The sequence below is a fragment of the Uloborus diversus genome, chromosome 10 (assembly GCF_026930045.1).
Source record: "Uloborus diversus isolate 005 chromosome 10, Udiv.v.3.1, whole genome shotgun sequence".
Classification (NCBI taxonomy): domain Eukaryota; kingdom Metazoa; phylum Arthropoda; class Arachnida; order Araneae; family Uloboridae; genus Uloborus; species Uloborus diversus.
In genome coordinates, this window is record NC_072740.1 from 47,186,483 (window position 1) to 47,330,661 (window position 144,179).

Below are 144,179 nucleotides of genomic sequence, written 5' to 3' on the forward strand. Positions count from 1 at the left end.
TAAAAAATGTGTTTGATAAACAAAAATGATTGCTATTTCATATTCATCCAGTTTTTATTTGGAGTTTAGGGTCAGAGTATTTTTTTATACTTGTTGATTGTTTGTTTATAGAGCTTATGTTTAAGATCGTAAAAACAGTATTTGCTGTTGAAAATAAGATTTGAAAAGTAAATTTATTAATTATCATATAACACTTTTAGAAGCTTTATTTCGTATTAATAATAATGGAATTTTAAAGCTAAGGTTGTAAGGAAGCTTCTGCTGTAATCATAGCTAGAAAATACTGTAATTTAAGATAAATACTATATCCATATTTTTAAATTACTCTATGTTCTACAAATGAAATGGTTATTGTTACAGCCTTACGCGATTCAAAATTCGTTTGTTGCTACTATTATGATCAGTACAAGTATGAGAACAACAAGTACTGTTCTACATAGACCGAGTAGTTTTAACCGATAGTATATGGTATTTTCCTACTCGAAAAAAAAAGTTGAATTTATCTAATGTTTTGAAATATGAAATAAAATTAGTGAGTAACAATTTCAATTTCAAAAACGTAACTTTATTATATTCAGTTTACAGGATAACAAAGATATATAAAAGACAAGAAATGAATTTCTTTGTAATTAAATCATATTTGATTCATAAGGATATTATACATTTTGTGAACTCTTGAATATCATAAGCATAGATATAGCTTAGAAGTGCAGCACAGCAATTCATAATAGTATGCATGACAAATGTAAGAAAGGGAACAACGCAGAAAATAAACATTTTTAATAGAGTAAAGAAGTTACTATGCTTCAATTTTCGAATGAAATCTTTATAAAAACTGAAAAACATTTAACTTTAATATTCTGATAAAGATAAAATCTCAATATAACTTTAATTTTTGGTCAGTGAAGAGTGAACGTGCCTTCATAAGCATAAATGTAGATCAATCGTACTTATATTCTTCAAAAAAAAAAAAGGTTTTAAATAAGACATGCTTAGTATCCAAACGTAGGGTAATCACAAAAAAATGTAGTATCCATTTTATTAAAATCTGTTTGCGTCAGTCTGTCCGTCTGAAGATTGAACTTCTAGAGAATCGCTGCAAGTCGAGAGTCAAAGCAGGTACGAATCGATTCGAAATTTTCCAGAGAAAACAATAAGACCAACTTTGTAATTGTACAACTTAACTAGCGTAGGTATTAATTAAAACGTTTATAACGATGCGGTACTCAGGAATTTTTATTTCAAATAAAAACATTAAACAGTTATGCCATTTTGCATAACAGTTTAAAAATAAATTTCTAATTATTGTTTTAAATTTAATGTTTTTTTATTGTTTTTTCTAATTATTGTTTGGTAGATTTTTGACTGCTATCCAAACCTTAAAACAGCTTTATCGCATTAGATTTTTATTTTAAATTAGCTTCATTTCTCTTTTATTCTGATAAATAAATCCTAAAACTTCTTTTTTAAGCATTTTTTTTCTTTTAGAATTTTATTGTTAATTAGCTTCGTTTCTTTTATTCTAAGCAATGATTTTTATCTTTATGTTGCCATTTTATATATGTGTTAATAAAGAACATTTAAAGAATTGTTTCAGTAGAACCAAAACAACCAATCGAGTTAACCAGTTGCTCTATTCGAACATAACTCTTATTTTGATCGTCTACCTATTTTATTTTTTATGCCAACGTTTTTAACTCCTTTCAGCATATAAAAGTTATTTCTTTAGTTACATATGTTGATTTTAGTGAAAGGTTACCCTTAAAAGCTTAATATTTTGGTAAATTTAGGATGGCGAGTAATTATGTTTATTTTGTTGGACATTTTTCCTTTACATTTTGCATTTCTCCAGTCTTTGGACTATAATAACTTTTTTTTCTCTTTCATTTTTTTAAAAACTTTTGAAATGCATTTTGTCTTGTTAAAATAACACGCTAAACTAAGATTGTTTTGATTTATTTAAATAAAACAGAAATTCTAGAACTAAGATGGCTTGTTTTGAATGATTTTAACCAAATCTTAATTGAAACTTGATAACTTGGTATTAAAAACCGGAATTATAAGTATTTAATAAGTGTTGATGTTTTAACTTCAAGTAATCAACCAAGCAATACTATATCGTTTTAGACAAAAAGCTTATTGGTATTGTACAGAAACATTTTGGATATAATCTATCAAATGTAATTCAGTTTAACGTACACACAGATTATAGTTGATGATGCGAATATTTTCATCTTTTGTGCTAATTAAAAATACTCATTTGTATCAACAACTATTACTACCATTAATGAGACGTTTGCAAGGAATATGTTTACTAGTGTTTTGCAAACCCTGCGTTAAACTTATTTATTTAATCCTTAACGTGTTAGAAACTGATGTCAGAATATTACATGAACATCAACTTGACATCTCTTTCATTTTCGAGGTAGCCCGTGCAACGCCGGGCACGCAGCTAGTATAGTCAATATAAATTTTGAAGAAAATAAAAACAGCTGTGGGATAAAATATGTGAATTTTGTGATGTATAAGAAGAAGTGATGGGTCGTTCAATAACATTCAGCAGTCACATTTTAGTGATCTTCGGGGTTTTCATTAAATATAAAATATATTAATTTTTCGTCAGATGTTTTCAAACACATTTTTTTAATTCTTAGTAATGTTGCTTGAAATAATATTTGAGTGCAAAAAGTGTAATATCGCAATATGTTCTTCCGAACTTGAGTTCGAAGTATTTTCTTCACGTACTGACATATATACATGTTTGAATAATTTAATCTGTTACGTCGAATATGAATATATTTTATGCAGAGAAACATTAAAATATTTTATACTGATTTCTTTAACAGTATTTAATGTTTTAAAATTTTGAATTTATGCCATTATGCTATGCCATTTGTAACCATACATAACCATACACTGTTCATCCTGACTATGAAGTCACATTAAATTCCATAAAGGTTGTTGGTACTGAAACATATTAAAGTAATATAATCACAAACCTATTTTGAAAATATAAAAGTAATTAAAAACAAAATTCCATGTAATATGTGCTAAATATATTATTTATTTAACAGTCAGTGCATATAAATAATTTTTCCTACGGGAAATAAAAATATGTTTAGTAGATGATTAAGGGCGTAGATTGTTGATATCACTAGTCAACACTCAAAATGCATCCGGCTCAAAAGAAAATAGCTATTTTCGAAGCAATTTGCCTTGCTGAACACGAAAATCACCATAAAAAGTAGAGATTAGCTCTAGTTTTCAAGATAAAGGGCCTACTAGGGTAGTGAATTCTTACCAATGCTCTTTTTTCCTGGCAGATAAAAACACTCTTCATAGGACTGACTGTCCTCTAAGCTTCGATCCTAGGTTGGGATAGAAAATATCACTAAATGAAAACCGAAATGGACTACAAGAAAATTAAATTCTGGGAAGAGAAATGCCTAAAATCAGCCAAAATTTGGAGTTTTAGAAAGATCCACTCATTTTTACTTCCACCCATGCTCATTCTGCTGGGAATAATGAAGAACTTCGTAAAAGCTGTAAACAAGGACAATTTTCCAGTACCTTAGAGGGAAATTTCCAAGATATATTGAAGCTAAGATACAGGAAAGAAATTTTGACGGTCCTTTAATTACTCGCAATTATAAAAATCAGTGTTTAAAAAAAAATGTGAGGGGAGAAAAAACACACAGGAAGCCTTTAAGGCTTTATTACAAATATTTCTAAGCAGCAGAGAAGACGAGAACTAAAAACAGTTGGTCAACCAATCCCAGCGGAAGTTCTGTGACCACTCATGAATGATGTGTCTCTGAAACTCTATTTTGTTCACTCTTTCAGGATATTTTTAAAAGAAAAACTAAAGCTATGAGCAGTAGGGTGTCCCGAAAAAAAAATTTCCGTTTTTCTTAATGCAAGACCTCTCAAAATTTGCGAAATCGATCGTAAACTACAAAAATAATTTAAAAAATAGAATAAAACTATATCTTCAGGGCTCTACCGATCGTCAAAGTTTTGAAAAATTGTCATTTTTATGGCAACTGAAAAAGAAATACTATGAATAAAGTTATAAATTTACTGTGAAATAAAAGCTCGACAGCTGAAATAAAAAGATCGTGATTCGTAATATCAACACGAACAGAAAAAAAAAAAAAAAAACATATTGCGATTACTACTGTAAATGCCTATATGGGAATAACCCCCATTTCCGCAGTAGAATCGTCCACGAAGCTTGGCGCCACGTCTCGATTTGCATGCAACAATATGTTACTGACGACTTCGACTTTGTTTGGTTTCAACTTGCTAATTCCTTTTACTTGTTTCGAGGGCTTTCTTGGCTTGACTCACGGGTGTTTTCTTCGTAGCCAAAGTAATTTTAATGCTATAAAAGTACAGTTGCAATTGTTAGTGTTATATGCCGATTCTGTTAGTTTTAAGTAATGAGTTCGAGACGTAGTGAGACTACTTGTGCTATACTGGGACCCTACAAGGAACTTGATGATCGGCAGCTACCTACTGTAAAAGACGTCATAAAATTTATTTCATTTGTCAGGAGCGAACAGAAATGTATGCATAATGGAAAGGGCCCTTCCAGTTCAGATATATATAAAATTGTTTCTGAAAAAATCAACAGTATTTGGACAAAAGCTTCAATTCCAATTGTAACTAAGGAACGAGTAATTCAATTATTAAAATTCTATTTCGAAAAGTACGTCAATTTGAAACGATACCCCAGAAGCAAACGAAGTGATAGTTTTGAAAATAAACTGAAGTGCTTTTTAGAGTCATCTAAGAAGCTCTTCGACGTTGCGGCTTGTAAGTGCCCTGTATTTGAGTCTTGTTCGTGTTTAAAACCTAAAAAAGTTCCCATCAATGAGAGAAGTTTCTTGTTGGATCAAAGAAATGACAGGAAAACGGTGATAAGTGGTGTCGATAAGACAGAAACAGCTAGATTAATGAAACAACAGCAGAGAAAACTTGAAAGGGCAGCAAAAAAGTCTTCTACTGAAAATAACGATTCTGTCTCAGCAAATTTTGATGACGATTCGAAGCGTGAATTTTCTCCAGAAACGTATCCCATAACAGAGACGAATACGGCCTCTACAGGGACACCATCAACTTCAACGACAAATAGGAAGACACTGATCTTGCCAACAGTTGCTAAGGTCTGTGATAGATACGGTTTGTCGACGCGATCTGCTGCTACTGTTGCTTCTGCGGTTTTAGCTGATGTCGGCTTGGTTTCAAAAGAAGATTTAACTCTAGTTGTTGATAAAAACAAAATCCACAGAGCTGTAGCTAAAACTCGGAAAGAAGCTTCCAAAGATATTGGAAGTATTGTTATAAAAAGCATTTACTTTGATGGACGTAAAGACAAGACTCTGATAAATGAGAAAATAGGAGCTCGTTACCATCGCAAAGAAATTTTAGAAGAGCACATCTCAATTTTAGCAGAACCCGGATCAATTTATTTGGGACACACAACGCCAAGTCGTGGCACTGCAAAGGCAATTCTAACTTCGATTACAGCTCTATTAGAAGGTCAATGCTTGAATTTAGAAGACGTGATTTGCGTTGGATGTGACGGAACTGCAATAAACACCGGTTGGAAGGGTGGCGTGATTCAATATTTAGAGGAGTATTTGGAAAGACCATTGCAATGATGTGTGTGTATGCTTCATGCCAACGAATTACCCCTTCGTCATTTATTCTTGACCTTAGATGGTTGCACTTTGGGTCCTAAAGAATATTCCGGACCTATTGGAAAACAGTTAGCTGGTTGTGAAAATAAAATGCCATTGTCTTTTTGCGCGGTGGATGGTAATTTGCCTAATTTGCCGAAAAATGTGGTTGATGAACTAAGCACGGATCAAAAATATCTTTATAAGATTTGTCAAGCTGTATCAACTGGTTTCTGTAGTCCTGAGCTGGCAAATCGCCAACCTGGAAAAATGGCGCACTCGAGATGGCTTACTTCTGCTAATCGTATACTCAGACTTTATGTAAGTACTCTTAATCCAATAGAAAATTTGCGATTACTTGTTAACTACGAGGTTAAAGTGTACGCTCCAGTTTGGTTCTTAATCAAGCAAAAGTCATCTTTTAAGGAAGCAGCCAAACATCTTTTTCAAATGATTGTGTACTCTCGATTTTTACCCGAAAACTTGAAATCTGTTGTGTATTCTGTTATCGAAAGAAATGCTTTTTTTGCGCACCCAGAAAACCTGCTGGTCAGTATGTTGTTTGACGATAGGGAGCACATTCGGGAGTTAGCATTACGAAGAATAAAAAAAGCTAGAGAGGCTGAAAGTAGCACTAAACGCAGAATATTTAAAACACCAAGAATTAACTTCTCTGCTAAAGATTATACGGAAATAATTGTCTGGCAAGAGTGTCAGGTTACAGCACCACCGGTTCTTCGACATATTTCTAACGAGAACCTTCAAATTATGGCAAAAGATAATAGCTTGGAAATCGTTGACTTTCCTTGCCACTCACAATCTGTGGAAAGATGTGTTAAACTAATAACACAGGCTTCACAAAGTGTTACTAACGCTACTTCTAGAGATGGCTTCGTTAGAACCAGGTTGCAATCTCGGGCAGAAATGCCAAATTTTAGACACAAAAATAAGTTTAAATTCTAAACTTTTGTCATTATTTATACACTGTAGTTTGTTTACTTTGTTTTCTTGTGCTTTGTTTCATAAGTTTCTTAAATAAAATGATTTCTAAACTTTATTTTTGTATTTTTTAAATCATATCGTTTAGGTCTGTCAAAAATGTAAAATATGCAAAACTTCAAAGAGCGGTAGAGTCCTCAAGATGACACGCAATTCCATTTTTTTACCTTTTTCGTGATCTGTGAAAAATTTCGCAAATTTTGACACCTCTTGTGATAGTGTAGCTCAAAAAAATTTTTTTCTCATATATGGACGGGACACCCTAATGAGCAGTGAGCATGGGGAAAGATTTTACCAAGATATCTTTACAATGGAACACAGATATCAGGTTTATTGGGCTCAGTTAATGCTCACCAAATGCTGCTGAACTATTATAAGAGATGGTTTTTCTTTGACGGACAAAAAGCAATCGAAAATGAAGTCTTTACAGCAATAAGCCAAAAACAACCTCTGTTTTCCAAAAAATAAGCATTGTTTAACAAAACAGGAACCATTAATTTCATACATTGCACAGGATATTTTCCCCCTTTTTAGCAATACCTTTAAATCAACGTGTGGTTGCTGTGCATCTTTCTCCAGTGGGTTTTTATGCATCTTAAAAATAAGAGCTAATAAAAAAAATCCACTACCATATTCGTTTTTCTCGACCCACAATTAGTAGGAATTGACTATTTAAAACCAAGATACAAACAAAAAGTTCTTTCTTGTTCACTAGTGTATTTTGTAAAGGATATTGTATTGTAAAGTATCTACTTTGCATTAAAAATGAAATATTTTGTTATGATTTTTCAACAATTTGAAAATTGAAACGTTTGTTTTACTAAACTCGTAACAAAATTCAAAATCCTAGTAAAATTTAAGTATTTATGCATTATCAATCAATATTTTTATTTTATTAATCTTTCCCACTTTTATTTTGTCGTGTTAAACAAGAACTGTGTCAGCTTATCCAGTATGTTAAAAAATAAAATTTATAAATATTTACTTCTTGAGTGCTTAAAAGCAAAAGTAATTTTCATGACAAATATTTTTAAAAAAAAATTCTTAAGTAAAGGGAAGGAAAAGATTAAGAACAATAAGAAGAAAGTAATGAATGCTTCAACAAATCAAATCATCTTGCTAAAACTGTTTCGCCATTAATATTATTGATTATGAGGAGTAGAAAGAATAGTTGCCAATTTAAAACAGATGTTTCAACAAAGATAATTAACAGTCAATGGCCGAGCATGAGCTTGACTTTGTTAGTAAATAAGTTTTTTCAATGACACTTTCTTGAAAGTTTAGTCTTGTGTGCAGAAATGAATTAATATCCTTATTCCGTTTATTAATAAATCTTTCAAAAATGAAACAATTTTGAAACAATTAAACATTTTTGAAAAAAATAAACATTTGATCTGAGTTCATTTTAGAAATTAAAAGAAGCAAATCATATATGAGCTATAAGTAGGGGAGAGTGTTGTACCTTGGGACCCTGCGAATTTCTAAGAATCTATTTTTAGCAGCCATGATTTTGTTATCTCTTATAGTAACCTTCACCACTAAATGGTGCTATAGCAAAAATCAGCATCAAATGAGTAAAATTGACGATTTTGTGAGAAAAAAAATGATATTAATGCTTTGCATGCGAAGTAATGTAAGTAGATAAACCGGCTTGCTGCAATTCATTTGAAGAAATCAAATAATACATGCCGTTATATCGCTCTTGTTACTAATATTTAAGAAGACATGCTTCACTAACCTCTTTTAAAAATAAAATTTAGATAAATATCTTTAGTTATGAATGCTCAAACTATATAATACTAAAGGCACAGTTAATGTGTATTGTAATAAATTGTATAATTAACAGAAAACATATTTTTTCTTTAAATAAAAATATTATTTAAACTCAACAGAAAACATGAGCGTCTTCAAAAATAAATTTAGCAAAAAACAGCTGTCGTAAATTTGTGGTTATCTTCTTCGCTTTATGTAATATGTTGGAAAATAGGTTGGTCCTCATGCAATTGTCGCAACGTATAGATTCCTAAACTTATTTTTTTTTTACAGATAAGTTACACACACTCAAAAAGAGTATAAATTATGCTTTACACTATCACAAATTCATCATGTTTAGAGATGTAAGATGTAAGCCAAAAATTAAGATCATATTTTGGTATTTTTTACAAAAACTCATTAAAGAGTCAATTGATAGTACAATAAGGTTTTAGGATAAAATTGCATGCACGCACACACACTCAAGCACAGATATACATATTTATAAACAGCAAAACATCCTTCATGCGATGAATGAAATAAAAATGACAGATTTGACTTTAGTAACATTGACCACACGTGCATGAGAATGTTATGGTGTTCACAAAAATTATGATTATGTTTTGAATTAAATATAAAAATTTTTGAATGTCACTTTTGAAATAAAACCATTTAACTGTTAGTTTAAAAAGTGCAACATTATAGTGAATAAGTTAATAAACATGATTTATCAGAGTAAGCAATTTAAATTTCATCAAAGGAAATATGTAAAACCGCTCAAAAATCTTTACTTTCAATAAAAAATGTAGATGGACTTAACAGGCTGAATCTGCCGTAGTTTTGTCAAGTGTTTCTAGAAAGAGAGAGAATAGATATATTTAAACATAATAAGTTGTAAATATAAAACATATTATCATTTACACAATCGTTTGGATAAAATACGTTTAATAACGGAATTAAAAACAAAAAATGCTATTATGGTATTCATTTTTCTTTGTGATCAAAAATCAACTCGGACACTCACACTGTATAGTCAAACACTAAATTAATAAAGCCTAACATTATTAAACAATTTATGATATATTTTCCTAGTCATAGCTCTTAAAACAAACAAATTTTAAAAGCTGCTTGAAAAAAAAAGGAAAAATTCAGGCGTAGGTTTTTTTGTAACAGGATGCGTTTGAAAAGAGAATGGTGCATACTTTTACTTTAATATCTTGTCGCATAACTTTTAGATTTGATTATAACGTTTAGCCTGCGAGGCACATATTACACCCACTGGATTAGTTTCAGCGCAGAAAACAAAGCGAATAATACATGTTTTCACTTCAGTATACTGTCGCAAATTTTAGACTTGATTATAACGTTTTGTTTCTGAGGCAGATATACCACTGACGGATCGAGCTTTAGCACATAAAGTTTTCTATACAATTCACACGTGTTGAAAACGATTTACAATATTGAACATTTTTTACAGTTGCATTATCGTTTCTCTTAATACTTATATTACTCAGTTAGATTACGGTTGTGGTTTTCCAATACACCTAAATACTGTGTGTGATCCATGATATCACTTATTTTCACCAAGGACCATTACCAAAACGCTTGCACCATCATGCTTAATTATCGATATCTCGAAGCCACACACATTTTTTTGTGGTATCGTTTTAAAAGAAAAGCTAGAGGTTCATCAAAAAGTACTTTTGACTTTTAACCACTTGTTGGATGTCCAAAAACGATTTCTTGATCAAATGAAACACATAAATATCGGTTATTTTGAGCAACAAAAATAAAACTTCAATAGTCACACATGGCAAATGATGCAGCATCACGAAGACGTTTTTTCAAATGTTGAATCAATCATTCATGATGAGTTCGTATTTTATGATTTGCGTGTACTGCAGTCTTAATAAGATCTTTTACAAAGCCTTACGATTATTTTATTCTTTTATTATCAATTTCTGGGGTGGACCAGGTCTCTGAATTTTGTTCAAACAACAATGAGATTGAAAACGCCATCATTATTGCTTTTGATGATAAATTTCTCTACTAACAAGGAAATTTGAAGCTACCTCGTCATGTTATATGATAACAAATAATAAAAACAGAACAAAAATAAATCAGAACACAAATATATGAAAGTGAATACAAATTTTTCTATTCGAAGACCGTTTGAATAATTTATTACGACAGTTTCAGGTAAAATGTCGCAAAATTCAAATAACTCTTGAAGCTAGAAACTATATATTCATGCTGAAGTTGAGAAATTACGTCATGTAATTTAATTAGTACTTTAACAGTTTTTTTTAATTAAATTATTATTACGTTCGTCATGTATTATCTGCGACATTTATGCATCTCATTTACCGTATAATTGTTATCCTCCATTTATTCTCTTTGCATAGTATTGCAGATATATTGATCTATAAAGTTCATTAAAAATTTAGCTTTTTTCTTATTCTCCTGAGGACCATTACAGATACACTAATCAATGAAATTGTAAACAATCTTTCGCAATAAGAACAAGCAGCTAAGTTCTAATAAGCTGAGTACAGCAAGTAGAACAATTCTATTAATGAGACGGAGTTTATATGAGGCAGTTAGACGCAAAAGGATGTAAGTGGACATTTTTCAAGTTTTGAGTAAAACACGTTTAAAGTTGTTGTTCTAGGTAGACTTTCATTGTTTTTTTTCTTCTAAATCAACTGGAGCTACTAGTACTATTTTCCTACCCAAAACCAGAAGAGAGGTACCCCTTCCATTTTTACTTGTTACTTCCAATTTTTTAATTTTGGCACTTAAAAATTATTTTAGGGTTTGCGTTATGAACGTTATTTTTTTCTTGTAAAATATTGAACAGAAAAAAAATGAAGAGAAAAAACACTGAATTGTTAAAACGTTATTCTATGCTAGATTTTTTTTTTTTATTTTCTTCTAATATAAATAAAATTTTTCGAAATAAAATAGGGGAAAAAAGTTTTGATTCTATTTTTTTTCGTTAACACATTTCCGGGTTTCTTCCCCGGAGCAAACCATTCCCATCCAAGGGCGCCCATATGCACAATTTCAAGGGGGGGGGGGGCTCAATTATTTCCCCCTGATTTAGCTGGTTATTTTCCCCAAAAAACCGATTTCAGTACAGATCAGAGTTATTAAAATATGACATTTTTAATAACTCATTCATTAATTGTTGGCGAAGAAATGTTTTGAGTTTTGCAAAGAAAAAAGTATTAAAAGCAAGAAAGTTCTAATATCAAAGGGGCGGAGGGGCTTGAGTCCCCACTTACCCCCCTATATCGGCGCCCTTGTTCCCATCTCTAGTTACAACACTTTTAACTCACTGTTACACGATGGAACTTACTTCCAAGATGGTTATCAAGAAAACACAGCACTGCTTTCAGCTTGTATTGCAGGTGAACGAGCAAAGGATAAAGGCCTTTTATTAAAAAACACTATCATTTGGAACAAATTAAACAAATGTGACTATTTTTTACAAATTTTGGTTACCCATACTAATAGTATTTATTCTAAAACTTTCATGCAAAATAAAATGTAAGTGGTAAATATTAGTCACATTATTTACCATACTATAAAATAATATTCATAATATAATTGTCATAGTATACACCCAAACCTGTTTTTATGCGGTGGATAGGGACTGCATAAAAAATAAACTGTTCGAAACTTTACGAGTAGCTTTAAAAAGTTGTTTTCACAACATAGTTTAAAAAATTTTTAAAGGGGTGGATAGGAACCGCATACAAAAAGTCTCACGTGGAAAATAAACCAAAAACTTACAAAATTGTAATATTTAAAGAAATCAAAATGAACCAAGTGATGATAATTTTTGCCGAGTAGTTGGATGAAATTTCCCGAATAAGGAAATTTTTGGGTGGTCACAGTGACTTCCCATCGGGGTGATCTTCAAGTGACGATATCGTCACTTGAAGATACTACCTCGCGCTCATTTTGAAAATAATTTCGTGAATTAAATCCCAGTCTTTTTGATTGAAATTTTAATATACCGCACAAACAATATTCGCACAAAAAAGTCGCACAAAAAAAAAAAAAAAAAAAAAAAAACGCATAAAAAAAGGATCGCATAAAAACTGGTTTGGGTGTATTAGCGGTTTAAAAAAATAAATAAATAAGCGGTATATTAAACTATTAAAACTTGTGCACATCTGTCTATGTGTATCTGTAACCCCATTTCCTCTTGACTATCAAATGTCTATCAGATCAACACTGGTACCGTTGGATAGAGTGCATCCGGAGGGAAGCTATCCGTCCTATCTTATCCTTTCCTAAATTCCGCCTAGTCTCAACCTTAAGAGGCGGAAATATAAATGTTAAAAACAGTATACAGGACATCCAGTAGAAAAATGATTGAAATCATTAATTGCTAATCACCACAGGCGGCATTGAGCCACCGCATTCGGCGATCGCAGGTAGACGAGCGAAGCGAGCAGGTGGCACAGCTCGCTAGTGATATATTAATAAGTAAAACATTATTTTTAAGGTTATAATTTTTAATGCTACCTAAAATTTTTTAGGCAAAGTACTTATGTATTTTATGTTAGTTCTCTGTCAGCATCGACTCCCGCGGCATAACTTTTTCTGAATTTTACTGCAATTGAATCTGCTACTGATACTGCTAAAAAGTTCTGAACGGAATCATAGTTTTTTTTTTCGCAATTGTTCTTTGTGCAGTGAATTAAAATGAATAATTACGATTACTAGTAGTAAAAATAATTATAATCTTCGTTGTCTTCCTTTCTTTTTTTTTTCAATGTCCATTACGCAGAAAACGTTGCAGATCCTCAAATTCAGATTTATCAATAAATTCAGCTTTATAATTATTTTTATCATTATAATCAATATAATATAGTTTACAATTTTATTTTCCTATCAGCATAATAACTTTATAAAGGTAAAACCAATTTTAAACTCTATGCAGCTAAATAATTTATATCCATTTTGCTGTTTTAAGTGTCCTCAAATCACAAATTTGAAGTTTCCTGTTCGCATTATTAAACTTCTCAGCTTTTATATTTGTTTTTAACTGCGGTGGATAAAATGTTTGAATGCAGAAGTACGTAATTACATGAAAAAAATACAAGTATTCAAATACCGCTAAAAGAAATGCTTTATATGTTTTCTTAAGTTTGCTATCATTATCATCATCACTATTTATCGTACAGAAATAGGGTGAATTGCCGTCCCCCAGAAATGGCCCCCAATGCAGGGTCCCGACTTGCCCCTCCTAGGTCCAGCAATCAGCACTGCATTATTAACTATTATTATTGTTTTCTATTAATTAAATTTACAACTGACAAAGTATTTTACATTGCTTTCTTCCACTCATAAAAGTTCAGAAATAACTATCCAAATAAATTTTTTAATAAATTTTAGACAAGACTCCCTCAGTTTCCTGAAAGCATGGTAGCAATAATGACTTGTGCTGCCATCTATTGAAGAAAGTTGTAAGCTATATCCAAATATATTTCTAAAACGTTCCATTTCTTAAAAAAATCTCAAAGTAAGTAGTAGAAAAGTAGGAAAGCATAGATCAAATACGTTCGTTTAGGATAAACTTGAATGCTTTTTAAATTGTCTCAGTAAAAAGAGAGAGAGATAGAGAAAAATTTATGTACGATGGTTGAAAAGGAAAACTAACATTCCGCTCTTACAAAAGTTTCTTTTCACTTTTATCATTTCTAGAAATTCTCCTGATATTTTGAGTATTATCTATGTGCAACGCCTATTCAAATAAAGTAGAAAATAAGTACCGACACGGCGATACCCGTGATAATAATTCAAAAGCATTATCTTGAAAATAAATGATACTCTTTCATTTATATTCAAGAAATGATTCAAAGTGCAGATATAAGACTTTAAAAATTTAAAGCAAAAGAGAAAATTAGCGAAAATTTTCAGAAATCTATCTTTTTGACTTGCAAACGAAGAAGCTACGACTACCTTTCGACAAAATTTAATTAGCGGACTCTAGGTCCGCCACTGATATTTAGGGAAATAATCTCTATTGAAATATAACTTCAACATAAAATTTTTAAAAGACAAGCGACAAAAACTCAAGGAGATGCTGGAGTTCAAAATTTCAAGTTGCCAAGCAAAAATTGGGTTTGGAACTCATTGCCCTTTTAGAAGAATGACAAATTGTCGAAGAAAAAAAGAGTACGTACATTTTTCATCGCTATTGAAAAATAAATGCAAATGGTATACGATGAGTTGTAAAAAGCTACAACCAGATTTTGACAAAATTGAAGTAGCGGACTTTAGGTCCGCTACTCAAAGTTTTAGGCATACGTCACACGTCAGTTCCTTTCTCCCTCAAGGAACGGTGTTAACAATTTTGGGGTAGTGCGGATCACATTTTGATTGGTATTGGGTTTTCTGAGAGCAGCGCTGACTTTATTTCAGAACTGTTGTCTTTACTTTTACAGGGACCTATGCTCTTATCCGACGGGTAATTTTTAGAGACTAATGTTATCACTGCAACTAGATTGTAAAGGAATTGTTGTCATTCTTGTAAAGTGAAATTTTTACCCTAAATTTATTTTCATTTTTTCACACGTTACTGAAAACATGTGTCACTTGGCATCGCTTTAACTTTTTGGGCACACCGAGCAGCGCCGGGTGACGCAAAAAGCAACATAATAAACCGTTGTATGCCTCTTACAAATGAAATAAAAGCTAAAAAATGAACTTTACATTTCAATAAACATTAACTGATTTTTTTAAAGTTTTCAACTTACCAGATCGCACTGATCCTGCACGTGTGCTGAATACGCTTACCATTGTACCAGATCGCTCACTGTTTTGTCCTCCAAAATGCCATCTTTTATTTTTCTTGCAGCCTATCACAGCTAAAAATCCTTGTCTGTACTTTTTGTGCATGAAACAATACGTCAGAGGATTGCAACACGAAGATACATATGCCAGAAGATGTATCACTGATATGCCAACGTATCCTAAAGAGGAATATATTGTTTTTGCATCGAAAAGAGCCCAAGTGTTCACCACGTAAAGTGGTGTCCAACATAAGAAGAATTCTACAACCACGACAAACAGCATACGGACAACTCTTGTTTTTGCAGCTTGGTTTTTTTCGTAGCTACCCCGCAGTGGCGTGCCTTTAGTTGTCTTATTTCTTCCACCAATTTTTAGAGCTATCTCTTTCCGCAAGCTCAAACCATTGCTTGGGGATGGTCTTAAAGGGTTCAAGTATTGTCTTTCGGGATTGCTGGACCCATTTTGATCTGTAAATATGCACAAAAATACTTAATGTAAGATGTTTCATATAATAAACAAAAATTAAGTTACAAACTTTAATTGAAATTCAGAAAACAAAGGGTTGAAGAGTGAAATAAAATATAGTAACGTTAAATCACGCAATTTTTTGAAAACTGCAGACACATGCTTCGAGGTTTCAAAGTTTCCTTTTTCAATGCAAAAAAATGAGTTTTCGGATGTAAAATCATCTGATAATTGGATGGATTAGCGGCAAAATCCAGATCCGATCTTTACCTGATGACATAACATTCAAAAGCAGTATTTGATCATTTCTTATTTTATTTATCAGTGATTGAAAACGTCGATAAGTGTAAAATTAGATTAATTTATATTGTAAGACAACTGGTTCTCCAATACAGACAGCTCTTTCTCTAATGCGAGAACAAACAGACATGAGTTACATGAAATTCTGAGTAGCAATCAACTTCGGATTTTCCAGTGGTTGAAATTGGGGCGCTACAAGTAGCGACGCTACTGTATTAGCTACATTTTTTAGTAGTTTGTAGTGTAGCGCACTACTTTAAAAAAATGTAGAGTAGCGAGTAGTTCGATAGAACAAAAATAGAAGTTTGAAGCGATTTCTGTAAATTACTTTTTAATAAAGTTTCAAAAAGAAAAGAAACGAGGTTTCAAATGAATCTGACTGGTGCAAGTCTTACGCGAGTAAAACGTGCACCAATAAGATTCGCCAGAGTCTGAAAAATGCAAGCTGATCTCAGACACATTACTTTGACGCCATACGTTCGTTCTATCTGACTCCATTAGTTTAGTTGGCGTCGAAATTTTCAGATTTCCCCAATATTCGCCTTGACTAGAGCATGGCTTAGAAAGAAAAGAATAAGCGATAACTGCCAATTTAGTACCACGTTTGTGTTTTTTACGTCCTTTTAAAGCGTAAAGGAAGTATTGTGTTCTCAAAAAAAATTTGACCCAAAAATAGGCCTTACTTTCCATTTTGCTTGCCCCCGAATGAATGTTGAGTTTTTTTTTCAACCCAACTACCCGTGGACATATGCCTAAGAACGTATAGACACCCGAAGTATCCATTTTGACGATCCCCGAACTAATTACGACGAGTTTTCTCGTGACGTCTGTATGTACGTATGTTCGTATGCACGTATATGCGTATGTATCTCGCATAACTCAAAAACGGTATGTCCTAGAAAGTTGAAATTTGGTGCGCAGACTCCTAGTGGGATTCAGTTGTGCACCTCCCTTTTTGGTTGCATTCGGATTTTCTTAAGGGTCTTTTTACACCTTTTTGGGTGGAAATCATTGTTAATATCAATGCAAACGCAAATGGTGTTATAATTTGAAAAAAAAAAAAGCGACATATCGCCAAGCTTTTAGTCGCCAAGTTTTTTCGCCTTGGGGCAAAAATTTTTTTAAATGTTTCTTTCCTTACTCAAAGCCAATACTATTATCGTTAAATTGGCGTAAAAGGAAGTCATGTGATGCAACATCAGCTCTTTTTTTTTTTTTTTTTTTTTTTTTTTGTGGCATCAGAAAATGTTTAGTGGGCTAACATTTTAGATTTCAATGATATTATTGTGCCAATATCCTACTAATTTGGAAGCTACTGTAAATGTTATAGAAGAGGATGATATTGAACTGCCTTTGCCGGTTAACAACGAATATTAGTTAACGAATAAATACCTTTGTGCTAAAGATTCAAAAAATCAATAATCCAACGTCATCAAGCACAAAAATTGCAGAAAATTGCAGACACGTGTTTCGGTGTTACAAGGAACACCTTTTTCAATGCAAAGAGGTGTGAGCTTCTGGATGAAAAGTCATCCGAGAAAAGCAACACGGTGGAACAGGAGATAGTATAAATATCAAAAAATCGAAATTAAACAAAACAAAAAAGATAAAGTGACACCTGGAGGCAAAATTTATTATATAATTCTATCAGGAAAAAACCGTTAAGTAATACATTTTCCAAGAAAACCCATAAACAATGCGAAAAGTCCAAAAATAAAACCATTCTGAATAAATTAGTATTAAATTTACCAGCGGGAAAAACTATGTATGGAAGCAATGTATAAAATGGAGAAATGTAGGAAAAAACAAAGTGAAGGATAAACATATTGGAATTAGTTAATCACAAAAACGAAATAAGAAAGCAAAAAATGAAAACAATAAAAGTAAGAAATGTACGACGTTTACATAAAAATAATAGAAAAACTAAACCAATTTTAACAAAGAAGTCCACACAGAAGAAAAATAGGGAATTGCAGTAAGATCGTTAACTAAATTAGAACGGTTCCTCAGGATGTAGAACAATTCCCAAAAATCAAGATCTAACGAATTGGGACATTTTTGGATGATTTGATAAGAGTTAAAATCAAAAGAGTGATTCGATTCCCAACAGTGTTGGGCAATACTGGATTTATTCAGCTGTTGTTTTCTCACATAGCTTTGATGTTCTTTTAACCGAAATTTCAAAGAACGGCGGGTCTGTCCGATGTATCCGAGTCCGCAATTGCAAACAATTTTATAGATCCCACAACAATTAAGAGGATGAATAGAATCTTTAAGAGAAGAGAAAGAAAGTTTATTAATAGGAGAAAATGCCACTTGGAATTGGAATCTCTTCAGAATCTTAGCAACCTGAAAACTAATACCAGGGAAGAAAGGCAGTACAACTAAATTATTAGTGTTAAAAGTTCTATTAAGAACAATATTTTGAGATTTTTTGCAAAGTTTTTTATGAATGGAATCAACTAAGGTGGGCGGATAGTCTCTATCAACAGCCACAGCTCTTAAATAGTTAAGTTCCGCATTAAGAACAATATTAATATATTCAGCTTTCAACGCATTTGTTTATCGTGCAATGAATATTTGTTCTTCACCTGAGCTTCTTAATGCGGAACTTAACTATTTAAGAGATGTGGCTGTTGATAGAGACTATCCGCCCACCTTAGTTGATTCCATTCATAAAAAACTTAGCAAAAAATCTCAAAATATTGTTCTTAATAGAACTTTTAACACTAATAATTTAGTTGTTCTGCCTTTCTTCCCTGGTATTAGTTTTCAGGTTGCTAAGATTCTGAAGCGATTCCAATTCCAAGTGTATTTTCTCCTATTAATAAACTTTCTTTCTTTTCTCTTAAAGATTCTATTCATCCTCTTAATTGTTGTGGGATTTATAAAATTGTTTGCAATTGCGGACTCGGATACATCGGACAGACCCGCCGTTCTTTGAAATTTCGGTTAAAAGAACATCAAGGCTATGTGAGAAAACAACAGCTGAATAAATCCAGTATTGCCCAACACTGTTGGGAATCGAATCACTCTTTTGATTTTAACTCTTATCAAATCATCCAAAAATGTCCCAATTCGTTAGATCTTGATTTTTGGGAATCTTTCTACATCCTGAGGAACCGTTCTAATTTAGTTAACGATCTTACTGCAATTCCCTATTTTTCTTCTGTGTGGACTTCTTTGTTAAAATTGGTTTAGTTTTTCTATTATTTTTATGTAAACGTCGTACATTTCTTACTTTTATTGTTTTCATTTTTTGCTTTCTTATTTCGTTTTTGTGATTAACTAATTCCAATATGTTTATCCTTCACTTTGTTTTTCCCTACATTTCTCCGTTTTATACATTGCTTCCATACATAGTTTTTCCCGCTGGTAAATTTATTACTAATTTATTCAGAATGGTTTCATTTTTGGACTTTTCGCATTGTTTATGGGTTTTCTTGGAAAATGTATTACTTAACGGTTTTTTCCTGATGGAATCTATACATATCTATACATATAATAAAATAAGATGTTTGTGTGTATGTGTGTGTGTGTGTGTGTGTGTGTGGCGTGCATCCCGGGAAAACGGTAAGGCCTAGAAAGTTGAAATTTGGTATACTGGTGCAGTTTTTGCTGAAGATGTGCACCTCGGGCTTCGATTTTTGATATTTTTAATAGAAAAAAAGTTATTTAATGTTTTATGCGTTTTTTTTGTACTTTTTAGTACTTTTTACCTCACAGATCCCGAACCAATCGCACCACACAAATATTTTTTGTGCTATAGTATAGGAAATTTAATTTTAAATATGATGAATGAAAAAATTTTGAAGATAGAGCAATTTTTGTATTTTTTATAAATTTTCGCAAAAACCTTTATTTTGCATTTTTTTCTGGGTTTAGCTTTTTTCGAAACCCATCCTGCAAAAAGTATTGAGCCCTCAATTCCAAAATTTTAGTTGGTAATAGTAAAAACATTCCGCCCCCTTCAGAAGAAAAAAGTTTTTAAAAATACGCAAAAGTTTTTTTTTACAATTTTTTAAATGCAGAACACGACGCGACCTGTAAGCATTGCCGGCTGAGTTCCGCACTTCCTCATCACGTGACCTAACTGAAATCGTTTGCTTTCTCTTCACTTTTTTTTTTAACGTTCAGAGATTTCTCAAATCTTTATTTTTTCCAACTTTTTTTTTTTTCTGGACTGTTTCTTATATTTATTTTTGGTCAAATATTTTTGGGCATTTTAATTCAATAAAAGCGGTGATTTTTTTAAGCTTTTGCAAGCGCTGCTTTTTGGACACTACAGGGAACATAGAGCCTTTTTTTGCGTGTAATTTTAAGTAAATAAATAAAGCCTGCGTTTTTTTTGCATGATTTTTGTAGGGATTGGTGGTTATGTTTGGTAGATAGAGAGATGATATTAAATGGGCAAAAAATGTTTTTTTTTTTTTTTTACATAAAAAGGATTGTTAATTACTATCAGAGGTAGATATGCGTGGATCGTATAGATAGATAGATAGAGAGAAAGAAAGGTGGACAAATATAGAGGTGGATACAGTAGATGAACAGTAAGAAATAGAGGAACTTCAACGGGGGATCAAAAGCCCCTCCCCCACACACACCATGACTTTAAAAAAACAATGCTTTCACATAAAAGTGGAAATGCTTTTTGTTATTTTCCGACAAAATTTGCATGAAGAGTATGCCTTTTGTGCCTCCCCTCCCCCTCCCTGAAAAATATTCCAAAATACATAACGGGAGATAGATCTATAAAATACTTTATTCAACACAAAATTTTTTTAAGCAGCAGCCGATGGCGGCAACCTTGGCGTAAAAAGGCGAATGTTAATATTTATGTATAGAGAAAAAGATTGATTAATACCATCGACAATTTTTTTTAAGCAGCCGCCGAAGAAGTCAACATTGGCGCTAAAGGCGAATGATAATATTGTTATATAGACAAAAACATTGATTAATGTCGTCGCTAAATTGTCTAAGCAGCCGCCGAAGGCGGAAACCCTGGCGCAAAAAAAGCGAATTGCGTAAAAAGGCGGACCAGCTGGTCGCCGAAGGCGGCTAGTAATAAAATAAGATGTTTGTGTGTGTGTGTGTGTGTGGCGCGCTTCCTGGGAAAACAGTAAGGCCTAGAAATATGAAATTCGGTATACAGATACAGTTTTTGCCGAAGATGTGCACCTCGGGCTTCGATTTTTGATATTTTAATTAGAAAAAAAGTTATTTAATGTTTTATGTGTTTTTTTTGCACTTTTTAGTACTTTTTACCTCACAGACCTCGAACCATACGCACCACACAAATATTTTTTGTACTATAGTGTTGAAAATTTAATTTTAAATATGATGAATGAAAAAATTTTGAAGATAAAGCAATTTTTGTATTTTTTATAAATTTTTGAAAAAACCTTTAATTTGCATTTTTTTTTCTGGGTTTTATTTTTTTCTAATATCATCCTGCGAGAAGTATCAAAGCCTCATTTCTAAAATTTAAGTTGGTAATAGTGAAAACATTTCGCCCTCTTCAGAAGAAAAAAGTTCTTAAAAATACGTAATAGTTTTTTTTTTTTTTTTTTTTTACAATTTTTTTAATGCTGAACACATTATGTCTTTCCACGCATCGGTCGAAAAAAAAGCGTTCTTCAATCTTTTATGCTTCTGACGTCACTACTTGGATTTCGATTCGATATTTACGATGGAATCTTAATCACAAACAATTGTTAATCTTTTTACAAATGTTTTTTTTTTTTTTTTTACTATATAGCTTACTTCTACATTTTATGACGTGATGACCACGTGTTTTTCCGGTAGCGCTTGCTTTTTTTCTTTCCTTTTTTTGTTTTATTTAGGGATTGCATTTATTTCATTTTCCATTCCTCCCCCCCCCCCCCAAGCTGGACGTTTTGCTGTATCAATATTAGGTTACATTTCATAGTTGTGCGCATATAGTTCAATAAAAACAGCGAGAATTTTTTTCTTTGTCAAACGCTACTTTTTGCACACTACGGGGAATTTTGGAGATAACTTTTTTTTTGGCTCTTTTTAAATAAAAAAAGCGGTTTTTTTGAGTGATCTTTGTTTTTATTAGGAAACGGGCGGGGAGGTTAAAATAAATAGAGATGGATAAGAAAATTAAGAGATAGATCGTAAAGGTAGATAGCCGCCGAAGGCGGCAATCTTGGCGTAAATAATGTGAATGGCACAAAAAAAGATAGAGATGGATTGATTAATACTGCTGCCAAATTTATTTAAACAGCCGCCGAAGGCGGCAAACTTGAAGTAAAAGGTAAATGACAAGTTAGCCAAACAGCCGCCGTAGGTGGCTGCTTGCATAGAAAGGCGAATGGCGTAAGAAGGCGAACCAGCTGGTCGCCGCTGGTGGCTAGTTATATAATAAATTTTGCCTCCAGGTGTCATTTTATCTTTTTTGTTTTGCTTAATTTCGATTTTTTGATATTTATACTATCTCCTGTTCCACCGTGTTGCTTTTCTCGGATGACTTTTCATCCAGAAGCTCACACCTCTTTGCATTGAAAATGTGTTCCTTGTAACACCGAAACACGTGTCTGCAATTTTCTGCAATTTTTGTGCTTTATGACGTTGGATTATTGATTTTTTGAACGAATATTAGTGTTATGGAAATGTACGGTAACGAACATTTTTCCGTTTCATGCGAACTTTACCAGTAAAGCAAAAAGTTTTCGATTTCAATGTCTTCCGCATATACAGTCGAATCTCAACTTACGCGAAAGATACATTCCTATACTCCTCACGTACGTTGAAATTTCGAGTTGTAAAAAAAAGGGTATCTATACGATATTTTATGAACGTTACCGAATATAAACAGAGAACTGAAATTTTACTGTATTAAAAAAAAAGCTGTTGTTGAATAAAAATACTGTAAGGATGCACAAAATCAAAGGGAGAGAATGGCATAAAATGAAACAGTACGGTACATATAGTATGTAGCAATAATAAAATGAAGCTTTATAACAATACTGTACAAAATATGTACAGTAATTACATTTGACGCACTTTTTAGTTGTTCAAGTATATCAAAAATCTTTAAACTTCATTAGTTGTCAGAAACGTTTTATTTTCCTTTCTATTCTAAAACTTTAGATAAACAGCCAGCTTATGTGAAATTATGTTTCATCAACTTCATATTTAGGATGAAAAAGATGCGGAGTGGCGATTTGTAAATTAACTAAACGATGTTTCGACTCGACTAGTACAGTGCGGGGAACTTCCATTTTCAACGATGCGAAGAGGATAGTCCATTCACGAAACTAATGTTTAGTACCCAAAAAAGAAGATACCTAAGTCTTGCGATTCCCTTCCGAAAAATTTCGTGTTGCTTGGTGAAGAATTCGCGATAGCTCCAAAATTCATTACTCGAGAAAGGTCGCTATTAAGCCATTTCGCGTAAGTTGAATCACGTTGTAGCGCGAGTTTACTATAGTTTAAACCTGCACATTGAAGTAAGGTAAGCATTCTTAGTCATATTTCATATTTCGGACATTTATTAATATTTAATAAAACATACTAGTACCGTTTGAGATATTTTTCCTATTTCGTTATTTTTTCTTTTTTACTGATTGAGTATTGATATATTAAAAAATGAAAGTCTATTATTAAATATTGTAAGTTTTTCAGATAATTTGGTAAAATTGAAAAATGATTTTATTTTATTTTATCAGTAGCATAAGAAAGGAGATGGTGTCCATGTCCGGATCCCTAGCTTGAAATTAAAAATCAATAATTTAGTTCTTACAAAGTATAAGTTTCTATAAAATTAACTCCTATAATGAAAATTAAAGTTTTTCTCCTTTGTTTAAAAGATGTTTTTAATCATCCAAATCAATTTTACGTATATGTATGTCTATATAAAATTTAAATCAAATTATGATTGTATCTGATTACATTTCCAAGTTGCCAAGTTGCACTTCCTGAATGAAATATTAACTGTCAGGTAAGGATTAAAAATTTGAAGGTTGAATTCTTTTAACTTTTAAAATTCTTTCTTGCATCGTAAAAATCGAAAAAAAAAAAAAAGTTTGGAATGACAAATTGGCTCAGTAAAGGGCAGAAATAATAAATAATTCTGAGTAATATCCCATGTTCAAATGTGCCAATTTAGCTAATTCCATGCCTAAGTACACCATAACACAGAATTATGGATTTAGTTTTCTATTCATTTTTTTAAAAAAGAATTATATACATAATTGATTCCACTTAAATATTTACTTAAAATGAAGAACAATTTGTTTTTTATGTATTTTTATATCTATTTTTATCGTCAATAAAATTATTTAGGGGAATTTTTGTGTGAGTAACATGTAAAATGTCATGTTATAAACTAATTATATATTTTATTAATCTAGTAGCAATATAAAATTAAAGTAATATCATTACAAGTTACAACCAACTAAATTTTTTTTTTGTACTCAACAGAGTAAAAAAAAAGAGTTTTGTTCTTAATACAATGAATCACTTCCTTTTCATGTAGTGTGAGTCACAACTGAGCTTTATCCATGTACACAGAATATGCAACGAAATGGGTGAATTTCAATGGCTAGGATATATAAATGAAGAAGCAAACAAGGTAATACAACTTGAAAAACTCAATTTTTTGTCACAATAGTATTTTCATGGTCAGATAAAGGTTTTCAGGTTTAGCTCACTAGTAGAGTAAGTCACGCATGGAACTTGCTATTTATTAATATAAACCACTTTTTGATTTTTTTCGTTCAATCCTCAAACGGTGTGTATGTGTATGCTTTTTATTTATTTATATTTTAAGAAGTAGCGAAGTAGCGACTACTTTTCAAAAGTAGTTTTCAGTTCCTACGTTTTAAAAATAGTAGTGTTAGTTAACTACATTTGTTATAAAATAGTTGCAGTTCGCCTTATAAAAAAATTAAAAAAAAAAAAAATCCGACCACTGGGTTTATCAAACCTAAATGATAGAAATTTCCTGTGAAATATCATTTATGAAATTCCAAAGCATCATTGTGCCATATTTCTCATTGTCATTATATCCCATGTTAGACACTTTAAATTCAAAAAAAAAAAAAAAAAAACACATTTTGTCCTTAAAAATATTAATTCAATGTAAAAAAAAATAATCTCCGTATGTATAGAATTCTATGCTTTAGATCAAAAACGTGTAAAATTATCGCTACAACATGACAAAATAAACATGAATATTTCTTAACATTGAACTCATGCAGATGTTTCCCATCCGAATTCAGCACTATTGCAGCTGTATCTATTCTTCCTTAAAGACAGTATTTTTGCGAAGCAAAATCAAACAGTTAATTTACACCAGCTTTTTATTAGTGCACTTATTTTTTGGCGGTGCCATTTCTTTGCTCTTTTTTTAATCTAAGAGAGCAATGAATTATTTTTTAAAAAAGTTTTTACTTGCTTATTTTTGTTTCTAGGTACTGAACTAGATTTTACAGCGAATATAGTTTCCACTGTTGACAGAATAACACTTTCGGAAGGACTTTTAAAGCAAAATATAAAGCTGTCAAGTTAGGGATAAAATGTCTGATATCCTGTGTAATGGCCCACTGTGTGCTTTTATTTTTTTGAAACAAACGCTAAAAAATAATTAGTAAGAAAAGAAGGTATACACCTAATAAATTTGCAACAGATTCGAGGGGTATACCGCTATACTAATTAAGATCACATTCGCTGATGTTCTAAAAAATATAAACATGGGATAAGTTAACTTCATTAAGGTATCCGACTGCATTTGAAGACATTTTTTTGAAAAATAACTGGGACATTTTTTAAAATGTTATTTTTTAACTACATATGCTTCAAAACTTTGAAAACCATTTCAAAACAAGTTTTCAAAAAATTATTTTTTAAAAAAATTTAAAAATTTGAAGAAAAATAGCAAAAAAAAATCTGTCTTACGCTAACAGCTATGGACAAAATTCGTTCTAATCACACATAAATCTTTGTAGTAATACATTTGTATGACACTTATGTGTGTTTTGCTCTAAAAGATTTCTAATTTTTCAAAATAGTTCTGAAATATAGCTGAACAAAGTTCCTACACTGGTATTTTTTTGAAAACAAATGCTTTTGTTTAAACTTATCCACATAAAAATATTACTTAATTTTAAAATTCAGCTTAGCTTTAGAGGAAAACATCAAGAATATTACAGAGAACTATCTCAGAAAATTTCGCATCAGTACTTGAATAACTTTTTGAGACATCATTGTTACAGTAGGAAGCTTTCTTAAAAAATATCATTCTTCAGAAAATGTATTTAAACGCAGCTTCCGCTCTGGAGTTTAGTGTACGACTCTGTAATAATACAGCTATAACTCCAGTTGTAGTTCTTGTATAGTAAAAACTAAGACATTTTTGGAAAGCTAATCTATCAGACTACATAACGGAATCATAAAACAAAATAACGAATATTTCATTGAAAGTGTCGATTTTAACGCAGTGAATACCTTAAAAAAGAAAAAAAAAAGAAAAAAAAGAATCTTAACAAAACATACGAAACTGACACTTTCACAAGCTCAGCGTAAATAATCAGCATTAAAATGTAATCCGTGAAATCATCCTCCTAATGTGTTCTACAAAGTGGTGCAAACATAACGTCCTGGTTCATCCGAAGCCCTAGAAGCCTATCTGTTGAACTAATCAGACCAAATTTTAGATATAGTTGTTCGAAGGTATGCGCTCAAGATTATGACACTTTTGAACAACTCACTGCTCAAGCTTACTTGTATAGTGTGAGAATTTCAAAATTTTTATTGGAAACACCCTCTTCTTCTGTCCGAAAATCGTATCGAAAAACAACACATGAGGCAGTGAGAAGCAAGGGGATGTAACTGACAAAATTAAAAATGTAGAGATAACCAGTACAAATGGTAGGTGAACCTCTCTTCTGTCTTGGGGCAAGAGATAGTGTTAGTAGCTGTGGTAGGAGCTGCTATACAGCACGATTTAGACAAAAATTTCAACGAAAGCCTACCTAGGACCTTATCTTAAAACGTGTTTTACTTAACATTCCTTTGCTTCGCACTGCCTCAAATGTCTTTGGAACGGTAGACAGGAGACGAAAATTGCTGGTGAGAAGAAATTTGCTAACAAGATGATTACAAAGGACTAATACTAATACGGGAATGGAAGAACTCTTACTAGCTTTGAATAATTCTAAGGAATAAACAGTAGAAAAAGCAACAATCACAGAACATTACGTGGAATGCTCTTCTTGTGCAAAATCTTTTTATAAGAAGTGTGGAAATAATTTTATTTCAGTCGAGTGTTCAAAGTTGCCAACTGGCAATTTTCACTTCATTCCAAACGTTCAAACGCCATTTGTGATTTTCAATTCGCTGATTAGTTTGCGTAAGAAAAAAGTTTTATTTCTATTCGAAAGTTTTGAAATCCGTTCGCTATAACCGTGAACACTGCGCAGTTTCAAATCATCACAATCTCTATCAAATACCTTCAAAAAATTGTCTAAAATTTTGTTCGAAGGGTCCTACGGATAAACCGCCAACTTATTCTTTGACCACCCTGTACATTAGGGTGGGCCAAAAAAACTTTTTTTGTGGAAATCTGTTTTTTAGTAGCGCGGAAATTTCCTATATGGGCCTGTTATTATCCTCAAAAAATTTCACTAAATTTGTTTTTTTATATTTAGCCTGCTCTATTTCACCTTGAAAAACTGAAAAAAAAGGCAAAAATGAATTTTTTTTCAAAAAAAAAAAAAAGGAGGAAGGGTCAAAAATAAAAGTTTAAAACTAGTTTTAGCAAACATTAGAAGTATCTGTCAGTGAATTAGTTGAAACCCTCAAAGACTTTCATACATTTCCGTAGAATATTTATCTAAGCTCCTTTAAGACTGAAACATGGCAAAAATGAAAAATATTATTATTATTATTATTATTTTAAAGTAGTTTCAAAATAAGTAAATACTGAAATGTTACGCAATACATTACTTAGAAAAAACATTGAAAATTCAATCAATTTTATGCGACATTTGTACGCCAATTTTAAGAAATGCATACACTCAAATAAAAAATAGTTATATAAGATGCTAATTTTTTAATCTTCGGTTCAAAATGTTTCTCCTGGTTAATAAACATCGCTCAACTGCTTTTATTATTCCTAAGATTATTTTATAACTATTTTATATATGTTTGACAAATAGAGCCCTTGAGTATTAAAAAATGTGAATCCCCTGAAGTCCTTTAAACTGACCAATGAATTGAACGCAAATATTCTTCCTTTTCTTAACCCCCACAGCTGGGAGTATAAGCAATTAAAGGAGTTCTCTCTTGTGCCCAGTGTCCATCTTGGGGGAAAGAAAAGTTTCCCGGCCGGCTGCGCTCCAGTCAGAACGAAATTCTGTTAACGGCCGCAAAGATGACACCCTTCAAAAGACATCTGGCCATCAAAAATTAGCATCTGAAGCACATGTAGCACTGATAGAAGAACTAAGTAGTAAGTACATCGGTCATTTATGACTAACAACTGGTGAAAGTGCAAAAGAAATTTCGCAAGGTATTATAGGCTTTGAAAAAAGTATAACATGAGCTTGCTTAACTTATCGTTTATTGGATGCGACGGAACAAATGTAAATACGGGATAGAAAGGTGGAATAATTCGTTTACTCGAGACCAATCTCAAAAGACCTTTACAGTGGAACATATGTCTGCTGCATACTAATGAGTTGCCACTGAGGCATCTTATTCTGGAATTGGACGGTTGCACAAAGGGACAACATTCATACTCTGGAGCTATCGGACAACTTCTTAGAGATTGTGAAAAAAATCCGATGGTCAAATTTGATAAAATTGACTGCAATCTTCTGACTTTGGAAATGGAAGATATAAAAAAGTACTGAACAACAATATTTGTATCGAATCTGTCGTGCCGTACAAGATGGTAGCGGCCCTTCTAGAGTGGCTGACAGTAGCCCAGGCAAACTCAGTCATGCGCGATGGCTGACAACTGCAAACCGTTTGTTACGATTGTATATAGGCACTCCAACTCCATCAGAAATCTTACACTGCTTGTAAAGCATGCAATGCTAGTTTTATGCTCCAATGTGGTCTGGAATAAAAATGAAACCGAACTGCCAGTATGGTGCCCAACATTTTTGGAAAATGATTTCTCTTGCAATGCAGTTTCCAGACAGCGTTAAGCAGATAATTTTCAAAGTTCTCTCAAATAATGCATATTTCGCTCATCCTGAACAGCTACTGTTGACAATGTTGTTTGACTCAAGAAAATACATTCGGGAATTAGCTGTTAGGCGCATTCTGAACTCTAGAAATAAGAAGACGAAGAGCTCGGATGGTGTACGATTTTTTAAGCGTCCTAAACTCAAAGTCGTTGGTTATGTTGATTTAGTTGATTGGGCAATTGTGTTGTAACAGAGCCACCTCTTACAATGCATCTAAAAGACCAAGACTTGAAAGAAATGTGCAAAGAGCAGCCTACAGAATTAACTTTCGAGAAAGTTCCCTGTCACACGCAAGCTGTGAAACGTTCTGTGAAACTAATAACCGAAGCTGCAATAAAAGTTCATGGTGCAACTGCACGAGATGGATATATTCGTGCCAAACTTCAAGCTATGAAAGAAATTTCATCATTTTATAACAAGGGACAATATTATTCCAAAAAATAATATTCATTATGTGCATGAGGTATTATAAATCAAATTTGTAGATTTTTTTTTTCAAAATTTTATTATCTCCATATGTAATTTTAGAAAATGTATGATACTATTGCGTGATAATAATTACTATGATTAACAGTGTTATTTAGTTAATTAGTCTATGATTTAATTTTGAAAAATAATTTTCACATTGGATTTTAAAGAAATTCAATATTTTTTCATTTTCCTACAGTTTTTGATGTCAGAAAGGTGCGGTTAAATGCTCATTAAACTCAATAAAACATTTTATAGGCTCGAAATGGCTCATTTTATATCATTTTCGGTGCATTCCAGCAAAATATTCGGAATTTATTTAAAAAAAAAAGACCCAAAATTCATTTTTCTTTCTTTTTTTCGGTTTTTCAATGTCAAATAGGGCCGGCTAGATATTTTTTAATATCCAAGAATTTTTTTCTGAGTGCTAACTAGCTCACTACGCAGCTTTTTAACGCTTTATCCAAAAATTCATTTTGAAAAAAAAAAAAAAACATTTTGTGGCTTATTTCGACCCACCTAACTGTACATATATGCATACAACAACTATACTCATATACCAGTCCATTCCTCCACACACTACTTTTTTAAGTAGTGCCCTAAGATTGCCTACTGTTTTTCACCACACACGCTTTGTTCAAATGTAAAAATCTTGAACAAAGCAGGAACTGAAATTTGAAATGCGGCTGGATAACTAAGCTAAACGTGCTTTACTTGTCCCTTGCTGCTAATTTTCTAGTGGCCCATTCATATACAGTTCTTGTAAAACTCATTTTTCCAAATATTTTTAAAACCTGGATAACTCAATAGTGGAAACTCCCTTTTCAGGAAAGATATTACTCAGCAGTACCAAAAACATTTAAGTAATAATAATGTCAGTGAACCGACCTTTTTTCAAATTAAATTCACACACACACACATATTATATATATATATATATATATATATATATATATATATATATATATATATATATATATATATATATATATATATATATATATATAGCGGAAAAAAATGAAGCACATATTTCAAAGTAATTTTTCTGCTTTTAAAGAAAAAAATATATTAGCCTTCAAAGAAAAAAAAAGCGTAACAAGACATCTTGAGTCCTTTTTAGCTTTATTTTATTTAAAAAAAAATGAATAACATTACATAAAAAACACATTATTTTAATGATACTGGCAGCACTAAATAATCCAAATATTTCACTAGCCAAAATATAATTTATTCTCACTATCTCCCTCGTCAAGATCAATTGTTTAAAAAAAATTATTGCGAAAGATTCAAAACATTTTTACCTGTTCTTTTTCCCTTGTTAAAATTCAGTTTCGAACCAATGCAAAGCTTCCGAGCAATAAGGGAGTAGAAAATTATCATTATCAGTAGAGGTATGACGAGCAGAACAACATCTAAGTAGATATTAAAAATTCTTTCAGATTGAGCATCTGGCCATTCTTCACGACATTTGTATTTCCCTGAAAAATTTAAAACATGTTTTAATTAAATTGCGTAAAGTTACTCTTTTTATGGACATAGCAGGATTCTGATTACATAATGACTTAATTAAAGCTTGTGGTGTTTAATTTTAGATGCTTTAGGAAAAAATGTTGCATGTTAAAATAGCAATCAATAAATGTATCAATTATTTTGAACAAAGAGGAATGATTTTGGTAATTTATAGAAGTTTAGCAGTATTGTTGGCAATTGAAAGACTTTTTTTATTTTCACTACTTGGATATTGTACGTTTTCAAATTAGTTTAAATGTGTATCTACGATTTTCAATAAAATCTTGACATTTATAATGCAAAATGACATTTGGTTATTAAAATAAAGTTATCTGAAAAGTAAAGTTTTTCAAACATTTTCTTTCTTTTCAAAATCTGGTGAACCTCGTGTTAAGGTCCAGGCACAAGAACTGCGTAAAACTATTTTTTTTTATTGATTTTCATTTTTAAAATTTCGGTTTTAGTTTATTAGTGATTAATTAAATCACCGATTTTGTTTGAAGAGCTAACTTTCGATAGAAGAAAAAAGGAATAGGGGGAAGTGACCGATTTCTGCGCACTTAACAGAACTACACCTTAACCATGGCTTGTCTGAGCATGTGAAGTATATGACATTCAAAATCTATTACATAAAGTCTCAGGGTAATTGCGTTGTTTAACAATAATGCAGAAGAAGAAAACAGCCATGGAGGTAGGAGTACAGGAGAGAACATGCCGTATCTACTCCCATTGTCGCGTTTGAGGTAACTGAGAGAGAGCGGCGGCCATGTTGGGTGGTAAGAAAGGGGAAAAATGACTCGTATTACGCGAGCGAAAATTTCGAGTGCTTTACTTTTCTAGCTTAAATTGATAATGAAAGTATTTACTGCCTACCTAGGAAATTGGAAAAAAAAATGCCCAACTCAATTATATTTTAAGCTTTAAATTTCCAATGAATAAACAGAAATGTTTCTGTTTATAGGTATGATGGTACATCTTTACAACACATAGACCGTTCCGTTAGTTTAAAATAAAATTACCTGTTAAGTCTCTAAAAGAAAAATATTGGTTGGTATAAAATCTTAAGGTAATATGAAAATCATTAAAAAAACTCATTGTAGAAGCTCATGATTTTAATTCAATATCATATCGAAGAAATTATGAAGCTAGGTCCTTATACAAGTCAAGTTTTAAACAACGTAAAACGTATTACACAAATAAATATTGACAAACCATTTTTCAAAGACTTAATATGAAAGTCTAAATCTAAAAACAACATAAACATTTTGAAAAATTTATTTTTCAATGTATATTTGAATGACATTTTTTTCTTACCCGGACCTAAAATTCCAAATTTCAGCTCAAAGTAACAATTTGATTCTGTTTTAAGGCTATCATTTAAAATTTTAAAACTTCACTAAAATAAAGAGTTCATATTTATAGATAAACAACGAGAAACAGTACACATCGATGTTCAGCTAATTGTATAATTAATGTCTTTAGTTAATTAAAATTAATTTAGTGACAAATGAATGCTCCACTGGTTTTAAAATATTTTTAAAAACACAATGATTTTCCCATAGATAAGATAACAAAGTTATTTAAATTATCAAAACTTTGCATCCTCCAGTCCAGATTACGAAATTAGAATACAGCACAATGGAAAAAAGCAGCTAGAAATCAACAAAGATAAGACTAACATGAAGGAAAGACTAAATTTTGATAAAATTGCCAACATGAGGATAAAAATAAAATAAAACTGTGACAAAATTTAGATAAGTTTTTTAAAAAGGAATTTCAAGCAAATGTTTAATAGCATGAAATCCAAAACAACTTAAAAACCTACCCATTCAGTTCTTTGAATTTGGATTATTGATTATTTATTTATTTATTATTATTACAGATGCACGGCATATCGGTAGTATACGGCATATCGGCAGACAAACCGATTATTCGGTTTGGCCGATTACTTCAATATTTGAGAACCAAATGTAAACAAACTTAAAACTTCGAAAATTCGTAAAAAAACATTTTTTTATGCAACGAATGAAAGTATCAGTATAATACAATTTTACAATATTAATTCAAATTCTTACTTATTAATTTTATCACATCTAAAATAATTTTAATGTTTGAAAAAACGCCCAGACCTTAAATTTAAATCTTGTTGTTTTTCAATGTTCATTAAATCTTGTGACACATTACACTACCTTTACTATGACAAACAAATATGATACAATAACAAAAAAATCCATAATGCTAATTAGTAATAAATGTAGAACATTAATTTATTACTATTTTACATTAAATGCTAATGTTTTTACATAAAATCATGGATGTAGGAACCTATACCTCCATGCATAAAATGTGGAGCTAAAATTTTTCTTTTTAAAAGAAAACATTTGTATTTTAAATTTTGATGCATTGTAATTTCTAATTTTTACCAAAGATGAAATGAAAGATTAAATATTGATTGAAAAAAAACAACCTTTTTAAAATTAATCCTTGTAGTCAAAGTTTTTTGTACTTAGTAGCAAAAAATGAAAGTATTTGACAATGTTTCAAATTTCATTTTACAGTTTTATGAATGGACTTATGTACAAGTTACCGAAGAGTAGCAGCAAATCACTTCAGTAAGTTTTAATTTGTAGCAACTTGGGTTTGTATTTGTATGTAAGATAGATGCAAGATTATTTATGACATAACATGTTACCATGATTATCTGTTATTGAATCATATATTATGAAAGAAATTAATTATCCATTTATGCAGAATTAGATAGATATAAACCAAATCATCCATTTAATGCATTCATCGTTTTTTTTTTGAATGATTATTAAAATAATAATCATATTTTACGTGGACAAATTCAAGATGTAAATGGAAATGCATGAAAGTTTCCCAAAATGATTGAATTAATTCTGAAAACTTCAGGTGTTTTTTGCATAAGGATTAATTTTGGACTTTTCAATTTATGTTGCATAGTGTGCTGACGAAACACAATCTCACATTCTCTACAAATACCAAAAACATTCGATGAAAAGACGAGCTTCCCTTTCGACTCATAGGAGATTAGCGGTAAAGACGTTGAAACGACATCAGTTAATGGCAACGCAACACGCCATCGAGTCGAACTCTGTTTAAAATTCGACAAAAAAGTTTGACGATTTCCGTATCTCACAACATTGCAAACACACTTTCTCGATACACCCAAGATGGCGGCCGGTTACGGTTATCGCATCGAGAAATTCCCCCAGTGCTCCATCCAGTTATTCCTACATCCATGAAAACAGCTAACTTGCATCACGCAGAATTACCCTATACAATCGGAGAAATCTTATATCAAAGAAAGGTACGAAACTGAAAAAAAAAAAAAAAAAAAAAAAAAAATGCAATTATTAACCAAAAAATGTCATACTCTACTTGGTAATCCTTTTCATACAAAGAAAGTGTCTCTTAAACACTTTTGTACTTTATTTGGCTAGTTCTTTTTGAGTGATTATATTTACTTCACTTGTGAAAAAAAGCTTTCAAACCTAAAAAATTCAAATCTAGTGGCTTATGTGAGGTAGTAGATATAACAGGGTTATTCTATTTAATTTACTACCAGGTTTTCACGAAAAAGTGGGTGGAATGATCGCCTAAGATTGGTAAAATAGGATCTGCTATCTTTGACTCAGTATTTGTCGTCAAATTGATGAAGTCAATTATAAAATGACTCTTACTTATTCATCTAATGGTAAAACAGATACAAACTGCTTCTATTTGGCCTTCATGTAGAAGCTGCAGACATAGTCTCAAGCTCGGAGATGTGAACTTAGGAGGAGAGAACTGTGTGCTGTACATAAATTATTGGTTTAATCATAAAAGCATAAAATCCGACATTAAATTATTAGTGCAAGTAACATTTAAATATATTTCAAACTGTTACTGAGCAGAAATACATAACAAGGATTGCGCAGAATTATCCGCAATGACAAGCGGTTTCCTTATATCTTGCAAACTGCTAATATCTTGCAAACTGCTAATATCTTGCAAACTGTTACTGAGCTGAAATACATAATAGAGATTGCGCAGAATTATCCGCAAAGACAAGCGGTTTTCTTATATCTTGTAAACTGCTAATATCTTGCAAACTGTTAATGAGCAGAAATACATAACGAGGACTGCTCAGAATTATCCTCAAAAACAAGCAGTTTTCTATGCCGTTATGTGGCTTAAGAAAACCTATTTGTTTCGAGTAAATTTGCTATTAGTATGCAAAACCAAGCAACCAACGTCAAAAATAACTGAAATAAAATAAATAAATATTAAATTTTTGTAGTTGGTAGAATCCATGTCAGTTCAACAAGGGCTGTAACATGATGGTCTCATATTTTTTTTAATTTAACATATGTTAAAATTCATAAAAAATTAAGAAATACCTTTTTTTTTTTGTTTTGCCCAAAAAAATTCCTGGGCCCAGATACAGGCCGCCAAAGACGGCGGTCCTGTCATGATTTCTCACTTGGGATTTTCGTCAAAATCTTTAAAGTACATTATCTTAAGGACGGTAGAACATATTTTGTTGCGGTTTGTTTTATTTAAAAGGATATTTTTTCTTGTTTAAAAATATATGCAACATTTTGAAATGTGTGCATTAGTTTTTTTCCAGTCTTTTGGAGAAAAAGTTAAAAAATAATTTTTTATTTTTCTCAAATATGTCAGTTTCAAAAATTTTCACTTTTTACAGTTTATTAGTAACACTGATCACTACATTCCCTGAAAAGGAGAGCGTCAACTTTTTCTTTTAACAGATTTTAGAGACATTAAAAAAATGAGGGTTTTTAAGGAACTTATACGTTCATTATTCACGAAGATTATACGGCACACAGACTCGAAAATTCAATTTTTTTTTTTTTTTCACAGCAAGTGACCAGAAAACACTTTTAATTTAGTTATTCAGCGAAAATTTCATTTTGAGTCGCCATTTTACTCAGGATACTGAATTTAATGAGAACAAGTTGGCATTGCGCTTAACGATTTTTTCGGCACTACGCTGAAAGGTTGCGTGGAGAAATGCAGCGAATTGGCTAGAGGCTGCGTTCCTGTTTTCATAAAAAATAAAACTCCAGGATAAAGTAGAGACTCAAAATGAAAATTTCGCTATATAACTTAATTAAAAGTGTTTCCTGGCCATTTGTTGCGAAACATTTTTTTTTTTTTTTTTTTTTGAATTTTCAGGTCTGCAATTACGTAAAGAGTTTCTTAAAAACGCTTATTTTTTCAAATGCCTCTAAAATCTGTTAAACGAAAAAGTGGAAGCTCTCCTTTTCAGGGAACGTAGTGCTCAGTGGTACTAATAAACTGACAGACCAAAATAGTATAGCACATAGTACACACAAACAAAACAAGCAAGCATAATGTCGTCTTCTTCGCAATAACTTTTTAACTTATTCTGTAAATGGCAGTGACGTACACACGTCACAGCACACACAGGCAGTGACGTACACACGTACATTCTGTAAATGGTTGTGTGTATGGTATGAACATGTGAACACAAGCGCATTGTATTACCCTCATTCTCTCACTTTCTCCTACTGTCGAAGTTTGAAAAAATGTTTCCTAAATAGGAATATGAAGAAAGCTTTTGATGAATAAAACGTCATACAATCACAATCAATGCTATAGTTATTCTGAGAAATTAAAACTACTACAAAAAGAAAATTTCAAATGAACAATTATAGAACAGTTATTTTTTAGGGATAAGTTTTGATGAACCCTTTTTATGTGAAGTAACATACAGGGTCAGTATGATAAGTAATGAAACTCATTCTTTCCTGATGCGACGGTACCTCCCAAGTGCGCACAAACCGGTTAGCTCGGTGGTGGGGGTTACTGGTGGGGATCACTCCGGTCCGCAGTCACCTGGGAGTCTTTGTTTGGGCAGCATCGAGGTTATAGTGTACCACTGTTGCTAACGTCGGTTCCAGCTGTAAAATGCAGAGAACATTTGAACAGTGTTACGCGATTAAGTTTCTTGTGGGACTTGGTAAATCGGCCTCAGAGATTTTGAAGATGTGTAAGCAAATGTTCGGAGATAATTGTCTGTTAGAGGCGTATGTGTTTCAAAGATGGCTGGGAGAGCGTCGAGGATAAATCTCAAAGAGGGTGTCCGTCAACCATCAGAATGGACGCAAATGTGGAACGTGTGCGTGTTGTGCTAAATTCGGACCGCCGGTTAGTTGGAGAATGATTGCAGATGAAGTTGGACTTCATAAAATGGCAGTTCATAGCATCATCGTTGAAAGCTTGAGACATGCTGGAAACACTTGCTTCATCCACCAAGACTTCTTGGTCAATGATGGTATATCTACGTTTCAATAGCCCACCTACAGCAACTACTTAGCCCAGCAGACTCTTTCTATTCCCGAAGATGAAAACATTACTAAAAGGGCATCACCATAGAACTCTGGATGCCGTGAAAGCGCTAGTACAAGACTTTTAAAGGACATTTTGGAAGCAGACTACAAAGCAGCCTTCGAAGCTCAGAAGACTAGCTGCGATGAGTGTGTGCTAGGCCAAGGGTCTTATTTTGAGGAATTTTAGGTGTGAAAACTAATATTTGCGAAAGGTTCTGAGAACAGAGCTCAGTAAACTAAATATCAAAACGGATATCATATTTTGAATAAAAAATTCACTGCTAATTCCCAGAACACAATGGACACGCGTTTGAAGCACTTTATTAAGAAAACAAGGCTATAGTAGACAGAATGTGTACTCAAATGTGTTGCTAAGGTGCTTTGTTACAAAAAGATACTAAATTAAGTTCTGAATCTAATCCGTTTGAAAGAAAGTATCAAAAAATCATCAGGATGAAAAATATTTATTCCACATTAAAATACTGATCAAAAAGAAAGTTTAATTGAATCAAGAATTGCAAAAGTTAGAAATAGAAGTCGTCTCATAGATACATTTTTATTGAAAAACTGGATATTTTTTTTTGTCTTTACATTTTTTAATAATATTCGTAGAAAAGAAAAACAAAAAGTAATGATCTTGAACAATTGATAAACACAGCTTTTTTGACAATCGGTCAATAGTGTCGGTCTTCAATGTGATATTAAAATAAATTGATCTTCGAATCATCATCATTAGATGGCGTCACGAATGACTTTCCCGGTAGAAGGCAGCCCCTTGGCTGACAACTATCAACTCCGTAAATTGCATCTGACTGGACACCAACAATGCTGGAAAAATCAGAGACTTTGGAAAAAGGATGAGTGTTCCATATTTCTTCTAAAAAATATCTCAATAAGTGTGCTATGATATTTTCTGAAAAGAGATATGTGTCAGTGTTCCAGAAAAGTGTTCTGATATGCGTTCTATGTATGAAGCTTCATATTTTGAATGAGCTTCACATTTTCAGAGCTTATACAAAAATATATAAAATATCGACTCCCAGTACGTTAAAAAAAAATATTAACACATCATAACAATAGTTGTAAAGAGAAAACTATTTTTCAAATACAGTAGAGGAAGATGGGTCACGCTGGACCATGGGGCACGCGTTTCACCATTCTCAATTATTTTACTATTATTTTTTTATTTCAATTTAAAACTAACAAACATCATACATGGTCCTACAAATCCTGTAATGAAATCACATGACGGAGTTACTATTGAACATTTTTTTTTCCAGAAAGTTATTTCAGTAGTACTGAGTAGTTTTCAGAAAACTGCAACTTTTTTCTGCGATTTTTTTAATGGTTTTTTTTATGACTGCAGAAAAACACCTTTTTTAAGTAAGTTTGTTTAGCTCAAAATTATTTGTATTTTTTTTCTATTTTTTTGTCTCAAAGAAATAAAAATGATGTGAAAAAATATTTTTTTAGACCAAGAAGGTAGGGTATGTTGGTCCACTTCTTGCGGGAAACGTTGGACCGGACCAACCTACCTACCTACCCCAAGTAATGTAAAATCTTTTTTTTCTCTTGAATCTCGACAATTAAAATAATATTTGAAATGTATATATATTATGCATTTATTTCATGTTACACATGTTTGGTAATATTAGGAGAGCTGCAGGAATCGTTTAAAGAAAACCAAAGACCAAGGCTTACCTTCAGCAAGCCAAACGATTCAAAATGATTACGCTTAAGAATAAAAATAAAATAGACATAAATAAAAATAATTTTCGAATCGGAGAATTAGATTTGTATGTTACCATGGTTACGTCTTTAACTCCTTTTGATTGTTTGGTTATTATTATTGATTTTTTGTTTCAAACATTTTTAAAAACGTTCTTATTTTTGCGATCAATCCTTTACTTTTATTGAAAAGGATTTAATTTAAAATATTTTAACTGTTGAGAAAAAGTAGTCTGCTTTTATTCCCTTAATTTTTTATGGAATTATGTTCAGAGTAAATTGTTAAAAAATATTGTTATTACAAAGTTCTTGCTGTAAAGTTCAATATTGGAAAAATGTGTTCTTTTGCGTTTTAAGCAAGGAAGTAAAACTCTTTTCTTCTTTTTATGTATGTCTAAGGCTTCTGCTGGTTTCTGTTAAGCTGCATACTAAGTTTTCAAACCTTCCAAAAGTATGAAGAGATCTTGAATTAAAAAAAAATATATATTTACAACTCATGTGTACTGTATATTTATAACTGTAAGTATACAGGCGAAACAAATGTCCTTTTAATACTCTACTACGGGCAAAGCCGTGCAGGTACCGCTAGTTCAAAATAATTGCATACTAATGTTGAATTCTTATTGCTGTTTTTAATTAAAGACGGTTAATCTATTTTAAAAAAAACTATGTTATATTGACCTTGAACTTCATAAATTTTAAAAGTAGCCTCAATAAGTTTCAAAAGTAACTGTCGAAACACACGCAACCCAACATTTCTTTAAAATATAAACTTCATTAGTTAACATAAAATAACTTTATTAACAAAAATATGAAAATTAGCTCAAAGAAATTTAACAAGTTTTGAAATTATGGTATGAAAATCTGGAAAATGGAGAAAAATAAATCGACTCTAAGAAAGAAATTATTAACTATCTGTTTCAAAAGGGAAAAAAGGGATGGATAAATTAGTAGTATAAAAATAATCATTATGATCGTTAATCGATGGATTATCGACGGCCATTTGATCGGTTATCGATCAATTTGGTCGATAACCGCTTATCGGCGCATCCCTATTTGCGAACTACTTTAAGTTAAGTTAATGATTGCCCCACACCCTTCTTTGGTCATCACTAAAATTTAGAAGGATTAACACGTAAAGAAAAAAAAAACTGATTGCACGATATGATTTTCTGCAAATTAAAACATTAAAAACAGTTATCTTCATGAAATACTTTAACATCTAAAACTGATAAACGAGAAAATAAATATGCAATGTTTCGAAAGGTATCATCAATAAAAGTGAAGTAATGATTCTTAAAATTTTGTGAAATATATTTTCGTTTACAACAAAAACTAAGTGGCAAAAAGCATTTAAGTTAAAAAAATGAAAAGTTCTTGACACATTTTAGAAATTTGCAAAGAAGCATCTAATGTAGAATGAATGTTCGGTTTGGGCCACAATATTTCACAGGTTCATAATTTTTCTTTTTTTTTAAATGTTCATTTGTGTCAAATTGTGTAGCACTGCTGGCGTGAAAGATCTAAAATTGCAAATTTCCCAAGTAGGGTTAAGTGTGTTCGCAGTTCATGCTGGCTAAAACATAGGATGAATTTGAGTATCATTTAGATTAGTATGGGTAACAAACGGTGCGCACGTTCAACTCATGTAATGAAAGGTATTGTTTAATAAATGATTTAACAGCTCACATGACGTTTATTTTTCTTACGGTGACAATACAGCACCACCTTTAAATACAATTTGAAAAGTTTTTTTCTTTTTTATTTTTTTACGATATATTACGAAATTTGTGAACCTCTGAAACATTCTTGTGCCAACAGCATATTCACACGACAACTTATTGCTCTTCCACGAATTTTTGAAATATGTCAAGGACTTTCAGACACCTTGTGAGTTAAGAACAGAAACTAAATGTCGGCTAAAATTTACGGATACTTTACCTGGACTTTTTGTGGGAATGAGCTGACTGAGAAGCACGGAAGGAACCATGGTTGAAAGTGATCCTATCCAGACTAAAAGTATGACTTTGTAAGCATGCGATATTGTCTGCCATTGTCGAGAATGTAGTGGTCTGCAGATGGCAAAGTATCGCTCCAGAGATATAGAAACCAAAGTCCATACTCCAACGCAGACTGACACACCTTTAAAATAAAAAGCAAATTTGAATAAGAAATCCTGGTAATTTTTCCAATTTATTAATATCGTCAGTATTTTTTATATACTTTAACAGTATACAGGCACATGAAATAAAATGAACACAGATAGATATAAATTCCTACAGTACGGTTTTTACTCTGTTTTGTAAGATTGATATTGCTTTTTCCCAATCTCCGGTTTACTATAGCAATAGGTTGTAGTAAAAAGTCTATCTGTAACTAGAATGGTATTGGCGACAAAGTCCAGACACAGTTTTTGTCGTGTTTAGTACATTACGAGTCATATGGAGTTGAACTTCTCTAAAGATTAAGTTGAATGTCTTACCAAATTAAAAGTTCCTCATTTTCATTCATCTGGAGGATTCAATTTAAAAAAAAAAATAAATAAAACTTACCTGAATGCATTTCGGAAGCGTTTTATACGTTCACAGTATAGTGGTTTTTATGTAGCTGAAAAATACGATACGTACAACAACAAATAATTATATTACTGTTTCTATGAACATATCAATATAAGAATACACTCAAACCTATTTTTGGGCGATTATTTTTCCATTTTTTTGAGCAATCACGATTGCTTATTATTCTCACTTGACAGTTTTGAATTCTTATGATTGTATTTTCCCCCCGCCTCCCTCTGCACCACCACCGTCGACCGGCCGCCTCACAATGCTGTTCCTATAGCGAAAACCGTCTCCAGGTTGCGTCACTTACTTACTTACACATACAAATACACACACATACACCTACACACACAAACACATACACACACGCATACATACAGACACCTACACACACATACACACCACTACCCACACATACACACACACAAACAAACATGCCTACACACATACACATACCCCCACACAAACAAACATACCCCCCCCCCACATGCACACACGCCTACATACACACACACACACACTCGTGATTGCGAAAAACATAATTTGAATTCAAGATGTCAAAGTTCAAAATAATTTTATTTTATTTATTTTTTTTTTGTTCGGTATATGAAATTTTCAATCATATTGGGACTCAAATGACGAAATTATTTTGAGGACAGGCGCATGCCGGTGGAATGTCACTGTGACCTCTCAAAAATTTCATTATTCGAGAAACTTTTTCTTACAATGCGGCAAAATTATCATGACTTGGCTTATTTGTATTTTATTTTAAGAAGCAATTCAAGTGAAGTTTTGGGCATTTTTTTTGTGCGATTTTTTTAAGCAGTCCCTTTCCACAGCGCAAAAACAGGTTTGGGTGTACCTTTTCCGTATCTTTACCAACTAAAACACTCTAAACCATAAATTATTTTAGGTTTAAGTGCAGTCGGTGTGTTTTTGTTAAAAGAAATGTTTACGTTTCTAGTTACTACTTGTATATTTGTCATAAATATGTAAAAGCAAAAATAAGGGTGGCGAAAATAGAAAACTGTGGTATTAATAAGATGGATGCGCCAAATAAAGCCGTTAGACCAGTAAAGCTATCCCCCAGTTTTTCATGTAGTACTACAAACATTCCCTTAATCCTGATTTCATTGTCAGCCCAAAACCTAACTCCTGATAAAGCTTTATCAACTAGCAGTATGTTATCACTAGAGAACAGTGTACATACAAAATAACGTCAAGATTACCTGATCTCATTCTCAGTAAGTTTTGAATCCTTATTTTGCATTGTTGTTTACTAGTATAAAAATGTTTTTATTGTTCTTAAAGCCTAAGTATAAAGAGACTCTGGTGTCCTACTTAACCTTCCGGACAACGGATTATTATGTAGCACATATGATCTGGTGCTGTATTTATATAAATAATAAGTCATGTTTGAGAAGAAATTTACTTTTACTTTTAACAAGTACTACATAAAATGCTTTAAGTTCTTTTTGAACTAAATATTCCTTTACAAGGAAAAATGTTTTTTAAAAAAAGTATTTATGGTAATAAAAGTATTTAAGCTGTCTATAAAAACTCTTAAGGCAATTTTTCAAGCTATTTTTGACATTTAGGACAATTTTAGAAAATCAAAACTCAAAGAAAAAGCTTAGAAATATGTAAGTCTTAAGGATGACAAGGAAATGATTCTGAAATGTAGTTTATGCTTAGAAATTTATGAGAGTTAGGAGCTGCTTAAGTGAACTGCTTTCTCTAGGGAAATTGTTTCTATGTATTAAGCATTACAAAATGAAAAACTAATTATAAGGAATTTTGAATTGGGGTTCCAAAAGAACAAAGGGAAAAATTAAAATGCTTAAGTGCGTAAAATATTTTTTCCCTAAGGCGAAATTGATGAAGGGCTTTTCAGATTTTCTATTCTCAGTTATTATTCTGTCAAATCAATGAAACATTTGAAGTGTAGACTCCTTAGATTGCTGATTTTCTTCTTTGTCTGCATAACAGATAAAATTTTACAATCCGACAAGTCAAAGAAAATACTTAAAAACTGTTGTTTTTAGTTTTCAAAAAAAAAAAAATAAGGAAGTGGGGGGGGGGGGGTGCTGTTTGAACTTGAAAAACTCCCTTAAGTAATATGATTAAATATTCTAGTTATTTGCATCACTGAAAATGTTTCTGTTTTGAAATTTTTTAAAATGGTAACTTGAACATGCTCCTTAATTCAATCAGTAAAATTAATTTTTCTTTGGTTGTGGTTTGGAAAAACCAGTAAGACGGGAAATCATACCAAATGAGCGAAACCAAAAAGGTACCTTGATATTTGGTTACCTGTTAGGTAGTTCGACTTAATTGAGCCGTTGAATGAGAAGGTGCCATGCAGAAGTCAACACATCCACAAAAATATAAAATTGAAGTGGTGACTGATTTGTATTTCTCATCCATATTTCTATACGGTAGTGTAGTTTGTTTCACCCCGAAAAATCATATTCTTTTATTTTAGAGCTTTGAAAATTGACGTTCTGCGTATAAAAGAACATATCCAAACCTGTGTCCCAAGCAAACACGAACGAATTCATTTCAGCCAATGGGACGTTGTAACGTGGTCATGTGACTCCCGCAATGCACGCGTGGGTTCAATGTTAACTATAGCATTTTCAACAGTAACGGAAAAGTAATTCCAGTGTGAAAAAAGTTTTTTAAGCACATTACTCAATAGAAACCAACAAATTTAAGTAATATAGCAAAAAAAAAGTCGATTTCAATCAAAGTCCAAAAGAGGATAGTGGTGGTGATTGAATTAGTAGAAAATCTGAAGGTGATATATTTTGTTTGGAAGTTTTTAAAAAAGCTAAAAAGACGAGAAATTTATTATAATCGCAAAAAGTCGAAGACAATTTATTTGCATTCTGATTTTAATATTACAAAACTTTGCAAGTTATACAACAACTCTGTTGATGTAACATTGCATGTAAAGAAGTCTATGTTTCGTACATTATTTTGCGGCTTTAAATCACAAGCAAGTGATATTATTTGTACTGTAGCTATTGCAAGAGATTAGATTTGAAATTGAAACTACCAGACTGAACATTATTTTGTTAAATTTTTTGAGTGGTTTCATTTAAAAAAAAGTCAGAAAACAAATTGTCCTGGCAAAAGAGAACATATCCCAACGTAGTTCATACAAAAAAAAAAAAAAAAAAAGCCATATCCACCTAGTTCAAGAAAAAAAAAAAAGAACATATCCAATATTTAATGTTAAACAATTAAATAATTAACATATTTTGCAGTAAGTTACCGCCCTAAGCCAGGGCCCCTAAGGCAGAAATACCTAAAATACACCGGCAGCTCAGTTGTTCAATCCAAGAACTGCAGTTTCGTGCTTTTTAGCAGAGCCCGAAAATGGAAGTAACTGAGCTGGATGCGGAAAACCTCTTTAAGGAGCCAAGAGAGCCAAACCAACTGGTAGCTAAATATTGAATTAGCACACCAGACGAGTGACCGCAGCAATGGTGCGGTTCAACTCAATTGTATTTTATGTTTTTCTGCCTTAGCCTTGGCTTAGGGCGGTAACTTACTACAAAATACTTAGCTTTGCCTTTAATCTTTGAGTTGAACTTAGCATATTTCTTTTAAAACACGATGTAAAATGTTAACTATAGGTGCAAACTGAAATATATTAACAAACATGTAAAAAAAAAACACATATCCACCTAGCTTAATCAAACAGGAACACATCCAATATTTAACGTTAAATAATTAAATAATTAACATAGTTCTATTAAATCATGCTGTAAAATATTAACAGAAAGTACCAACTGAACTATATTAACAACTTTTTGTTGGTGCAAAGTCGAACATTAAATAAATAATAGTTTTTCGTGTTTTCCTGATAGTTTTTTTTAACTGTACCTGTTTGATTTTGCATAGCACCTCTTCAAATATTCTTACTCCTTTTTTTCTTAATCAGGGCGGACGTGCGGCAATCCTTTTATGACCTAAGCTACGCAAATTATTATTTTTGAAAATTCCCCACCAATCAATACTTCTCTTACCAATTGCTGATTATGAGCCCCCCTCCTCTTTTGGTTCCAAGTTTAGAAGTTCTTGAGGTATTTGCTCTCCATATCCACTACTATATGTTTAGTTAGTAGCTATCTCACAGAAATACCCAGTTCGTTTTTCCGTTAGTATTACAGAATAACTGATTCGCTTCTTTATAACAGTTACTTCGTTGCTTTTCGCTTTGCACCGAGTTTTCGCTAATGAATTAGAATGTCCGTTCCACATTGGAAAAAATTGAGCCTTTTTAATACACTTCTTGCAGATGTTGAATAGGATGAAAATATTGTCAATCAAGAAAATTGAGCTACTGATTTTCTAAGAAAAATTTTTTTAGGAAGTAAAAATTTCCGCGAACGTGATACAGAATCGAAATAAACGGAATATTCTGGAAACAAAGTGTTTGACTTGGAACGGTTTACAGAGAATATAAAGAGAAAGACAATGAGTAAGAAATAAATTTGAAAAAAAAAATCTATAAAATTTCAATACAAAATAAAAATACTTTTGGCTTTAAAATCTAAAAATTACCTAAAAGAGTTTTATTCAAAAAAAAAAAAGAAAAATACTAGCAAAATGTTTATAATGAATATTGGAATATTCACAGCAAGAATGATCATAAACGGTGTTCATACAAGGGTCATTCCTGCGAAATTCGTACAAATAATGTCCAAGACATCGGATTTTTTTAAAAGTCAATTTTCATAATTACCGTCATTGTATCATTTGCTTTATTAATTCTTCATTCAATTGTAAGTAATAAAGTTATGATTGATTGTCGATAACTAATTTATATTGGGTTAATAATTTTGCTTTGGAGAAAGAGCTTACATGTCCCAACTTCAAATCATGAGGAGTTAAAACGTAATTTAGGATTGCACTTACAGCAACACAATACAAATTACCAGTTAAATTAGCTATTTTACATAAAAATAAAGTAAGAGTACAGAGTAAATCTGATTTTATTTTTTTTTGATGTACTAACGTCATCGATATTTCGCATTGTCCATTTTTACAGCCATTTTCAAAGTAAAATAAACAATTGCATTGAATCTGGAATTGTTTTAAGAAGCCTAAGTAATATACTCCCGTGCTTAGTTACTGTGGATTTTACAGTCGACAAACAAGGCGAGTCTATCGCTTTTTTTTCTTTCACTCTATTTTGTATTAATTTTTTTGTATTACACAAATTAATACACTCGAATTTGTATCAGTTACTCACATTTGCGTGAATGATTAATTATTTTCCTTGAACTTGTTGGCAGAATAACAGATTAAAAATCATTAACTGTTGCCTTAAAATGCTTGTTCGAGTCTGGCTTAACAGCAGCAAACCTCTTTACAGCAGTCTGCTACGCAGATTAAAAAATCCCGAAAACAGTTCATAAGATAAAACGACATTTGAATTATTGTAAGATTTTAATCGGCAGCGAGAAATGCATAAAAGTACGATGCTAAACTTAAGGGGTTGCAGTAAATCGAAAATTATCAAACGATCAAAAAAAAAAAAAAAATATTGCTTATTTCAATACTAAAAATTATTTCAAACACAGGGAAAAAGTTTCATTGCTTCAGCTCAAATATTTAAAAAGTTATGAGTGGTTTTAGGTCATGCTCGCTACGTGCTCTTATGCAAAAGAAAAACTTTAAATTACTTTTTCTCGATGATCGTTTTTTTTGCGATTTCATGTCATTAGAATCCCTTAGGATTTTTTTTCAAAAAAGATACAGCTTGAAAGTAACACATTTTGCAGTCAGGATAATATATTTAACAAAACTGTGCATTAGATAAGCATTTTATAAAAAGCTCAAATGTTTATAACATATTATACCTATTAAAACAATTAAAAACAAATATGATTTTTTACATAATTAATCACAGAAAGTTTTCTAATAAATATATGAGCAAATAAATGCACAGGTTTATAGGGATGGTCATTGTTATCGATTAGCAAAAAACTGTTTTAAAAAAAAGGATAAAAACAAAAACAAAAAAAAACCCTCTAAAGATTTTAAAAAATTGAAATTTTCCTAATTTTTTTGAATTTTTAAAAAGAGTTGACCTTTTTTTTTTAAATTTGAAAGTAAATTATTGATTTCGAAGTAAATGTGCATGTTATAATTTTAAAGAAAAACTAAATTTCCCTAAATTAAAAAAAAAAGTCTTGTAGATACTGTGACCCCTTAAAAACTACAAGTAGGGGAATGTGGGGCAAAGTGAAATGGTTAAGATAACTTACTTTTTTCAAAACGAACAAGTTGGAAGTTTGTCCTGAAAATTACAGTATAGAAAGAAAGAACAATATTTTTTTTAAAAATAAAACTTGCATTGAAACATATTTTTTAATTTTTGGCAGTAAATTCGTACCTCCAAAAAAGGGTGGAAATTTTGCACTTCTTTTTTTCATGGGGCAAAGTGAAAAATAAAATTTTTTCTAATGCAAAATTTTCTATTCTGTTATTAAAGATATTTTTGATTAAATAAATGAGTCCATAAGAGAATGAATAAATAAATGAAAAGGAACTTGAACAATACACAAATAAATAAATAAATGTGATTAAGGTAATAAATGAGAAAATAAATCAGTTCATAAAATTGTGAATGAATAAGAAAATAAGTGAATGAATGAATAAATAAGAAAATTATTAATGAAAGATTGAAAATGAAATAATTATTAAATGAATACGCAAGTGATTTGATAAAACACTGAATAAGTAAATGAAATGAACTATTTTACTTTGCGCCATCCATTTTGCACCGCATGCACTTGACTAACTGTACAAGGAATTTAAAATACAAATAAGACATACATTAATCAAAAAAATACTGAACTGAATATTAGTAGGTGTCAATTAATATTTAAAATGTTAATAACAAGAAGTTTGTAATATAATAATAAAAAAATAATTTTTTATTCAGGACAAAATATTACAATATGAGCATCAATATTTGAAATTTGCTTATGTTATTACATTCTTTGGTTTTCAGAGGTATTTTTTCTTGACTGGAAGAGACTGCATGCGTTACTACATATTTAAAATATTACTTGATAGTTGGCGTAAAAGCAGAGTAAATATTTGACCATTTCACTTTGCACCGCTATATCATTATGCCCCACATTCCCCTACATGCTGCCTGTAAGTTGTATACAAGATAATATGGTGCAAATCTTCTGTTGATAAAATTTAAATATTTTTTTTCATTCAACTTTTATTTCTTTTTTGCACTAACTAAGAAATAGTCTGCAAACTTCTTCAAGAATCTATAACCTACGTTGGAGCGACGTGCTCTTCATGCTATCACGTATAACTACATGCATGCATATGCTGCCAGCTTATGTGTGGGAATTAAACAAACATGGAAAGCGCAACAACTGTTCGTACCATAAAATTGTCTCTGTTGTATGCATAAAGTTCTTCGCTTTTCATATGTTTTTCCCTACACTTGGATTTGAAGTTTAGTACATTTAGCCAATTAAAGTGTACATCACTAATAGTTATTAATAGACCATGTCCAGTTTGTCTTTTCTAAGTAAAAAAATGTACTACTGCTACTTCTTCATTAAAACTAAGTGGGTGAAGCTACTTCATATTTCAAGTGAATCCCTTCGACAAGAGCAAAAATATTAATTTAACACTGCGTGACACAGAGTCAAATATTTAAAACCTTGTAGTACTTTAATATGGTTAATAGCAGAGGGAGTAGAGGGGCACCTACTATAAAAAGATCATACGTTGAAACAACTCTAATAGAAGTAGGTTACGTTACATTTTGAAAGCAAATATCATTTTTTTTTCTTTTGTAAAATAACATACTGATTGCTATTTGCCTACATATGGACTAATTTTAGAGACAATACACTCAAATTATGTAATGATAATTATTGAAAAAATTAAAAATTTTATTCAGCAAAGACATCACCATTTTTTTCTTTTAACTAAAATGAAATATGTAATTCTTTTAAAGATCTTCAAGCTTACATTATTTTTAATCCATTGGCTGAGTTATATATCTAACTATTTCTCATGCTATATACTAAGCATAGAATTCTCCAGCTATGTATGTATATATATATATATATATATATATATATATATATATGCGCTAAGCGAACTATTATTTCGTTACTAAGTTACCATTAGGTTATGTGAAGAGTACATTCAAAACTAAACCCTTATTAAGCTTCTTCAGAGAGTAACTGTCCTTAATATTTCAACTTTTGAGTTATATATTTTTTGATTTAATGAACATTGTAACCTACTAAAAATAGGGACTAAGATCTCCAACTTAACACTGAAGTTTACTTCCGGCTCTAATGAAATAACTAAATATCGCTAAGAAATGATAGTTCATGTTTCGAATTGCTGGTTTGTATACAGTTTTCATGTTATCAATTTTCAGTCGAACATTTTTTTCAGATATTATTTCACTAATAATATCGTCTAATGAGCAATGAAACTTTGGTCACTCACCCTCGAACCACGTAAATTCGAATTTTTTAAACTTCTCTGCTTCATTGCGTATATTGTTCTTCACTTTAATATAGTTTGCTTTATGTATTAATTTTGAGATTTTCACTTTTGCAAGTATTGTTGTTACACATTTAAACTTTCAATGATTTATGCTGATTGTCTTTCAAAATCATTTAAATAGTTTTTCGATAGTAAAAAAATAACCAATCAACCGAAAGGAAAATTATTTTTGTTAAAAACTGAACTCGGAGGATAGATACTTCACTAACATGACTTTAACAGTTCTTTTAAACGGTTTTTTTTGGTAGTAACATAACTTTTAGAATTCCCAAGTAACGGTTCGGTACCTTATCTCATAAATTGTTTTCAACAACTCTAAAAGGACGACATAACTCACTATACCTGGTTTAACAACTATCTCTTATTCTATTTCTATTGCCATCGCTACGTGTACCATCTATAACAATTTATAACATTATAAACGGTCCTACGCAAATTGTAGTTTATTGTACGAGTCGAGTTATAACGAGACAAATTATTTTTTCAAGTATTTTGGGTTACATTTGAAAATCCTGAACAAAGGAAATAAGAGCATAAACTCAACGGACTGATGGCAGGAAAACTGAGCAAAAAAAGAGGTATTAAGTATTACTCTTTGTTAAAAAAGTTATGCTACTCAAAAAAAAAAAAAAAAAAAAAAAAAAAAATTGGGTCTTATCTTTCCCCTTCTGTCCTTAAGAAAGGAAACTTTTTAAGGATTTATGATCAAATACTAACAGGAAGTGGATATTTCTAGCTGAAGTTACTGCGATACATGAAAGAAAAAAGGGGAGTGATACTGTTATTTAAAATATTGCATAAAAAGGTTTAAGGTGGCTTTATTCGAGAGGAAAACGTTTTTTTAAACAACATATCCAAGTCTTTCAATATTATTTTTTTTCAAAATAATCTTTGTTACTTTAATTATAATAAATATCGGTGTTTTAAGAAAAATTTCGCTTGGAATTTATGTCATTTCTTTAAATAGTGACCGCTCTTGGACAGGAAGTGAACGGAAGATTTTTTGAAATTTACTATCGTAGAGCGTTACTGAAATAAAAGTATTGAAAAAAATATAGGGTGACACTCAAGGACAGTTAAAATATTGAAGAGAAGAAACTCAAAGTTAGCGGCGTCCAAAAAGAAGGTCACGGGAGGTCACTGTAACCACCCAAAAAACTTCCTTATTTGGCGAATTTTGCTGGCGATTCTTTAAATTTGGAGACGTGTTGCAACATTTTTTTATTTTTCAAAACTTTCAAATTATTTTTAAATAATGCCTAATGTTCCTTCCTATTAGAGGTAATGTAGGTAAAGAATGTGTGCATGCTCTTATTTTATCATTCGGTTAAATTCGACCTTTTATTCTGTAAATTGAGATATTTACCATAATCTAAAAAAATAAGCTCGAGGCGCCCTGCTCAGAGATTTGCTTGAACAAATAAACTAAAATAATATATGGTTTACATTATATTGAGTGAAATAAGACTTTATTGTTTTTATTTGTCACGAGAGGTAGAAAGATAACAATGTAAAGTGATAGTTTCATTCTACGCAAGCTATCCGAATCGCAGGATCAAAGATACATAGTTTGCAACTATTCGTCTCCTCATTGAACTGCAGTTCCCTTTTCTGAGACGTGTAACACCTTACTATAAAAATTCCTTAATTGGATTCAAATACTTACTAGCATTCCTGCTTGCTTTCGATTGGAGAGAGTAAAAATACTTAGGTTAAATTTAGCTCATTTTGCTCACCAAAAACCTAATCAAGTAACTTTTCATGGAGAACTATACAGTTAAAAAAAATCGCGCTGTAGTAAAATAGGAAAAACAATGTCAATACTGCAGACACATGTTTCGGCGTTAAAAAAAAATTCCCTTTTCAATGCAAAAGAAATGAGCTTATGGATGAAAAGAAATTCGACAAAAGTTATTCACACTGTAGTTCGCTTGATCGTTGGCTTTTTGGAAAGCGTTTAGGATGCATTAATCCAATAAAATACTATTAAAAACATTTAATTGCAAATACTTTTCGATTTATTTCTGAGTTAACTTACTCTCACTTATTTTTTTTCTAAACAACAGGAAATATTACTAGATATCTTATAACTTTTTTTTTGTCCTACGTGACTGTTTCTCAACAAGTTATTAATTAGTACACTTATAGTTCAAGGTAGAAATCGCACCTCTTATGGAAACATAAATATGTACGCAAAATTTTTGTAATCTACACCCTTGAAATGTAACCATAATTATGTATGTATGTCCGACTAAAAGTCACTATTTATTGACTGTTGTGTGTTACGTGACCATCATCAAGTAATTACCTATAAGGTCTTAAAGTACTTATATAAAGTCCAAGTAATTACCTATAAGTAGCCAAACTTGGCGCCGAATATATGTTGCTAAAAATGATCCCAACTTGGTAATTACTTCACAATTTAGCGTCAAACCCATAACCTCTTAACAGATATGACGTCTTTAGAATGCGACACTCTGTAGCCGCCAAGTCACCTTAGAAGGCGGAAAGATGTACCGCAAGCAGCAAGTATATTAATAGTATTGCAAGTCGTTGCCTAATTAAATGTATTTTTGCATTTATAGATTTTTTCTTAAGATAAATTCATTAATACCATTTCAGAATTTCAGTGAAAGACAATCGGATGTAAAACATTCTAAACAATTTTTAGAAGAGGGATTAAAATACCTTACCCACTATTTTGAAATCTAGTTTTTAAAAACTCACGCTTTCCCGATGTTGAGTGTCATTATTGTTTGCTATAATATTATGTAGTCACTGCTTATTTTTAAATAACTTCAAAAAGTAAGCGGTTATAAGTTTATACCTGATGTAAGTGTTTTAAATATGTGGGCAATTAATTCCACGGATAATGATTGACGTATTTGGTAACTTTCAACGCAAAATATATGCTGTGCAAATGATCTGGAAAATTGTATTTTTTAAGCTGAATTTAAAGGTATAATTGAATTCCCGAAATACATTTTGGATGATTTTTGAATATTTATTAAAAATATGGAAACTGACTGACATTTTAAAAACAAGTACGTCAGTCAGTTACAATGATTTTAACATTTTCTTTTTTATCGTCTAGAATGTATTTTCGGAATTTAATTATACCATTGAATTCAGCCGAAAAAATACAATATTTTACTAAAAAAGATTGTTTTTACAATGTGTATTTGGGTTGAATATTGCAAAATATGTGTTTTGTTTCAAAAATGTCAGTCAGTTACCCGTGGAATTGTCCCTGTACCATTTTAGACAAGTAAAATAAAGGACTATAATATTTTAGTTCCAATTACTACTTGAACTACCTCCAGTTACTAAGAAAATTAAGGCAATTAAACTTCCTCTATTTTTGCTATTTTCCAGATATGGAGTTTGTAATTTGAGTAAGCAGTCATAATTATTAGTTGCTAAAACACTACCAGTTCTGTATGTATTTATTTCATATTAAATCGATCATATGTTTTTTTTTAATATTTTAATTGAAATCGCTTTTATAAAAAAATTACTTTCAAATTTGCTTTTTAAAAGTTCGTTTCGCACGAAGAAGAAAAAAAAAGGAAAATAAATATTATAAATGTGCATAAGGTTTTACCTGGCGTTTTTTAAAACAAATGAGCAATGCATAAAATTTCGAAAAAATCTAATAAATATTTTTTAACCAATATTTAAAAAAAAAAACATTTGTGTAGTTTCTTAGCTCTAGAGCCCTACTTGTGCTGGCGCTGCATAGATTAAAAGTTTCGAATCACTACCATTTAGGGCCATTCCACGAAAATGTCAACCATTTTCCCTGCCCTTGTCGATTCATATATTTCATTAAAAAGTAATAATTTTAAATTGTTATGAAGAAATGTTTTGGTAAAAAAAAAATCAGTCATAAGTTTGTAATTTGCAAAGCAGAAAAACATTGTTCATTAATATGTTCATTAATATTAGGCGTCACGTGCGGGACAAATGACCGTTTTCCGTGGAATGGCCCTTTAACTTTATAATTCTAAAATATATATTTATTACTTAAGACGTTTTAGATTAGTTTCTAATTTTTGTCAATGAAATCTATTTATTTGCATAACCAAAAACATAAATTATTTCAATGGAATAGGGGTTGCAATGCCTAATTAATGCTGTACCTTTTATCATATATGTATATATTTTTAACCCGTAACAGGGGAGGTGAAAAAGTAGGACGTAACAGGGGACGTCAGATCTCAGAGACCGCTCTACTTCCATTTTTTTAAAAATTGTGCAATTAAGATACATTCCTGCAAATTTTTTAAAATATTCTTTGCACTTTTGTTAGCACGGGGAAAAATATTTTTAAATTTTGAACAGAAATATACCCCTTTCCGAGGCAATTTAACAAATGCCTAAAGATTTTTCGAGATAAATCATATGCTGCAGTAAATAATTTATTATTCGTAATAAAAATAAATCTATTATCAATTAATGATTTTATTTTAGTTGTTTAATATATACAGGACATTTTAATACCAGAAAATTGATTATATCACATTACGGGGAAATTTTGACAGCCTATTGGTATTTCACCGGTCTTCCGGGAATAATTCAGCCTTTATTGTCCTTAGAAAATGATTGCGTGACTTTTGTAAACATTTCAAACAATTCTCAACCTCATCTAGAATATTTTGCATTTCTTCCGCATAACGCGGATAAGATAAATGAACCTATATCCGTGGTTGTAACGTTAAGACCCATGTCTACTACTGCCGAAAATAGTAACACTGAAGGGGAGGAGCGGTCTCACAGACCGCTTCTAAAGAATACAATGAAATTTAAACCAAGTGCACTTGCCAAAACATCCTGATAAGCAAGGGAGGTGTTCCAGGTCACAAAATAAAAAGCTATTGGGAAAAACCATTCAATCGGGCTGAAAATAAAATAGGGGTGATTAGATGAACTTTTGAGCGGTCTGTGAGACCGCACTTTCCCTGTTAAGGGCTAAATAAAAGAGTGGCAACGTGAAAATATCGAGCAAAAATCATTGATGTAACAAAAACACCTACTCTTATGTATCGATGGGAAAAATCTGGTGTGTTTCGAAAGCATTGACACAGATGTCGAATCTATACTCTGTAGTTTTACTTCTTATTTTTGTTCTTAGCTAGGAGTTAAACCACGTAATCACTTTCTCAAACTGAGAAAAAATGTGATACTATGCATCAGGTAGTGTTATAGATCATTATATGTACTTCATGATCATCCGAAAAAGCAAACATAAGTGAAGCAGCCAAATCTAATAATAACAAATGAAATTAAGATGTTATTTTTCACTTTCTTTCAGCTGAAATACAAGAGAAATTATTTCGACATTTTTTCTCTGGCACAATCTCGTTTCTGGATATTTTCCAAAAATCTGTTCACCGTACATTAAAGTGTCATTAATTTAACTAATGTTGAAGGTCAGCCAATTTCTTCAGGAAACTTAAGTGTTTTTAAGCAACTACCATGTTACCAAACCTTTAACAGTAGTGGTAACTTAATAAGATAAATTCAGAAAATGATAAAGAGTTCAAGTAATTGATTAGTTTTTATCATTTTAACAAGAAATCATAGGTTTCATCATATATTTTAATGTATTTCATTGCATATCATATATTTTCTGTAGTTCTTTTTCGACCAATATAGTACAGCAAGGAAATAACTAAATCAAGTTTTTTAAAAATAACTGTTTTTTTTTTCTTATCAGGTCATTATTATATGCTACCGTGAGCAGACAAAGAGCAGTAACTGCATTTTTTTTCATTTTTCTTTTTCTTTTTTCTTTTTTTTTTTTTTTTTGCATCTTTGTCATCTATTGTACGTTAGAGTTACTGTACATGTACAAACTTGCTTATTTTTTTCCGCTGAAAAAAAAAAGCGGTATTGAATCTAAATCGCGTTTTTTCAAACATCTCGTAAAATCATATTTATAGTTACCTGCCCCTGGCAGTATCGTAAAGAAGAATAACTAAAAGAAAATTGTATGCATTTATGCAAACGTCAAAAATAAAATAAATAAGAAATAGCCATTGTTCTATACTGATTTTTTAGATGATAGAGTTCTGGTAAAACTGAACCATTCTTACCTTTAAAAAAAGGTAAGAAAGGTGACCGAATTGTTTTATTTTCTTTTCTCCTTTAGCCCTATTTAACCACATTTTGTTTCTTTGAAAACTACTAGAGATGTTTTTTGATCTGTGTCTGAAAAAGTAAATCCTAGGGGATATCCGGATGTTGCGGTGGCCTGAATAAGTCAAACAAAACTAGCTCTAGGCGAAAAAAGTTGGAAAAACTTTATTTTTTGTGTCAAGCTGAGTCAAGCGGCTCAAATTGAATTTGATTTTGCATAACAAAGTAAAATATCCGTTGCGAAGATAAATATTTCAATAAGTTTTCAAAAATACATGTAACTTAAAATAAGTTGATAGAATCGTATATTTTAAAAGTTTAATGAAAAAGGGGACATGCTATTATTATGTTTCAAATTCCAATATCGTTCGCAGAAAATGTCTAGTTTATCTTTTCGATTATAATTTCAATTATTTCAAGCTATGTTTTCTTAGTGTTGAATTTCTTTGTTAAAATGTATTCTGTGTGGGAAAATGAAACTTTTTAACTAGTTCTGAGTATCTAGTCTGGATTCTTGGTTTTTTGCCCTGTTCATTTCTCTGCTATCTACAATATTCAGTATTCTACGAAATACTTTAAAAAAAAAAACCTTTTTTTAATGTAATAATGTAGATTCAAATAGCTTCTTTAAGTTTTAGAGTTAGGCTTTCGCAGACAGAAATGATAATATCCACTATGTCTAATTTGTGAAAATTGTGGAAATTAGTTTTTTTTAATGAATATTTAAACTGAAAATTGGTTTAAAATTCTTGTCATTTGTATGTAGGCTCTTTCCTTGTAGATTAAAAGAAAATATTAAGCAAAAATGACGTCTCACATACAAAAACTGGGTTGGAAGTATGGCGTTCAAAGTAAAAGCAATTTCACTAATAAAAACAAATATGTTGATAACGCAAAGAACAGTAATGAAACACATATAACCACATCCATTACCCAAACACTTTAATTTAAGTAAAAAGGTGATTTTTTTAAATTACAAAACATTTTTCTAGAACTATGGGCTACCAAGAGAACCAAAGCTGTCTTTAATCGCCAGAAGGTAGGGTAATAAACCGTTCTCAAGCGCTCTGTTTCAATGTAGTAGTTCGTTTCGTTGAAAGGTTACTAATAATACGATAATATCTTATGTATAACTACTGAGAAGATCTTAGCTAATTCGTTAAAAACAATAATTAAAATGGCAGAATAAGTCATTCTGGATGAGAATCATATTGAAATATTTAGTACTGTGTTAAGAATATTAAACACTATTAAAAATGCTCACCTCCTTGTTTAGTTATCCAAGAATAGGTTGCAAACAAAATATATTATTTGTAATGCTAGTAGGTTGGTGACTTTCTTTTAGCACATCAAATACGCATATATAAATACTTTAGTATTAAGGCTAATTTAGGCATTCATTTCTGCTGTCGGGTATTGGGCACTCTATTCGGGTTTTAAAATCTGGTATTTCTTCTCACAAGCATGTCGTTTTTTAAAACTATTGTATTATTTCAAAAACAGATGTGACGAGGTGTAAATGAACCCCTTATTTGTCATCCTAGTAATGGCTGAGTAAGTTGAATTATCTTTTTTTTTTTTTTTTTAAAGGGTAGTGCAAAAAAATACAACTTACAAGATAAGGCGTTTAGTATTAAAACCAGCTCTACAGTACAAAGGTATTGCAAGTTTGAAGAATTCTAGCATTTTTTCCGAGCTTGTTTCAAGATCTTCCAATTTGCTGTATGTTACATTACAACTTGCAATACGTTACAATACTGATGGCCAGTAGTGTATTTTTAAAATCTTAAAGGCGAGACTAAATACATTACTAGATTAAGTGGTTTTTCAAAGAAAGCAGGTGCATTGGTCTTTGCCCGAATTGAGCTGGACGCATTCTAATTCAATTTGCACTTCATCACACTACACTCAAGGATCTCCCATACCAACAACTACCAGTGGTTTTACGGGTTTAATGGGCTCTACTTTATAAATCCTATATCAGGTATTAAGTGACCCCTATTCCAGCATTTTCAGAACGTGAACTAGTAGAACTTTGTAATTATGATGGGGTAGACTGGGTCCTCCAAGATCCCCCAAGAGAGAGCCAACCTTGACTCCCAAAGGGCGCAAAAAAAAAAAAAAAAAAAAAAAAAACGCACAGGTGTGAGGGCGGATAAAAACACCCACGAAGACGCACAAAGTTGAGGGCGCAATTTTTTTTTTAAATATCAAAGCGCACAGGGGGCATAAAAACAAGGCGCTCACGCTTGACGGCGCAAACGAAAAACCGAAGGAACTCAAGTTTAAGGGTGCAAGAAAAAAAAAACAAACAAAGACGCTAAGGTTCAAGGACGCAAAATAAGGGGGGGGGGGAGAGGAAAAGAAGGGAAAAAACGAATGCGAAAAAAAACGGGGAAAAAAGGTCGCACAGGTTTGAGAGTGAAAAAAAAAAAAAAAAGGCACAGACGGCGTTCGCGGGCACACAGTCGGAACGGCGCATCTGCCTGCAGGCCTATGGGCCGGCGGGTCAGTCCGCCCCTGATCACGACCGATTTAACGTGTACCAGTCACCAATATCGAACAAGGAAGATCTTCGACCGACTGGAGTTGAAAATGCTTAGCAGCATGATATCATCGCTCAAAAGTGTGATATTAATTTAAAAAAGTTACATTTGAGCATTTATAGGTTGAACAAGTACTGTAAAAAATGTGTGTAACCTTACTCCTTAAAAACGGTGACATTTTTCTGTCTCTATAACAATGAAGTAACTTAACACATAAAACTGGTGTAACGTTACCCATCGCTTATACCATTAACACCAGTTTTATCGGTTAAGTTACCCCATTGCTGTGGAGGAAGCTAGCCACCGGAATAAGGTTACACAAAATGCAGAATGCTGCCGCCGTATTTACGGAGTACGGTTACGCAATTTTTGAAAGTTAGTATTGGTTCTATACGCCTAAATTATTTTCGCAAAAGAACATGCATTGTATGTAGCTTGACGCATGATATACAGGATTAGCATAAAAGAGTACCCCGGTTTAAAAAATTTATAGTTCATTAATTTTTACACTTACCGCTATAAATTATACATAAAAAAAGATAAACACTCCAAATTTTTTGAATGTACGTGATTACTAAAACGAGTATGTTCCGCAACGCTGGATTGGCCGTGCTGGTGATGATGATTTACCCTTTATGCGTAGGCCAGCCAGATCCCCAGAACTAACCCCACTTGATTTTTTTTATTGGCTTTTGTCAAAGACTGTTTATACACCACCATTGCCTACAACAGCGTTTCTTAATTTCTTTGATCCGTGGAATCCTTTTAAATGCTCATTTTTTTCGTGGAACCCTCAGTTTTTTGTCAATAGTTTGCAGTGGCGTAGCCAAGGTTCTTGTTGAAAGAAAGCTCAGGTTCTTATCTCAAAGAGACTGTCACATTCACTTTTGTTGTTAAATTGATAATTAAATAGATTTCATTATAGAACATGATAATAATTGCTAACTGCTAATTGTTATTTATTATTATAAAACACTAAAATACTCTTATACGAATAGGGGGCTGGTGCACAAAAAAAGTGGGGGTCAAAGGAGGTGCAGGGGGACAGGTTTGGTGGGCGACACACTCTTAAAGCTAAATTTTTCTTCAAAAATTGGACAATTGAATTTTTACGTCAATTTTAAGGAATTGACTTTCTTCCAAATAGTCGAGAAACAGACTCAAAAAGCAGGACCAAATGGCCGCAGAAGATTCCCTCCTACAAAATCAAAGTTCCATTTTAATTTTTACGGAATAATAACGTGAAAAAAGCATAAAACAAACACTCTTATTAAGTTAGTTCTTTCCTTAAACACGTGAATAGGTCATCACTATCATTTTTCATTCAATCCTTAGTTTTAAACTTAGAAAACTGGAGGGGATAAGTCCCTTTACTGTTGAAAGTGAGATGGCAATTGCCCCCCTTGCCCCCTCGTATGAGCCGCCTATGCCTATTTGTGATTCTGAGTATTTTTAAACGGGATAAATAACTTCAGAATTCATTCATGAGTTTTATGATTAAAATATTTTTTTAGTTAAGAAAATAAGTAATGATGTGTTTTACCTACAATAGCGTTAATAATTCACTTAAATTTATAAAGAAAAGCTTTTTGAAACTTAAAAATTATAATGTCTCTTATTTTACAACACTTTTTAAAGTTATTTAAAAATCAAAGACTTTGATATCACTGTATGTTATATTGACTTAAATGGGTCCTCACTCGTTAAATGTTAAAATTGTGCTTTCAACTGCTGCCATAGATACTGGGAGAGTGGCTAGAATTTAATTTGAAATGTACATCAAAAACCATAAATTTAGGCAATATTTGGTAATAATACGGGAAAGGGAATTTGGGGTGCCCTTCCATAAGTTTTTCAACATTGAAGTCACCTTTAAACTATCTTTGGTGATATTAGGGGGTCAGTAGCTTCTTCCAGATTTTTTTCGAAATTGACGTAAAAGTGAGAAAGAGGTGCCTTATGACTGATCTTGATGGAAAAATTTCGAAGTTGAATCTTTAATGCACATTTTCAGGTGATAGATAAAATTATTCCTATAGTGGCTAACCCTGCTGGGTGATAAAGCTCAGATGAGTATACGAAAGTAAAAGTAAATTTATTTTTAATTTTGGGAAAGCGTTTTTATCGATTTTTTAAGAGACAAATTTGAATTATGTGGAATTCAAACATACAAGTCTCATGGAACCCCTGAGAAAGCTTCGTGGAACCCTGGAGTTCCGCGGAACACAATTTAAGAAACGCTGGCCTACAACATAGCAAGAACTGAAAGATCGCATATGTGTAGCATAATGAAAAAAATGACAGCGAAACACTCCAAAATGTATGGAACGAACTAAAATTGAGGTGTGTGTGGCGTTACGAAAGGCTCACACATCTTACATTTGTTAGTAAAAATATATTTGAAATGTATATCTTTATTTTTATGTATGCTTTACTGTGCTACAGTGGTGGTAAAAAAAAATGCATCACCCATGCCGCAAAGGAGAGGAATATCATCCCAACTGCATTCAACACACAGTCAAGCATCCCGTATCCCTGATGATTTGGGGGTTTGTTTCTGATCAAGGAGTTGGTGGGCTTCATTTTGTGCAAGGAACAGTAAACGCTTAGTGTGTATTGGCATTTTGGAGGAGAAATTGCTTCCTACTCCCCGGGATCACTATACTTCAGTTCCAAATGTCATTTTCCGGGATGATTCTGTTCCGTGCAATAGGGCAAAACTGGTAAGTAACAATTTAAAAACCTTTATCCCGCCATTAGACTTAAATTGACATGGGATTAAGTAATTTTTTTTCGCTAAACTCACACGCAGGTTCAAAAATGAAAAAATGAGCATGGGGTCAGCAGTTTGCCTTGGCCCGGAAACAGCCCCGATCTACGTAAACAGTTATCGGATTTCTGCTGTTAAATGTTTATTTCACAAGTTTTTCAGAATTTCACATACATTCATCTTTAATTGATCGACCAAAACTTCTCACATATTCCCATTGTTGTGAAAATGCGAGGGTGATGCAATTTTTTTTTACCAGCACTGTAAGTGTAATAGTTTAAGAAATATAAACTTTAAAAACCTGGATTTTTATTTTATGCTAACCGTGTATATTTATGTGATTGCTGGAAATAATGGGGTTCAAAACGTGAAATTATTGAAAACAATAATTTATATCATCGGCTGGTGTTAGTAGTTACTGAAACAAAATTGAATAATGTTGGTGGGATAATTATTTTCAGACATTTTTTATTTATTAATTTTTGTTTCTTATCTGATTAAAAGTTGGTCAAAATTGGTGAATGAATTGAAACATAAATAATTTACAGATTGGTCATGTATTTTAAACTCATGCATGTTGTTAGATAAACAATGCAATGCTTTATACTGTAAATGGTACGTTGGTAAGACTTATGGTATGGGTGTTGCTAAGAGGAAATGTGATTACATTTACGTCCATTCAACATTAGCACTCATATTAACCAACTGCTTATAATACAACCTAACTGAAAACATTATTAAAACGGATTGGTAAATGCTCTGAACATCAATCGCCTTTATTGAATCCGATGCTATCATGTATCCGGAAACAGTTCAAAGCTACTTCATTCTCATTCATAAAGTGGCGTATTCATTCTGACCTAATTAGAATGCTGTGACAGACAGTGTAGCGAGTAAATGTGTAATATTAGTGTCTAATTTAACAGATGGTTCACGTGGCTTGTAAAATTTAGTTATTCAATTTAAACAAAGCACATGACAATTACGAATGCTAATACGTGTACTAAAAAGAGTATGATAAAAATGTATCTGTCTGTCTGCTATTTTTGTTCCTATAAGAAATGCGTAACACTAACGTAACACAGATTGATTCACTACTTTTAAAATAAATTTTAATGGGTAATGCTTATCAAATATTATTAACGCGGAATTTTTCTTTTAAATATGATATCTTATTTAGTGTAATCACTATATCTTATCGTGTAAATTAACTAGTAAATAATCTCTTGTATCTTTCACACATAATTTCATTTTCTAAATTGGAAACCTAGTTTATAAAAATGTTAATTGATTATAAAAAAAAAAAAAAAAAAACTTGTGCATAATTTCTTAAGTTCCGTTAAAAACAGTTATTTGCAGTATTTCGACATTTAAAACATAACTATGGGTATTTACATGCACACAATTGTAAGAAATATGTTTAACAGTCTCTTAAAAACTAATAATCGAATCTAAAGACAATGAATAAAAATCAGGACAATGTACGTGCTGTTATTGCTAATATAAGTAGGGGAGAAAGGGGCACATGTGAATAATTTTTTTCATTTCCTTATTTTTCAAAAAATATCATCAATTTATCAACGCAAAAGTGTCCCCATGATTGAATACACTTTTCTTTATGCCATGGATTTTCTGGGATTTATTAAAAAAATATTTCTTTACTTTATCGTATTTTAAAAAACGTCTGCAGTTGTTCACATTTGCCCCTAGAGGAGGGCACATGTGAACAGGCCTGAGGCACATATGAACACGGGTAAGAAATGCATAAGAAGCATCATATTTTAAAGGAAAATTCTTCAATATGAAACATATACCTAAATAGCAACTACGTTGAAGGGCTTTTAATCTATACTGCGTCAGTTTCTATTGCACAGTTATTGTTTCACTAAGAAAATATTTTTCCCGAATATATAACTGCGCACTGTCAAATTATGAAGTCTTGTAGCCTGTTCTGATCACTGAGTAGACTAGACAAAAACTTATATGACTACATAATACAAATAATTTTTTTATGTAAAGATTACTGTATATATATTTTGCTTTTAAGCTTCATACATTGTTTGATAATGTATTTCAAAATGAGTTTGAACTTCAGTTTTTAATTAAATGAAAATATTTTGTGCCTTTTTATTTCCTGTAAGCATATGACACTAGGTTATGGATCAAATCTTTGGTAACAAAAAAATTTAAAAATAAAAATATCAAATATTTATTTTATTCATGTTTATTAATATTAATAACAATTGACAATAAATTTACAAACTCATTACTGGAAAATAATAATAATAAATATTTACACATTTTTCAACACTTACAATATCCTAAACTAATAATAATATTGAAGAGAGCGGCTATGGGAACTGTTTATTTGTGCCCCTAAATGCTGTGTTCATAAGTGCCCCATCGTCTACTTTAGAGGTAATCCGCAAAAATGAAGAATTTTTAATTTAATAAAAAATTTAAACATTGTCATAAATTTACTTGAATGTTCATACACTGGTTCGTAATAGTTAGATTTAGATTAGCAGTTAGTTTTATAAAGTTATCACTTGCAGAAGACAGTGATAAATTTTTTTCCACACCTGCGAAAACAAAGAAGTTACCACCACAGAAACATAAAGTTGCTCATAGCTCTAAATGTTTGTCCAAGAGGTACAACTCATACTATCCTTAATTGATAATTTTTCCAGATTTTTTGCTTGAAGCAATCTTAGTAAAACATATCATGTTCACATGTGCACCGTGTTCACATGAGCCCCCTTTTCCCCTTCATTTTGGAAACCAAGAAGAAAAGCTTTGTATTTTCTTGCAATATGCGATGCTTCTAGTTACGTTAAAAATATTTTTTGCTGAGGATCCTCTTGCAAGAAGTAGTAAAGTAGCATTTAAAACTCGAAAGACTTCCTTTTTTCTGTTAATATTAGGGAAAAATTTATGAGGAAAATTGGAAGTAAAAAAATAATTAACACTGTTAAAAAAAAAACCCTTTGAGAAGCACATTCTTATACTACAAACAAATTTAGTGCTTATTATTTATCAAATTTGGTAACCTAGAATTGCTAATATATTTTGAAAAACACCTTTATTTTAAGCATTCAATTTTTTTCTCAATTCTGCAGACGATTAGATTCGTAGCCACAGTTTTCCTTCCAGAAACATAGTAGATAAAATGACAATACACTATAGACGATATATGGTATAGTAGATAGCGTATTGACATAGTATTTGGAAAATTTATTTTCATATCCGTTGGAAGCAGCAATTTCTTAAAGTGTATTTTGCCGAGAAAAACGTGGGACAACTCTGCCCCATGATATTAGTTCAAAATTTCACTACCATCAAGGTATTTGTCAATGCACTAATCATTTGGTGAAACCTATCACCTATATCATTTGTTGCAATTAAATTTTTTGCGATTCCAATTTCTTGCTGAAACATTAATTTTGTTTGTGTGCGACGCATTTCCTGATTGCAGCTCTCTTTGTGTCTTTCTAGCTGTTTTGATTAATTTATTTTTCCGACTGCAATCCGCACTTTTCTTACATAAATATATACACCTTCTTTCATGTCAAGTTTTATTATTTTACTATCCTCTGTCATATTTTATATGTTAAACAGCTTGTGTTCAGATAAATATTTTATCATCACTATTATCCACATTTTTATTTAAGTTTTCTCATTCAACTAGTCATATTCTAGTACTAAGTTTCGACTGTTTTAAAAACAATTGCCCCTAAAGAACTGAAAAGAAAAAAAAAAAAAACTAAAACCATTTTAAAGAAAATATTCTAGTGCCTTAATCCTTTTATATTCCAGAAAATTTGTTTAGTGGGACAGTTTTGCCTTAAACATTCTTCATTTATTTAAAGTATTTCATTTTCTATAAAGTAACAAGTTCAACCACGGCAAAAACTTTTAATAAAAATCCGTTTTATTAGATTACCTAAAGCAAAATATTAAAAATATATCATCCAAACACAATATACTTCTAAGAGCAAGATAAGCAAAGATAATAGTCTCGGTGTTTTCCTTTATTAAATATTTACTCTAAGTATTTTATGAATCATTTTAGTTTAATGCACCGTGAGAAATGGTTTTATCTACCATAACTTCGCTTGATTTTGCAAAAAGAAAGAAATCTAATTACGTTTCTTGCTATCAGTTTCAAATGTCAAACAAAGTGTGGAAAGATTTATTAAGAAAACAAGATCATATTGTATGAATTTCTTTCTCTTATGTAAAAAAGAAAATTGAAGGAAAATATTGATTTATTATTAAAATACAAGAAGTAAGTTGTATGTGATAAAAGTCGTAGTTTAATGCTGATAAAAATTGTTAGGGATATTAAATACAGTAATTGCTTTCATATTAAATGCAACGAATGCATATATATTAAGTACAGTTTTTCTTAGATACATTAAAGACAGTATCTGTTAATGGCATTCATTGCGGCAGTTGTGAGATATATTGGTCATTGAAAATGATACGCCAAGAAGAAATGCATGTAACAAAATGATATTGATTGTACAAATGTACATATTACACTAGAAATTACAAGGGATGGAACAATTAGGAAATTCGGATGCATAGGTGCTGTCACAATTAGTACCCAAAACAATCGCCTTTGGCAGCAAAAACAGCACCTATACGCATGCGCTATTGAGACAAACAGAGATTGAGTGACAGCAACAGGTACAGCTATTGTTCGTTTTCCTAAGCCGAGACTTAGCGCCAATTTGCGCATGTGTTAAGTCTGCTGTGATTTTATCAAAATAGCGAGGGGAACCCGGAAGTAAAAGGTGCAAAATAACGTGTTCAAAGGCAGCAAGTGCGAGCGGTGAGTGCTTATCCTCAACCTATCGCCCCTTTTTGAAATGGAATCTGTCCTGAGTGGTAGTCTTCGCTTTCGAGAACGGACAGTATCCACGCAGCTTCATTTAGATTCCACAGTAAAGAGTCGACTATTCAGCGGACGTTCTCAATAGTTAAGATATCTGGAGAACGTGATGCTCAATGCAGCATCCATACATTAATTGTATTTAAGAATGTCTGCACAATACCAGCAATATGCGGCCTTTCACTTTTCTGCTGAAATGTAGTGCGTTATAAGGCTCAAAAAACATGTAGATCGATGGTCCATAACCCTGCAATAATGCCATCGTTTAAAGTGCCGTTGATGCGAACAAGAGATGAGCTAGACATGCGTCCAGTTGCGCCCCTTGCCATCACATCAGATGATGGGCCAGCATGACCAGGGCCGGATTTAGACTTAACGGGGCCCTAAGCTATTTTAGGTATGGGCCCCTTTTGTAGTTTAAACAACATTTCTCTCGGTGGTGTAAGAGGCAATTTTTATTTCTCCCCCCCCCCTTTAATGTGTTAGTCTCCTTCCTCTGATACATACAGCAATATTTTTCTTTATTGTGGTTTAATGTGTTTCCCCTGATAGAGGTCCTTTCTGGATTGACCTTAAGAGGAGGAATGGTACAAGAGAGTGACCCAGGACTTCCCCTTTAATTGGGGAATAGAATATCCCGGGGCCCGGAAGAAATTTTGAAAAATAGATATAAAATTCCGCATTTTGAAAGCGTTATGAGATCTAGTTGGAATACCCTAATATACACGTAGGGTGGGCTGAAAAAACTTTTTTTGGAAATCTGTTTTTGGATAGTGCGGAAAAGTTGCTATATGGGCCCGTTATTACCCATAAAAAATTTCGCTAAATTTGTTTAATATTTCGCCGGCGGTATTGGACCTTGAAAAACTGAAAACAAAGGGCAAAAATGCATTTTTTTCAAAAAAAAAAAAAAAGGGGGGGGGGTTAAAAAATAAAAGTTTGAAGCAAGTTTCAGCAAACATTAGAAGTATCTGTCAGTGAATTAGTTGAAATCCTCAAAGACTTTTATTCATTTCGTAGAATATTTAGCTACCCTCCTTTAAGACCAAAACATGGGAGAAATGAAAAAAAAAAATAATAAAATAAATAATTGCGAAATCAGTAAATACTGAAATGTTACGCAATACGTTACTTAGAAAAAACAGTGAAAATTCAATCAATTTTATGCGACATTTGTACGCCAATTTTAAAAAATGCACACACTCAAATTAAAAATAGTTACATAAGATGCTAATTTTTAAATCTTCGGTTCCAATTGTTTCTCCTGGATAATAAACGGCGCTCAACTGCTTCTATTATTCCTAAGATTACTTTATAACTATTTTATATCTGTTTGACAAATAGAGCCCTTGATTATTAAAAAAAATGTGTATTCGATTGTTCACTGCAGAACGTGTTAAAGAGAAATTTCGAATGTCATTGCATTACTATCTTTGTTTTGGTATACAACACGACTGTTATGGAGAAACGTGCGAAAAAGAAAGTAATGCAAGCAAGCACAAGTAGTCTTCTATTTGGACATGGAAAAGATTTGTGTCCTTCCGATGCTATATTTCTTCCAACATGTGAGGACATTATCAGATGTTATCAAATCACTAGACTGCAAATAAAGGGATAAAGAAGTAAGCAACCATCTTCTGTAAGTGTGGCCGTTGTAGATGCAAAAAAAGTTATTGATATTTCAAAGCGTTCTTCCCTTCCCGTTGTTTCGATAAGGAGAGTGATTACCATGATTTTATCTTATTATTCTGAATGTAATAGCGCAACTAAAAATGCTAAGAATATAAAGACGCAACTTTTACAATCAATCTAGGCTACGACTTTGTTTGATATTTGTGCCTGCAAATGCGCAGGTTTATATTCATGTAATTGCAGAAAAAAAGCAAAAGTCCCTGATAGAGAAAAACAATTTCTAATTAATCAAAGGACAGTAAGAAGAATGGCTATTGGAAAAGTGGATAAGGTAACAACTCAGAAACTACGAAAAAGAGAAAAAAGATGACAGAAGATTGAAACAAATGTTGCTTTGGATGAGAAAGACATAACAGTACCCAACACAAGTGGATTGAGGGTTAAGGAAAGTCATATTACATTGAATGAACCTGAAACAGAGCTTCAATCAGGAGAAAGCAAAGAAAATACAGATGACGATTTTAAATTCAAGTATCCGCTTTCAACAAAAAGTAAGCGAACTGATGCACCATCAACAACGACAAGTCAAATGAGACTTTCTATGCCTCATACAGCTTTAGCAGTAGATCTAACTGGCGCTTCAAATAGAGCAGTGGCTAAAATTGTTACAGCAGTTCTCGCTAATTTCGACTTAGTTTCTCCTAAACAAAACAAAAATAAATAGTCGATAAAAACAAAGTAAGGAGGGAAGTCAATAAAAAAAGGAGCGAGCTAAGACAAAGGGATTTAAGAGCAGTTAAAGGGACAGCTATAAAGAGTTTGTATTTTGACGACCGCAAAGATGACACCCTTCAAAAGACATCTGGCCATCAAAAATTAGCATTTAAAGCACTTGTAGCACTGATAGAAGAACCAGGTAGCAAGTACATCGGTCATTTATCACTAACAGTTGGTGAAAGTGCAAAAGAAATTTCGCAAGGTATTATGGGCTTTGCAAACAAGTATAATACGAGCTTGCTTAACTTATCGGTTATTGGATGTGACGGAACAAATGTAAATACGGGATGGAAAGGTGGAGTAATTCGTTTACTTGAGACATATCTCAAAAGACCTTTACAGTGGAACATATGTCTGCTGCATACTAATGAGTTGCCAATGAGGCATCTTATTCTGGAATTAGACGGTTGCACAAAGGGGCCACATTCATAATCTGGAGCTATCGGACAGCTTTTTAGAGATTGTGAAAAAATGGTGGTCAAATTTGATAAAATTGACTGCAATCTTCTGGTTTTGAAAATGGAAGATATAAAAAATTTAAGTACTGAACAACAATATTTGTATCGAATCTGTCTTGCCGTAAAAGATGGTAGTTGCCCTTCTAGCGTGGCTGAGAGTAGCTCATGCAAACTCAGTCATGCGCAATGGCTGACAACTGCAAACCGTTTGTTACGCTTGTATATAGGCACTCCAACTCATCAGGAAACCTTACAAAGCTTGTAAAGTATGTAATGTTAGTTTATGCTCCAATGTGGTTTGAAATAAAAATGAAACCGAACTGCCAGTATGTTGCCTAACATTTTTAGAAAATGATTTCCCTTGCTAGGCAGTTTCCAGACAACGTTAAGGAGATAATTTTCAAAGTTCTCTCAAAAAATGCATATTTCGCTCATCCTGAACAGCTACTGTTGACAACGTTGTTTGACTCAAGAAAATACATTGGGGAATTAGCTGTTAGGTGCATTCTGAACTCTAGAAATAAGAAGACGAAGAGCTCGGATGGTGTACGATTTTTTAAGCGTCCTAAACTCAATTCTGAAGCCGTTGATTATGTTGATTTAGTTGATTGGGCAAACTGTGTTGTAACAGAGCCACCTCTTACAATGCATCTAAAAGACCAACAATTAAAAGAAATGTGTAAAGAACAGCCTACACAGTTCACTTTCGAGAAATTTCCCTGTCACACGCAAGCTGTGGAAAGTTGTGTGAAACTAATAACCGATGCTGCAATAAAAGTTCGTGGTGAAACTGCACGAGATGGATACATTCGTGCCAAACTTCAAGCTAGGTAAGAACTTCCATCATTTGATAACAAGGGACAATATTATTCCAAAAAATAATATTCATTATGCATGAGGTATTATGAATCATATTTGAAGATTTCTTTTTCAAAATTTTATTATCTCTATATGTAATTCTAGAAAATGTATGATACTATTGCGTGATAATAATTACTATGATTAGTAGTGCTATTTAAGTAATTAGTCTATGATTTAATTTTGAAAAATAATTTTCACATTGGTTTTTAAAGAAATTAAATATTTTTTCATTTTTCTTCAGTTTTTGATGTCGGAAAGGAGCGGTTAAATGCTCATTAAAATCAATGAAACACTTTATGGGCTCAAACCGGCTCATTATATAACATTTTTGGTGCATTCCAGCAAAATATTTGGAATTTATTTTTAAAAAAATGGTTTGACAAAAATTCATTTTTCACTCTTTTTTCGGTTTTTTAGTGTCAAATAGGGCCGGCTAGATATTTTTTAACATCCAAGAAATTTTTTGTGAGTGCTAACTAGCTCACTGCGCAACTTTTGCGCGCTATCTGAAACTTTATTTCAAAAAAAAAAAAATATTTCGGCTTTTTTCGGCCCACCCTAATGTACAAATATACATACAACAACTATACTCATATACCAGTCCATTCCTACACACACTACGTTTTTAAGTAGTACCCTAAGATCGCCTACTGTTTTTCACGAATGTACAAATCTTGATTAAAGCAGGAACTGAAAATAGAAATGCGACTAGATAACTAAGCTAAACCCTAAACTAAGCTTCGGCTCACCCTATTATTCACGTAGGGTGGGCCGTAAAATTGCGTAGTGAGCTAGTTAGCACTCACAAAAATTTCCTTGGATATTAAAAAATATCTAGCCGACGCTATTTGACACTTAAAAACCGGAAAAAAGGAGAAAAATGAATTTTTGTCGAAATTTGTTTTAAAAAACTATATTCCATATATATTGCTGGAATGCACCGAAAATGTTATATAATGAGCCAGTTCGAGCCCATAAAGTGTTTCATTGATTTTAATGAGCATTTAACCGCTCCTTTCCGACATCAAAAATTGAAGAAAAATGAAAAAATATTTAATTTCTTTAAAAACCAATGTGAAAATTATTTTTCAAAATTAAATCATAGACTAATTAATTAAATAGCAGTACTAATCATAGTAATTATTATCACGTAATAGTATCATACATTTTCTAGAATTACATATAGAGATAATAAAATTTTGAAAAAGAAATCTTCAAATTTGATTCATAATACCTCATGCATAATGAATATTATTTTTTGGAAAAATATTGTCCCTTGTTATCAAATGATGGAAGTTCTTACCTAGCTTGAAGTTTGGCGCGAATGTATCCATCTCGTGCAGTTTCACCACGAACTTTTATTGCAGCATCGGTTATTAGTTTCACACAACTTTCCACAGCTTGCGTGTGACAGGGAAATTTCTCGAAAGTGAACTCTGTAGGCTGTTCTTTGCACATTTCTTTTAATTGTTGGTCTTTTAGATGCATTGTAAGAGGTGGCTCTGTTACAACACAGTTTGCCCAATCAACTTAATCAACATAATCAACGGCTTCAAATTAAGTATCAAAATAATGGAAACACATGTGAATAAAATTGACATTTTTGAATGCGCTTCGTTAGTAATAAAGAATAAAACTAGGTATCTATTTTTTTATAAATAGCAAATGTATATGATCTGCTTGTATATGGTAGTTAAACGGAAGTTCTGGAAGTCTTGGATTTTATTCAAGCGCGTGAAATGTCGGAGCTCTCAAATTTTTAAAGAGGCTAAACCATTGAGAAGGAATAGATGGAGAGAGTGCAACCCTACTATCGCGAAACGGCAACCATACCATGTGACCTGGGGAGCAATTTCTAGTTGACCGTAACCGCTGAAGAAGTTTTCATTAGCTGAAGCCATGAATGAAAAAAACATTTAACTATAGAAGGGAAAAATTAGATTTATAGCAATAAAGCAGTATTGTAGCATTTTAAACTGTGAAGAAAAAGCCATACCAGGAAATCCAGTAACTTTTCTTAGGTATGTACAAATGTTTTTTACTTCTAAATAAAGAAAAAAATAACATATGTGCATGCAACGAGTACATTTCCCACAGTTGCCTATAATTTTTAAATTTTTGTACTGATTTTACCTTTAATATAATAAAACATTGTATATCATGAGTGCAAATAACATTTTAGTTCCATAAAAACACTTTTTACTTAACTAGTAATTATTTTAACGACTCTCGAGTAATTTGTGTACGTTTGCTTTGTTGGCGAGTAGCTTCTCGCCAAGCTCCTGTGAACAGCAGATGCGTTTAGAAAAAGTTTTAGATTTGAAAATAAATATTTGTTACTTTTATGCTTTAATTTAAATACTAGTGTGCCTGCGTATGGAGTAATTTCAAAACATTGATTACAAGACACAAGAATCCATAAATTTTCAGTCAAAGAGCGAACTCTTTAAACATATATTTGTACATGACCGTCATTACAAGGAATAAAAATCAAAATACATGAAAAATGCAATTACATCATATTTTAAAATCCGGGAAGAAGTGGGGAGGGGGAGTTGGAATGACAGGCCTGGTATCCGTTATTTATTTAAAACTGGCAAAAGGTTAGCAGCGTTGCCTTTGCTAGTAACAATAATCAGTAACGATACCTTTTAGAACTGATCTTTCAACATTGCTCAAAACTCTGTTAATCTTCTAATAACAATCATAGAGAAAGTTTCAATACTATTTTTCAAAAAGCACACACACACGCGCTCAATTTAACTACACCGATGCACAACATAAAAACTTATCACACTATTTCAGGCTGTAAACTTTCGCTTACTCACAACACACTTGGTCGATCTAATATTCTCAGAAAAAATAACAACTCTTAATTGTTTCCAAAATATCATAAAAATAAATTTACGCAGACGATAAATTAAAAAATAGGGCGGTTGAATTATTCTACTTTGTTTTCTTCTTACTTGGCTTGGCTTTAATCTTCTGTTTTAATAATATTTGTTTTTCGAAAGCAGACGATACTTTTTCAGAATACATATTCATTTGAATTGAACAGAGATGGGCAGACTTTACCAAAAAAAAGGGATGCTTTTAATTTTCACAAATTGTCTCGATCTACCAGAAATGTGTGCAAAACTTATACATAAATTAGTAATGTTAATAACTGTCGAATAGTTATTTACGTAGATAGTTAAAACATAAGGAAAGACCTTCATTCTAAAAACCTTCTGGTAAACAATCAATGTTTAAGAGTTGAAATTCAAAATAATAATATCAACAAATCAAATAAATATTTACATTATGTGCTGAAACAATTCAAAATCTAATTCATCTGAAATCAATCCTTATTAAAAGATTTGTACTGTATGTTATGTCCTACTTTTGTAAGCTTGGTGTATAATTACTGATTGCTAGTCTTGTGAGTTCGGAATCAGAGTCTTAGGCTCTAAAATTCCTGGAGTCGGAGTCTGCTTTTTTTCTCCCGACTTTGCAACCCTAAATTGTTGCAAGGTTGCAGAGTCGGAGTTGGAGTAGGACTGATTTTGAAGCAAAATGGTCAGAGTCGGAGTTCGAAGGTTATGAAACTCCGAGTCAAAATCGGAGTCTGACTGCTTTTGGGGTAAAAAAAAGTCGGAGTAGGAGTCAAAGGCTCTAAAATTCCCTGTGAGTTGGAGTCGGTTCTTTTTCTTCCGACTCCGCAACCCAAATTTATTGCAGTGCTGGGGAGTTGGAGCCGAACTGATTTTGAAGTTCAAGAGTTGGAGTCAAAGTTCAAAGTTTTTGAAATTCCGTCAAAATCTGACTCGGACTGCTTTAGGGATAAAGGAGTCGGAGTCGGAGTCGAAGGCTCTAAAATTCCCTGGGTCGGAGTCGGCCAGTTTCTTCCGACTCCACAACCCTAATTTGTGGCAGGGCTGCAGAGTCGGAGTCGGACTGATTTTTAAGTAAACTAGTCGGAGGTCGTAGGTTTTGAAACTCTGAGACGAAATCGGAGTCCGACTAATTTTGGGGTAAATGAGTCGGAGTCGAAGGCTCTAAAATTCCCCGTTTTAGAGTCGGTCATTTTTCTTCCGACTTCGCAAACCTAGTTTGTAGCAGGCTTGCGGAGTTGAAGTTGGACTGATTTTGGCGTAAAAGAGTCGGCATCAGGAGTCTAAGTCCTTATAAACTGCAAGAGTCGGAGTCGGACTGCGTTTCTGGGTAAAGGAGTTGGAGTCAAAGGATCTAAAATTCTCGAAGTTAGAGTCGGTCATTTTTCATCTGACTCTGCAACCCTAATTTGTAGCAGGGCTGCGGAGTCAGAGTCGAACTGATTTTGAAGAAAAAAGTCGGAGTCGAATGCTCATAAATTCTCGGAGTCGGTCATTTTACTTCCGACTCCGCAACTCTAATTTGTAGCAGGGCTGCGGAGTCGGACTCGGATCCGGACTGATTTCGATGCTGAGAGTCCGAGTCCGACGGTTTTTAAACTCCGAGTTGAAATCGGAGTCGAACTATGTTTTAGATAAAGGAGTTGGAGCCAGAGTCTGTCATTTTCGCTACAACTCTGCAGCTCTGATTTGTAGCCCCGACTTCATAATTAGTGCCGTCGTCTGAAAAATATTTAGTGCCAAAAGAGCGATTACGTGCCAAAACGCGACAACTTTCCAGGCAAACTAGTCACCTGACCTGGGAGAAATGTTTTTGAAGCTTATCTGACTGAGACATTTGCTGTCGCTCCCTCCATTAGTATTCCTTCTCAATGGGCCAAACTGTTCGAGCGCGTCTAGCTGGAGCTAATGTAACTGAAACATCTGAACTTTTTGGTGTTTCTAGAGGTACAGTATCTAAAGTCATGCTAGTATACACACATCGCGGTAAGACAAGCTTGGCTAACCAAAACAGTGGAAGGAAAGAGAAGCTCAGAAAAATAAATCGACGGGTGTTGAAGTGGATTTGCAGTGTCTAAAAAGTGAACAGCAGCAGCGAAAGTGACCACAGAACTCAATCACGATCTGGGTTCACTAGTGTGAGTGATTATAGTTAGAAAGGCTCCTTTATAAACAGAACATGTATGGCAGAGTAGCGATTCCGAAATTTATTTTCCAAGTGTTTCCATTATTTTGATAACTACCTGCATTGGCATTTCTTTTCTCCCTACCCCTCCCGTATTTGTGATTTGTAGCGACACTTTTCTAAATTTTCAAGCACTAGAAAATGCAATTTATTTTTTCAAGTACTTTTTTTTTCTTTTTTTTTTTTAACGAATCATGCTAATTTCTGGAAGTTGGAGGCCCCTAAAAAAGCATGGGCCCTAAGCTATAGCTTGCTTAACTTGTATGTAAATACAGGCCTGAGCATAACGATGTCTTATGCAAGAAGACCGTGAATTCTTCTCGATAAAGTCAAGCACGGATGTAATCATCATAATGTTGTAAGAAAAACCTGAATTCACCTGAAAATATGACTTTTTGCCATCCCTGCATCAATAAACAGCGTTAAATACTTAATTTAAGTCATGCTCCCTAGTGATTTTTCCGAATACCGAATATTCGGCAAAAATCTGACCAAGCATTCGGTATTCGGCCAAATCACTAGTGAGCATGCCAAGTAAAATTATGACAAGAAATTTGCATGTACATTTTTTTATTGCCAGATTTTTTTTTGCCGGCACTGTATAAGGTAATTCTGGGAGAGATAGACCACCGTGTGAGATGCACCAGTCAAACATTTCGTCATTGCGTCTCTCAATAGATGAAACCACTATTTCAGTCAGGTACGGAAAGACATTTTCTATGACATGCTGCTGTTAGCTTCTCGAAAAAAAAAAGCTAAAAACCATTGTATCTTTCTGTCAGTCGAATATTTTTTTACATAATTATAATTAGATTATAAATATAATATTAATTATAAATGTTATATTAATTATATTATTATAATTTATTATAGAATTAAAATTAGAGCTGGACCACGTCTATACAGAATAGATGGACTTTGAATACAGCCTAGAACTTTTTTAAGCATTGATTTTCAAAGAACTGAATTAATCTCCACTAATACACTGTAAACAAATTCCGAAGCGTTACTGAGTATTTCCTTGTAACGTTCCAGAATTTCAGTGGTTTTTATCCACTTCCTGGAAAAATCAAGTATTATTGTCCAAAAGTTTCCTGAATTGCTATAATTCAGACTTCTTACTGCGGTAAAATAAAAAAAAAATTAGAACCTATATTATAAACCTATACCTATATTTAACTATATTAGAAAAAGTTCGTAAACACGCTGGGAACGGACTAGCTAATTTGAAAAGTGCTGTTAAAGTCGTTGAAGAAACGAACATGGGTGTTCAAAGTTTTACTTAAGAAATATTATCTTTTTGAAAAGGTCCTTTGTATCTTTAATATAGATGAAACTGTTTTACAGTTTAATAATAAGCCCGGCGAAGTAGTGATCATTAAACAATCTAAAACTGTGGTATTAATTATATTTGGAGTAAAAGGGGAAACTTTTAGCATGTTGTAATGGTGAGGGAACATTTTTTCCTCCTCATTGTAGTTCGAAAGAAAACAACATAAAAGACGAGTTCCTGGATGTAATGCCTTTTGGAGAAAGTTTAAATGTCGCCAGTTTGCTTACGTAAATTCTGATGCATTTTAGAATTGGTTTAATAAAAATGTAAAGAAAAAAGAGACACTAATAAATTTAATAAACGTGCAATTATTTAATAATTTTATTGTGGCCCGTCTCTCCCAGTCAAATGGTCCATCTGACCCGGACTACTTCGGGTAAGATAGACAGTAGAGCAAAAATTTCAAAAAATCATAACAGGAATTCCTTTAAAGATATGGCCTTCTACATAAAGATTTTTGTAAGAAATATCATACACTATATGTAAATAGGGTGTTCCGTTTTAACCTGCAAGTCTTTCATTTTCGCAACCGTTAGTCCTAGATGTATACTTCCAATTGCAACAATGTTCAAAATGAGATGCAAAGTTAAGATATTGACAGTTTGAAGTAAAAAGAAAAATGAGTCAAAAATTACAAAATTTAACTTTCTATACGGTCCCTAGGTCCCTTTACTAATATTTACAGAAATAATATCCATTGAAAACTATTTGTGACACAAAAAACTTGACATTTGTGCGACCAAAACTCAATGAGATATTCCAGTTCAAAGTTTTAAGGGACCATACAGAAGATGAGATTGGAACTTATCTCGCTTTAAAAATGACAGGTCGTCTAAGTAAAAAAAACAGGGTATTTATATTTTTTATCGCTATTCAAATGCAAATGTTATAACATGATACGCAAACACATGCTACAAAACTTCGAAGAATTTGAAAAACCACACTTTTTCCACACATATAATTTTAAACCCTTGTTAACCGCTATATTTTCCCCCAAAAGGTGTTAGTGACGGCGAGTGAAAAGTGGTGTAAGTCTTCAAACGCTAAGTATCATGTCTCAGTGAATATTGGTCGTACTCATTTCAAACTTATTGTGTTGGAATTATTTTTCAATGGAGAAGTTTTTCCCTAAATATCAGTTAAGGGACCTGGGAACAGTATAAAAAGTTAAATTTTGTACCTTTTGACTTATTTTTATTTTCATTTCAAACTTTCAATACCTTGCCTCTGCACCTTATTTTGAACATTTTTGCAATTGGAAGTATACATCTATTACTAACGGTTGCGAAAATAAAGGTCTTTCAGGTTAAAACGGAACACCCTGTATACAATGAAAAGTAAAATACATGTGAATGTACAGCTTTTAGAAACGGAAGAATAAACGTGGTCCATCTCTCCCGCAATCACACTATATATATATATATATAGTTTTGTAGCCTAAATGATTGAAAAGAAAAATTGGGAGCTTTAAAATAGTTTTTTTATCAAGAAAATTAGCTTTTATGTATTGTTACTACTCATTTCTTTACTTTGTAAAACATATATGCTTTGGGAAAGAAGGAAAAAAAGAGATTTATTGGCTTAAATTTGTCTTAATGTGAAATCCCTTATTCACAGGAAAACGCAAATTGGGTGTAACATGGAACTACATATCTTTTCTCTCTCTTTATACTGATATCAAAGAACTGCTATAAAGAAAATATTACAGATTGAATATTACAGATAAAATAATGAAAAGATTTTTTTCAATCCACAACGACCGTCTGGAAAATGACTTTGACATTATATGTTCAGTCTTATGTATAATGATAACTGTAAGTTTTCTTCTTATTTAACCTGCGGAATCTCATAAGCCCGTAATAAGATAATTTGCTTTATTGAAGTAGAGTAGTTCAATTTTAATTTTTCATCCATATTTCAAAGTGGAACTGATAAAACTATTTTTCATGTTAGTTTTATGTTTAGTGAAAAATCAGTAATACTGCAAAATGAAATAAGACATTTTATATATTACTAACAATGTTTTTGTAAAAAAAAAAGTGAAACAGGTTCAACATTTTCCCTTGCCGTTTAATGTAACACGGGAAAAGTGCGAATTTTCTCTTTTAGATCGTAAATTGTCTCAATGCCCTTAATAAACCTATCCTTTAACCACTTTAGTGCTTTTCCGGGACTGATTTTCTGGAAAAGGGAATTTCTCTTTCAGATGAAATTGGCCGCGATTCAATACTCAATCTGTGTTTTAATACTGTAATTATATGTACAGGCAACTATCGATAACTCGAAGCATGAAACTCGAATATTCCTTTATCTCGAAGAAATCATTCGATCCATAGGTATTTTGGTGTTTTCAATACAAACTTGTCTCCATACCTCGAATGTTCTCCTTTTAAGTCGATGTTTTTCTGAAAGTTTCGTTTTCATTTTATGCATAAAAATGCAGTCAAAATAAGAAATAAAAAGGGTTTTGTTTTTCAAATTTAACATATTGCTTTTCTTAACAGCTCGTATGAGGGGGATATTTCAATTAATAATTGTGCTGCTTAATGCCCAAAGTGTTGCAAGATTGCATTTCAAGTAGTCGATTGGGCTACTTTTTGCCGTGTCTGACGACCTAAAACTTCATTGCTCGCTAATCTTTAAAGTAATTATTATTTGGGAAAAAATTAAGCAGTATCCTTTATTTTCTGAATAAATCAAATAATTGAGCTCTTAAAACACAAAGACGTTTAAAATCAATATGAACTGAGGACAAGAGAAAAGAAAATGGACCTATGATAGAAACAGTGACCGACGAATTGGATCATTTCGAAGGCCTCGTGGATGTGGAGAAGTCCTTGTAGAAGTGAGAGATTATTTGAATATTTAGGAAATTGTAACTACGTGTGAGTCCTTGTCCTACGAAGAGATTGTTCAAGCTATTCTCGAAGATTCTGCTTGTGAAGATTTTGAGAAACATAATGATGAGGAATCTTTGCTACCTTAAACTAATCAGCAAGTGTCAGATTTTGAAAATATTTTACTACCTGGAAAATTCCGAAAACATGCATAAATCGAAATATATTTACAAACTTAATGACGATTGAAGATAAAAACAATGTTAGCAGTCAAAAATAACTTCATTTGTCAAAGTATCTTAATAAAATGTATTCTCTGCGAAGACATTTATAATAGTTTTAATTTTTTCCAAACTATAAATGTTGAAGCCTGTCTGTTATGCATTATTTCTTAAAAAGAAAATAAAAATTATTCTGCAGAAGGCTGGGAAAGGAACTTGCGATATTTCGAACTACCGATTACTCTATATTTTTAGGCGGTCCCTTGGGACTTCGAATAATCGAGATTTTGAAGAATTCTAAAGCAAACTTTAAACTATTTTTTAGATGGGCTAGATAGAGAGATAGATAGATTGACAGATTTTTCTTCCCAAACTCAGGACTTGCTTGGGAAGAAAAAATTTGTTTTTCAATCGGAAACAGCAGCTTTGCAGCTCTGTTTGGAAAAAAGAAACCCAAAGAAAAAACCAGTTTTCTCTATATAAGATTTTTAATTCGCAAAATGCGTAGCAAACATTACAAAACAAATAACTAAAAATACCTACGCTAAATAATTTAGCATACAAACCATACAACTTCATAAATTCAAGTTGAAAGTATATGTTAATGGCTCAAAAAGTCGTTTATATGTATTACTGCAATCTACTCTCTCTTGTACGTAAGACTAATGAATCTAATATCCGTTTGCTCACTTTAGAAGCGGAATAGTTTTGTCTTCATGAAGCCTAAGAGGATTACATTCTGTCTTGCGTATCTACTCATCACGTACTTTTGTAACGGTATTACCAACACACAATTGTTCTCCAGAATGCATCGTAACAGTTTGCGTAGAGTTAAACCCAATTTGGAAAGAGTTGCACTACGACAGAGAACGAACGTAAAGTATCGCTCAGCTCCTAAATGCGGTAATTTAAATGTCTAAATACCACATGATGAGGATATGTTGTTAGGTACATTGAACGGAAAGGTGTAGCTAATTTTAAGCAATTTTAGAAAAGTTAAATTAACTGCCTACAAATTCTCTCAAATAATTGTATCGAATTTGAATATTTGATGATCTTTAGAACGTCAAATTATTAGTACTGCTGCAAAAATGTCAAACAATGATAGTGTTCAGCGTCTTCAAACTGAAGGTATTTTTTGACAGTCGATATTTTGCAGTTTATGACTTTTTTTTTTAAGTGAAACTTTTAAAGTGCGAGAGCTTTAAATTTTTATCTGCTATTTTTTTTTTCCTTTTTTGGTGTGTGTAATGGAATTGATGCAGTTTTTTATTTTTGGTAACGAAAAGTAGCACATTCACTCATCTCACTGTTTTTCTTTCTTGTTGTCCGTGGTTTCGTGTACTGCGCTGAGGTGGCGTGACGATCAACGAGTACAAAATTTAATTCTCAACATAACTTCCGTTGAAACACGTGGGTATAACCAACGCATTTCGAATATTGCTTCGTGTGCACGTTGTTTTTAATCTATTTTCTTCCTTCAAATACACAATTTTGTTTCGGACATGCCTGAAATTATTGCCCGGGATTTGATCGGGGGTCCAATGGGTTCGAAGCTTAGGGCTTTGCGATTGTGCCATTGGGATTGTCATTCTTATTGCGCTATGCGGCAATATAAGTATGTGTGCAATACTCCGTTAAAGAAAACTGGTGTCTTAACTTTAGACGAATAGTTTGATTCATGTTTTACTGTTTCATTTACTAAAAGTAGAATATTTCATTTGTTCACATTAAAATAAAGTCAGCACTGAAGATTTTATTCTTAACGGGAAATATTTAAGGAGAAACTATTGCTCATTTAAAGAAACTAGTTACCTTGCTAGATTTTCGGAAAGTGCGTGTTACTTAACTTTTCCTTAGTTATTTTTACCATACAAGGCAGTGAGAAGCAAAAAGGGATGTAAGGGGCAAAATTAAAAATGTGGAGATAAGCAGTACAAATAGTAGGGGTACTTCTCCTATGCTTTGGGCAGCAGATAGTACAAGTAGTCCTGGTATGTGCTGCCGTACAGCATGATTTAGAAAAAAATTCAATGAAAGCCTACCTAGGATGTTATCTTTAAACGTGTTTTACTCAAAACTTGAAAATGTCCACTTACATGTCTTTGCTTCTCACTGCCTCATACGGCAACCAGGAAGTATATTAAAGTGTATTTCCTAGTATGTGGATCAAAAGCACTCTTGGAACCAAAATGGAGGATAGGTCTGCCTCTCCTTAGGAAACACTCGAAGGCGAGTGACTCATCATTCGAGTTTGTTAAACTGACATCCCTTCCCCAATTTAGTGCTTCCCTGTAACAAAAAAAGTTTCACTTCTACCGTATTTTTTACCTCTACACTGCCGTTTTTTAATTTATATATACAAAAGTAGTTTTGAGTCATACTACGTTTCTTTTAATGAGTAGCTTTGTACGTTATGTGGGGTTAGAGTGTGTATTGGTTCTAATGCCTATTTATAGCAGAAGCCTTGCCTTTTTTTCTGCTTTAGAAACAAAGAAAATATTGTAATTCATTTGCTAATGAAGTGCAATAAAATGATATGCAAGTTTTATCAGTTATTGACCAAGTTTTTGTGTTTAGGTGTTGGACAATTCGAAAAAGCACCAAGATTAAAACTAGAAAATATAACACTAGCAGACATAATAAAAACAAAGCCCATGTAAATAAAAATAATGGTTATGTCCTTGCATGACAAAATTACTCTACATGTCAAATCATAAAATCAAATGTAAAAACTTTTGCTAGCAATTTATAACTTTAAAATGGTTTGTTTACTTGAAAGAGAGACAAAATGAAATCTCAGGAGCTATACCTGGTTGTTGACAATCATGACATACGCCGCAAGGGATCTCAAAGAGCGGCTTTGATTTATAGGCATATTGACAAAAAATAAGATATTGAATCCAGCACACGACATCTATCATCTACCCCTTGGCATTAAATGAAATTTTGAACTCCTGGAATCAAATTATGCTTTCCGCAATCACGATAGGACCCTACTTGCTGGGTTTTTTGTTTCTACAAATGTCTCCTATCGCAACTATAATTACGAAAAACACAACTTCAATTTAAAATGTCAAATGTCAAATTGATCTTAGGGACTTCATGCTAGATGTTGTGTGTTAAAAACCTTAGGAATGATAAATTTCTTCCATCGGAAGCAGTTTGACACTGCTGTTAAATATACAAATAACAAACAAAGCACAGCCTTCGATGCAACCTTGTTACAAAGTTTTATTGCCGCCATTTGCTCTCTAGTGCAAGCGTGGCTTTATAACACTAAGGCAATGAAATATTTTACGAATTGAAAAAGGGTTAAATGGATGTTCTATTGGTTTTGACAGACACGCTAAAGGTAGACAGTTCTGCGAAAAGGAAAACTACAGAAGAGAGGCTACACGAAAACGAATTTTACTTCAGAATGATTAAAATTCCGTTTTCTAGAAATCTAGGGAAACTTATAATGTTTGTAGTTTTTAAAATACGTCTCGGTTTTAAAAAAAATACGAAAATGGAACTAGAGTTTTTATGGATACGGGAAAACAAAATAACAATAATCTGTTCTTTCATACGCAGTTGAGTATTTCGATGTTATTTAGATTCTAAATAACATCAAAATTCTAAATTTTAGAACACCAGATGCTATCCTACTTTTTACTTTATTACAAAGGCACGTATAGAGTCAGGGGCACAGATGTAAAAATTATTGGGGGGGGGGATCTAGACATTTTCGGGGGTCAAAGGGGGTATGTAATCCTATAGCTATCTCCCAAATCAGATTTCTGTACCTTGAAAAAGTCAGTTTACATGTTTTCTGGTGCATAATTTTTCAAACCAGCAACATGGAATATGGTGTTTCAAGGTAAGTAATCTGAAAGTTGACATTTTGAAAATTGAGATTTGGAGCTCCCCTTTTCACAGCAAGATCTTAGATTAGCAACATGATCTCAGACGTAAAGTAACATCGCACAGAAACAGGGGCACGGGGGTTTCTCCCTCAAAAAAATTATTAAAAGTATCTCGAAAAACACCTAGGCGATATTTGGCGACGTTGGTGGAGGAGAGATTCAGATGCTATTCCCGGTCAATTTTTCAATTCATTCGGTCAATTCATTCTCTTTTGAAATTTTCGAAATAGACGTTTCAAAATACAATTCCAGGCGATTTCTGGTGATGTTAGGGAGAGGGTAGATTTGAGAGCCTGCCTATGAAAATGTCTCGAAACAGTGTTAAAAGTAGCATTTCTGTGCTATCTTTGGTAACTATGGGGTTCAGAGATTTCTCCCCCCCCCGTAATTTTTTGAAACAGAATTCACAAAAAACCATTTTAGACGATCATCAAGATGTTAGGTAAAAGAGAGTAGGGGGTTTCCCCCCGGAAAATTTTAAATCTCATTCCTAAAACTCAGTTGGCCATATTTGATAACGTTAGGCGAAAGAATGGAATTCGGAGAATTTCCTTGAAATGTTTAGAAATTGAAGTTCAGAAAATGAACTTTAGACCGCCTTTTAGCGATATTAGACATAAGCGAAGTTCAAAGGCTTTCTCCTGCTTCTTTCTTTAAATTTAAAAGGCTATATTTCAAAACTTTTATGGAAGGGGTCTAGTTTGGACCCCTATCAAAAAAATTATTTGAAATTGGAAGTCCTAAAAATATGATTTTATTTCGCTTTGATGACCTTAAGTGGAGAGATGGAATTCGGTACTCTCCTTCCGAAATTTTTAGAAATTGAAGTTCTTAAAACGCAATTTCAGAGTATCTTTGTTGACGTTATAGGAAGGGAGCTTTGGGCACCCCCCCTTAGGGAGTTTGCACTTTTTTTAGTGTAATTTTATAGGTAGAGCATCAGTCACAAAAGGTAGGGCATCGCTCTCTAATGCCACCCCGAGAGTACTACCCTAGTGCCCTGCAGTGTACATACATTGATTGGGGTTGTAAATTGAAAACCATCTTTTGAAATCCACCCGATTCCCCCCTCATATTTGACTTGTAGTTTCATAAAGTGTTCAAATTTCTGAAAAATGTCACAACTTTCATTGACACTCGTTAAAACAAAACGAAACTTGTCTTCACATGAAGCACTCCCCTAGCAAAAGCACTTGCCACTCTGTCAAAAAAATAACCCACACAACCACAAATTATTGAGGGAGCCCTCCCCCTCCCCCCAAGCCCCATGAATTAGGCGCTAGTGTATAGAGTCGTGTACTTCGAGTTTTTTCGAACTCGCGAATAACGAGCGCAAAAAGACCACGATATTTGCTCGATATAACCGAGTGTCGTAAAGTTTCACGTTTAAGTTCATGAAAAAAATCATTTAAATTGATCGTAGTTGCGTTTTTTCTTCTTTTCAATCACTGTATTCCAAAGAAGTTGGTTACTTTGCTTTTAACTATCTGAATGTCGTTTTTTTATGTCATTGTTTTTGAAGAATATCCATATACACACACGTATGTAATTTTTAAATATTTCTTTACTCTAAAAATTAAAAAAAAATTCTCTCATCGCTTGTTCTTAAGATTCATCACTAACTTTGGTTAACTTTGGAATGTTGATGAAAATCTGCCAAAAAAGGCTAAGATGAGCAAGAAGACAATAGAAATTTTATGAATCGAAAAAATACTGCTCACTTTAAGAGTGGTTTGTTTGTTAAAAGATAGTTATGGTCCCGTAGATTTAGCATTGTATCAACCGAGCAATTCTGATTTCATCACTAAACCCCGGTTCTCGTTGAATCAGGGCTCGTTAAAAGCGAATTTAACTGTAGTAACAATATAATAAATTAAAATTTACCTGGAGATAAAAGAAGTTATACTTCGTTAGTATAATGATTTTGAAATTGAACAAATGTTTTTAGAAAAGCAATTTTTTCTCTTTTTCTTTCTTTTTCTTCCGTGTTTCTTCACTTGTCTTATTTCTTCGCCGTGTCTCTATATTACTTTGTTCTTTAAAATTAATTGCTTTCTTTGAAATCAATCAATTTTGTAAATAATAATGTACTTTCGCAATTATGGTTAGTTTTTTACATATTATGCATTTCAAATTTTCCAACTTTAGACGGATCAGACAATCGTATTAAAAATTTACTATCGTTTCATTCGTACTTGTTTCCTTTATTTTTAACCTGAAAACCTTTATTTTGAACCTGAATTAATACCTGAAGCGAATACTTTTGGTTTAAAACCATTTTCCCTCATTTTTAAGAGTGTGTTTCTTTTTTATTTACTGAATTTGTTGCAAGAAATTTCATTATTTCATCTTTATCTGATTGAAAATAAATACAAAATTTCAAAACTTATTTATCAAGAGAAAACTTGCTTAGTTGCTTCAGTTGGAACAAATGAAATACTGAATAATATTAAAGTGAGAAGTTTCATGTTACCTTAATTTCATTTTTAAAACACAGACGGAAGTTTCACTACTTTGTTTTTCTCTCTACAGTTTTTCATCCATTTTCATTCAGTAAGAATTATTTAAACTTCATGATTCGTATGCATTATGTGACTTTCTTTATTTCAGATTCATGTTATAGTGTTTCAATTTCATAGATTGAACCATGTTTCTATTATTAGCTTTATTTATTTTAAAATATGCGGGAAATCTGTTTATTTCTTTTAGACTCCTTAATTTAAAATAGATGAAAAATGTAACTGACATATTTTACTGCAAATAAACTCTAGACTATTTTTGCATTTACAAACAAGTACTAATCGTTAACCGTTTGTAGTTATTAATATTTTATATTCTAAAAATGCCTATTATTTTAAAATCATCTTTTTATTCATATTTGTCTAAATTTATACAGACGATTTTTTAAATCCCTTTCGGAGTTTATTTTGAAAACAAATATGTAATTAGAAGGGACACAATAATATTTGTCATTGCTTAGAGAATGTTCTTTTTGTATTTTTTAATTGGTAGAATGACAATTCAACAAGGGGCGTAACTTGATGATTTCGGATTTTTTTTTGAACTTAAGGTATGTTAAAATTCATAAAAAATTGAGAAATACGTGTTTTTTTTGTTTTTGTTTTGCCCAAAAGGATTCCTGGGCCGAGATACAGGAATCCAATGATGGCGGTCCAATCATGGCATCGTGTCATGATTTCCCACTTGGGATTTTCGACAAAATCTTTAAAGTACATTATCTCAAGAATGGTAGAACATATTTTGTTGCGGTTTGTTTTATTTAAAAGGATTTTTTTCTTGTTTAAAAAAATATGCAGCATTGTGAAATAGGATGTGCTTCAGTTTTCCCTCCACAGTGTTTTGAAAAAAAAAGTTTAAAACAGTTTCTTTAATTTTTCTCAAAAATGCCAATTTCAAAAATTTTCGTTTTTTTAGTTTATTAGTACCACTGAGCACTGCGTTTCTTGAAAAGGAGAGCTTCCACTTTTTTGTTTAACAGATTTTAGAAGCATTTGAAAAAAAATGAAGGTTTTTAATGAACTTTTACATAAAGGCAGACCTGAAAATTCAATTTCTTTTCGCAGCAAGCGTTCAGAAAACACTTCTAATTCAGTCATATAGCGAAATTTTCATTTTGAGTCGCCATTTCATTCAGGATATTGAATTTAGTGAGAAAAAGATGGCATTGCACTTAACAATTCTTTTGGCGCAAGCTGAAAGGTTGCGTGGGGAAATGCAGCGAATCGGCTGGAGACTATGTTCTTGTTTTCATAAAAAGTGGAGAATTCAAAATGAAAAATTTGCTGTATAACATAATTAAAAGTGTTTTTCAGGGTACTAACTGCGGATTTTTTTTTTTTTTTTCATTTTAATTTTCAGTCCTTTTTTCTGCCATTACGTAAAGAGTTATTTAAAAACCCCATTTTTTCAAATGCATTCAAAATCTCTTGAACGAAAAAGTGGGAGCTCTCTTTTTCAGAAAAAGTAGTGCTCAGTAGTACTAATAATCAATAAAAAAATTAAAAAATAAAATTGGCATTTTCAAGAAAAAAAAATATTTTAAACTTTTTTTTTCAAAAGACTGGAAAAAAAAACTAAAGCACATATTTCAAAAAATTGCATTTTTTTAACAAGAAAAAATATCTTATAAAATAAAACAAACCGCAAAAAAATACATTCTACCGTTACTGAGCTAATGTACTTAAAAGATTTTGACGAAAATCCCAAGTGAGAAATCATGACCGCCATCTTTGGCGACCTGTATGCTCAAGACCAAACAAAAAAAGAAGAAAAAAACGTATTTCCAAATTTTTTATGAATTTTTACATATGTTTAATTCAAAAAAATTGGAGACTATCAAGTTACAACCCTTGTTGAATTGAAATGGATTCTACCAATTACAAAAAAATATTAATGATTTTTTTTCCTCCTCTTATTTATTATCGCTCTTTTTTCAAGGAGGGAATTAATTTTTTTCTATTTTTATTCCCAAATTTGGATCATTGATTGTACTTCACGTAATTTAACGTGGTATATTATTTTAACTTATGTTTGAATGCACGAAGATAATTGCACTAAATAAAATAAACGCTTTTGCGACACATTTTTCAAGATGAAGTTATTGATAAACATTTTCATTGCAGCTAAATATGTTCCTTTCTCTTTGAGTTTCACAGATTCACTTTGCAATGTTGAAAATTGATGAAAATACTCTCATAATAGTATTCAAAACATACTTTTAAAACTTATTACTCTCCTTTTGTCTAATTATGTAACTAAACGTAAGTATTTTTGTCATTATCATTCCCGTTAGTCAATCTTTGTATTTCATCTGTTTAAATGAATTTCTTTTCGTGAACTTACTTTCAAAAATGCGTTGAATGATTTTACAAAAGTATCTAATTAACATGTTATTATTCAAACGGAAATTAATTTTTATGTTAGAATTTAAATAGATTACATAACTTTCGTCTACCTCACAGCATTACAGATTTCGAACAAATATTTAGTTCTAAAAGTTTCGTCTGGAAGTTACGTGATGTAGAAATTTTAGTGTCATTTCAAAACGTTTTATTATTTTTGAAATGTTTGTAACAAATATATTTAGCTACAATAATTTATCGTGTTTAATTTCTTTAAGAACATCCACAGACTGATTTTATTGCAATGTTCGCATTGAAATTAATTTCTTAATGGTTTTAGTAACTATCTTAATTGCGATGTTTTAAGAGTAACCCAGTTAGGCATTTCCATGCAAGAATAGCTTTAGGATCTATTCGGACAAGATTAATCGGGTGGTAGTTCTTCTTAGTTTCAGAGCTAGTGGTTAAAGATTATAGGAAGTTTCTTAGTATTCAATTTTAAAACTTTTAAGGAAACGGTTCTTTAATGTTGCGTTAAAATAAATAAACAACAATATAAGTAAACAGCGTAAAATAAATATTTGCAGTATTTCACAGACATTGTCACCGAAATGGTATAGCTTGGATTCAGTGTCACGTTTTCTGAGACCTTGTTGTTTCTATGGATGCATTTACTCTGCATTATATATTTCTTGTTCACGTAGCTATGCATATCTTTAAAAAACAAAGAAATATGCTTGTGTTAAATTGTTTTGACATTAAATTCTAAATAAACAGCCTGCATAACTATAAAATGACGCGTCAGTCAACTCTTTCTTGCAACACTAAAAAAGCCCGTCAAGAAAGTACACGTTGCGAAACTCAGTTCCTTGAATCACGACAAAAATAAATGTAACATGTTAGAGATCAAAATCGACTTAATTATTCTTTCACTAACGACAAAGTAGAAAGTGTTGTATAGCACTGCGAAAAGATAGGATGACTATCGACAAAATGGCGGGAATCTGATCAAAATCGATTTAATAGACATATTAAGCAAAAAATGCAAGCTGCGAAAATGCTTGATCTGGAATAGCCAACAACGAGATCTCAGAGATTTACATTTAAAAGGACACACGCGTCTCAGGTTCGAGACGACGAATCTTCCACGACGCGATCTCGAATTGATGAAATGTGGCTACTGGTTGTTGCTACGGGTTATTTTTATTACTGTTATGTGTTTAGTGACACTTGCAAGGTTAAGACAAAACGATTGACTTAAGAATCATCATAATTGGCCAAGGCTTTTAGTCTCTACAAAGCCGCGTAGGAACATACATGCATACATAAACTCATAAAATCAGTCGGGTAAAAATATATGAGTTAATGTTATGAAACGTACTAAAAGATTAAATTACTTTTTAATTCGATTTATTATTATTATTTTAATTTCTTTCTTTTTTTTGAATATACTCATTCGTTACCTTTTTAAGATAAGGAGTTAGAATTATGAAAACATGTGCGAAATCGTAAAGTGGACAATATTTCAGTTGGAACGACTTTTTTTTTCTTTTCCTTTTTTTTCCTTGTAGTACATACGGATTTCAAGCGCCATGACAGTAAAGGTTGAGTTAATGAAAGAGTAAGGAAAAAAAATACAGCTAATACTTTTCGAATAGCATTGTATGTTTCAACGGGCTCCATGAACAAGCATTGCGACCGGCATATGGTGCGAGGGCAGTAATTTTGGTAGCACTGATAAAAAAAATGAAATACTACGCATTCACTTTAAAATACCAAGGGGTATGACACTCAGTATCACAAAAAATTGAGAGAGAAAAAAAATACATTTGTTTCTTAAAGAAAATTTAACGTGAAATATAAGCATTAAAAACGTAACAAAAATAACAAACCATATCGTTTTTCTGTAAAAACAGGATACACACATTTCCGAAGATGAGAGTGTAAGAAAAAAAAATGTTTTGTTCTTGTTCTACGTTTTCAAAATTCTTAATATGTACCTCGGTACACGGTTATTGAGAGTAAGGGAAATGTTTGGTCATTGACGCTAGGGTCTAACATACATACGATTCCTAACGCAGTAATACCTTGCATTCATATTGGAACGCTTTCGGATTTAATAGCAACTGCAAAACTAGACTTATTTACATATTCAAGAAATGTACTAATTGGCTTGAGAAGAGGAGTTTCAATAGTACGAGATTCTACTAGGCTTGATCTACCCTCATCGAGTTTCCTAAAATTGTTACCATAGATAAAGAGTAAAAGTTGCAGATAAAACGTGAAAGTAATAATTTCTACCTCTTTTACGTGACCTAATTTAGGGTTCCAATGGTGGAAAGGTCCCTAAAAATGAGCAATTTACCCTCATCGAGTTTCCGAAAATCGTTATCATAAATGAAGAGTAAAAGATGGAAATAAAACTCTAAACTATAAGGTTGCCTACCTTTTTCCGGTGTCTAAGCAGAGTTTCCAGAGGCTAAAAAATGCCCAAAAATGAGTAATTGACCCTCATCGAGTTTCCAAAAAGTGTTGTCATAAATGAAGAGTAATAGCTGTAAAGAAAACGCTAAAGTAAGGTTGCCTACCTGTTGCGTGTGAACTAATCAGGGTTGCCAGGGGCTAAAAGGTACCCAAAAATGATTATTTGCACTCATCGAGTTCCCAAAAATTGTTGTCATTAATGAAGAGTAAAAGCTGCAAAGAAAACTTTAAAATAGGGTTGCCTACCTTTTTCCGGTTCTTAACCAGGGTTGCCAGGGGCTTAATTGTGCCAAAAAATGAGTAATTTACCCTCATCGAGTTTCCACATAAGTTATATAAAAAATGTAGGTCAAAATATAAGAAAACCGATGGTATAGGGTTGCGTAAGCAAAAGTGGTGCAATCATAGGGTTACCTAAACAAAAGCGGTGCAATCATAAGGTTGCCGTTTTTCAAAGTTTCAATATTGAAACTTCGAACAACGGCAACCCTGTTATTACATCACTTTTGCTTAGGATACCCTATAAAATTGGTTTTGTAATATTTTTACCTACATTGTTTTTATAACATATATGGAAAGTCGACGAGGGTAAATTAGTCATTTTTTGGCACCTTTTAGTCCCTGGCAACCCTGATTTGTTCTCACGCAACAGGTAGGCAATCTTACTTTAACGTTTTCTTTAAAACTTTTATTCTTCATTTATGACAACAATTTTTGGAAACTCGATGAGGGTAAATTACTCATTTTTGGGCATTTTTTAGCCTCTGGCAACTCTGCTTAGGCACCGGATAAAGGTAGGCAACTTTAGTTTAATGTTTTATTTTCATCTTTGACTCTTCGTTTATGATAACGATTTTCGGAAACTCCGGGCGTGGTTAAATTACTTATTTTTAGACACATTTCAAACCCTGGAAACCCTGAAAATATCACGTGAAAGAAGAAGAAATTCATACTGTCAAATTTTATTTACAACTTTTACTCTTTGTTTAAGGTAGCAGTTTTAGGAAACTTGATGAGGGTAGGTCAAGTCTAGTGGGATCTTAGACTACAAGGGGAAGTTAGTGAAGAACATGAATAATTTGGTTTACAAATTATGTAAGAATATTCTGACTTCAAAAATCAAAGCCAAGAAAGATAATGATTATTGATAAATAACTCATATGATTGAAATTTATTTAACGACGTAATATATCTTTAAGGGGTTTTTAAATATTTTTTTTCACTCTTTTTTTTAACGTAACTAAAGATTTACTAGTGACAAAGCAGTTTTATTTGTGCTCATTCATCTTTATCCTTTTCTTGAAGGGTGGATTCACAGGTTTTTTTTATTTTATGAAGTAATGCATAGCTTTCGATTTTTTTTTCTGATGATTAGTTGACTTTAATAATGCGTTGAATAAATTCGTACTTTGCTGAAGTAGACCATTAACAAGTACTGTAATTATTACCGAAATATGACGCATGACCCACCATTCAATCAGTTAATGAAGATTGGTAATTTAATCTGACGAAAGTAATTTTAAGACTTCACTCCAAGTTTCCAGACTTTAAGACCAAAATACGTCTGCTACCTTACGACACTATTCGTGACTTGCAGTCTCGCCATCATTACAGACAAAAGATTCGACACAAAGCAAATTCTAGCTGCAAACTAGGTTATGTGTTCACTATTTAGAGATTGATGTCTCAAATTTAATTATTCTTGTAAAGCACTTAATAAAATTTTAGTCCGTTAAAACATAAAAAATAAATCAAACGATAAAATTACGTGATGACTTAAAGCGTGAATGTTAAACTGGAACTTTTCTCTTGTTGCATTTTAAAACTGCATGCTGTTATGGAAAGTATGAAAAACAAAAGTCTTGCCTATTTCAGAACATAGAAAGTTAAATTTTATAATTTTAGATGGACAAGAAAACAAACAAAAAAAAAAAAAAAATAATAATAATAAGCATACCAAAAATAATTTTGTATGATAAAAAAAAATCACAAAGGGTAAATTAATGCTGTAGAAGTTTCTGAAATCTGAGTAAAAAATATTTTGTTTTATTGTAGATCTTGATATAGGGAAGACCAGAGCTAGCTGTTATACGGATTAAGTTGATACATTGAAATATAAACTCAACTATAGAATGGAGAGTAAAGTCAGACCAAACAACGTAAGTAGAAGCACAAATTTGTAAATTACAGCAGACACGTGTTTCGGCGTTACAGGGAACGCCTTTTTCAATGCAAAAAATAATGAGCTTATGGATGAAAAGACATCCGACAAAAGCCAAGAGCAGATAAGCATGCAGCTTAAAAGATAAAAACAGCGGATTAGCAAAACACCAATGACAAAGTTATAAACCGATCAGGAACCAATAGGAATGCAAGCAAAGGCTAGGAGCTTTCTCTTAGGTACGACCCAGAAAGAAAGAATTCAATTGGACAAGGATTAAGCCGAAGCTTCAACAAAAAGAAAAGAAATTGTCAGTAACCGTGAACCGCAAGAAAGGAAAAGCAGAATGGAAAACCATGAAATAAAATAAACAGAAACAAAAAATATTCGAAAAAAGGAAAAATAGATAAATAGAAGAAAATTTGGGGGGGGGGGGGAGTGTCAATCAAGACAAAAAGGTAAAAATAAACAAAGGAAGATAGATAAAAATGAGTGGGGAAAAAAGAAAAAAAAAAGGAGGGGGGGGGAATGGGGAAAGGACAGTAATAAAGATATGGGAGCCAAATGTTAGAAAAATATGGAACTGCACTAAGATCGTTAACTAAGTTAGAACTGTTCTTCAAAATATGAAAGGATTCCCAAAAGTCAAGATCTGATGAATTGGGGCATTTTTGGATAATCTGATAAGAGTTAAAATCAAAAGAGTGATTCGAATCCCAACAATGTTGAGCAATACTAGACTTATTTAATTGTTGTTTTTTCACATAATTTTGATGCTCTTTCAAGCGAATTTTTAAAGCACGCCGAGTCTGTCCAATATAGGCAAGTTTACAACTACAATTAATTCTATAAATTCCACAACAATTAAGAGGGTGAACGGGATCTTTAAGAGAAGAGAATGAAAGTTTATTAATAGGAGAGAACACCACCTGGAATTGGAAACGTTTTAGAATCTTAGCAACCTGATAGCTTACAGATGGAAAGAATGGCAAAACAACCAAATTCTTTCTGATGAAGGTTCGGTTAAGAACATTAGTTTGGGATTTATTTGAAAGTTTTTTATAAATGGAATCAATCAAAGTTGGCGGATAGTCTCTATCAATTGCCACAGCTTTAAGATAATTAAGTTCCACTTTAAGAAGTTCCGACGAAGAACAAATATTAATTGCGCGATGAACAAAAGAATTGAAAGCAGAATATTTTTGATTTGGAGGATGAGACGATAGTCTATGAGGAGGTAAAGAGACAGCAAAAGGTTTGCGATAAACAGTAGTTTCAAAACCAATTTCAGTACGAGAAACAAGTACATCAAGAAATGAAATGCAATTATTCCGTTCTTTCTCACAAGAAAACTGAATATGAGGATCAATGGAGTTTAAAATAGATAAAACCTCATCACTCTCAAACTGATTCTGGTTCATTAGAACAAAACAATCATCAACATACCGAACATAAAATTGGAACTGCAGTTTTTGGAACAGCTTAACCTCAAAATAATGCATGTAAATATCACTAAGAATGGGGCTAAGTGGGTTACCCATAGCCAGACCATCTAACATAATATAAAAATTCCCATTAAAAACAAAAGAACATTGCTTAAGACAAGTACGGGTAAGGAAAATTAAATCCTCAATTTCCGTATTGGTGAAATGAAATTCAGAAAGTCTTCTACGAAGGCATAACAATGAACCCTCGACGGGAACGTTTGTAAATAAAGAGTTAACATCAAAAGAAGCCATAAAAGAATTATTTGGAACGAAACTATGAATTTTTTTAACAAACTCAACAGAATTTTTAATAGTAAATAAATTGTGACTCCTAAGGGGAGAAAACACAGAGACTAAATATTTTGCAAGTTTGTACGAAGCCGTACCAATATTGGAAACAATTGGCCTGAAAGGAATACTAGCTTTATGCACCTTAGGTAAAGCATAAAATCTAGCACAATTAGCAATAGATGGAACAACAGAGCGTTTAACATTTGAAGGAATAGACTTAACAGACTTGACAGCAGATGCAATAGTTTTTAACTCTTTATCACTAGGATCTTTAGAAATTTCAGCATATGGCCCAGAAGAAATCAAATCATTAGTTTTATCAACATAAGATGATTTGTCAAGAACAACAATTTGGCCACCCTTGTCAGCTTTGGTAACAACCAGATCAGAATTCGAAACTAAGTCTTTAACAGAACGGCTAACAATATTAGCAAATACAGGTTTAGAAATTTTCGAGTTAAAGTCAATATTAGAAGCTATAAGATGCCGAATCGAATCTTTTTGAGAGGAAGTTAAGGCACTAAATTTAAAAGCTTTCTCAACAGGAGCAATAAGCTTTGAAAAAGAAGGATTAACACCCACAGCAAAATTATCATTACATTTTAGAGCCTCAATTTGAGAGTTACATAATGGAACGCTAGAAAGATTAACAACAACATTCTTATTAACAACAGGTAAATTATCAAGAGGAACGACATGAGAAGATTTACAAAGCATAGCTAATTTCTTTTTCAAAACAATTTGATGTTTATCAGAGGAACGAAGGGTTCTAGACCAAGAATTTCTGTCAATAATGTTAAAGTTGGGAATGGAATTAGAAACCGAAAGATGTAAATCATAAAGTTCACGTTCAATAAACGATAAATGTTTCCTAGTTTCCTGGATCGAAGCTCTGAGTAAAGCCAATTTCGACCGAAAGATTACTTTGTCAATTTTTGCAGAACGTGGTAAATTACATTTCAAAGAAATAAACTTCGGAATAATTTTCTTGCGCCTACACTCTTGAAGAAATTTTAAATGGTTCAAAAAACGAAATTTCTTAATCCGAAGATTGGCAAACCTATTGATTTGAGACATAATCAAAAGCAAAACCAAAACAAATGAAAATAAACAAAATCAAACAATAACAGAATGAATAAGAAACAAGAAGTAAAAAGTCACGATCAAAATACAACAATAGAACAAAAATTCCGAAAACAAAAACAAAAACACAAATTGCATAAAAGGCGGAAAATGTAAACGTAAGGCCCGTTTAAGCCACAAATAAGATAAATAAATACCTTTGTGCTGAATAGTAAAGTCAGACCAAACAACGTAAGTAGAAGCACAAATTTGTAAATTACAGCAGACACTTGTTTCGGCGTTACAGGGAACGCCTTTTTCAATGCAAAAAATAATGAGCTTATGGATGAAAAGACATCCGACAAAAGCCAAGAGCAGATAAGCATGCAGCTTAAAAGATAAAAACAGCGGATTAGCCAAACACCAATGACAAAGTTATAAACCGATCAGGAACCAATAGGAATGCAAGCAAAGGCTAGGAGCTTTCTCTTAGGTAGGACCCAGAAAGAAAAAATTCAATTGGACAAGGATTAAGCCGAAGCTTCAACAAAAAGAAAAGAAATTGTCAGTAACCGTGAACCGCAAGAAAGGAAAAGCAGAATGGAAAACCATGAAATAAAATAAACAGAAACAAAAAATATTCGAAAAAAGGAAAAATAGATAAATAGAAGAAAATTGGGGGGGGGGGGTGTCAATCAAGACAAAAAGGTAAAAATAAACAAAGGAAGATAGATGAAAATGAGTGGGGAAAAAAGAAAAAAAAAGGAGGGGGGGGAATGGGGAAAGGACAGTATTAAAGATATGGGAGCCAAATGTTAGAAAAATATGGAACTGCACTAAGATCGTTAACTAAGTTAGAACTGTTCTTCAAAATATGAAAGGATTCCCAAAAGTCAAGATCTGATGAATTGGGGCATTTTTGGATAATCTGATAAGAGTTAAAATCAAAAGAGTGATGAGTTTGTTAAAAAAATTCATAGTTTCGTTCCAAATAATTCTTTTATGGCTTCTTTTGATGTTAACTCTTTATTTACAAACGTTCCCGTCGAGGGTTCATTGTTATGCCTTCGTAGAAGACTTTGTGAATTTCATTTCACCGATACGGAAATTGAGGATTTAATTTTCCTTACCCGTACTTGTCTTAAGCAATGTTCTTTTGTTTTTAATGGGAATTTTTATATTATGTTAGATGGTCTGGCTATGGGTAACCCACTTAGCCTCATTCTTAGTGATATTTACATGCATTATTTTGAGGTTAAGCTGTTCCAAAAACTGCAGTTCCAATTTTATGTTCGGTATGTTGATGATTGTTTTATTCTAATGAACCAGAATCAGTTTGAGAGTGATGAGGTTTTATCTATTTTAAACTCCATTGATCCTCATATTCAGTTTTCTTGTGAGAAAGAACGGAATAATTGCATTTCATTTCTTGATGTACTTGTTTCTCGTACTGAAATTGGTTTTGAAACTACTGTTTATCGCAAACCTTTTGCTGTCTCTTTACCTCCTCATAGACTATCGTCTCATCCTCCAAATCAAAAATATTCTGCTTTCAATTCTTTTGTTCATCGCGCAATTAATATTTGTTCTTCGTCGGAACTTCTTAAAGTGGAACTTAATTATCTTAAAGCTGTGGCAATTGATAGAGACTATCCGCCAACTTTGATTGATTCCATTTATAAAAAACTTTCAAATAAATCCCAAACTAATGTTCTTAACCGAACCTTCATCAGAAAGAATTTGGTTGTTTTGCCATTCTTTCCATCTGTAAGCTATCAGGTTGCTCAGATTCTAAAACGTTTCCAATTCCAGGTGGTGTTCTCTCCTATTAATAAACTTTCATTCTCTTCTCTTAAAGATCCCATTCACCCTCTTAATTGTTGTGGAATTTATAGAATTAATTGTAGTTGTAAACTTGCCTATATTGGACAGACTCGGCGTGCTTTAAAAATTCGCTTGAAAGAGCATCAAAATTATGTGAAAAAACAACAATTAAATAAGTCTAGTATTGCTCAACATTGTTGGGATTCGAATCACTCTTTTGATTTTGACTCTTATCAGATTATCCAAAAATGCCCCAATTCATCAGATCTTGACTTTTGGGAATCCTTTCATATTTTGAAGAACAGTTCTAACTTAGTTAACGATCTTAGTGCAGTTCCATATTTTTCTAACATTTGGCTCCCATATCTTTAATACTGTCCTTTCCCCATTCCCCCCCCCCCCCTCCTTTTTTTTTTCTTTTTTCCCCACTCATTTTTATCTATCTTCCTTTGTTTATTTTTACCTTTTTGTCTTGATTGACACCCCCCCCCCCCCCCCAATTTTCTTCTATTTATCTATTTTTCCTTTTTTCGAATATTTTTTTTTTCTGTTTATTTTATTTCATGGTTTTCCATTCTGCTTTTCCTTTCTTGCGGTTCACGGTTACTGACAATTTCTTTTCTTTTTGTTGAAGCTTCGGCTTAATCCTTGTCCAATTGAATTCTTTCTTTCTGGGTCGTACCTAAGAGAAAGCTCCTAGCCTTTGCTTGCATTCCTATTGGTTCCTGATCGGTTTATAAATTTGTCATTGGTGTTTGGCTAATCCGCTGTTTTTATCTTTTAAGCTGCATGCTTATCTGCTCTTGGCTTTTGTAGGATGTCTTTTCATCCATAAGCTCATTATTTTTTGCATTGAAAAAGGCGTTCCCTGTAACGCCGAAACACGTGTCTGCTGTAATTTACAAATTTGTGCTTCTACTTACGTTGTTTGGTCTGACTTTACTCTCCATTCTATAGTTGAGTTTATATTTCAATGTATCAACTTAATCCGTATAACAGCTAGCTCTGGTCTTCCCAATATCAAGATCTACAATAAAACAAAATATTTTTTACTCAGATTTCAGAAACTTCTACAGCATTAATTTACCCTTTGTGATTTTTTTTTATCATAAAAAATTATTTTTAGTATGCTTATTATTATTATTATTTTTTTTTTTGTTTGTTTTCTTGTCCATCTAAAATTATAAAATTTAACTTTCTATGTTCTGAAATAGGCAAGACTTTTGTTTTTCATACTTTCCATAACAGCATGCAGTTTTAAAATGCAACAAGAGAAAAGTTCCAGTTTAACATTCACGCTTTAAGTCATCACGTAATTTTATCGTTTGATTTATTTTTTATGTTTTAACGGACTAAAATTTTATTAAGTACCATCTAACATAATATAAAAATTCCCATTAAAAACAAAAGAACATTGCTTAAGACAAGTACGGGTAAGGAAAATTAATTCCTCAATTTCCGTATTGGTGAAATGAAATTCAGAAAGTCTTCTACGAAGGCATAACAATGAACCCTCGACGGGAACGTTTGTAAATAAAGAGTTAACATCAAAAGAAGCCATAAAAGAATTATTTGGAACGAAACTATGAATTTTTTTAACAAACTCATCACTCTTTTGATTTTAACTCTTATCAGATTATCCAAAAATGCCCCAATTCATCAGATCTTGACTTTTGGGAATCCTTTCATATTTTGAAGAACAGTTCTAACTTAGTTAACGATCTTAGTGCAGTTCCATATTTTTCTAACATTTGGCTCCCATATCTTTAATACTGTCCTTTCCCCATTCCCCCCCCCCCCTCCTTTTTTTTTTCTTTTTTCCCCACTCATTTTTATCTATCTTCCTTTGTTTATTTTTACCTTTTTGTCTTGATTGACACCCCCCCCCCCCCCAATTTTCTTCTATTTATCTATTTTTTCCTTTTTTCGAATATTTTTTGTTTCTGTTTATTTTATTTCATGGTTTTCCATTCTGCTTTTCCTTTCTTGCGGTTCACGGTTACTGACAATTTCTTTTCTTTTTGTTGAAGCTTCGGCTTAATCCTTGTCCAATTGAATTCTTTCTTTCTGGGTCGTACCTAAGAGAAAGCTCCTAGCCTTTGCTTGCATTCCTATTGGTTCCTGATCGGTTTATAACTTTGTCATTGGTGTTTGGCTAATCCGCTGTTTTTATCTTTTAAGCTGCATGCTTATCTGCTCTTGGCTTTTGTCGGATGTCTTTTCATCCATAAGCTCATTATTTTTTGCATTGAAAAAGGCGTTCCCTGTAACGCCGAAACACGTGTCAGCTGTAATTTACAAATTTGTGCTTCTACTTACGTTGTTTGGTCTGACTTTACTATTCAGCACAAAGGTATTTATTTATCTTATAGAATGGAGAGTTTATTTTCTAATGCTCAATGAAAAGCTTTCATTCTTGTGGCTTCATCACGGGCGCTAGAAGTGCTGGCAATCGGTAGCAAACCTAGTTTGCAAGAAAACATTCATTACGTCTTCATTATAGTTTTTTAAAAAGTTGTATTTCATCACGTGGGAGTTACACCCCAGTACTTATTCGTATTTCAGTAGCTTCTGTAACATGTAAAAGTGTACACATCGAGTAAATGATTCCATATTTAAAACTTCGTGCAAATTTATTATGTCATGGAATAAGACACGCAACGGTGGCACATGAGCAATTTGTAACTGATTTGCTGGGGAAAGTTATTACAGCGTAACAAACATTGCACAAAAATAAAGGCATTGTCCAAAATTAAAAGAGAAAAGTGATTCTTAATTGAAATTTTACGGCAAAAGCTGTTTTAAACATATTCACCGGGAAAGAATGTGTTGAAAATTGCGAAGATAGATTGGAGAAAAATACGAGGAAAATAAAATATTAACTGATAATAAAAATTTCAAAATAGTCACACAAATATGGGTGGACACATTTTTAGGGGTACTTCTTAAACTCTCGTATTTTCAGTTTATACTCGCTTTTTGAAGAAATAAACCGCGATTGTTTTGAAATTCTGCATTGCTGCTGGTATTTTTATAATTGTATTTTAGAAGTAGCTACACTGCATCATTTTACAAATATGTAAGGTTATTCCTGTTTTAGTCTGTAGTGTGTAAAAAAAAGGTGTTGTCGTCAGGTTATATTAAGTATTCTAGAAATATTTCTATGATAGTTTTGGTGTATGCTATAGTCAATATGCAAGTAATACTTACTATCAAAGTTTTTTTATTGCAGCTTGTTGTGGAAGGTTCTCATTAGATATATATTATAGCGTGATTTTGTCAACACAGATATTTTAAGAATGGGCACAGCTTTAAACATGTCACCTAGAAAATGTAGGGAAATACAAGCATAGCTACTACCCTCCACACATACCCAAAGAGTTATTACAAGTGTAACAAGGGTTTTTAGGTGAATAGTTGGACATATAAAAATTAAAACACACCAAAACATGTCATTGAAAGCAAATTACTTAGGAAAATGTGGCAGAAAAAACTTCACCAATTCATAGCTGATACAGAGTCAGTGATATTTCTCCCCAAAAAATCGCAAAAGGGGTGTAGTTTGTCTTACGTATATATGAACAGGGTATTGAAGTTTCCACCAGGACTGTCCGGAGGTGGTTGGTAGAACAGAAAAAAAATCCACGCCTCACCGAGGCAAAGCCCGTCTCACTACGATGATGATGAATGAATAGGGTACTGAAGATTCCAAAAGTACTGTCCGAGGCGATTTATCGAAGAGAAAGAAATGGTCGCCGACCATCTAAAAACCACGCTGCACCGAGTCTGGGAAAAAGCGTCCACAGTGGGCAAAATAACTCAAAGAATGACTGTTAAGGACTGGTATCTTATAAGAACTAATTGTAAGTCGTGCTAGTAACAAAAAATACGAGTACGGTGGATGCGCAATAACAGTTACTCGGCGGTGGGCCAAGAAGGTGAGTACACTGCGAGCAGTATGGGGGCGAGCGTTGTCAAGAAACAGACACCACTTCCCAGTCATGTACAATTGTGGGAGAACACGTTGGATGCGCAGCAACAAGCGCTTCAAAACGGATTCATAGAATTCTGCATAATCCGTTGCTCCATTTCAATTTGATGTAAATTTTCGCACACATACCGTTCGACTGGCCGTAGCAGACTAATATGGGTCGTTTTATTGCGCTACTTGCTACGTGTTGTTTTTCCATAAGTCTCTCCATGCGCATGCGCACGGGCGCATTTTTCACTCATGTAACCTTTGAGATATCCATCCATTCACCGAACTCTTTAGATACACCTTGTGTGTGTATATATATATATATATATATATATATATATATATATATATATATATATATATATATATATATATATATATATATATATATAAAAATAGTGATGTGCGTGTGTTCATATGTATGCTTGTGAGGGGTTATTGTGGAGCGGGCGTGACCTCGAAGCCACATGAAAAACGGCATCGTTAGAAACGTTAGCTTCCGCTACCCTAATAATATTTATCTTACGGCGCCAATAATTGTAAAAGATTATGGATTAATGAGTCTCAAAGTAAAAAGTGAATTAGTATCAAAACTATTTTTAGCGGCATCAGATAATGTTTAACGAACCTTAATTTCCCATCAGCAATGTCGTAAAAATAGTGTTAATGTTGTTACAATAATTTATTCAGTCTTTCACGAAACTTGTGACGGCAGTCCTTATTGATTCATAAGTCGCTTAATATCGTCTTTTTAGCGGGAGCAAGTATTAGCCTCTAAGTTCAACAAAAGTATTTTTTCAGAATTAATTCAAAATTCTAAGTTATTTGATTGAAGTAGTTTATGTCCATACTTAAGTATTAGCAAAGTTATAAAAAGTATTACTCACAATGTGAATTAGAATTTTATGGGGCTGAGTTAAAACATATGAATTTGTGATTACTGCCACTGGTCAAACAAAATGACACAATTAGTAAAAATAATGTAGTGAATGCTATTACGTTAATCATCGGACCAACAATGGCGTCTGATTGTTTAAGCAGCATAACATTATTATATAGATTGCATTTCTAATTTGCAATTGCATCAAATAGAAACTTGGAAGCATGTATTTTCAATAGGACAAAATGTTCTCAATAAAAAATAACCCCAAAATTTTCAAAATCTTATCATCAATTATTCAACACAGTTCAACCAAATTACAGATTACTACTCGCCAGTTGTTTTTTTCTATGATATACAGATGGCTTTAAAATGTTTTAGCAAAAAATAACTGAAAACTGCAATTAATGCATATTTTTTAATTTAGAAGTATGCAACTCTTGAGAAACACATTACTAAATGCAGAACATTGCATTTATGTTTCAGAAATGTAATGTTTTAAACGTTTTAAAGTGATGAATAAATTACGTAAAATGAGAAAGTAGCCGAGTAATTTAATTCCATCAGGATACCTGAACTGCGTAGAAGCCAACGGAATTGTTTTGGACTAAAATATATTTACACTTATCTAAATGCAAAATAGATGCCATTTAGCTGGCATTTAAGAGATCATTTAAAACCCTGAAGTATAACAAATAAACAAAGACATTACAAAATGAAATGAGTTGCAAAAAAAGAAATACAGATTTTTCTTTTTTTCGTAACCATATGTATTCATATTTTGCAATCTTAAGTCCTAGATGCATACTTCTAATTGCAAAAAATGGTCAAAATAATTTGCACAGTAAAGATATTGAATGTTTGAAGCGGAAAAGAAAGTAAGTAAAAAAAAAAAAAAATCTAAGTTTTTATACGGACCTCAGGTCCCCTTATTTATCTTTAGGGAAGTAATTTCCATTGAAAAGTAATGCAAACACAAAACGATTAACATTAGTACGAAACATATTCAACGGGATTTTAAAAATAAGCCGTTTGTGACTTATGCACTTTATACTAACACTCAATAACACACTTGGGGGGGGGGGGGGGGAGGGGGCATAGCGGCTAACAAGGGTTCTAAATTATTTAAGTGCAAGATTGTTTTTTTTTCCTTTTCTTCATATTGCACGAGCTTTTGTAATATGTGCTTTCTAATCATAGAATAACATATACATTTATTTTTCCCTAGCAATTAAAAACATAAAAATGTAATATTTTTTTACTTCTACAACATGTCATTCGTCTTTTAGAGCGATAAGTTCCCTTCTCAACTTCTGCACAGCCTGTTAAAATTTTAATATGCAATTTCTCCTACAGTTTTGATAGCAAATATTTCAATATTTTTGTGTTACAATCATTTTTTAATGGAAATAATTTCCCTAAATTTAAATTAAGGTATGAAAAGTTTGTCCTTATAAAAAGTTTGTTTTCGTATTTTTTCCAATTTCCTTTTTCACTTCAAACTTTCAATATCTTAACTCTGCACCTTATTGTGAACATTCTTCCAATTGGAAGCATCCATCTAGTATTGAGTTGTGAAAATAAAGGTCTTGCTTGTGGTATGCCGTAGAAAGTTGAAATTCGGTATGTCGGAGCCTAGTGGAGTCTACTTTTGCACCTCCACTTTTGGTTGAATTTTGGTGTTCCAAAATAGGTCTTTTACACTTTTCAATGCAAACTCAAGTGATGGCATAGTTTGCCGGACACTTGGCAATATATCACCAAGTTTTGTCGCCACCTTAGTGACAAATTTTGTTTTCCCTTCTTGAATCTGGTTTTAATTTGGCGATATTCCGAGAGCTAACCATTGAACCTAGCTAAAATTGTCGATATTGGGAAAATCATCCCTGTAAATGGCTTTTTTGCTTCGGTTCGCGACAAACTAGGGATGAAAATCTGTAATATGTTTCCTTGCTTACTTCAAGGCACTATTATCATTAAATTGGCTTAAAAAGAAGTCATGTGATGCCCACATTAGCTCGTTTATTTCACTTTAGCTTTTTAATTAGCATTAGCCTTTTAATTAATATTCATTTATACACTAGAATGATGCATTAATATTCTGAGTTTGAGAATGACAGCTACGGAGTGTATATTTTGCCATGATGAGGACAGTGGGACAGGATCAGTGAGCCACCATTAATTCGTTACTCACTGGTCTCTTCTCCCTTTTATATTAAAAATGGAGAAATTATGCATTGAAATAAATTTAATTACAATTAACCTGTTGATGTAAAGAAATATAACAAAAAATCCTTTGAAATCCCCGCACCAACGAAATAAAAATGCTTGCATGGAGTTATGACTGTTGTAGCCATTTTAACATCAGATAAATATTTCCCTTTCGTACTTATTCTTTTTTAAACATTATTTTTTAATTGTTTCATTGCAATATGCTTGATGTAAATATATACCTACATTTCATAATTTCAACATGCTTAGTAAAAAGGAAGTCAAGCTATTTTCTGATTAAAACTGGAAATGTTTTTTTGTACTAATGAAGGATAAAGACTACAGTGAAAGCAAACCATCCTTATCAAATGCTACATCACAAGATGGCACTTTGAGTCAATTTAGTAATCCGAAATCATCTAAATCATTCTATCTCGCTCCCAAACAAATATGCTGTAGATGTCAATATTGTGTGCCAAGACCGCATGAAATTTACCTTGTCGAAATCAATAACTTATACCAAAACCAAACGGCAACAATCATTCATATTTTTCCTGGTGAATTTAAATTCTTTCAAAGTTTGCTAAAGCATTAAATAAATGTGTCTCACTGTTCCCACTTTTTGGGGGAACAGTGAGACAAAGTTGCATGTTGTTCCTATTTTGTATTTTCATTTGTGTGAATTAAGTTTCTTTAGACCAATTTTATAATACCTAGCACCGTAAAATGTTGCAACTTTGTGACAAGGGGGCAGCAATTGGCTAATGTTGCCATGGTGATGTCTTTTCCTTCTAGTGACCTCTTTTTCGAACTTACGAGCTCAAAAAAAAAAAAAAAAAAAAAAAACACCAGGTAATGTAAACATTTAGGTAGTTAAAGACGCTTCATCAGATATTGTCATTGTTGATGTATACCTTTGATAACTTAGTCGTTCTTAGTGACTGATTCGACTCAATCGTGGAAGAGCTAAAAGTCTAATTTAGACAAACCACTTTTATTGTTTTCCAAGATCTGGTAAGTTCAGATTTGCTTTAGTATTTAGTCAGTTATGAATTAACCCGCTTTTGGCTTAAAATCTTCCATAGTTTTCACAAGCTTTCAACATTTATCGCAAATAGGAATGTTGAGGTAAAACAATAGTCCACCTATTTTTCACGGTTTTTAGTGGCTTGGAGCTTCATTTTATTCTCTCTGCAGGGATGCTTTCGTCATATTTAGATTACTTATTTTGATGAGATTTGAAATGTTATTTCACATTTCATTTTTTAAATTTTTTGTTGATCTCGTTTAAAACTTGTGAGACTTACGTATTTTCTGAGACCTTAGTATAGGTAAATAGCCTTTAGTTGTTATTTTTCTAGTTTTTATATGTTTCAACTCATTGAAATGGAAGAGACAAACTGCTCATTGCACAGTCATATATCATGACTGAAAACTACAAGAGTTGCAGAACTAAAACAGCTAGATCGAACTAAATAATAGTTTACTGAGATCACTACTGACAGATGCAGAGTGAAAAAATAATGTTGGCAGACAACTAATGTGGTTCTAGGAAGGCGGGGATGGCGTGGAGGGAAGTGCCACTAGCCAGGCGAGTAACGTTGCCAGTATTGCTGTCCGACGTCTCACACGAGAGTTTCTAAGGCTTTGCACTACCGGAAAACATTGACTGAACCTGACGGTTTTTAATCTATCACATTTTCAGTTCGACTGAAAAAATACGTCGTTTATTGTATTTAAATACTGAGTATTCATCAAATACTGAAAAACCCATAAAAATATAAGTTTTTCATTATTTTGGAAAATTTTGGGGCCCATGCTTGGCCGAAAGATATTAGATGTTCGAAACCAAATTTAAACACAATGTTTTGAGGCTCTGTTTAAAGACGTTACAAACTATTACATTAAGAAAACGTCTAATTAAAAAATTAAAAAAAAATCTCAATTTTTTTTTTTTTTTCATATTTTGTCAAACTTTAGGCCCCATGCGCGAACGGAAGATGTCAACCGATTTCCGTAATTCTTTTTTCCTTTGTTTCTCTTTACAATTCGCAACTTTTCCGCGCTATTACCACTAAGAAATTAAAAAAAATGAGGTTTTTCGGCCCACCCTAATGTGTGTGTATCTATCTATCTATCTATCTCTCTCTCTCTCTCTCTCTCTCTCTATATATATATATATATATATATATATATATATATATATATATATATATATATATATATATATATATATATATATATATATATATATATATATAATATATATATATATATATATATATATAATATATATATATATATATATATATATATATATATATATATATATAATATATATATATATATATATATATATATATATATTAATATATATATATATATATATATATATAATATATATATATATATATATATATATAGAGAGAGAGAGAGAGAGAGAGAGAGAGAGAGAGAGAGTGTTTCAAACTACAGCTCATTTTTCTTTTACGGTTAGAAAAACGAAAACAGTTTTTGATTAGATGTTACTGTCGTAACAGATATAATCAAAAACACTGCAAAACATTTTTCATCTCCATTTAGCCTCAGTGAGTAAGCTTTATCAGCCCAATAGAGCAGTCAATCCATAAGCTTCAAGAATGAAAAATTTGATTAGTCCGTTTACCTAGCAACGCGTCAGTTCTGGTCATTAATTTTGGAGCTGCCTTGACAACCAAGACAGGCAATTTATTAGAGACGCATTATGAAGAAAAAAAAACCCTGAATTTCACATTAATGCTCACCACAGGAAGGTTAAAAAAAAGGAAAAAAAAGCCTCGCCCTATTTTATATATATATATATATATATATATATATATATATATATATATATATATATATATATATATATAGGCTTCATCACTTATAATTTGATATTCCATATTAATGTAACCGGAAGTTAAACATGTTGATATCTTTGTTGCGTATAAAACTAATAAAATGAATACCAGCAAGTTGTAACGACTGGAAGTAACCGGAGGAGGAGGTGGTAAGGATAATATTTTAATGGTTTTTTTTTTCTTCTCTTCTTTTCAGGCTTAAAAAAAAAAGAAAAAAAAAGAAGGATTTCAATTTTTAAAAGACCAATGTTTTGTGTTGAAACATAGACATAAAGTGATTCTTTTTATTTGGTCATCCTAAATTAAAGAAGCAAACAAAGGATTTTTTTTTTCTGAAACAATTTAATACAAAAATAATATGAATCAGTATTGAAGATTTGACAGTTTTATAAGGTATCACTAAAAGTAATCCAAATTTATTGTTTCCAACAAATATTGTCAAAAATAATGCGGTCTACTACATTTATATCACTTCCCATTCTGACAATATAATGCAACAAAATCCATTATATTTTTATAGCTTGCTCAATCCATTTCCAAAGGCATAACATTTTTCTGCATGTATTTGCACTTTCTTTCTGGAATTTCAAGTTTTCACTTATTATATTTTTCAATACGTGCAAACATAATGTATCATGATATAACGTATCGACTGCCTAAAATTCTTGACATAAAAAAAGTTATAGGTGTTTTACGTACAACAACACTGACCATGTTATTCGCATGAAAGATGCAATAGATACCACGGGTTTTCAAGATTTTACCTAGTATATAGTGCGAAAACAATGTTGGAGACAAGATACAAGGAAGAGCTTAATAAACATGTATCTTGCGGACGATGATCAAGTCAATATGCTGCCCGCAACAAGTACAAATGTTAAAGTTTTAATTAAAATGTTTTTTTAAAAAAGGCAAAAAAAAAAAAAAAAAAAAAAAACCTCCATTGATACTTCATGTTATGATACATAATGGTTCCTTATATCCAAATGTATCACATTAAAATACTATTATGTATCATAATATGAAGTATGTTTTTAAAATAAAAAAAAATAAAAAAAAAAAACAAAAAAACTTGATACTTCCTATTATGACACAAAATGGTTCCTTATATCCACAATATTCAAGATTATAAACCAGAGTTTAAAATTTCCAAATAAAAGTACAAATATAGAGACACTAATGTCACACCCGTGCAAATGGATTGATCAAGTCGCACAAATATTTTTACATTACATAAATTAAGTTATATCAAACGAGAACACAATTAGTAAACAATTTCAGTTAAAAAAATGTTTAAAATTAAAAAAAAAAGCATATGTGCATAATGCGAACTCATCACTGTGACCCATATTTTTCAAAATAAGCCCAGAAATTTATTGAATTATTTTGCCTTGATGATCATTAGTGACAAATTACGAAGAACATATATGCTAGAGGTCTTTAATGCTTATCAAAAACTAAACTTTACCATAAAATACCTTACTATAGGTGACAAAAGGGTTTGATTTCGCACAATTTTTCGTAATTCTAATTGATTAGCTTACAGGGTAACGAAAAGTAATTAAAAAAAAAGAAAGAAAAATCAAAATAAAAAATAACTTAACCTTTTAGTACGTTTCATAACATTAATTTATATATTTTTATCCGACTGCGTGTGCGCGACGCAAAGGAGGGTAACGTGTTTCTGAGTTTATATATGTATGTATGTTAACATGTTCCTATCTGGCGTTGTAGAGGCTAAAACCTTTGGCCAATTTTGATGATTCTTAAGTCAGTCAATTTATCTTAACCTTTCAAGTGTCATTGAACACAAGGCAGTAATCGAAATTCACCGTGGCAACAACCAGAAGCCACAATAGTACGCAAGCCAGGCCGATAAAGGGGGGGGGAGGGGGTTATTTGACCCACCGGGAATCTTATTGTAAGCCGTAGTGTAGCTCGCAAAAAAAAGTTCTAGCACCATTCCGTATATTTTGGATGGTACATGCGCTACACCGGTAGTAGGAAGTAACGCATCGGGAAAGGATATTTTAGGATAAAAAGATTTTGTACGGCATATATAGTTAATTTTAAAGATGATCAATTTAAAAGTCATTTTCAACTTATTGCCATTACAAAGAATAACGGGTCTGGAAATGCTCAGAATTTTTGCTTTGCAATTATTTTACGTACTTTTCCAGTGATTTTACGATATAAGGATTTCGCATATTTTCTTTTCTTTTTATGTATAATTTCATTTTTTTTCAACCCCGTACCAATTTATTGATACAGAGTTGAATATATGGGGGTGTCAACCCCTCCTATCAGAATGAGGGTTGCTGGTCATTTGAAAATGTACGGCATTAGTTGAGACACATTTGTAAACATTCAAAATAAATTTAAAAAATAATGCCGTCTAAAAATTATGGTCCATGAGAAAATTTAAAAAAAAACGTTAATTGTATAACAACAATTAATTTTGTACATTAGTTGAATTTGTTTCTGTATGGCAATACGTATTTTGAATAAAGGCCGGAATATATTATCTTTCTATACTATTGCCATTTAAAATGAGTGGTACAAAATATAGTAATTAATTTTAAACAAATAGGTAAAATATATAAATTGAAAAAAAGCTTTAATCCGGGTTAACGCGCGCTTCCTGGGCGAACGTTAGGACACGAGGGAATCAATGAATTACCCCAGATCAAACCCAGTCATACGCTAATAAAAACATCATTTTTCGACTTGTTTACTGTTAAAACCATAAAATCTTACAATTTTCGACATTAGAATTGAATTTTGGACGGATGTGCGATTTATAAATGGGCTTTACATCGCACTTATGATGAAAGCATTTCTACATTTGTTCTTTAAATCAAATTCAGGCACACTGCAAATAATAACACTTTATGTGAGTTCTACAAACTTTATAACACCTATAATGCAGTAACTGGTATTTTTGATGCAGAAACTTGTAGAATTATTGCTAAAAATCTTTCATTTTTTATTAAAACTAAAAAAAATATATAAAATCCATACAATCGAGGCAATCTCGTCTCACTTTACTCCATTTTACATCGTATTTTGCAATCATAAAATCACAGTGGTTCACTTTATTTAAAGTATTTCCATCTCTTTTCAACTCTGTGTCATATTCGCTGAAAGTTTCGTGATCTAAGAATTTCTCTCTCATCTAAAAAATCGTCAACTCCATATTCTTCATTGATGAAACAATTATTTGATTCAATTTCAGCAAAAAATGTTCGAAAAGTACCTATTTCTTTCTTGTAAAGTATTGGTATACTATTTACATGAAATAACTTCATTATTAAACGGATATAAACAAAATAACCGTATTACACTGTTAAAAATTCAGGAAGATTTTCTGGTAATTGTTACTGTAAAATTGCATCGCCGACGCATCGCTGATTTTTACGGTAATTTATACCAGAGAAATAAGCGATCCCAGCGCCAACTGGTTGCTGTGGCCTACCGAGGAAACCGTAAAATTTTACAGTAACATTTGGCAACATGGATGCCAGTAACAATTACCGTAAATTTTCCGTAAAATTTTTAACAGTGTAGCCATTCGAAACAGTTGGTCTGTGAAACAAATGGCAGGATGCCCGGCGTCATTTTATGACCCCAGTAACTGACCAAACGTGTTTTAGTGGAGCACAAATGCCTTAAATCCATTAAAACTGCTACCAAAAGGTAGATGAGGGGACCAAACTCAGCTACTAAAAAGAAAATAATGAACTGGTGGCTAGTTTTTTGGCAATTACTATTAGCAGAAGGCTTGGGGCCATAAATCGACCCCCGCGCATCCTCCCGGGTTAAATTCAGTGCGATTGACTGAAGGAGTGAATTGATAATATATTATACGGTTTATGAGTTTACCTAAAGTTAAAAAAGAAAATAATAAAATGCCGCACATTTTTCAATAAAGGGTTAATCGTAGCTGATGTGTTTTTCAACGATTTTTTAAGAGTTTTTTTTTTGTCATAAATTTTTGTACGGCATTAACATTATTTTGTTAACAACATTCTTATAAAAAATTCTAATGCCGTGCCTTTTATGTGGGACTAAAGTGAAAATTGCAGTATTCGATTCAGAATCCAACCAATGATGTGACGTCATGGCTGGTAGCCGCGAAGATCGTTTTCTTTTTCTCCTGACCGAGCGTGAAGGATCTTTAGCATTGAGATCTGTGGTTGTGTTCTGGTTTGAAAAATCATGAAAAAAAAAAAAAAAAAAAACTGTTGCATATTTTGGATTTTTTTTTTTTTTAATGAAGAGCGAGAAATGTTTTGTACTATAAGGTACCTAAGTTTTAAAACAGAAGCTTTCATACTTTTTATGCGAGGGTTTTAGAAAACCCCACAGGCACTCTTTTTTCAAAGTTTTTTTTTTTTCTTTTTATCTTGATTAAAATTATATTTCCTATCCTCGAATAGGAAAAATATTTCTTTAACTCAATTAGTCCTCTGTCTGTGAAATAAAAAAATGCTAAAATGTGCCAAAAATGTTAAATAACATTTTTTCTAAAATTATCAAAAATGGGCCTCCGAGGAGCCGGCCGGATTTTAAATGAATATTCTAAATGTTATTATTATTTATATGATTCGTAAACTTACTTGATTTTAATTTTAATGCAATAATCTGTGTCTTGCAGCATGAAAACTGAAATAAACACTATCGTTTGTCCTTTTACGTCTAAAATATATTTATTATACCAACAATTTATGCATTTTTGAAACACTATACTTTTATTAATTTAAGAAAAGGACACTTTAATTCAAAAACAGTTTCAGATCCTTCAATAAATTTTGAATAAAAATATCGATGTAAGGTTTTGTTTACAATCTTGACCCTGTAAATACTCGTATATACATGACAAAAAAATTAAATAATGCAAGCATTAGAATTGAATTTTACAAACACCGTAGTGCTGTGATTAATTTATATGATTTATAAAAAAGGCAGAAAATATTTTTTCAATCGAGTAGGTACAATTTTTTCAGGTGGCATTTAGTTTTTATTGATTTTTTTTTATCATCACTAAAAAGTATGCATATGATGTACAAAAATATTTGACCGTATTTCACCGTCCTCAAGATTAATTTTTTTTTGTCATATGTTCCATGAAAAATGTACGGCATTATATCACATCATATTGTTATTTAAAGAAGTTTTAGAATCTTAAAACATTATGATGGATGAAATGACCTGTAATCCTCGGTCTGAATGGAGGGGTTGGTATTCCCATATTTTCACCCCCGTACCAATTTATTGGTACGGCATTGAAAAAAAATGAAATTATATATAAAAAGAAAAGAAAATATGCTAAAACCGTACATGGAAAAAAAATCCGTAAAATAATTAGAAAATCCAAAATTTTTGGGCCTTTCCTGACCCATTTATTTATTTATTTATTCATTTTTTGTACGGAAATAAGTTAAAAATAACTTTTAATTGATTGTCTATAAAATTTACTACATGCCGTACAAAATCTTTTTATCCTAAAATACCCTTTCCCGATGCGTCACTCCCTGCTCCCGGTGTAGTCACATGTACCACCCAAAATGTACGGCATTATATCAAACCATATTGTTTTTTGAAGAAGTTTTAGAATCTTAAAAAATTATGATGGATCAAATGACTCGAAACCTTCGGTCTGAAAGGAGGGGTTGGCACCCCCATATTTACACCCCAGTACCAATAAATTTGTGCGGCACTAAAAATTATATATAAAAAGGAAAGAAAATATGTTAATGCCGTATATGGTAAAATCACTGAAAACGTCCGTTAAATAATTGGAAATCCAAACCTTTTCGGCCTTTCCTGATCCATTTCCGCAGTGTTAAATTGGTTATAAAAATGATCATATTTACTAAATGGTAGATTGGATATATAAGATCATTTTTTGATATTAATGATGAATTAAATATCTTAAAGCGTTGATTAAGGAAAAATGCAATAAACACTTATTGACGTATAGTGGAAAATTATCAATCAAAAGTATACTTCGAGTAGTTGGGATTCTTATTCCCAAATAAAAATCAATTAACAATAAATTCATAGAAAAAACAATTCAATTTTGTGAAAACTTACCATCTTTCTTTTTTTTTACTTTGATATTATATTGTTATAAAATACTGAACTAAATCATCAGTAACAAAAAAACATAAGAACCAATGTTATATATATATATATATATATATATATTCATAAATTGATCTATGCATAGATTATATGTGAAATTGGATACTTCATTATGTAATTATTGGATACTTTGGATAGCATCGGAATGCGACGATTCCTCTGCTCATTCGATTTGAATCATATATATCAACGGCTATTTCCTTTTGATTTTTGAAGGAAACGGTGATGGACTGCTTTTATACTATAGAGGCATTTTTTAAAATCACTATCTTGACAAAACGTTCATTAGTCCTTAGGTGTTCACAACAGAATTAAAATTATACAGTTCACTGGATTCAGAGGTTTAGTGATCAATACAATCCTTGGAATGTTGATGGATTTTCAAGCTGCAGTTATTCTGGAATCAGTTAAATTTTGATGAATAAATATTTTGTAATTGTTCTGTAATCCTTTGCAAATACTGATGACTTTTGCTGCTCCTGGGCTTATAGACGCTCGTTCAAAAGGTATTAAAACTTGATGGATTTTCAACTGTTGATGATAAAATACTGGTGAATTTTCTGCTCCATGGCTTATGAATTTTCGAAGATGATAAGGAATTTAATCTTGATAAAAATGCTCTTGGTTAAAATAATTCATTTTTCATTAAAAAAAACATATAGTCCAGATCATACTCAGGATGATTGTAGATTTAGAAGAAACTTATGACGCTTTTTCCCACGAGGCTGGAACAACACAAAAAATACGTGCACACACATCATGCAGCTTCTACACGAGTACTGCACTGAACTTTTTTTCAGATAAATCAGAATCGCAAAAACGAAATGTCACACCGACGCTACGTCTCAATATCCAATCACATTGATGCATTTAAAAAGTGACAGCATATGACTCCACCTTTATTTTTTCAAATTTAGGTGAGCAATTCTGGCTCGTGTTGGTGCTGCCCTCTGTCTGTACAAAATAACAATATTGTAAAATCCCAAAAATAAAAATGTTAAAGTCTGATTCTTTAACACGCAGCCTGCATTTTTTGCTTACTATGTGTACAAAATCGATTTTGATCAGATTCCCGACTTTTGCGATACTCAGTCATTCTTTTTGCAGTGCTATACAACACTTTTTTCTTTGTTGTTTTTGAAAGACTATTATAATTAAGTCGATTTTTATCTCTAACATGTTGCATTTGTTTTTGTCGTAAATCAGGGGACTGAGTTTCGCGACGTGTATTTTCTTGACGGGCTTTTTTAGTTTTGCGACAAAGATTTGACTGACGACGTTTCTGAGCTCGCGTTCTTATGAGTTATACATGCTCTTTATTTAGAATTTTTAGACAAAGCAATTAGAAACAATGTTGCTTGAGTACGAGTCATAATCGATTCATCAACAACATAACTGGATGCACATCATTGGTGGTCAGTGTAAAATAGAACGATAAATGTTGCTATTGATATTGTGCATGGGTGTAACTGTACAGAAGCTCCACGAAACTATTTTGGACCGAGCTGTGGTTGACTTAAGTTCGCGCAATTTATCTAAAGGCCAATCATACGTAGCTTTGAGCCGAGTTAGGTCCCTAGAGGGTCTAATAATCAGTAATTTAGACCACCACAAGGTACTTAATAATCCTCACGATGTAAATTACCTCAATGAAATGAAATTATTGCGAAAATTATCGTCTTATAATCATAATAACTAAGTCAATGAAGTGTAAAATAAAAAGTAATTATAAAAACAAAAATCCCGATTGCGTAAAAATAAAAAAAAAAAAAAGCTTAAAAGAAAAAAAGTAATCCGAGTAGTGTTTAGAATGCTAGTTATTCAGTAGTACTTAATACTTTGTAATATTGCTTATTTTTAATAATAGTAACAATGCTTTGTCCCTAAACTATTTTTATTCTACATACAAAATTAATAATTTGTGTGAATTTTTTTCCACTTTGAACAATATCTATGTGTGCCACCTGACAATTAAAAGTTATTAAAACTCAGAAAAATAACACATTAAGCAATTTTTTACATTTATTTAATAAATGAAAGAATTATTTGGTTTATTGAAGCAAATTTACAGTATATTTCATAATATTACTTTGTTAAATATTAAAGCTCGGCTTGAAAGTTAGTTTTTAATCAATTTTCCTCCTTTTGTGAAGATTTGGGAGTTGTTTTCGATCATGCTCAACCACTTGTAATATATTCTGGCAATGATCTTCAGTTTTGGCTGGTATTAAAAATTCATTGGTCAGCTTTATTCCTCGCTCAGCACAATCGTTTAATACATTTATTCCTTTCAAATTAGTTTTTGAAGTCTGATATGAAATACAATTTGGCGATTGTTTAATTTCTTCCACCAGGAATTCTGAATCTAACTTCAAAATTAAAAATAAAAACCAGGAATCAATCCTAACAAAATCAGACAGTGTTGATGATAAATTAATTTCTGTTGGAAACTTTAGTTTTCCAAATCCCATACCAAATCTGTGTTTTGGATTAGAAAGATTAGCTGGTCTAATGGCTAACATACTGTCAGCAAGAGCACGTTGGTCTGCTTCAGGTACTTAATCACTCCATAGTGCTAGAGGTACAGTTTCTTCTGTCAGATACTAAAGGTGTTTTTTAAAAGCATTAATTGCACTTTCAGAAATTTCTGAATTAATAATACTATATTTTATAAGTAAAAGACAGAAATGCACGTCATCTACCAATGAACTATGTATCAAAGTGACGAAATTAACAAATTTTCTAAATTTTAAAACTTGTTGATGTGTAGTTATTGTTCCAGTTGGTAGTTCTTGTATTTGATGTTGAAATAAGCAAATTTTGATTGAAGAAATTAATTTTGGCGTCGTGCTTTATGTAATGCTCCTGGCGATTAAAGTCGGCTGCAGTTATCTCATTTGGATCGTTTACTAAGAATAAAAGACAACGTAGAACAAATTCTAAGTAATCACCTCTGCAAAACACAACATTTGATTTAGCTAATTTGATAACATTGTTTTTGCACTAGTCAGTTAATCTTTTTGCGGACTCACTGAATGAACTGTCATCAAATTTGGATAAATCTATAGATAAAATATATATCTGCGTCACTCTCTTCCACAAACTGCAGTATTGTATAATGTTTGCGAAATCTTTTAAGCACAGATATGTCTAGTGACTTCGATACTTCAATTTTTAAATCGTCAAACACATGTGACAATATAATTTCTCCAATGTGGTGACGACAAGCTAACCCAAAGAGAGCTTTACCCAAACGCTCTTGAAAAGCTACACATGCTGCAGTTATATGTCCTGTATTAGAAGCAGTTGTGTCAAACGACATATTAACAGAACGAGTCAGAACAGTTTTATGAATTAAGCAAATTAGTTGCTAAATTAGCAATGATATCTCTGGTACTTTTTTTTGTCTGTTCCTGGTGGATATGCTGGTAAACCAAGAAGCTTAATTTCATATGAATTGCCCACTATAACTGCAAGTCTTTCTTCTGCAATATTTTGATTTATTAAAGTTGGTAAAAGTTTAGAATCCCAGTGCAAAGTTGCAAAATCATAACCATTCCATTGATCCTTACAAGCTTTGGCAAAGTCTCTGACACTTGATCGTCTTGCTCTGTATGTTGTTGCATATGATGCTGAAATTTTGGATGACTCACCACCAGCTTCTGCTATTAAAACTTTAGTGTATGAAGCTTGCTGAGCTGGTGTCATTTTTAAACGTGTTGCTAATGATATAACATCAGGTCGTTTTATAATATCATGTGGAATAAAAGCATATGTATCCGTTTGTATAGTAAGATGATGATTTCTGGTATTATGAGCAGTATAAATCTGATATCTGGGATCTGTCTCATCACTTGTATCACTTACATCATTTTTCATCTCTTTCAATTTCATCAATAATAGATGAATTAAAACTTGTATTGAAGTTGCATGTTTCCTTGGCTATTTTTTCATAAAATACTGCTATTAATGTTTCACGCATTTCCTGACGCTTAGTTTTTGGAGGACATATTTTATCATGTGAGCCAAAGGTTGCTAGATGATCACTTTTCATAGATTGAAGAAAAGCTAAATCTTCTGGATTTTTTTTAAGGCATTCTACATTTTTAGGCCATAGTGAAAATGTTTTAGCTAATTCTTCTTCCATTTTCTTTACTTTATTATTAGAATTTGTTGTATTTCTTTTTTGAAGAGGAATTGCTTTTAATTTTGTGTTGTCTTCATGAAGTTTTAGTATTTTCTCACAGGATTTACGTTCAGTAATCATTGGAATGTTTGCTTTTGCGTAGAAATCAGATTTTTTTGACAAGACAAGTTTCGAAGACTCCCATTTGGTAAGATACGGATCGGTACTTTTCTCAATATGATACATTAAACAGCGAAGCACTTGCAAGCTAGTGGGTAAACGTAAACATTTAAATATTGAGTCCTCTTTAATTATTCCACTTCCATGTCTAAATACCATTGAAGGTTGTCTGGTTTTGACTTTTACTTTTTGTACAGATGAACAAAGCTTTGTTTGTGGAGAAAATGTCAATGATTCAACAGCAGCTGATTCACTCATGTTTATTAAAAATTTTCAAAATATGTTACTTTAAAAATTCATGCACGTTATGAATTAAAATAGAAGAGATTAACTTATTTAAGTGGTGTACAACACATATGCATAGAATAACAAGAAGAAAACTTAAAGAACTAGCATTAGCAGTTGTATGATAGATGAAAATGGGTTGAAAACAAATAGTGAACCTAAACAGTGAACAGTTACAAAATATGTTATGGAAAGTTACTGAAAAAATGGTAACATTTAAAGTTAACACAGGTACAATGTAACTTACAATAATTTTAAAATTAATTCCCAGTATTGCACTTTGAGTCACTCTCAATGTTATAATTGCTCATTTATCTTAAAATAGTATTTTTTACCACATATGAAAGAAAAAAAATGCTGATACAATGAAGTTTTTTTTTTTTTTTTTTTTTTTTTTACTGTGATGTCCCTAGTTTCATGGACATGCTCCTTACTGATATTTTCTTTATTCAAAATACAGCTTTTTAAAATACAAATTAGGCTTTGAATTTTTTCCTAGAAATGTTTATGTGAAGTTATCGAATATTTTCTTGAATAAGAAAAAAAATAAAAGACTTCAAATAAGACATAAAAAGGTTTACTAAATATACTAATTACTTTCTTTAAAACGACTCAAACTTTCTTGGATACTTTTAAAAGGCTCAGCGCTGAATGGGAAATTTTCAGTACACAACATTTTTATAATTTCCAACATTTAATTAATGTTGACGCAAATAATAAATGCTACGCCCTACATCACATTACATAACAGTGTTTCTTTTAGAAAAGGCAAATGACATACGTGCTTTTCAGACACAACTAATAGGACAATGCGCAGTTGACATGAATGCGAAGCAGTTGACGAACAGTCATATTTCAGGTAGACAAAGAACCGTTTTTCCGAATACAAAATCTGAATAATTTATTTACTCTTCTCCCCTTCAGTGCGCCTCTATTTAAGAGATAAATAGTTGCGTCAACAAAACGGAACTATAATTGCGCTAAAAAATTACTGTTACAGTTCATAGGAATTAATTAATTGTGCAAATTAAAGCCATTCCTTTTAGCTAGTGAACATTTTAAATCTTTTGTTGAATGATGTAATGTGTATAAACTGTAAAATAATGCGTAATGCGTGTAAATTTTGAATGAGTATAAAGGTGATGTGCTTTTCGTAGCAAGGTTACAAACTAAAATCGTGGATATATTTATATATGCAGTACAGAACAAAAGTATTGCAAGTTTTAGAAATTTTTTTTTTTTCAAGCTTTAGATCCTATTTTTTTCCGTTCAACATTAAATTTCAGTGTAAAAATGTTCAATTTGTTTAAACACAATGTATGATTGAGTTATGTGAACACATTTATTTAACTTGATTAAAAAAAAAAGAACATAATATTAAAAAAATCAATTTATCAGAAATTGGAATCCATCTTGGCTCCCCTCAAATAAAATAAAATATAGATTAAATTTCAAGTTACTCTTATGCAGGAAAAATTTATAAGTGATTGCAACTGAACCAAAAAACCTGATTTTGGGCTGACTCTTATTTGTTTATCAGGAACCGCTCTTTTAGGTATGGATCACGCATGGTTTTGCCGAACTTCTTTCGTAATTTCTTGGTGGCAAGCTTCACTCTTTTCCAAAATTTTCTCCACATTTGGACTCAAAAATTCTCTAACCAGTGTGTGTATATATATATATATATATATATATATATATATATATGTATATATATATATATATATATATATATATATATATATATATATATATATATATATATATATATCTTGTGAATTACATATCTATACGTATATATTGTCCCCTTATCCCAATAACACTAGTCGACGAAAAAATTTTTTTTTTTTATCAGTTACATGGATAAAAATACCTGATATTAGTGTAAGATAATGCGCTGAATTCAAATGTGGAAAGTTTTGCTTTATCACTCACAGATTTTTTGGAATACTAGACATAAGTCTGAATTAATGCGCATACTCACATGCATGCCTAATACTAAAACAATCATCTTTTCTATCAAGAGACTTTCTATGTATTTGAGAACATCAAGAACATCTCTCTTAAGCAGCTAGCATTAATTAGCTAGAAATTATTTGCTTGGACAAGAGGCAGCTCTCCAAAGATGTTTTCTTTTTTAGCTTCACTTTAATAATTCGTAGAAGTTATGGTTTTAAGTATTCAAATTCAGCACTAATGTTTCAAAGTCTTTACAAAGTTTTTGAAAATGCCTTCTTTAGTGTGAAAGGCCAGTAGAATAACAGGTCCAGTCTCTTTTTTTTATGTTCTTCTTGCCATTGATATCACTTTTGCATAGGAGAAAACATCATTGTATTAATAAAATTTAGCAGTTAATAAAATGTGCTCAAATTAATTTTCGGCTCGAAACAGTTGTCTCATATTTATTGCACTAAATTTATCTAAAAATGACTTTAAAATCTCCTTAAATTTTCTCCTTAAAAATGTTTCCTTCATTTCAACTGAATATGCTAGTGATAACGAAGGCAACGTGTTTCAATCATGCATTAGGATAGCTTTTAAACTAGTTTCGAAAGAATTAATACCAAGTCTCATCTGTTTGATATCAAAATACAAACATATCCATTACAGAGTCAATACTGTTACAGTATACTAAAGCATTTCCCTTAGATCAATGTAAAATCAATGAATGCTTTATGTTTGCATTCAAATATAAACATTGTCTATTAGATATTATCATTACGTGGTATAGGAAAAAATAAAGAAGTTAAAACCTATAATTACGCAAAACTGTGTGTGATGGAAAAAGTGGATATTTGAAAATAGCGTCAAAAATTATCTTAGGAACACTACGTTTCATGTAGAACAAATGTTTCATGTAACAAATTCTTTTTTTACAGTGTAATTAGCGCGTAACCGAAGGTTATACCACACATGGAATCCGTGAAGTGGGTTCCCCTGATGGCAAGGTTTAGATATAGCTACATTGAACACATTCCATCACATTTCTGTTTTAAAATCATTTCATACTTCTGCAAGATCCTAAGGTAATAAAAAACATTTTCTAGTGTTATCAAAAAAAAAAAAAAAAAAAAAAAAACCTCATTATTTTCCTAGCGTCATTTTTTTTTTTCAAAAAACTGGTAATTTTTAGAAAATGTGCTTTGGAGTAATTTACCTTGTCTTCATTAGAATATTTCTTAGAATATGGTTTAATTTTTGCATAAAGCTGAGATAACACATATTTACCTCTCTGTTCTCTGTATTTCTATCTCAAAAACTTTTCTGTTTTACCACTGAATTATATTTTAATTTTTCCTCCAATTTAAGTCCCTGAGAGAGAATTTATACAGCTGTGGAAAAAAAAGATAATGTTTTAACTGTAGTTGCATACAAGAAAAAAAATTGCAACATTAGCGTTGATTCTACATTGTAGTTAAAACGAAATTGACCATAAATATATTTAAGTAAAAGGAGCATCAAAGCAGTTTAAGTGGGAAATTGAATATGATAAAACATATATTTTATGTTTGGTACATTGTAACGTTAAACATTTAGGGTATTTATTTAATACAAGCTATGAATGAAACAATTTTTCATTTAGTGTATGACGAAATGGATTCTCCGGGAATTATGTCAGAAAATATACGATGATAAGAAAAGATACTGACAGAAAATTTACTGAAATGTTTCCTTACATTTTCTAGAATGATTATGATACAGCTTTAGTGGTAGAAAGGTGATAGACGATTCCAAATTGCACCGAATACGAGCAGCTGCTTATGACAGTAATCACATGGGGCCTATTCTCTTTGGAGAGATATTGGAATTAATTCTTTTAATACTCCTTATCCGTTAGAAATAGATACGTGAAGAAGCGAGTAGTATTAGAACGTTAATGAAAATGTGAAATCTGCTTATGTATTTTTGATTTGAGAATTATACATTTATTATGATATTTCCATAATTCCGCTGGGAAATTAATGGAGTAATATTTTGAAACTAATTAATGGTTGCATATATTACTCAAAAGTTGACGTCAAACGTCTAATGACGTTTTGTCAGATTTTAAAAATTATTTAAGGTAATTAAGTAAATAAAATGAGATTTCAGACTACGGCCATTGAATACTGTCGTAGGTAGTTAAAGGGTAATATCTGCAGAAATGAATTTTCGAGAAATTTGAAGAAAAGCCTTTTGGAGTAAGACTTTTTTTTTCAGCCGAAACCAAGCTTTTGCAACAAAGCTGACGTACAATAGATGAAAAAAATGCAAAAAATGAATAAATAAATAAATAATAATAATGAAATTTGCAGTTGTTGCACTTTACCTGCCCACGGCAGAATACAACAACCGTATTCAATTAGACACTATATAAATATTAGTTTTGATATTTGCCAAAAAACAAAAATAATTTTATCTAAGCTATACCAATCACAGAACACTAATACAGCAAAAAGTGCTAAAATAAATTAGTCACAAATAAATAAACTTATAAATTGATTTTTTATAAACTTTTCGCAAAAAAATGATAAAACACTTGGTGTTTTCTTTTATATTTACTTTATATTGTTACGCAGTATAAAATGCTGTGAATTAAAAAAAAAACTGATTCAAGGTCGTTCCATAGAAATGTCAACCTCAACTCAGAAAAAGTTTTTTCACAAAGCCCTAATTGTGACCCATCATTTCATTCAGCATACTTTCTAGTATATAAATCTAGTAACTGTTTGCAAAAATTACATTTGGTGCTGTTCTTCTGGCTCTAAAACGTGCAAGGTGGTAAAAAAGGCTTAGTATACGCAAACAACAGTTTTCTTTGGTAATGTAAAAAGTTGCAAATTTTGAAATTAACTATGTTTATTGTAAAAGATTAAATGCTGATCCAATAAAATTGACTGTTCTTTTTGCATATAACATAAGAAAAGTATCTTAAAAAGTTTGGTTATTTCACTGAAAATACTTGCGTTACGTTAGTCACGAAAATTACTATTTTCTGTTTCAAAACTAAACCAGATAATTTCAACAATCAACACTTTTTATTTTTATACATGTGAATCATATCTACTTAAAAAGTGCAAAATATATAATTTTAGATACAGTAGATTTGAAATAAGTAGTGTGGATAACGTAACATTTGAGCTGTGATCAACGTAATAGTTAGATGTGACTAACGTAGCATTTTATACAAAAGACTGCTATAATTTAAAACTTACTTAATTCAATGTACAGTTTTATAAACAATTTTGAATAAGTAGACATTCTACATTGACAAAAAATATTTCGGGTGAAAAATACCTCTAGTATTGTTACAATGTAAACCTTCTTTCTGTTTAAAAAGGCTTTTTTACAGGTCTTCTTTAAAAAATATTACAATTGAAAGAAGAAGTGTTATTTTTTAAAAAGAAGGTTAGGTAAAGCGAAATGAGTACTCTAATGAATATGAATTCAACACAATAACCCAAGCTAAATAATTAGGAAAATATACACACAATTATAACAAAGGAGAACGTTTCTATGTTTTCGAAAATATATCCACTAATTATTAAAATAAAGTAATGGCAGCTCGTTGGAAAACATTTGAAGATTTTTATATGATACAGTGACAGTAAACGTGGCTGTAGTATATTACAGAAAATGCATGAATGATGATTTAGCTTGCGGTGGTATTTGGAGTTAAAACGCATTCTGCAAAAACGTTTGAATGTTGTTTTTTTTTTCAGTATTACATTTTAATTCAGGATATATAACGCTATTCGATCGATGAATCAGCAAACATTGAAGAATAATATGTCATTGAAAAGTACTACGAAGTTTCTTATGACGATAACTTGTTATATTAGCAGAATACTAGAACTTGGTGAGACTATTGACTTGTACAAGTTAACTTTTTGAAAGAGAGACATTTAGGACTTAATTAGCCCCCCCCCCCCTCAGAAAAAATGTTATTCATTAACTAAAAACAAATTTTTTCTTTTTTTTTCTTTGGCACATTCAAATACAGTTATTTAAACTGAATCCTTCCATTCAATTTTTGACACAAATTTAGAAATCAAATATAGAAAAACCGTAATGCAACATAAAAAATAAATCCTAAAAAGTGGAAAAATAATGTAAGTGCAACAGATTAGTTACAAAATAACTGTAAATGTAGACATTGCTTATTATTCGATGGTTACATTGGTCACGTTACGTTAGTCACACACAGTCTTTCGTAAAAGTAACAATAAGGAACAAAAAAAAAGTGGTATATTTTTTTCAAATAGATTGTTTACCTTTTAAAAATATAAATCAGCCAATTTTAAATGCCTGCGTGACTTTCTGAAAAAATTGACTCGTAACATACGTATTGTTTCTCAGAATTGCAAAAATATTTTGCTAGTCACAATACTTCTTTTGCTAAAAAAATACCTATCAGCGATTATTTTGCTTCAAATTCTTGGTAGAAAGAAAAAAATAGTCACTTTGTATACTTTAAATGTGCAGATCAAACCAAAAAAAAAACATTTTTATTTAGGTTTTAAGTGAAAAGAGTTAGAAATCAGCTGCGAATGTTACTTTAGTCACTATGGAATCGCCTTTCACATAAATGATAGATAGCAATCAAAAGAAAATATTGTAAACAATCATTAATATTTTTCGGATATTTGAATTAAATAATATAAAATTATGAAAATGTTTCGAAGTTCATTTCTAATACATATGTTTCGAACATAAATAAAAAGGCAACATAACTATATTGGAGTACTATGTAATATTAATTGAGAACATCATACAAAGTAGTGTTTGCATTATTTAAGCGTAATTTGTATAAATTGAGTTTCAACTGAAATTATTGTATTTAAAACCTAACACTTGGCCCAACATGCATTTGACTAATTGGATAAAATCTTTAAAAACCAAATATGCTTAATACCAGTTAATAAATGCTGCACCAAATATTAGTAAGTTTCAATGAATATTTAAATTGTTAATAACAATAACTTTATCATTTGATAATAACAAAAATAATTTTTGTACTTACCACAAAATATTATTTTGAGCATTAATTTTTGAAAATTACTTGAACTACCATAGTCTTTGATTTTAAGAGGTAATTTTTTCTTGACGGGAATAGATTAAATGTGTTACTACACAGTTAAAATATTGTTGGATAGGTGGAGCTAAAAGCAGAGTAAATATTTCACCATTTTACTCCGCCTCGCTATTTCACTTTACCCCACATTCCCCTACTACAAAAGACATGCATCGAAACTAAAGGCAGTAATTTTTTTTTTAAAGAGTTTAAAACTTGCACATCTATCGATATTGTAGATATTTATGTTTGCAGACGCATTAAAATCCTAAATCACAATAATTTACCTAAGTTTACTCGAAATAAAAATTAACTTTAAAATGAAATATGTTTTTAAGAAAAAGCAAACATTTTTTAAATTACCATGAAACATGATACACGAAGATTTATAAAGTAGATTATTAATTTTTCTCCTCTAAGACTTTCGAAAATAACGACGCACGAAAGCTCCGTCTTAAAATGAAAAAATACATCTTTTTTAACATCATGTTCCCGAAATTTATTTTACTTCTTCTTGACACTTCAAAAACTATAAAAATGCTTGTGGGACACATATGATGCATTTGGCTTTCTCAAGGTTTTTCATTTGATGATTTTTTGAGAAAACTGAGCTTCCGAGTATATCAGATGAGTGTTTCGATGAAAGATGAAGTTGAAATTTGAAGCTACAGCAGAGTAACTCATTTCAAAGTATTTTTAGAGGATACTTCAATGCATTCTGTCTGATTAATACTTAATTTGGTACCACTCTTGTTGGTTGTACAGACTTGTTTTGGGGGCAGTGATATCTTTAAAATATAATCTCTTTTTGCCAGGCATTTGGATAATTGTGGCGGAAGAATCAACTAAAATTTCACTTCTTTAAGTCTTTACGAGGATCATGACTGTAGGGGAGTGTGTTGTACCTTGGGACGTTTGTACCTTAGGACACTGCTAATTTCTAAGAATCTATTTTTTGCAGCCATGTTTTTGTAATTTCTAATAGTAACTTTCCCTAGTAAATAGTGCCATAGCAACAATCAGCATCAAATGAGTAAAATTGACGATTTTGTGAGAGAAAGAAAATTTCATGACTCAAAAGTAAATATTTTCTTCATTTTTATTTAATTTTCTGTCTTTGTAAATGTAAATTTATTCAACTGAATTTTATTTTGTTAGAAAAGAAAAGTACTTTAAATAATTTGCTTATGAGAAAAAAATGATAGTGAATCTAGATTGTTACAATTTTTCTATCAAAAAGTATTATCAAATACTAAAAAAGGGAGAGAAATAATACTTGTACCAGCGATAATACTAGCTTTTACTTTTCTCGCATGTTGATTTATTCAAAAAAAGCGTGATGTTTACACACGATACCTAAGCAATATTTATAATTATGTTTTAAGAGGAATTCATGCATACATATTTTTAAGCAATATCCCAAAGCTTAACTTTGTTTTTCTTCACAGGCAACAAAGCCAACATCATCATTTTCTTTTAGACCATTTTTTTACTCTTTAAGTCGTTCTCACTAGTTTAAACCGTGTAATTTTTATGCCCTATGCTACGCTTGTGAATGCAAATTTACCTTTATTATTTGAGAAGGATTTTTTCGAATGATAAAAAAAAAAGATTTTTTTTTACGAAATGCTATGACCTAGAAAAAAATTCCACGAAACCCAAATATATGCAAAACCAATCACTGTGAAGAAATTTAACATGATCAGTGCAAAAAAGTTTGAAAACTGTATCCATATTTCATATTTACGAGGGTAACCCACTTACCCAGTGACCCACTTATCCCAACCAACCCTATTTATTTAATTTGAACAACTTCGTCACATTACTAGGACTTTTGTTTTTTATTGAAATTCATTCAAGATTTATTTTATCCTAAAAATGTCTTACTTATGCATTTATTACCTATGCTAAATTGTCTTTGTTGTAGAAACAACAGATATTTTCCTTGTTTAATTTACATTTTGACATCATCTCCGTCTAAAGTTATCTTTTAATATGAACATATAAATTAATTTAAAAGGTGCTTTGAAGAGCCATAACAAAAACATCCTTTCACTCCTATAAATATTTGATGAAATTCACCCAAATTTCAGCTCATCTTTATGAATAGAGTCCCTTCAAAACTATTCGCTGCCATCTCCTACTCATGCATTGTTACTTGACAACTGGATCAACGCTTCTCCGCAGTTCATGGTGTAAAGGAAATCTTAAGTCTTAGCATTGTTGGTTTCCTCATAGACTTCGATTGTCATCTAGTCGCAAATTCGATGAAGTCGCCCTCCTCTTTTGACATTTCCATTGAGTTACCAAAGCAGTTTTGATCACATGATTTTCCCTGACCTCATCACTTATTGATTTTATCATTTACTGTATGAATTGCTATCCTACGTCATTTTTTTGGATTTTGTTTAAAGTTCATCATTTTGCATTTATACCTTAAACGTCTATTCGTCTCATCCTAATTGAAATATTTATTTCAGTTTTAAACTTTTTTTTTCATCACATTAAAATTGATTCTTAGTAATTATGTAAAAAAAAACAGTTACAAATAACTGTTTTCTTAAAGGACAAGGTAATATACTCATGTAATTGCTTTAAAATGTTGCGAAAAACTGACATATTATTCTCGATAAAAACAAAAGTTATGAAAAAAAAAAACACTTTAGTAAAAATATTGGAAAGAAAAAAAAAAGGTAACAAAATAATAGCTACATGTTTCTTTCTTTTTCAGGAATTAATGAAATCTCTTGTTTGTTATAAATAGAAGTACTTCAAATATTTTCCTGTTATACCGTTTAATTTTATGACTCAAAAGTAAATCATCGACCTTTTCCTTATTAATATTATTTCATAAGTTTTATTCAAAAATGCTATGGATATGAAAACGTAAATAGCCACTGTTTATTTTGCCACAAAATCCGAAAATAAAGCTTAAACACTTAAACAATATCAATTAGCCTAAATCAAGTGTAAGTATATATATTTTTTAAACTGCCCCTGTTTAAGCTTGCATTTAGTGTATGGCGTATAATTTCTTTTCCTAAACTATTAGATAATGTGTTCGTTATCTAAACAAAGTTTAATAATCAATAATAACAGTTAGTATAAATATTTAGTGACTCATTTAGGGCCATTCCACGGAAAATGGCAATTTGATCCCGCACGTGACGCCTCTTATATTTCATTAAAAATAATAATTAAAAAGGGCAATGATAAATATTTTATTGCTTTATAAATAACAAACGAATGTGGGATTCCGCAAAAGATGTAGTCATTACTTTTTTCAATAATTACTTTTTAATTAAATATATAAACCGTCACGTGCGGGACTAAGTGACTATTTTTTCGTGGAGCGGTTCAATACATAATTTCCCCCAAAGGTTGAACTTATTGTTTCTCAACAAATAATATATGTTTCCTTTACATTGGAACCTTTGCTATCAAATTAGATGTTCCACCTGTGAAGCATGTAAATAAATTAAATTTTGAAATAACTTTTTTAATAAAAGTGAAACTGTGTCAGGAGCATCTTCGTATCAAATGTAACGATTTTTTTTACCTGTGTTTAATTAAAATATTAGGAGATATGACAAAATTTTAACCCTTCAGACCTGGCTTCCGGCATACCGGACATGAACTTTAAACAGCTGCTAATCGATTCATAATTGATTAAATTAATTGATTTGTTTTCTATTGTATTTAACTCTTTACATGATGCTTATCACGATCCGTGAAAGATGTTTTTCATTTTGGGATTGACATCACTAACATATTGAGAGATAGAGAGTGCCACAATTTTTCATCAAGGATTCTTGTCGCAAAAGCTGGTTTTCTTTCTGATCTTTTACAAAATATATAATCTTTTAATTATCATTTCAAACGCCGATGTTATATTTTATTATTGTTTGGAGAATATTTTACAATGAAGTTTGTTTGATATTTCATCGTTTTTATCTGACTTTTATGTTCAAAAAATAAAATCCGGAATATTGGACGGGTCATTATTCTCTTAATGTTTCTTCTGCAAACTTAATATTTTGTGTAATCGATACTTTTCACACTGTGTACTAAATATAAACATTTTTCATTAAGTATTTCATAATTTCGACTGAAGGGGCTGGAAATTTAAGCGCCTTTCTATCCCGCACGTGACGGTAGAATGGCCTTGTACTGATATTAATATGGATACAAACAAGATACATACATAGCTCTAAATAAACTTGAAATAATAAATCTAATATATATAAATAAGTTTGTGGAAGTTCTAAGAGAATGCAACTGCAAGTTTGCATATAGATCAGAAACACTGAGAAAAATATTAGGTGTCAGCGCCAAATAAGGCCATGTAAATCAACGTTCATGCGTGTTGATAATATGATCAAATCTTAGAGCATTTGTACGGCATTTCAAGTATACGTGTAAAGTCTCACGGTATATCTATTAATAAATATGAAAAACTATTTCTTAGGTCATCAAGGAAAACAGATTCATTTGTGATTTAGTTGAACCTTACCTAAGGCGGGTTTGTAGCATTATTAATATTTACTCTATGGTGAGTTTAAATACCGTTTTGTGCAATATTACAATCCCTTTTGATCTATAATCCGTAATTATTCATCGATCTGAGTCAACAGTATTTCGAATAACGAGATGTGTGGTTGATATAATGCTTTCCTGCTATTAGATTAATCCTGCGAGCTAAAAGCTATAATTTACATAGTAATTCTGGTCATAGTAAATAGACGGTATTTAAAATGTAAATTTGTACAAAATAAATACGTATTATAAATTAAATTTAAGTATTATACAAGTTGTCGGACAAATTGGACACATTTTTAAAATTCATAGAAAAACAACAAACTGTCGTATGAATATGCAGTTTGCGCTATAATACTTCACGGCTCAAAAAAAACTTTATGAAGCCGGGGAAAAAATGAAAAAGGTAAAAGCAAAATCAAAGAGAAAAAAATGTAATTTTAAGTAATTGCTGTATTGTACCAATATGAAACATAAACCCAATGTGAGGTGGTTAACCATTTTATTAAACAGAAAACAATACCTTTTATTACCAAAGTTTAATGTGTGTAAAATTTGAGGACATGGGATGAACTTGAGTAATTTTAGTGAACTTGAGTGAACTTAGGTGTAGTTCAAGCATACTTTAACGTCTACTGAATCCATACTGAACGGTCTCTGAAAAAATACACTGGTAACAATAGAAATCTAAAAACAATTAATTGCCTCTTGAACTGACAGAAAGCTTCTTGGTATTGGGATACCGAATGATCTAAAGCGAAATTTAAGAAGGAAAAAAAAAAACATTTAGTTTAAATTCAGCTCTATCTTAGTTTTATCTATAACTACTACTACACTAGTACTACACCCAAACCTGTTTTTGTGCGGTCTTTTTTTTTTTTTTTTTTTTTGTTGCGGTTTTTTTTTTTTTTTTTTTTTTTTTTTTTTTGTGCGGTATATGAAATTTTCTATCAGATTGGACTCAATTGGTGAAATAATTTATAAAACGACTGCGAGGTAGTATCTTCAAGTGACGTCAAGGTTATCCCGATGGGACGTCATTGTGACCTCCCAAAAATTTCCTTATTTGGGAAATTTTTCCGACTATTCGGCAAAATTATCATCTTTTGGTTTATTTTGATTTCGTTTAAAGATAACTTTTTGGGTTATTTTCTACGTGAGAATTTCCAATGCGGTCCATATCCACTGCATAAAAAAAAAAAACTCTTGCAAAAACTTTCTATAGCTACGCGTAAAATTTCGAACTTTTTTTTTAAATACGATTTTTTTATGCGGTCCCTATCCATCGCATAAGAACAGGTTTGGCTGTGCTTTAAAAAAGAAAATCGTAGGGTAAAGGTTGCTCAAACGAAAATTAATTTCTTAGGAAAAACTGAATGGTCAACGCGAGACATGTTTTAGTCGCTCCTGTAAGTTTTTTTAAGCAATGGATCGAGTTGATTTTGGTACTAAATGCCTCAAATTTTAAATGTTTTGCATATCATACAATTTGATTAGATATGATACACATGATGTATCGAGTATCGTCGATCTTGTTTACAGTTCAGAGTAAATATTTTTGTGTAGCCCGCATTTCAAAGTTTTCCATTTGTATGCGGATGAATAGATAAAAGCAATGCCAATTTTATTTACTGTATTGAGCTATTGTGAAAAGAATGGAGACATATTTCAGTACATGAAATGTCGAACTGAGTAAATGAAGTCAAATGTTTAAAATATTTGAAAAGCATTTTAAAACTAATGATGACATATTCTGCATTTTGCTACGATGATTCTACGTAGGTTGCTTTTAAAATATTTCTGAAAAAACTATCAAAGACAACGAATTTGGTAAATCTTGAATTCTATGTGAAGCTTTTTACTTAAAGATACATTAGTTTTAGGACAAATGCGAAGGATGTAGTGGACTGTTTTCCAGTGTACAATTGTACGAAAAGAATACTTCTTAGCTAATTTAATTCCACATATTTTCATTTGGTTTTGAAAACAAGCCTACGGGGTCTGGTTTTTCTTTTATAAAATTCTGAAGGAACCATTTTGAGTTTTCCTAATTACCGTTTGCCTTCAGATACTGTCGCATAGTAAAAAACAACGATATACTCAGCTCAGAAATGTAATGCAAGCATCATTTGTTATTTTTACTTGCAGATTCAGAAGTTGTGTGGAAGGAAACGGGAGGAGGTGAAAAAACATTGACTAATGGAGATTTAATGGGATAACGGATATTCATTTGTAAAGTTTTTTTTTTCATAATAGTTTTTTAGTTCAAAGGAAGGAATGTCCATTAAAAGCAGATAAGTAGGTTTAAAAAATAAATCACCAAATATTTGCCAAATTTTATAATATATTGGCTTCAGTTTGATTACGGCTCGTCCAGATTGACTAAGCTTTAAATGTGAGCGAATAAGTCTCTAGATAGCTGCAGGTTTGTAGGGTAAGAATTGCAAGCAAGGGAATACTAGGTCATCAACAGCGGTTTGTTACTGATATATTATTAAAAGTTAGTAAGATTTTAGTTTTTCCTGATAAAGGGCACCTTTATTGTAGTTATTAGGCATTAATATAACCAGAATTTCAGTTACTGAAATTATTAGAAATTTTTATTTTACATGCATGCCATGGGCGATAAGGTCACTTTCAAAAAATCATAAAACATTTTATGGGAAAAAATACGGGATGCGGTGTCTACCCACTTGTTAAACATTATATGGGGTTCAAATGAGCCAATTTTTAGATTTTTAAAAAATGGGTTTTTTGAGTAAAATCACTTCAAAAATCGCTAATTTTTGAAAATTTTCAAAATTTTAAATTTTATTTCCGAGGTTGTATGCATCCAAGGATTCTAATAAAATATGTTATGAAACTATCATATAAGGGCTTTAGACTGCCATCTCCGTTTAGTAAAAAAAACTTTTTTTTCATGGAGAAAAAAAATCATAAAATCGGTAAAAATGCAGTTTTTTCGCGACAAAAATGATTTTTTTTCTTTATCAAAAAACCTAACTAAACTTTCAAAAACGTCTCTAGAGGATATATGGGTCCGTATTTATTTTTAGAAAAAAGAATTATTCAAATAGGTTAAATACTTTTGAAATAATGTCCATTTGAAATGGAGTGTTTTGCCGGTTTTTCCAAAATGGCGGATTTTGTGCAGAATTTTAATAGGCTGTAACTGAAGAAAAAAAATTTTTCTTGCAAAATCCTTTTGGGATATTTCATATGTCCCTTAGTTGTAACTACTGTATTTTTTTCAAAAAAATCGGTGATGGTCATATGACACTTTTCATACCTGCCTGCCTGATTTGAAATGGAATGACTCAATATATATATATCGTGTTTTGAGTGAAAGGCATAATGTCGGTACCGAAACTTTAAAAAAATCTGACGCTAAAATAGTTTTCTCCTTAGAATATCATAACCATGCATAAGCTTGAAGTCAGCACGTTGTGCAGGGTTTATATAGGGTGTTCCGTTTTAACCTGCAAGGACCCTTATTTTCGCAACCGTTAGTCCTAGATGTATACTTCCAACTGCAAAAATGTTCAAAATCAGATGCAGAGTTAAGATATTGAAAGTTTAAAGCAAAAACAAAAATGAGTCAAAAATACAAAATTCAACTTTTTATACGGGCCCTAGGTCCCCTAACTAATATTTAGAGAAATAATCTCCATTGAATACTAATTCTGGTATAAAAAAACTTGACATTTGATCAACCGAAACTTCAGGAGAAATTCCAGTTCAAAGTTTTAAGGGACCATACAGAAGATAAGATTGGAACTTATCTCTCTTTCAAAAGAATGACAGGTAGTCAAAGTGAAAAAAAACAAGATATTTATTATTTTAATTCCAATTCAAAAAAATCATGCAAATGTTATGTCGGGATACGTAAAAACACACTGTAAAACCTCGAAAAATTTGAAAAACCACACTCTGCACATATATAATTTTAAATATTTGTTAACTGTTATATTTTCACCCGAAAAGTGTTATTGACGTCGAGTGTAAATTAGTGTTAGTCACAAAACGCTGCGTTCCATATCTCGGTGAATATTGGACGTACTAATTTCAAACTTTTTGTGTTGGAATTGTTTTTCAGTAGAGATTATTTCTCTAAATATAAATTAGGGAACATGGTGCCCGTATTCAATATCTTGACTCTGCATCTGATTTTGAATATTTTTGCAGTTGGGAGCAATTGCAATTTTGCATCTAGGACTACCGGTTGCGAAAATAGAGGTTTTTTGCAGTTTAAAACGGAACACCCTGTATATTCTTCTGTGTGTATGAATAAGCCATTCTCCTTTACAACAACATGCAATTATGTTGTGTGGCTTCTGAACCGTAAAATACATGCCGCATCACTTTTCAGTTCCGAAATACATGCAGCAGTTTGCTTTACGGGATACGGCTATTACTAAAAATAAGCTTTATTTAATCAGTGTTACTCACACGGTTTTGCCCGTAGTAGAAAAATTAAAAGGTCATTTGGTTCGCCTGTATATTTACAAATAATGGATGATGAATTCGCTATGTTCAATTGCTCGCCCATGTTACGGTTGCACGTCATGATAATTTGATAGTTTACTTGGGCATCTTATGATAATTTGCTGGGTAAAATGTTCTTAAAATTGAATTAGAAAAAGAACGAAATCGAATTTTCAAAAAATCGCTTTGAGGTGCTCACCCCTATGCTACGAACAAACTGTGTGCCAAGTTTCATGAAAATTGGCCGAACGGTCTAGGCGCTATGCGCGTAACGGACATCCAGACAGAGAGACAGAGATCCAGACTTTTAGCTTTATTATTATTAAAATGTGTTATTTTACTATGTTACTGACTTTTATGTTACAGTAGTAGATGTTGTGATATTTATTAAAATTTTGATGTTTAATAAAAATACGCACCTTGTATTTCTTAAAAATGTCTAACTGCCTTAGGAAAAGTTGAAAAATTTTAATGCAGAACAGCAATATTCGGGAGAATTGCTCATTTATGCTTCTACTTATTTATTTTTTTAAAGTAAATTTTACTGAAAAGTTAGTTCATAATACACTCTTTTATTTACCTAAATAAGTTAATGCGAAAAAAAAATGAAATTGTAAAAAATCATTACAACATTAGTATTTTATATTAAAAAAATTTAATAAACATATTTTTTACATGAATCGCTTATAAAATCATTATTTTTACGAAAATTAATTTAGCCTACTACATTAAAGTTTCAAAAAAAAAAAAAAAGGTTCGTTTCCATCGCACTACAAATTCATAAAAAAACGTAAATGTCAAATCTTTCTAGCACATAACGTAATAGCAGAAAATAATTTTTTTATTTTCTTAAGCTGCGTCTAATTACTTTCTCATTACATCAACATTTGGACAGTTCCATTAGTTCTCTACACCATTGGCCAATACCCGAAGCGTTTTTTATTCCTTGCGCGGATATTGCTTTTGCCTCGACCTGCAAGTATCAGGTTTCTTCCGTTAAAAGGTTTAAGGAATTGATCATGGAGTATTTAAGACACTTTGATGCAATACCATCTGAAAAAAATCTGTGTTTCAAATAAAGCTATCAATGTATTAGTTGCTACACAATTTGTACAAATCAGTTATAAAGAATATAAGACACATTTTCTGCATGTTATTTTATTTTTAAAAAAATATTTTTTTCGATACGCTATCGAACTTTAAATCAAATAAAGGTAAGTACATGCTAACTTCTAATAATTCGGTGCTACTTTTATAAAAGATTTTGTTATGAGGTTTTTTTTTTCAAAACACCATTAATTGAAAAATATTTTGTCAACGCCAGACACCCAAAATAAGATATCTAATTAAATTTGGAATGTTCTTACAGTCGAATATTTCTATATTTCACTGGTATATAAGTGCTAAGCATAATTTAAGGGGTCTAAGAACCTTAAATTTTCGATTTTCTGGAAAAAAATATATGTTATGCATAGTTTAATTCTAAACAATTTGATACCTTATTAATTACCGTACGACAAAAATTTTTCAAGTTATCGTAAACATGCGTAGAGATTTATGTTAACAGCAGCTGTTTAAGTCTCTTTTCCTCAGGTGCCGGTTTCTTGTTTTGCGTGCGTGATATCTCAGAAAGTTTCTTATATATTTCCGTAAGACTTCTAATTTATGTTTATCTGGTTTACATTTATGACTTAAACCTAAATTTATTACTTTTTTTTTTAATTATTTATTTATTTTTTGAAATTTTATGTTAATATCGAAAATTTCCAAAATTTTGGGCAAAAATATTTTTTTTAAATAATAACTTTAATTTTTAGTTGAAATTTAGATTCAGATCATAAAAATATTCCAGACAAACATGCATGAAAAGTTTTACGGAAATATATAAGAAACTTTCTGAGATATCATGCGCGCAAAACGAGAAAACCGAACATACCGGCACCTGAGAAAAAGAGGCTTAAACATCTGCTGTTAACATAAATCTCTATGGGGAAAGTTTACGCATTTATACGATAACTTGAAAAATTTTTAACGTATAGTAATAAATAAGATATCAAAGTGTTCAGAATTAAATTATGCATAACATATATTTTTCCCAGAAAATCGAAAATTTTGAAGGTTAAAGGTCCTTAGACCCCTTAACCGAACTTTAGCATTTGAAATATACAGGCGTCCCTCGTATAACACGGTACTATTACAACACGGTTTAGATATTACACGGTTTCAAATTTTCGATTATTATAACACGGTTTCGATATTACACGGTTTCAAATTTGCGATTATTATAACACGGTTTCCATATTACAAGGTACAAAACTTGATTTTAAATACTACTCGGTTCTGATGCAACACGAATTTTAAAAGAAAGAATTTCGTTTTTGTTCAATACATTGTTAAAAAATGTATGATAATCACTGTAATATGTTTTTACTTCGTTTTTATGTAACTTTTACAAAAAATTGTCTGTCTTCGGCACTTTCCCCGTATAACACTAACTTTTAACTTTTAAATACATACTTTATTTTTCTCATCAGTGTTCTAAAAGCAAAAAGATGAATATTCTTTTGTTTCCAATGCATTGTAAGAAAATAACATTAGGATTAAACATAAGCTAAATTTGGCAAACGATAAATAAAATATGTAGTCGAAGCAAAATATGAAATAAAATAAATAGAATAATGCTATTTATTTACTTTATATTTTGTTTTGTTGTTGTTGATTAGACGAACTTTATTGCTATAGCAAAGCTCAGATTTTTTTTTCTTATACAATGCGTTTTGTTCTTAGTAAGAGAGTTGATAAAGTTTTTTCTTGTTGTGCATAATAGTTTTAATGTGAGGTACGTAAAATAATTAAGTTTTATTGCTTATAACAACTCTTATTTTTAAATAAGTGGGTCTTTGTATGTTCTGGTAGCCAGTTTTCGTTTGTATATTCTATTGAGCCAAAATTTCAGCAATTATAAAATTTGCAACTTACGACTTAGTTCCGATATAACAATGTACACATTCCTTGATTTACATTTTTTAAGGTCTCGTATAGCACGGTTTCGATATAACACGGAACATGGTTTCGATACAACACGGTACACATTGACACGATTTATGATATGTACATTATTAATTAGCTTATATAAAATATGTAAAAAAAGTATTTATAAAAAAAGTCTCGTATAACACGGTTTCGATATTATACCGAACGAATTAACCGTGTTATACGAGGGATAACCCTGTAACTTCTTTTAGAAATGTCTCCTGATAGAAGCATATTTGTCTGCCTATCGTGTTTTTTTCATCGTTTCAAGAACGTTTTTCTTTGTTCCAAAGAGTACGTTAGACCACAGGCCGAGAGCTGAAAGATGCATTAAACACAAGTTTCGTTTACCACATGCGGTGTCTATTTTTTTTCTGGAAGCATTATACAGAATTTACGATGTTTCCACGAAAATAGTAGCACCTTATTATTTTGAAGACAGCACTAGTTGGGTTGTTCTAGCAGCATCCCTTGTAATACCTTGATGTTTCTCTGGATAACTCGTAAATGTATTGATACTATCAAATCAAGTTAAACTGTAGAGTTTTCATTTTTTTAGAATTTCAACTTCTTTTATTTGTCTAAAACTGTTTATTTTAACTTTTTTCATTATAAGTTTTGTATTTTTTTTTTAGGAAATGCAATATTTTAAAATTTAAAAGAACTAAAAATGCCTTTTTCAAATTTTAAGACTGTTTATTACAAGTTTTGTGTCATACAGTGTAAACTTCAAGTAAGTTAATGCCATAGATACCCTAAATTCTTCATACCGATTTTGCACCAAAAAGGTCACAATCTAGCAAACTATATGTGAAAGTGAAACAGCAAATTAAAAAAAAATAATAAAAATTGCCCAACCACCATATTAGTATCAGAATGTCAAGCAATAATTATATTCGTAAAAGAAGTTAAGTCACTGCAAGATTTATGGGGATATTGTTCATTCTCACTTTGATCCTTGGATTTAATCCCGTTTTTACAGCTGTCATAACATACACAAACATGTAAACAAAATAGTTAGTCTTTTTGCATTGACATTTAGTTCAAACAAAGTATTTTTATATAAACAGGGTATCCGCTTTAGCTTATTTTCTAGCATGTTTGGATGCGAATGCCACCGAGTAATAAATGGTTTGATTAATAACCCAACCATGTCTGTCAGGAGATGGAATTTAGTGTTACTTTTTAAACAACTGCGGAGAATGGATGCTTGATAATTTGCTCTTTAAATGACTATATCCACCATAATTTGGGGTAACTATACTACACTTTCATGTTTGTATTTAAACAGTGAGTATCGATGATCATTAACTTCATTATGTTTTTCTTGATTTTAATTTAAGTTTCAATTCAGTTTTTGAATAACCTTTACAGACACATCATAACTTCGCAGTAATGGAATGGAAATTTAACAGTATACTTTTAAAGCTGTAATTTCCCCTTTCCCTTGAATGCGTTGTAAAAGCGTCATATCCTGTAACAACTCATGAGTCAAAATTTGAGTTATGAGTGACATATCAATTGAGGCAGTGAGAAGTAAAGGGATATAAGTGGATATTTTCAAGTTTTAAGTAAAACGACTTTAAAGATAACGTCCTAAGTAGGCTTTCATTTACTTATTTTTTCAAAATCAGGGTATATAGCAGCACCTACCAAGACTACTAGTACTATCTCTTGCCGCAGGACAGAGGATGGGTTCACCCGCTCTATTTGTACTGGTTATCTCCAAAAAATTTTATTTTGCCACTAACATCCCTTTGCTTCTCACTGCCTCAATTATGATTGAATATGTATACCAGGTAATGTATAACGGGTAGAATGAATGTTCTGGTTTTAAAATGTTTATTCGTTGCAAAATGTAGATTAAAAAAACATTGTCATGACACTCCTCAAGAACAAAATTACTTGACGTAGATGCATAAGCTATGCATGAAGGAGAATTTTCTTGTCTGCATTTTCAAAACTTGAAGTTAAAGAAACTATCTCGTCAAAGTGAACTTTTCTGTCTAAAGCAGGGGTTCCCAAACTGTTCTGATTCGCAATACCCTTTTAGAATTAGCGATTGGGATGGGCTGCTACAGCCCCTTTAAGACTTAGATTTTTCTTACAACATCCTAGTTCATCTCGTGTATACTTCCTAATACCAGATTTTCACTACACATTTTCTTCATTTTCGCATTTACACTTAGTTTTTCTTTTAGAATATCAAAATGTCCTCAACAAGTTCTAGTAGCCGAGAGAAAACACATTTTGAAATAATAGGAACGTAAAAGACTATTTAGAGTTAAAGAAAATCAAGTGGCAACTGATCACACATACAATTTTGATATAATTTTTTGAAATATTAGTGAGACAGAAAATAATTAATGTCAGAATATTCATAAGAAAAATTAAATGGTTAATCAACCTTGCACTAACTGCATTGCAAAACTGCGTTGTATGGTTAAAAAAAAATGTGCAGCAAAGCATTTTACCCGGAATTATTTCTCTACCGATCATGGTAATGCAGTTGTCAACGCACTGTAAAAAAAAATGTGTTAGGTTACCAGTACTAATGGGTGTGATATTACACGAATTCTGAAGTGTGTAGCATCGTTGTTATAAAAACTCAAATTGTTGGAGGAACTTTGCCCTATGGTTTCAGAAGAATTTAAAGCGCATGCGTGAAGATCAGAATCGGCTCAGAGCAGGCAAACTCTTATTAGCGAAATGAAAACCGTCCTTGGTGGGAGAGTGGTAAAAGCGATCTTTTCTTTGAGACCCGCGTCGCGTGTTCGGACCCCACTCAGGTCATTTAATCTCTTAATTTAGAGCAATAAAAATATCTTGTTAGTAAAATAAATTAAATTTTGGTGTACAATGGTTGTTAAAAGGCATGAGCGTGATAAATTGTTCAAGAAAGTTAGATGAAAGCTTAATTTTTACTAATTGTAACCTTTCAAGCAATTTCTTGTGAATGTAAGTGAAACGTTACGTTATAGTTACAATACCATGGTGTAAACTTCCACAAGTGATGTGAAACTTTACACCAGTTATATCAGTTAAGTTACTCCAGGGCAGTGGAGGCAGCTAATTTGCCACCGATTTTATGGAGTAAAGTTACACAAATTTTTTTACAGTGCGACGTGAGGGGTAACGCAAAGATCGTCAAAAGACAATGAATAAAAACAAAAAGCACACTATTCAATATGCTATTTTTTCAACTTAGCAACTTACATCAAGAACAAAAAAAGAAAACAAAAATAACATCGGAAAAGAAGATATTGAAAAAATGATTCCACATCAAAAACCCTTGGGGAAAAGCAAGAACCGTTAAAGAAATATCAAGCTTTCCTACAATTCAGAGAAAAATGCTCAAAACGGTAAAGCTCAGTGCCGTTCGGTAGAAACTTACATACTTGAATCGAAAAAAATACAAAGCAAAATTAATTTCCGATGAAGAAGTAAACTGTAAAAATAGGTTGTTTTTAATTAAGAAGACATGTTCCATCCTGGGGACTTAACTAAAAGGAATGAAAGTGGATATATTTTCCTAAAAAATCCAAAAGTGTCCCACAAGTGAGTTATTAAAAATATATATAAGCTTTATATTTGCTTTTTTTACAAGCTGTTACTTTAGAAAAATAATAGTAAGACACCCAACTTTACGATTAAAAATTGGCCGCATCATGAATAATGATTGTAATAAATCTGATGTCTCAACGCGTGTTCCACCTGTGATAACATTACCTTATTATAAAAATAATAGTAAATTAGATATTAAGGTAACATTTTTTTCTTAACAAATCACAAAAGTAAAGTACTTTACTACGAATAACTTTTTAGCTTCTGGCCCTAAATAATTCGAACACAAGTATAAAGATTAGGAAAAATTGGTATAATTGTTCCACACTTGACGGTGTAATTACCCTTATACTCTTTTACATGTTATTTAGATTATTAAAACCCACATTCACTTATATCCATTTAGTTAGTTAGAAAATTTACTTCTGACATGTATAGCACCAACAATTTTTTTTAGAAGCAATGTAATTAGTAGTTAAGTTGTAATTCTTATTAAATTGTTTAAGAACACAATGCCTCGATTTTCATATTACATAAAAAAGGAAAACCGGTACAAAGTAATCATACTATATTTCAATCCAATACAAATATGTACGAAAAACCTGCTTATTTTTTACCACTAGTTAATAAAATATTATGATTTCATTTTCATGCAAAATGATAACAACTACTATTTATGATAAATAATTGATTGCAGCACATTTTATTCAGTCAAATCAATGTTTGTGCTTATTCGATTGTATAAAAAAAAATATTTTATCTTCTTTCTATATTTTACTTGCCTTATTTAACGTATTTAAGCGTTCACTCTGCTTCCCGTTTTTTTTCGTCTAATAATAGTTTTTCTTATGTTTCCTGTCGTACGTCATTAAGAAAAGATGGCTCGAGTTTTTTTCCACACTTTTTTCCTGTCAAACTAATTATTTTTAATCAGGAGGAATTTAGTTGGAATATACATATAATACTTTTCAGTCAAAACAGTTAATTGAAATTAACTTAATTTATGTAATGATTCAATTAGTACTTTTAAGGAAAACTTCCAAGCGAATCTTTTTTTCTACAAAAGACATTGCTAGAAATTCAACGTGGCTTATTTTTTGTTCTCTTTAAGGGTACAAAGAGCTGTCTTGACCTGCAGTTTTACTGGTGAATGCTCTAATACGAAAACTTGTTTTGTCTCTTTAGTTATAATTTGAGCTATATTTATGAATGAAACTAAATGTTGCACTGTTTGCATACATGGAAAGAAACTGCTTTAAAATTGTGAAGTCTTGTCATGGTATTACTTTTAGATTTTGTGCAGATTTCATACGTTAAGTTGGATGTAACGTACTTTGCAGTATGTTAGTATATTTTTCTTCGTAGCATTTCTTTTTTAACCTCATATCTTAGTAACAGAAACTTATTAATTGTTAAACGTAGAAAATAACTTCTGAAATCGGATTGAATTTTCACGCAAAATAAATAAAAAAACGAATATTTCATTTAATTTTATAATTTCCTTTTTTTAATACCAGGATCAATGTTTCCACATGCAGCCATTCACATAAAGAATTTAGGAGTAAATCGCTTCCTGTATTTTACTGACATCTTATACAAATATTAGTCAGATGAAATTATTATTAGTAGGAAATGGAAAAAGCGATTGAAAAATTCCAGCATCACTGTCCACAAATGAGCCCTGGACTACGCGGACATAAAAAGTGTTATTGCGATTCTATATAAAAAAACTTATTTTCAGAGGTTAATACAAAATAAAAAACTTTAATTCGGAAAAATAGATAAAAAACATTTTTGCTCTTATTTTTTGCAAAGCACAAAGAGCTTGTAAACAATTTATTTTTTCCTTGTTCTAAAAAATTCAAACTTAAAAATCGTCAAATTATGTTTCAATAAACCTTATGCCACCATGGCTAATTCAAGATATAATTTCATAATGCAATGCTATGAATAGACACAAGAAATAAAGGTTTGCAATATTTTGTACATATAATGCTCGTAATGTGCAAAACTATCATTGTGTTTCGCATTTAAGTCATTTCTTCAATAAAAGAATAAGGTGGTGGGAGCGTTTTTAGTAATCCGAATTTGACTTGAAGACTAAAGAAAACAATTTAATATATATTTTAATGACCAAACATTATACGAAGAATTGTGGTAAAATTTGGTCGTTAAGAGAAATAGCAGCTTAGTAAAAGATGCTTAGAAATGTTTTTCGTAATATTCAAGGATTGAAGAGCTTTTGATGTTTCACATTTGTTGAACCATTTTTTTAAATAAAGTTTATTCAGCTGTTATTTCCGTAAAACATTTCATAAAATTCATGCAGGTTATTTGCCTGTCACCTGAAATTGTTGATATTATTCTTTTAAAACAATAATATATTCCTAAAAAGCAATCAAGTTAAGAATGTAATGATGCAGGAATTTTTAAGAGCGTTTAGATATGTTTTTCTAAAAAGACATAATGTTAATATAAAATATTTTTGACATGAATGAATTATATTATTCATGTTACATGAAAACAAAATTTAATGTTAAAAAAATTAGAACAAACACAAAATTTAATTTCATATTGATACATAAAAAAGTGTTTTTTTTTTGTTTTTTTTAATATTTTAATTTAGGAATGTTTTATAAGCAAGTTAATAAAAATAACAAGCATTCTTTAAAATATCTTTTAATGGTTTAAAATAACTAAGCAACTTTTGATAACGATGAAAAATAATATTATACCTTATTTTCGTATAAT

At 31.6% G+C, this 144,179-nt stretch overlaps 1 protein-coding gene across 1 annotated transcript; it reads right to left on the minus strand.

Moving 5' to 3' along the window:
• Window positions 1–12,830: 12,830 nt before the first annotated feature.
• LOC129230990 (gastrin/cholecystokinin type B receptor-like) lies at window positions 12,831–117,487 on the minus strand. Its single transcript, XM_054865234.1, has 4 exons — window positions 117,256–117,487; window positions 31,006–31,182; window positions 15,252–15,715; window positions 12,831–12,917 (listed from the first exon to the last, which is right to left on the minus strand). The coding sequence occupies exons 1-4, from the start codon at window positions 117,485–117,487 to the stop codon at window positions 12,831–12,833; spliced, it is 960 nt and encodes a 319-aa protein (XP_054721209.1).
• Window positions 117,488–144,179: the final 26,692 nt, after the last annotated feature.

What these genes read in the sequence shown, in the direction of transcription:
- LOC129230990 (XM_054865234.1), bottom strand. Translation starts at nt 117,487, where the DNA reads ATGTCGTTTGACACAACTGCTTCTAATACAGGACATATAACTGCAGCA. An exon ending in TAACAAGGGAAAAAGAACAG is followed by an intron (nt 15,716 to 31,005) that starts GTAAAAATGTTT and finishes GCATATTTACAG; the next exon opens with ATCAAAATGGGTCCAGCAAT. An exon ending in GTGAGCGATCTGGTACAATG is followed by an intron (nt 12,918 to 15,251) that starts GTAAGCGTATTC and finishes ATATATCACTAG; the next exon opens with CGAGCTGTGCCACCTGCTCG.